Source organism: Podarcis tiliguerta, assembly GCF_965153285.1.
Source record: "Podarcis tiliguerta genome assembly, chromosome: 8".
Taxonomy (NCBI): Eukaryota; Metazoa; Chordata; class Lepidosauria; order Squamata; family Lacertidae; genus Podarcis; species Podarcis tiliguerta.
The window spans coordinates 73,744,176-73,888,354 of record NC_139541.1 but is presented as its reverse complement, the minus strand read 5'-3'; the positions used below and the strand labels follow the sequence as shown (position 1 = coordinate 73,888,354).

The window sequence follows — 144,179 nt, the reverse complement described above, 5'->3', positions numbered from 1 at the left end:
TGAAAAGTGACCTGTCTTCAGTGATCTGCCTTCTGAATAGCTTTCATCTACATTTTAAACAAACACACTTTACTCTCTTCCCCATATTTCTCTTTCCCCTCTCCTTCCTTCCTCTTTTCCTTTCCTTTCCTTTTTCTCTTATTTCCCCCTTTCTTTTCTCCTCTCTTTCCTACTTTTATGCTGTTCTCTTTTATAGACCCTAACATTACCATGTTTGCAAAAAACATTGATGAAATTGCTTGCATCCACTGGAAACTTGACCCCTCTGTTGCTGCAGATGAATCTCAAGGGGTATGCAGAGCACAGTCTAGCCCTGTTGTGTTCAAAGAGTTTTAGTTGGTCAAAAGAAACAAAGATCATCAAGCTGGAGGCAAAACAAAATGACCGCCTCAGTTTCTCTCTATCTTTTGTGGTTGGCTATCTTTACTGTATTTTGTTCTGAAGTTGTTCTATGGGTTTTCGGACCTCTATAAAGATATATATATATATATATATCCACAGGAAACAAGGAATGGAGGAGACTAGCAGCACCTCCTAATTTTCCAAGAGCCCACTGAAGAGGTGACCTGATTTGGGAGAGGAGGTGTAAATCTGGTTTCTAAGGAGTGCAGCTGTTGCTGCCACTGTGGCAGCAGCAATGGGCAAGGAATTCCTTGCAGGCCAGATCTGCTGCCCCTATAATGATCTCTGGCAGGCATGCAGCCTCATAAGCGGCAAGGACTCTCTGTCAGTTTTATGTAAGTTTGTTTACAAGAAAAACACATCCAGAGTATGGCGTGCCACAGACAAAGCACAGCCTCTTTCTTCTTTTTCTCTCTCGCTCTGCCAGTGAAGTCTGGGGCCTGCCTCCCCCAGTTCGTCTCTGGGCACACTGCCAAACCTTCGCACTGAAATGTCAGGAATGCCAGCCATCTTTAATGGATGCCTGCCTGGCCCTCTCCTTCTGATCCTTCATTCCATAGCGTGGTGATCTAGTTGCAGAGACAAGCCTGTACCATGCTCTCTAACGAGGAGAGTGCACATCCTGGCCAGCTCATCCAGTAAGTCCCCATTAAGCCCGGCTCGATACAACGCCACGAGGGGCTTCTCCCCCCACTCCAGCTGTTGCCACCACATATTGAACTCCGCCTAAAATTGCATCACTGTTCTACTCCCCTGCCTCAAATTAAGCAATTGCCTGGAAGCGGCAGTCTGCTTCTGGGGGTCTTGGAACATCGTATCCATGAACGCCAAAATCCCGCCTTTCTTCTTCTTCCCTTCCATTGCTCTTAAAGCTTCTCCACTCTCCTCATTCAGGGACTGAATGGCTGGCCTGTCTCTTCCCCAGAGGGATGCGGGTGGCGCTGTGGTCTAAAACACTGAGCCTCTTGGGCTTGCCGATCACGGGGTGAGCTCCTGTTGCTCTGTCCTAGCTCCTGCCAACCTAGCAGTTCAAAAGCACACCAGTGCAAGTAGATAAATAGGTTCTGCTGTGGTGGGAAGGTAAATGGCATTTCCGTGTGCTCTGGTTTCTGCTACAGTGTCCCGTTGCACCAGAAGCGGTTTAGTCATGCTGGCCACATGACCCAGAAAGCTATTTTTGGAGAAGCGCTGACTCCCATGGCCTGAAAGCGAGATGAGCGCCACAACCCCATAGTTGCTTAATCGTCCAGGGGTCCTTTACCTTTTTTACCTTTCTTCCCCAGAAGACACCGCCTCAGACTCTGGCTTATCTGATGGTTGCCTGGCTTCCAACACTTCCTCTCTTCCTCTTGAGAACAAGCAGATAATTCTCTGGGAAGGAGGGGTGGGCTGTCCTCTCTAAACTCAAACAGACAGCTTGCATCTGCAGAGTTAACCCTTTGCTAGCTCAGCTCAATTTCTGAGGCTGACTCTCCTGCTGTTCTCTGGGGGGCCATGTTCCTAACGACCCCTATCAATCCAGCCACCTAAGATGGTCACCACACCTTGCTTCATGGGTGGGACCATCCTGCATCTTGATATGCCAAACTACACATTCAACCCCATCACTATGTAACCAGCATCACAAACACCAAATGGGGAAAAGCATTTACAGCTGTGACTCCAGTGTCTGAAGTCTGTCATAGTTGAAGGATGCTATCACCGGATTCCCTTTGTAGAAAAAGTTTGCCTACATGGAGATAAGGTTCTGAAATATTTACCCAACTATTTGCTGGCTTGTCCCATCTATGAGGACTTAAGAGAAGTTTTGTTCAAATATTTAAACCTCCCAAATGAGAGATGGATTGGGTATATGATAAAACTTTTTATTAAGGGACAAGTGCCCATACACCTCTGAAAAAGTGGTCTGTTCTGCCTTTACAGTGACGGTTATAAGGAGAAAAAATAATTCTGCTTTTATCCTGTTTTATGTATTTTTGATTTTGTAATTGCTTCAGCTAAACCAATAAATAATAATTGCATTTGTATCTGAAACAGAACTAAGAACCAAATTTTTATTTCCCATAACCATTTATTTTGTCTTGTAATGATCATAACGAAAACTTAACTATTTGTTAATGATACACTACAGGGTTCTTTGTAGTTAGAATCTACAACCCCCACATTTTGACCCATTTTTCATTGCCCCTTGCTTCCGTTTACCTCCACCAAAAGCAAAAAAGAAAGATCCACAAATCCTAAGCCCTGGATTTTACCACTAGGCCTCCAATTCCCCCTCATTGCCATGGATTTTGCAATACACAAGGAGGAGGTCTACACTGTCCTATTTCCCCTTCATGTTCAGGCTGGTGTGATATTCCTGAAGCAGTATAACATCTTTTTTGGGTAATAAAAAGGCCAAATTCCCCAGATCCAAGTGTTCTTCTGTTTTCCGGGATGGCACAAAAATCTGTTGTTCCACAACCTTGGAACGTGAAACGGCGGAGCCTAGCAAAAGCTGAGGGAAAAGAAAACAAATATTGACATAAGTCCTTTACCCAGGGACTAGAAGATTCTGCCTGTGACAGTGAATGAGAATTTTAATTAGTTAGTTTTAAAATATGTATATTTAAAAAATCTGAAAAATATCATAATTTCATTGGAACATGAATATACAAAATTTTCAACATCAGAAGTTAAGGTAAAAAAAAACACTCATATGTAATTCAGAATTGCCATCATACCCAAAGGAGTCTCAAGACACAAAGATTATTAGTAAACAGGTTATATTTATAAAATATAATGAAATTAGAGGATCTGAAAACAGGCCTAATTAACAAGATTAACCAAATAAAATTCTTGTGTGCATGTCAGGTGCAAAAAAGAAAAAAGAAAAAAAGGAGATGAATTCTATCCCTACCATCTCCTGGGCATGTTAAAAGCTGCATGCTGTGGCCACACAGCAAGATTTGAAAACAATACTCCCTTCCCTGGTGTGGGAGCCTTGAGTGTTTGAATCTGGCATGAGTCAAAAGTGTGATGCAGCCACACACAAAAAAAAGCTGGAGGTGCACTTCATTGTCTCTCAGGATGGTTCGATGCCAACTGAGCCTTCCTCATTGCCCCACTGTGATCTAAGCATCCACAGAATCCTCCTTTTATTTTATGAGTTTCATGTTAAATACAGCTAACATGAAGTAGGTGAAAAGGGGGGACTGCAACAGCCAATCAGGAACTCCCCTCAGAATTCTTACTCAGCCCTTAGAAGAGAAATTTGCAAAGCCCAGGCTATAAAGGGCAGGAGAAGGATAAGAAGAAAGAATGTAGGGCAGAAGCAGCTCGAAGGGCCTTGATTCTGCCTCTTCCTTTATGGGGCAAATCAACCCAGATTCCCTTCCCCCGTTCATTCCAAATACCCACTTCTTTTCAGAAAGGAGGGATTTGGCAAATTTGTCTTGTCTCCAAACAGCATTACTCCTCAAAACTATGTTGATTGGGAGGTATTCATCTAAGGCTGGATCTAGACACATCAAAAAAGCAATTCAGTTAAATGCATTGCAACCTTCATACAAGCAAATGCGATTGACGAAAGACAGGATTCCATCAAGCCATCTGGTGTCACAGTGTTATAATGAATAAAAAGTGCTATATCTTTACTAATGTAGCTAAATCATGACATCAGCAAAATGATGTATTCTTGTGGAACTGAGTATAACAGGAGGGAGTTTGCATGAGCCAGCCAATGGCTAGGCCCTTTCCCCCTGTCTGAGTAGCAATGTTACCTATATGAAGAGCTCCTTTAAAAACAACACACTGGGTCTCATTCCAAAGGCAGTCGATGGTCTTCTCACTTTCACACTCTGTGGTTCCTTCGGAGAAGCAGGCTGGGCACTTCAGGCCATTTTCAGTCAGCACGCTGTGATCAGGAACTGCCAAAATCAAAAGTATAATGAGCATGTTAATGGTTTTATCTGTTTTTTGTACATGTTTTTTGTACATGTATATTATATTATTGTAATTCACCCAAGGGCTTTACAGCTTTCGTGGGGAACCTGCAAGTATTATTTTGAAAATAAGATTATCTAGACCCAATCTGGGTTTAGGATTGACATTGGGACAGATTCAGGACAAGCCTGGTTGGAAAGGGAACCCATCCCTTCTCAGGCAGAGATGTAGCTGCCCAGTAGCTTCACAGTTTCTCCTCATGTCTGCTTCTTCATCCTGCCTGCCTCTCCACCCCTTGAGAGGCCCTAATAGTGCTGCATGGCTTAACTCATATAGCCATCTGGGGCTGTCTCACCCCATTTGAATGAGGCTCAGGTCCTCTGAGTACTGCTGATTGACTACCTATCCAGCCTTTGGCCAAATCCAATGCAAAACCCTAACATGTTGTGGATTTTAAAATTATACAGAAACTTACGGCTGAGAGTTGCATTGTTACACAGTTCCGTGTTGCAGCAGTGCTTCTTCATCTCAAAGAATTTACCATCCCCTGCAGTGAAGCTGAAATTGCCTGAGAGACAATTGTCTGATGACGTGCATTCATTCAAAAGTTGCACTCGGAGTTCTACTATGAAAAAGAAATTGAAAGAAATCTCTAGATCTGGGGAAAATATTCAGGACTATTGCTCCTAAGGTACATTCATTGTAATGGTTCCAATTTTCTTTGATGCCTGAATCAGGACCTTTTCAAACTAACCATATGGAAGGTATTATTAAATTTGGCAATCTAAAGTGAGGTGCTATTTGTTTGTTTGTTTAAACACGTGTGCACTGCTATAACATAAAAGGAAAAAATATCAAAATGTTTTTCAGTAATAATACATAAGAGATACAATAAAAACAACATTAAAAGTAAATAGATAGATATCAATTAACCAGTGTGGCATTGAATGGTCTCTTTAAATTTGACGGTTCATTATTGTTCCACAAGATGTGTATTTCTTTAAGGGCCAGAGCAAATAACGTGACCTAGTTTTACAGCTGTGAAGCAGTATAGCAGGTGCTGTTAAGTAGCACCTAGCTCTCTCACTACCTTGGTGGATGGGTCATGCTTATTGATATATTATAATTAATGTAAAAAGAGTTTTTGTTATTAAAACCTAGCAAAAGTTATATTTGTGTTCCTTGTAATGTGTGGTCTCCCCAGCATGCTTTCTGCAGCGCAACTAATCTGCAAATAGCCAACATGTGGAAAGATCTATTCTTAATGATCTGCATAGCCCTGGTGGAGCAGAATAGTTTTCTGCAGGCATTTATGAGTTCAGCTCTCTGCCACAAGCAGTAGTCTCTTGCCTCCTTAATCCATAGGACCAACCTCTGTTTTTATGTTTGCAATTAATTTGTATAATGCTTTAAATTTGGAATGTATGTAGAACTTCATTTCACATCAAATTTCTAGCACGAGGACTCATGCCTTCTCCTATACATCCGAGAATACATCTGACATACACTGCACTCTAGCTGCTAGTCGGTCATAACAGTTTGCAGGTTCGGCACATTCTTTACTGAACTCCTGTTGTTGAACAAAAGACACTTGGCAAGACACTTGCATTGCACCAACCTTACTGCCCACTTGCCCCTCTCCCTCCAAAAATGTAGCAGTGATGTTGGAACAGATGGTCAAGTGAGCACCACCATCCCACCCAGGATTGCCCCAAGGCATTTTGGCACCTCAGACAAACCAGAAATGGCACCCATGTACTCCAGGGTAGAAGGGGTGGGTTAATCAGGAACAAGCAAGAAGAAGAAGAGGAGGAGGAGGAGTTTGGATTTGATATCCCGCTTTATCACTACCCGAAGGAGTCTCAAAGCGGTTAACATTCTCCTTTCCCTTCCTCCCCCACAACAAACACTCTGTGAGGTGAGTGGGGCTGAGAAGTGTGACTGGTCCAAGGTCACCCAGCAACTGCATGTGGAGGAGCGGAGACGCGAACCTGGTTCACCAGATCACGAGTCTACCGCTCTTAACCACTACACCACACTGGCAAGGGGATCAAATCAACCTTAACCAATTCCTGAAGTATGAAAGAGGTTCTTCAGATGGAGGGGCCCATACTGAATCAAGCTGGATAACAGAAACCCTTTTTAATAGGCAAACTGCAAGAATACTTAATGTTGGTTCCTTCCTAATCATTTCATCACTGAAAGTTATTTCAAAATTACTTGAGGGGGAGGGGAGCCATGAAAGTGCGAAGCCCCTCCATTTCCCATCCCATTTGCTCAGCTTTTGATTAGTTTTTTTATAGATCTGTGAAAGGACTCTCAATTTCAATGTCATTTATGGCAAAGGGAATATTCAGTTTATATTCTAGTTTTATTGTCTAGTTTGATAACCAAAATTAAATTGGAGTTCATTGTTTTGGGTCAATAGGGATTTCTGGTTGATACAAATCAAGTTCTCCAAGCTTGGAGATAAGCACGCAGATTCAGCCACTGGTTGTGATCAGGTGATGTTAGATTCCCCATTTTCATATACAAGCCATTGCTTACTTCAGGATTGGAAAGCTACGATTCCCCAGATGTTGTTGGACTACATCTCCCATCATCCCTGACTGGTGGCCAGGCTAACTGAGGCTGATGGGAGTTCTAATTCATCTATAGCTGAAGTGCTACAGCTTCCTCAACTCACTTTTTTCATGGCTGAGTTGCCCTAGCATAGACTTCTATATGCTAGTAGAACCCTTAAAGTTCAACAATCTTAACCTGGATCTAATCCAACAGCAAAAGAGAAAAAGGCAGGAAAATCTTACTTATATTTGTACGCAGAACACTGGCAACACAGGAATCTTTCTTGGAGTCACAAGTTGTTTCAGCATAGCCATTATATGTCAGTCCAGTCTTGTTATAAGCATATCTGCATTTCAGAGGTAATGCTGAATACAGAAGCAAAAGTTTACTTCATGGATTATTATGATCATTAACATTATTATTAGTTTGATTTTGCAGTTTGGTTAATGAGACTAAGAGGAGGAGGTGATAGTAAATTAAAACTTCTAAATTAAAAGGGTTTCAATTTTAAAAGCATTTTAACAGAATAGAGTAAAATAAAAGGAAATGAGTAAAACACTCATTAATTAAAACTCTCAAAGCTATTGCCCACAACACTGGTTTAATTGTTTCTAAGAAGTGGAGGGTGAACTCTCCCTTTCCCACGACCCACTTTTTCTCCCATCCAGACTCTCACTTAAATACGATACATTTTCTTTCCACTGTTTGGTTACAAACTTACATCTTAGCACAATTAAACTATGGAATTTTCTACAAGATCCCAAGCTGAAAGACTTCTGGGAAAAGATTTATAAGGAATTGAAAAAAATGTTGAAATATACATTTATTAAGAAACCAGAAGCCTTTCTACTTAGAATAACAGGTTTGGAATTTCCCAAGAAAGATGTCAGATTGTTTTTGTATTCCACAACTGCAACTAGAATTTTGTTGGCCAAAAATTGGAAATCACAAGAAGTACCAACAGTGGAGGAATGGCAGATGAAGGTGATGGACTTTTGGGAGCTAGCCGACCTGACCGGAAGAGTTCGCGACCAGAAGGAGGAGGCGTACCAAGACGAATGGAAGAAATTCAAAGACTACTTAGCTAAATATGTTAAGATAACTTAAATAGAATTACTTGCGAGTATCAGATAAGGAAATCAGCCCTGAGTGCTCACTGGAAGGACAGATCCTGAAGCTGAGGCTCCAATATTTTGGCCACCTCATGAGAAGAGAAGACTCCCTGTAAAAGACCCTGATGTTGGGAAAGATGGAGGGCACAAGGAGAAGGGATGACAGAGGACAAGATGGTTGGATATTGTTCTCGAAGCTACCAGAATGAGTTTGACCAAACTGCGGGAGGCGGTGGAAGACAGAAGTGCCTGGCGTGCTCTGGTCAATGGGATCACGAAGAGTCAGACACAACTAAACAACTAAACAACATCAGATAGGCCTAGGATTTACATATGTGATGTTGTAGAATACTATGTTAAGTTAAAATGAAAAGAAAGAAAGATGTTACTTGACTAAGTAATTTTTGTGTGAAAATAGTTTTGTAAAACTGCTACAATGACTTATATGGAAACTTAGCCAGGGGGACTCAAGGAAGTCACCCAACAATGTTAACAAAAGTGAAACTATTACAATTAGGACAAATGTTTGTTTGTTTGTTTGTTTTTGGTGTGTTTTTTATTTGTTTCTTATAAATTTGGAAAACCAATATTTTTTTTTGGAAAAAAATGAATTTTCTACAAGATGTAGTCAATGCCACCAATTTGAATGGCTTTAGAAGAGAATTAGACAAATTGATGGAAAATAAGACTCTCAGTGGCTACTAAACATGAAGCCTATGTACTACCTCCAGTATAAAAAGTTGTATATTTCAGATATCAGTTGCTGGAACTCACAGTAAGCCAGAGTGTTGTTGCGCTGAGGTCCTGTGAGCTTCCCATAATCATTGGGTTGGCCAGTGTGAGGACAGGATACTGGAGTAGGGGTGAACCAATCTATCAATTTAACTTACTTTCGGTTTCTATTTTTCCAATTTATTTATTTATCTGCATGCAAGGCTGTGTACATGGTTCTCTCTCCCCCCCCCATTTTATCCTCAGAAGATTCCTGTGAGGTATTCATTATTTATCTCTATGACATCATTTAGGGACGCGGGTGGCGCTGTGGGTAAAAGCCTCAGCGCCTAGGGCTTGCCGATCGAAAGGTCGGCGGTTCGAATCCCCGGGGCGGGGTGCGCTCCCATCGTTCGGTCCCAGCGCCTGCCAACCTAGCAGTTCGAAGGCACCCCCGGGTGCAAGTAGATAAATAGGGACCGCTTACTAGCGGGAAGGTAAACGGCGTTTCCGTGTGCGGCTCTGGCTCGCCAGAGCAGCGATGTCACGCTGGCCACGTGACCTGGAAGTGTCTGCGGACAGCGCTGGCCCCCGGCCTCTTTGAGTGAGATGGGCGCACAACCCTAGAGTCTGTCAAGACTGGCCCGTACGGGCAGGGGTACCTTTACCTTTTATGACATCATTTATCCGGATGACTGTGAAGGAAAAGTTTGTTTTTGCTGGGGCAGGTTGGGTCCCCAAGTATTTCCTTTTTCTTTTCCCCATGCCAGAAAAGGGTTAATGTATGGAACCCTCTGATTGGCCAAGGTTCCAGGAGGGGGAATTGAAAAGGAGAGGAATTGGAGAGAAAGGAGAAGTGAGTTTTGGAGGGAGTGTTGGGAGGAGGTTTTGGAGTAGGTTGGGATTGAGAGGTTGGGAGGATAGGTAGGAAGATAGGGAGTGAGAGTTGGTTCTAGGCAGAAGCATCCACTCTGAGGAAAATATCACATGCTAGAGAAAGGAGTCTCTGAGCTTAGAGTGAAGGACAGTGTGTGGTGTCCTGTAAGAGTATTTAGGCCAGGAATTAACTGGGGGGCTGAGGTTGAGACAGGAGAAGTAGAGGCTGTAAAGAGACAGTCTACTTAGGTCTCATTCCAGTCAGGAAGGGAGAGATTCTTCTAGTAAGAGAAGACTCCCAAACCAGTGAAACCTTGGAGTGCCTCAGGAGCAGGGTTGTCTAGGGGTGTGTAACTGACAGAAAGTACCACCTTGTTAAGAACCAAAGTATTAAGTGTGAAACAGCTGAGAAAACCTTGAAGTGAAATAACATTGTAAACTGAAGAATCCTAAGTTTTATCTTCTCGTGTCATGAACTTCCTTGTTAAATAAAATTGTTATTGTTTATTTGAGCAAATCCTGCCCGAGACACCTAATTACTAAGTTTTACTTCACGCAAATCCCCTACAAGATAATCTGAGGTAGACTGTGGAAATCCGTGAGATTGGTGTTCTGTGAGTTTGGGTGCACTATACTTAAGTGAGAGGACGGGCCCAACGGTGCCAGGGGAAAAAGGATTGTCGTGTCTGTCACAATGACATCACAAGAAATATTCATGACTTAACTCTCTGCTATTTTCTCTTGCACTCCTTGCTCTCTGCGGTGTTGATCTGCACTTCTAACTCCCCTTCTCTCCCTAGCTGCAATTTCTTTTCAGTGTCCACTAAAGGTAATTAAATGTCCCCCATCTTACCTGGAGAAAGCAGGACAAAGAGGAGTGCCTTCATCATTCTGGAAAGATTAGGAGACTCAGAGAAGAGATCAACAAGGGAATTGGTGCAGGTAGAGGCTTACGTGGAGTTATTTATAGGACATGTCTCAGGCAACACTTGGGAACAAATGGTTCAGTGAGGTCCGGGAATGGGTGTTTTTTTCCCCAGGAACATACTGAAATTCAAAGTTCAGTGAAGGAATTGTCTATGACCTCATTAGTTGTTGATAGACACTTCTCAGATTTCTTTTTTGATTAGATAATTTACAATTTACAATGTAAAGGATGAAGGCACTCAAGAAAGCAATTTAGAGCCAAATAGGCAAGGGCAAAAGCCCTGAAGCCACCTACAAAATAGCCCCTCAAAATGGCCTCCATCTAAGGATTCCTCTTAATAGTAATAATAATAATTTTATTATTTCTACTCCCCACCCCATCTGATTGGGTTACCTCAGCCACTCTGGGTGCCTTCAAGCATATACAGAAACATAATAAAACATCAAACATTTAAAATCGCCCTATACAGGACTGCCTTCAGATGTCTTCCAAAAGTTTTATACTTACTTATCTCCTTGACATCTAATAGGAGGCCATTCCACAGTGTGGATACCACTCTCAAGAAGGCCTTCTGCCTGGTTCCCACTAACCTCACTTCTCACAATGAGAAAACATCCATAAGGCCCTCAGAGCTAGATCTCAGTGTTTGGGCTGAATTTAGGGTGGGGTGGAGATGCTCTTTCAGGAAAAGCCTGGATACTAGATCCATTCCAGGAAGGCTGGAAAATGTAGAATGGGCTGTGGATGCAATGGAGACTTTAAGCAGTAAAACTGATCCTGCTGTCTTCGACGTGGTTTCCAGAGAGTGAAAAGAATGAAATGAGACGTCAGTAGTTGAATGTGCCAATGGCTGAGTGTGCCAGGTATGAATCAGCCACTTACACAACTTCGAGGAAGGTCTCAATTGGAGCCAGCAATGGCCATGGAGCTTTCTCTATTAGGGAGCTACACAAACATGGCTATTCTCTCTTTTTTTAAAAAAAAGAAAAGAAAATCTTTTTTATTCAATTTTACACGATTCATTTGAATGCAAACATTAGTCACAATCATCAACATTTAGGATTCCCTAAATCATCAACATTTAGGATTTTAGTTCTTTATAGTTTTCTCTTAAGTAAATTGTATATTTTTTCCCATTCCTTATTAAACTTACTATGTCCTGATTTCTGATTTCCCTAGTCATTTTTGCCATTTTGCCATTGTCCATCATCTACATCAACCATTCATGTCTGGTCAGGACTTTGTCTTTTTTCAATGTTTGTGCCGGTAGTATCCACGCTGTTCTCCTCGCATACATAAATAATCGTTTCTGTTCCTTTCGTATCTCTACATCTGAAATTCCTAGTAAAAAAGCTTCTGTCCCCCCCAAATGTTATTTTAAACATTTCTTCTGATCATTATATATCATTATATATCAGTTCCCAGAATGTTTTTGTTATCTTGCACATCCACCACATGTGGTAGAACGTGCCTTCCTTCTCTGTACCCTTCCAATATACATTTGAAGTAGTTCTATACATCTTTGCTAATTTTGTAGGTGTTATATCATTTTCATATAGTTCTCCTTCAATGCACAGAATGCTGTAAATTTTAATTCCTCCCTCCATAACTTTTCCCAAGATGAAAATTGAATATTATGCCCAATATCTTTTCCCCAATGTATCATTACCGATTTAACTTCCTCATCTATAGTATGCCATTCTAGCAACAACTTATACATTTTGGAAAGTAACTTCACATTGTATTCCAGTAAATATTTTTCAAACCTTGAAATTTCCTTACTAAACCCATTTTTCTTATCAATGTTAAACACATCATTTAATTGATGGTATTGCAACCAATCTGTTACTAAATGTCTTGTATCCTCAAATCTTTTCAACTTTAATTGTTGTTCTATTTCCATTAGCAACTCTTTATAGGTTGCCCATTCACTTTTTGCATTAGTTTTTTTCAAGGATATTGCTTCCTGTAAGGAAAGCGACCACGGTGTCTTCTGCTCTAACAGGTTTTTATATTTCTCCCATACTGTGAAAATGGATTTCCTTACCAAATGATTTTAAAACCCTTTGTGAACTTTAGTCTTCTCATACCAAATAAATGCATGCCATCTAAATCTATTATCATGACCCTCAAGGTCTAAAATATATGTATTAAAAATATTATCCACTCCCACAGCCAGCAGAGACAGAACTTCCCCAAACATCCATATTTCCCTTTATTTCTTTATTTCTTTCCATAGTTCCATACATAGTTATCCTTAAAGAAATTTATATTCTTAGCTGTCAACCAAACCCCCAAACAGTTCAACTGCTTTTTTTCTTCTTCTTATATTCCTCACCAGGGTCTCTAATACTAAAATGAACAGTAATGGCGACAGGGGCCAAACTCTGTCTTGTCCCTTTTGTAATTTTACATTTTCTGATACTGCATTATTGACTATCAACATTGCCTGCTGGTCTGCATAACTTGCGTCAATTCCCCTTAGGAATGATTTTCCAAAATTCATCATCTCCATATCCCCCCCCCCCCATAAAGGTCCATGACACGTTATTAAAGTCCTTCTCTGCATCCACAAACATCAAAGCTGCTTGCTTTTCATTCCTGAATTCCAGATACTGATACTCTATTGTATCAATTAATTTTCCTTATATTATCCTTCATCTGTCAGCCAGGAAGAAAGCTAGCTTGATCTTAATGAATTAGCTCTTTTACGTCCTTTTACATCCTTCATCCTTCAACGGTTGTCCCAGAAAATCTTGTAGTTTTTTAATAATATTTTGCTGATAAATCTGGCCCTGGCAATTTACCTAATTTTGATTGGTTAATTTCTTGTTGCCCTTTGTGTAATATTATTGGTGCATTTAAATAATTGATTTTCTGTTTTGGAATCTTTGGTAAATTACTGTGCTTTAAATAATTTCCAGTTCTATCTTTATTTTCTTTACTGGCTCAATATAGCTCTGTATAATATTTTACAAATTGTTGTTTAATGTCGTTCTGGTTATCTATTATTTTCCCTTCTACTTTCAATTTATTTATTACATTCAATTCATGCTTCTTTTTTAACTGCCAAGCAAGCAGTTTTCCTCATTTGTTTGCAATTTTTTTTAAAAAAAAAAATCTGCCTTAACCTTTTAATCTTTCATTCAGTCTCTTGGTTCACTAACACCTCTGAATCTTTTCCAGGTTTTTAAATAATAATAATAATTTATAATTTTGGAATCATTGGTAAATTACTGTGCTTTAAATATTCTCCAGTTCTATCTTTATTTTCTTTACCGGCTCAATATAGCTCTGTATAATATTTTACAAATTGTTGTCTAATGCTATTCGGGTTATCTATTATTTTTTCTTCTACTTTCTTCAGGGAACTTCCATCGGAGCCAGAAGGGGAGGGAGGGCTTCAGGGGGATTCCCAAGAGCGTCCCGGGAGGGAGGGAAGCAGCACATCTTCCGGGGAAGGAAATCAGCATCGCACCAGTGGAGGACGGGGGCAGAAGGGGGAATCGGCGAGATGGCTCCAAGACTCTTCGCTGGGAACCTGCGGGGAGAGCACGGGTCCCCCGGTGCCCACACCCTCCCTGCGCAGAAGGCTTCCGCGCAGGGAAAGTAGGCGGCGACTAGGCGTCAAAGAACTTTTATGCTGGAAGAAGTTCAAGAAACGCCCACTGACGGATTCTGCCAGCGATTGAGTGGCTGTCCGGACAGGAAAAGTTTACTCAGGCAACCAGCCAGGTGTTGGCACCGATTTACGCACGAGCAACCCCTAGAACCATTACAGTAATCCCTCAGTCCCTGACGTTGCTTGTGCACAGCTCCGGAGAGGCAGCACGATGAGCCAAACAGAGCCGGCCGGAGGGACGGAGCAAGAAGCCTTGGTGCAAGGTCTGGTCGAGAGAAACCGAGACCTGGAGGTGCATGTAGCTACCCTGATGGCGCGGCTGGAGGAGAGACGGGTTCAGGATACACAGGTCAGAGCCACCCCAATAGGGAGGAAGGTTCAGAGGCTGGTACACAAATTTGGTGGAAAGCCCCAGGATTACAATGCATTCCGAATGGAAATCCAGTACGCTTTAGAACTGCAGAAAGATGACTTTGCTGATGACGGGGAGAGAGTAGCTTACATTGTGGGACATCTGCAGGATGGGGCACGTGAGTGGATCAGGCCCTTAATGGCGACGTGGAATGACGCATTGAAAGATCTCAAGAAGTTCTACCATGCGATGGACGCGATGTACTCCAGCGAGGTTGAGCAAAGCGTGACACGCAGGGAGCTGATGGCGTGCAAGCAGGGGAGCCAGTCCGTCAGAAACTACTGGTCACGTTTTGCGATGTTAGTTCACAAGCTTGGGTGGGATCTGGGATCTGAACCAATGCAGATGTTGTTTGAGGGAGGCGGTGAAAGACGAATTGTCCCGAGCGCCCCGCCCACGGTCGATGGATGAACTCACAAAGGCTGTGCTTACAATTGGTGTACACAAGGAAGCGCGGGCTCAGGAGAAGCGGGAGATAAGAGAGGGATGTTTCCATGACAACTGCATTCTTGAAATGCCGAGGGAGCCTTCCCAGGCAGCGGACCCAATGGAAATTGATGCAGCGCATGCGCACGAAGTTTCAAACGCTGGCGAAGGTCGAAGAGGGAGGGAAAGGACTGGAAAACTACCAAGAAGTGCTTCCTCTGTCAGCGACCGGGACATTTTGCAAAGGTCTGCCCTCAACGGAAGGTCTGGCAAGGCATGATGGGGGCTGCAGGCCACGACGAGGAGGGGGAGGAGGGGCAGGCACAGGGAAAAGCCAACATCTGGCTGCCAACCAGTGGGGCCAGCAGCCAGGCCAGCAACCAATAGAAGTGCCCCAGCCTGACCCTTCCAAGGCAGCAATAGCCATAGAGGTGGTGTTAGAACTCCCAAACGGGCACCCGGTCAAGGTGGAGGGACTGCTAGATTCTGGCAGCTCGTGCAATTTCTTCAGCAGAGACTTCGCCCTGGAACACCAACTCCACCTGTTGCCACTAGATTTTCCCTTGCAGGTGAACACCATAGATGGCAGGGAACTCCTGGGAGGAGAAGTGACACACCAGACACCGCCAATGCGAATGAGGGTCGGCAGGCACACGGCAACCATTGCCTTTCACGTGGCCATGCTGGCAGGACCCCCCATAATACTAGGAATGAGCTGGCTGGCAATGCATGACCTGGTGGTGTCATGGCATCAGCGGTCGGTCACCTTTGGGTCAACTTACTGCTCAGAACACTGTCTAGGGGGGGAGGAGCCAAGATTGACTGTAGCCAGAGTGGCGGGGTTGGCCCTGGAGCTGAAAGGGCAGGTGCCACCACAATATGCTGATTTGAAGGAGGTCTTCAGTGAAAGGGAGGCAGACAAACTACCCCCCCCAGGCCCTTTGACTGCCAGATCAACCTGCTTCCAGGGGCTCAGTTACCAGTGGGTAAGCTGTGTGCCATGTCAGATCGGGAAATGCAGGAGCTGAGGCAGTTCATTGACAAGAATCTGAAGAGAGGTTTCATAAGGGAATCGAAGGTGGTGGGGGGCAGTCCAGTGTTCTTTGTGGACAAAAAAGAGACTAACCAGCCCAGACTGGTCGTGGATTACAGGGCACTGAACCTGGTATCAGAACCCGTGACATTCCCAATGCCCAGGATTGACGATATTTTGACACATGTGAGGCAGGGGAAGATTTTTACCAAGCTAGACCTCAGGGGAGTGTACAATTTAATTAGGATAAGGGAGGGGGACGAATGGAAAATTACCATGTTCACCCCTGGGGGCCTTCGAGTACTTAGTCATGCCATTTGGATTACAATCGGGCTCCGCCTGCTTTCAATCGTTCATGCACCACGTGTTGGGGCCCCTGCTGTACAAGAACTGCATAGCCTTTTTGGATGACGTCTTAATCTATTCGGACAATGAGAAGCAACACGTCAGAGACATCAGGGAAGTGCTACAGAGACTGCAGAAGCATCAGTTGTGGGTCAAGCTGGAAAAATGCCAATTTCACACCCAGGAGGTCGAGTTTCTGGGGTACAGGTACAGCTATGGACCCGGACAAGGTGAAGGCAGTGCTGCAATGGAAAGCCCCCCAAAACAGAAAGGATGTGCAGAGGTTCCTAGGCTTCAGCAACTTCTACAGGAAGTTCATAAAGAACTTCGCTCACTCGACAGCGCCCATAACAGATTGTCTCAGTAGCAAGAAGAAGGGAAGTTCACGTGGACAGAAAGTGCCCAGCAATCCTTTGAAAGGCTGAAGAAAGTGTTCGCTTCGGAAGAGCAACTCCTACACATTGATCTGGAAAAGCCCATGAGACTGGAAACAGATGCGTCCGACCGAGCGGTTGGAGCGGTCCTTTTGCAGCCTGGGGTCAAGCAGGACTGGATGCCGTGCGCCTTCTTCTCAAGGAAGCTGAGCGAGTCAGAGCAAAACTACACCGTGTATGACTGCGAACTGCTTGCGATCTACGCGGCTTTTCAGCAATGGAGACATCTGTTGATAGGGGCATGGCACAAGATCCAGGTTTGTACTGATCACAAGAACTTGGAATACTGGCGGACTGTGCAGGTGCTCAACCAGAGGCAGATTCGATGGGCCCAGGAGTTCGCCAAGTTTTCCTTCGAGATCAGATACGTGCCGGGTAAGGAAAACGTAAGAGCAGATGCTCTCTCCCGGAAACCAGAATACCTGGAGGGAAAGGGACCACCAGAGGTCCAACACGTGTTTCCCGAAGACCGGTGTGTGTGTGGGGGGGAACATTGGTTGGGAAACGAGAACTGGCAGGGCTTACTAGTGACGATGCGTTCACTCAAGCAAAAATCAGGGAACTCTGGGACGGAAGGGAAGACCATGGAGGGTTTGAGGAAAAGGAAGGGCTACTATACTATAAGGGGGCACTGTATGTACTGGGGGAGACCTTGAGGGGGAAGGTATTTAAACAGCTCCATGACAACCCAACAGCAGGGCACTTTGGGCAGCACAAAACCATGCTGCTCGTCACCAGGCAGTTCTGGTGGCCAAAGGTGAGGGAAGACGTACGGGAATATGTACGGGGGTGCGACCGATGCCAGAGGGCAAAGGGAGAGAGGGCTGCCACCGCAGGGTTACTGGAACCCTTACCTACACTGGGAAGCCCTGGGAGGTGGTGTCCATTGATTTTATGACAGATTTGCCCAAGTCAAGGGGAAAGACAGCAGTCATGGTAGTAGTCGATCTACTGACAAAAATGTGCCATTTCATAGCTTGCTCACACGCAGTGACGGCAGAGGAAACAGCACGGTTGTTTGTGGATCACATTCTCAGACTGCATGGGGCTCCTTCGAGGGTAATTTCGGATCGCAGGAAACAATTTACTTCCAGGTTCTGGAGGAAGCTCATGAGCTTGCTACAGGTCGAGGTGAGCTTCTCGACGGCGAGACACCCAGAAACCAACGGACAAGCAGAGAGAGCAAACAGTATACTCCAGCAATACCTGTGCTGCTACGTCAGCGAGAGACAGAACGATTGGGTAGAGAAACTAGCTTTGGCTGAATTTGCATACAATAACGCTGAACATGTGTCCACGGGAATGAGCCCGTTCATGGCCAATTATGGGTATCACCCCAGGGCCTTCCCGGGGAGGGGGGAGGAAGCATGGAGTGTACCCGTGGCCGAGCAGTTTGTAGAAGAAATGGAGGCCTTGTACCAACAACTCAAGATGAACTTGGAGCAGGCCAAGGAAGTTTACAAGAGGCAAGCGGACAAGCACTGTTGGGAGGGGGAGGCCATACGGGTAGGAGACCGGGTGTGGTTGTCAACCCAAGGGTTACCCCTAAGGGGAGGGTGCAAGAAGTTGCAGCCGAGGAGGCTGGGGCCTTTTGAGGTAACACAGCAGGTGAACCCAGTGGCGTTCAAACTCAGGTTGCCGGACAGCATGAAGATACATCCGGTGTTCCATAGGTCCCTAATTAGACCGTACAGGGAGGGGCGGGAATTTCCGGGGCGGGAGGGAGGAGTCACCACCCACCCACAGGTAGAGGAGAGGGAAAACCACAACCAAGCCACAGAAATCCTCGATTCAAGGTGGCAAGGTCGCCAGGTGGAGTACTTGGTAGCTTGGGAGGGAGAACCCAGGTCAGAAAACACGTGGGTCCCCGCTGAGTCAATCAATGACGGGTATCTGGTGGAAGAATTCCACAGTTTGTTCCCGGATAACCCAAACCACCAGCAAGATTCTGGGAGGAAATATTTGGAACCACAGACGACGAAGGGGACTTTGTGGGTTTTCCGGTCTCCAAAGAGGAGGGAGGAGAGGTGTCAGAGGGAGAAGAATCAGACTGGGAGGTCCACCCTGCGGGGAGAGATCGGAGCGGGTGGGGGACTGGTTTTGAATCCTCAGAGGATGGTGACAGCTCCTTCAGGGGATTCCCTGCATCGTCGGCCGAGGAAGGAGACAAGGTTGTACCGGAAAATCTTGCCGGGGGTGGAGGGGGCCCTGGGGAGGAGGTGGATGTCAGGGAACTGCCATTGGAGCCAGAAGGAGAGGGAGGGCTTCAGAGGGATTCCGGAGAGCGTCCCAGGAGGGAGGGAAGCAGCACATCTTCTGGGGAAGAAAACCAGCATAGCACCAGTGGAGGAGGGGGGCAGAAGGGGAAATCGGCGAGGTGGCTCCAAGAGTCTTCGCCGGGAACCAGCGGGGAGAGCATGGGTCCCCCGGTGCCCACACCCTCCCTGCACAGAAGGCTTCCACGCAGGGAAAGTAGGTGACGACTAGGCGTCAAATAACTTTTATGCTGGAAGAAGTTCAAGAAACGCCCACTGACGGATTCTGCCAGCAATTGAGACAGCCACAGGTGAGTGGCTGTCCGGACAGGAAAGGTTCACTCAGGCAACCCAGCCAGGTGTTGGCACCAATTTACGCACAAGCAATCCCTAGAACCATTACACATTTTAATCTGTCATTCAGTTTCTTCGTTCACTAACACCTCTGAATCTTTTCTAGGTTTTTAAATCAATTCTTCCAATATTTCTTTCTTTTTACCCTCTTCAAACTTTTTTTGATAAGCATTTTGTTGAGTAAAAAACCCATCTCATCACTGCCGTGGCCATTCTCTCAACCAGTCAAGTGGTTTAATGCCCATCCTTAAAGCAGAACAGCTAATTTAGTGCTTTGGTCATTCTACTGCAAACAGAGTGCTTGAATGGTTTGTGATAAGGTTTTTAAATTTCCTCCCACAATGGCTGAGACTGCCAACCATATTCTTCAGTGCGTGGCCGTAGCCCTCATTTGCTACAGACATGTGCATAAACTGCTAATACTATCACATCCAAGATCTATGGGAAGTTGCTTGGTTCTTGGTGGATAAAGGTATATTCTGAACTAGTGTCTCTGTCTTTGCTCTTACTTGATGTGGGGTCTTAATGAATTGGAAAGTGCAATATACTTTTTCTGATCTTCCAGGCTGCTAATCAAAGTGCAATGAAAGCCTCAGGGTACTGCTCAGGTGACTGCTGCAGTGGTAGAGCTAGACATAGCTCAATACTGTTGAAAGGTTCCAGGGACACACTGGTAGACACTGAATAGAATACAATGACTCCAAGATCATTACTGACAGCTAATTAAATCATTCTATAAAACTTCAACCCTCCTTGTTCCAGTTGTGCCAGATTGTTAGGATAGAGAGAGATACTTTAACTCAGCTGATCTGTTTGATGATGACTGCCCTGATCCACATTGTCTTGAATCGAAGCCAGCTCAGTGTTTATAACCGTTTGAAATCCAATCCTCGATTTTCAAAAGATAAGAACCCTGGCTGTGCTCTTTTTTGCTCTTCAAGATATGGCAACCCTAACAGGAGGCAGTGATGGCTACCAACTTAGATGACTTAAAAAGATAATTAGAGAAATTCAGGCAGGGCAAAGTTGCCTACAAAGGCTATGTTCTACCTCTACCGTCAAAGGAAGTCTGCCTCTGAATACTTGGTGCCTGGGAATTGCTGATGGACAGAATATTATCACAGTCAAGTCTAGATTTCACGCTTCCCTGCGGTTTCTGCAATACGTAAATCCAAACATAATGAGAAAAATAATCAGACTTCCGTGTTGGCTGCCCATTCTGCTGGAAGGGTGAGCTCTTTCCCTGGAAAGAGCACCGGTGCTTTGAAGGTTGGGGAAACTGCTAGAGTGATGTGGTACCCCTTAAAAACCTCGGATTGAGCATTCCGAGGACTTGGTGTTCCTGCGGTGCCTGGAACAACTCCCTCGCCCCCCGGTAAGCTCTTGATAAGGGCTCCAAGAGCGGATGGGGTAGGAGACGGAGGCACTTGGGAATAGACTCGCTTCCTTCATCGCATGAAGCTCCGAGTCCGGTGATCGTGAGCGGCCAATTTCTCCAAGCAACTATGATTGGAAAAGAGTGAGTAATAAATTAAAAATTTGGACATTAATTTGGAAAAGACAGGGGCTTAAAAAAACAACGGTCAGTCCCTTCCTCTGATTAAGAGACAAAACAGCTACATTAGCCAAAGCCGTGTTCTAAAATTTACGACTTTCTAAAGACTTTCAAGTTAACCTTTATATTCTTCCTTCTAGTAAGGGGGAGATACTTTTCAGATTGTTTTAATCCTTGCAGACAGTTTGGATTTATGAGGTATTTTCTTTGTGGAAGCGGACTACTCAGTCGGGAAGACTAGACTCCATTGTGACACCATAAAGAAAAGGACACTTTCAACTTTCGTTTTCCTACTTGGGGAGAAAAAAGTAACTGCAGCTGCCCGAACTCAAAGGCTTTTCTTTTCCCTTTCTCTTTTAAACAATACCTCTACCCCCAGATATAAATTGTAAATTGTGACTGTGTTATTAACTTCTGGGGAATTAAGAAAGGATTACAAGTTACAGAGACTGTTGACTGGTATATTAAGACTGGTGGAGAGGCTTGAGAAGAGAAACTGTCTGTCTCCTTATCTCCCCTTTGTGTTTGAGACTGACCTTGAACAAAAGAACTGCAAGTTATGGATGGGGGAGAGAAAGGAGAGAGGACAGAGAAAACAAAAACCAAAGCAAGGAGGGATTCTAAGTCACCGTCTTTTGAGGACTCTGTGTTGCAATTGCTTCAGGAAATTAAAACAGAAGTAAGTGGAAATCAAAAGTCTATACAGGAATTAAAAAGCGACTTTGCTCAATTAAGACAAGATTTGACGCAAGTTCATTCAGATGTATCAGCACATGAGTCAAGACTGGCGCTTTTGGAAACTGTGAGAATTCCTGACTTCGAGATAAATCAGTGACAATGTCAAATTTCAATTGTGTCTCAGCAGCTAAAAGAAGAAGGAATGTAATCTGAGATTGAGGGGAGTACCTCAGAAATGCGGGATAATTTGAAGGATTGGTTAATTGAAGAATTTGCAGCATACTGGGGCCTCTCAAAAGAAGAATTAAATTCCTGGATAGACAAGGCCTACAGATTTGGACCTTAAAAAGATGCTAAGATCACACATGACTGTATGGTGATTTTTAAAACTAAAGAGCAGAGAGACGTTATGTCAGGGAACTGCCATCGGAGGAGGAGGAGGAGCTGAGAAGGCTCCAGTATGATGGCAGAGAAGCTTCCAGCAGAAGGAGGGGTAGCCCGCAAGCTGGGGAAGGAAATCAGTGTAGCACCAGTGGAGAAGGGGAGGAGATAAAGGAAGCGGAGAGGTGGCTCCAAGACTCTGCGCAAGAGACAAGCGGAGAAGGAACCAGTACTCCCTTGCCAGCTCCCACATTGCGTAGAAAGTTGTCACGCAGGGAGAGAGGGAGGAGACTGGGAGTAAAAGAGTTCTTATGTTGGAGAAGGTTTAAGAAACGCCCACTGATGGATTCTGCCAGCGACTGAGGCAGCCACGAGATAGAGGCTGCTCTGTCAGGAAGGGTTCAGCCATGCTCGACCACCACGAGTGAAGGCAATTTACGCACAAGCAATCCGTCAGTCCCTTACGTTGCTTGTGCACAGCATGGAGGAGACACAGCATGAGCGTGACCAAGGAAGCCCCAGAGGGCGCAGCTGGAGGACAGAGTCTGGTAGAGAGAAACCGAGACTTGGAACAGCATGTAGCTCTCCTAACGGCGAGGCTGGATGAAAGGCGCGCTCAGGATGCACAGGTCAGACCCACCCCTATCGCCAGGAAGGTACCTGGGTTGGTGCAGAAATTTGGGGGGGACCCCCAGGACTGTAATGCGTTCAGAACAGAAATAGAATATGCCCTAGATCTGCAGCATGCTGATTTTGCAGACAACTCAGAGAGGGTCGCTTACGTGGTGGGGCACCTTCAGGGCAGGGCTAGAGACTGGATTAGGCCCCTTATGGCCATGCAGAATGCTGCCCTGAAGGATCTCAGGAAGTTCTTCCAAGCAATGGATGCTATGTATTCAAATGAAATAGCACAAAGCGTGACTAGGAGAGAGCTGATGAGATGCAAGCAGGGGAGCCAATCAGTCCGGGAATATTGGTCACGTTTTGCTATGTTAATTCACCGTCTTGGATGGTCGCTGGAGGCGGAGCCTGTTCAAATGCTGTTTGAGGAGGGCCTCTCGGGCAGCGTCAAGGAAGAACTGTCAAGGGCACCCCGTCCCCAGAACATGGATCAACTAACAAAAGCTGTGCTTGCCATTGGAGTTCGTCAGGAAACGCGCGCTCAGGAGAAGCGCGAGGGAAAGGGAGGGGAACGTTGCCTTGACTACCGCATTCCTGACATACCAGGAGAGTTTTCCCAGCCTGGGGAACCAATGAAAGTGGACGGGGGGAGGGCCAGCTGCATTTTGAAGCCCAGGGAAGGTCGGAAGAGAGATTGGAAGGCGGAAAAAAAATGACTTCTTTCTCAGCAGCCAGGGCACTTTGCCCGGGTCTGCCCTCAGAGGAAGGCGTGGCCAGGAATGGCTGGAGCTGCTGCCAGTGGGGAGGAACAGCCAGAGCCTGAGCAAATGCCGGGAAACGGAAGAGCCTGGCTGCCCAGCAAAAGAGAGAGCAGCAAGGCAAACGACCAATAAAAGTTCCCCAACCTGAGCCCCCCAGAGCAGCCATAGCCATTGAAGTGGTACTAGAACTCCCAAACGGGTACCCAGTCAAGGTGGAAGGGTTGCTGGATTCAGGCAGCTCCTGCAACTTCTTCAGCAGGGATTTTGCCCTAGAGCACCAACTCCATTTATTACCTTTGGACTTTCCCTTGCAAGTGAGCACCATAGATGGGAGGGAGATTCTGGGAGGTGAAGTTACACACCAGACCCCCCCCCCCAATGTGAATGAGGGTGTCCAAGCACACAGAAACCATTGCCTTCCATGTGGCCACGCTAGCGGGACCTCCAATCATACTGGGAATGAGCTGGCTAGCCCTGCATGACCCAGTAGTGTCTTGGCACCATCAGTCAATCACTTTTGGATCTACGTACTGCTTGGAGCACTGTTTGGGGGGAGAAAAACCCCAAATGACGGTGGCCAGGGTGGCTGGGCTGGCAGTGGGAACAAAAGGGGAGGTGCCAAGACAATATGCTGACCTAAGGGAAGTATTCAGCGAGAAAGAGGCGGACAAACTACCCCCCCACCGGCCCTTTGACTGCCAAATCAACCTGGTGCCTGGGGCGCATTTACCAACGGGGAAATTGTATGCCATGTCTGACAAGGAGATGGAGGAGTTGAGGCAGTTTATTGACAAGAATCTGAAGAGAGGGTTCATAAGAGAGTCAAAGGCGGTGGGGGGCAGTCCCGTGTTCTTTGTGGACAAAAAGGAGACAAAACAACCCAGACTGGTTTGTGATTATAGGGCCCTAAACTTGGTGTCTGAACCAGTGACCTTCCCCATGCCCAGGATTGACGACATTTTAACGCAAGTGAGGCGGGGAAAATTTTTTACCAAACTGGATCTCCGGGGAGCGTACAATCTGATTAGAATAAGGGAAGGGGACGAATGGAAAACCACCATGTTCACCCCCCTGGGGGCGTTTGAGTACTTGGTTATGCCCTTTGGATTACAATCAGGCTCCGCCTGCTTTCAAGCTTTCATGCACCACGTGTTGGGCCTCCTGCTGTTCAAGAACTGTGTGGCTTTCCTGGATGACGTTTTAATCTATTCGGACAATGAGGAGCAACATGTCAGGGACGTCCGGGAAGTGCTAAAGAGACTGCATAAGCACCAGCTGTGGGTTAAGCTGGAAAAGTGCCAGTTCCATGCCAGAGAAGTCGAATTTCTGGGGTACCGGTTGTCGGACAAGGGGCTGGCCATGGACCCGAGCAAGGTGCAGGCGGTGCTGGAGTGGAAGGCACCCAAAACCCGGAAAGACGTGCAGAGGTTCCTGGGGTTCAGTAACTTCTACAGGAAGTTCATCAAGAACTTCGCCCACCTGACAGCGCCAATCACCGATTGCCTCAGCAGCAAGAAGAAATTCGTCTGGACAGAAAGTGCCCAGCGGTCCTTTGAAAGGCTGAAGGAGGCATTCGCCTCGGAAGAGCAGCTCCTGCATGTGCACCTGACAAAGCCCATGAGGTTGGAAACCGACGCGTCCGACCGAGCCATTGGAGCGGTCCTTCTCTTATGGGGAGGGGCCGAAGAGGAGTGGAGACCGTGTGCATTTTTCTCGAGGAAGTTGAGCAAATCGGAGCAGAACTATACCGTATATGACCGAGAACTGCTGGCGATCTATGCGGCGTTCCGACGGTGGAGACATCTATTGATAGGGGTGCAACACAAGATTCAGGTCTGCACTGACCACAAGAACTTAGAATACTGGAGGACAGCGCAAGTACTCAACAAGAGACAGATTCAATGGGCGCAGGAATTCTCCAAGTTTTCCTTTGAAATTCGGTACGTACCGGGAAAGGAAAACATACGAGCAGATGCGCTCTCCCGTAAGTGCATGGACGGAGAGGGACCCCCTGAGATACGACATGTTATCCCCAAGGACCGGTGGGTGTGCGGGGGAGCGTTGGTGGTTAAAAGGGAGCTGGGGGAACTCACTCGAAATGACGAGTTCGCCCAAACAAAAATCGGAGAACTCCGAGAAGGAAGGGAGAACCACGGGGGGGTTGAAGAAAAGGGAGGGTTGTTGTATTACAGGGGGGCACTGTATGTTCCAGGGGAAAACCTAAGGGGAAGGGTGCTCAAGCAACTCCATGACAACCCCACGGTGGGTCATTTTGGACAGCACAAGACCATGCTGCTGGTCACCCGGGACTTCTGGTGGCCAAGGGTAAGAGAAGACGTACGGGAATATGTGCGGGGGTGCGACCGCTGTCAAAGGGCTAAGGGAGAGAGGGCGGCTCCGGCGGGGTTACTGGAACCCTTACCCACACCGGGAAAACCCTGGGAGGTGGTGTCCATTGATTTTATGACGGATTTGCCCAAGTCCAGGGGGAAAACAGCAGTCATGGTGGTAGTCGATCTCCTGACCAAGATGTGCCATTTCATAGCCTGCTCCCACGCAGTAACAGCAGAGGAAATGGCCAAGTTGTTTGTGGAGCACGTCTTCAGACTGCATGGCGCTCCCACGAGAGTCATCTCCGATCGCGGAAAACAATTTACTTCCCGGTTCTGGAGGAAGCTCATGAGCTTGTTGCAGGTCAAGGTGGGGTTCTCGACGGCACGACACCCAGAAACCAACGGGCAGGCAGAAAGAGCAAACGGGATCCTCCAACAATACCTGCGGTGCTACATAGGGGAAAGGGAGAACGATTGGGTAGAGAAGTTGGCGCTGGCGGAGTTTGCATATAACAATGCCGAGCATGTATCCACGGGTATGAGCCCATTCATGGCCAACTATGGGTGCCACCCCAGGGCCTTCCCAGGGAGGGGGGAGGAAGGATGGAGTGTACCAGCGGTGGAACAATTCGTGGAAGAAATGGAGGCCTTGCATCAACAACTCAGGTGGAATTTGGAGCGGGCGAAGGAGGTGTACAAAAGGCAAGCCGATAAGCACCGCAGGGAAGGCGAAACCATACGGGTGGGAGACCGGGTGTGGTTGTCAACCAAAGGGTTACCCCTAAAGGGAGGATGCAAAAAATTGCAACCAAGGAGACTGGGGCCTTTTGAGGTAACACAGCAGGTGAACCCGGTGGCATTCAAACTCAAACTGCCCAACAGCATGAAAATACACCCTGTGCTCCATAGGTCTCTACTCTCGCTGTACAGGGAGGGACGGGAGTTTCCAGGGCAGAGGGGAAGGAGCACCAACCACCCGCAGGTGGAGGAAAGGGAACACCAAATGCGAGCTATGGAAATACTCGATTCCAGGTGGCGAGGCCGCCAGGTGGAGTATTTGGTAGCCTGGGAAGGGGAACCCAAGTCAGAGAACACGTGGGTCCCGGCAGAGGCAGTCGAGGACGAGTACCTTGTGGAAGAGTTCCACCACCTGTTCCCGAGGAAACCCAAACCGCCAGTGATGTTCTGGGAGGAGGAGTTTGGCACCACCGACGACGAGGAGGACTTCGTCGGCTTCCCGGCCTCCGGGGAGGAGGGAGGGGGGGTGTCCGAAGAAGAAGAAGCTAACTGGGGGGTTCCACCCACAGAGAGGTGCAGAGGTGGGTGGGAAGCAGGGTTTGAATCATCGGGGGATGACGACAGCTCCTTTTGGGGATTCCCCGCATCGTCGGCCGAGAATAGTGACGAGGGTAGGTCAAAAGGTCGGGCCGGGGGTGGAGGGGGTCCTGGGGGGGAGGGGGATGTCAGGGAACTGCCATCGGAGGAGGAGGAGGAGCTGAGAAGGCTCCAGGATGATGGCAGAGAAGCTTCCAGCAGAAGGAGGGGTAGCCCGCAAGCTGGGGAAGGAAATCAGCATAGCACCAGTGGAGAAGGGGAGGAGATAGAGGAAGCGGAGAGGTGGCTCCAAGACTCTGCGCAAGAGACAAGCGGAGAAGGAACCAGTACTCCCTTGCCAGCTCCCACATTGTGTAGAAAGTTGTAACGCAGGAAGAGAGGAAGGAGACTGGGAGTAAAAGAGTTCTTATGTTGGAGAAGGTTTAAGAAACGCCCACTGATGGATTCTGCCAGTGACTGAGGCAGCCACGAGATAGAGGCTGCTCTGTCAGGAAGGGTTCAGCCATGCCCGACCACCACGAGTGAAGGCAATTTGCGCACAAGCAATCCCTAGAACCACAACACGTTATTTTAGGCCACCATTATAAAAAAAGTTTAAAGATAGAGGAGAAGGGAATAATTCTGTTTAAAGATATTCCGACATACTTTTTGGCCCTGAGAAATAATTATACGGATTTGGCCAGTGCCCTAAGAAGAAAGAACATTTTCTTCAGGTGGGAGTTCCCGGAAGGACTATCTTTTAAATTTCAAGGAAGGAAACAAAGAATAACAACTGTTGGAAAGAAAGAAAGATTTTTGGAGAAAAACGCAAAAGAGCTTGGACTGGAAAGTTCTCCTTTATCAGGGGCAGGGGCAGTGGGCCCCTAATAAATCAGGATGTCTTTGAAAATCTACTCCTGGAATGTGAATAGTCTAAATTCATGTTTTAAGAGGAACCAAGTTTATCACGTATTGGCAAGACAGAATTTGGATATAATTTGTTTACAAGAAACACATGTTATAAGACTTCATAGGAAAATTCTCCAAAATAAGAAACTTGGGCAGGAATTTATTTCATCCGACAAAGTGAAAAAAAGAGGCGTGGTTTTTTATGTTAAATAAAAATGGAACCCCAAATTGCAGTTTAAAGATGAGGAAGTTTAAAGATGTTTAAAGATTGCAGTTTAAAGATGAGGGTACATTGCAGTTGAAATTACGGCACAAGACGATAAATTTCTTTTGCTGGGAATTTATGCACCAAATGATGGCAAAGTGGAATTCTTTAAGAATCTGGACTTAAAACTCATGGATTATATGGATTACAAATTGATTTTAATGGGAGACCTGAATGGAGTAGCATCAACATTAATGGATAAAACACAGGGACAGAAAAATCCAAGTTCCGGCAGACTACCAAATATTTTCTTTGATATGACTGATAAATATGATTTATCGGACATATGGAGGCTACGAAACCCAATGGGGAGAGATATTTCACTTTTTTCTCAAATTCAAATCAATCTTTCTCGCGAAACGACTACATGTGGGTATCTAGAGATTTGGTTCCTAAGGTTACTAAAACAGAAATTTGCCCTAAGACTTGCTCAGATCAAAATGCAGTGATTTTGGAGATGAAATTATACCTGCAGGGTTCCTTTAGATGGAGGATGAATGATGAGTTGTTGAGGAATGAACAGATGATTAGTAAGGCCCAAAAGACTCTAAAAAACTATTTTGAACTAAATATGAACACAGAGGTTGAAACAAGAGTCATTTGGGATGCAAGTAAGGCAGTAATGAGAGGTTTCCTCATACAACAGAACTCAATAAGGAAAAAGATACAGAATGAGAAAAAAGAGAGAATTCTGTCTCAAATAAAAGACAAAGAGAAAAGTTTAAGATTAATGCCAAAGAGTCAACAGATTCCAAAAGAAATTAAAGCATTGCAGATTCAATTTTTTCAAATTATTAACCAGGAAATAGAATGGAAAATTAAAATGATGAAACAGAGAAATTTTGAATCTGCAAATAAATGTGGGAAATTGTTGGCTTGGCAATTAAAAAAGAGACAGAAACAAAGTACTATTACAAACATTGTATCTGATGGAAAATCTATGGAAAACCCTGCAAATATAAGAAAATGTTTTCAGAAATACTTTATAATAATAATATAATAATAATTTATTATTTATACCCCGCCCATCTGGCTGGGTTTCCCCAGCCACTCTGGGCGGCTTCCAAAAGAATATTAAAATACTGTGATACATCAAACATTAAAAGCTTCCCTAAACAGGGCTGCCTTCAGATGTCTTCTAAAAGTCTGGTAGTTGTTCTCTTTGACATCTGGTGGGAGGGTGTTCCACAGGGAGGGTGCCACTACCGAGAAGGCCCTCTGCCTGGTTCCCTGTAACTTGGCTTCTCGCAGTGAGGGAACCGCCAGAAGGCTCTCAGTGCTGGACCTCAGTGTCCGGGTAGAACGATGGGGGTGGAGACGCTCCTTCAGGTATACTGGACCGAGGCCGTTTAGGGCTTTAAAGGTCAGCACCAACACTTTGAATTGTGCTCGGAAACGTACTGGGAGCCAATGTAGGTCTTTCAAGACCAGTGTTATATGGTCTCGGCGGCTGCTCCCAGTCACCAGTCTGGCTGCTGCATTCTGGATTAGTTGTAGTTTCCGGGTCACCTTCAAAGGTAGCCCCACGTAGAGCACACTGCAGTAGTCCAAGCGGGAGATAACCAGAGCATGCACCACTCTGGCGAGGCAGTCCGCAGGCAGATAGGGTCTCAGCCTACGTACCAGATGGAGCTGGTACACAGCTGCCCTGGACACGGATTTAACCTGTGCCTCCATGGACAGCTGTGAGTCCAAAATGACTCCCAGGCTGCGCACCTGGTCCTTCAGGGGCACAGTTACCCCATTCAGGACCAGGGAATCCTCCACACCTGCCCTCCTCCTGTCCCCCAGAAACAGTACTTCTGTCTTGTCAGGATTCAATCTCAATCTGTTTGCTGCCATCCATCCTCCAACCGCCTCCAGACACTCACACAGGACTGTCACCGCCTTCACTGGTTCTGATTTGAAAGAGAGGTAGAGCTGGGTATCATCCGCATACTGATGAACACCCAGCCCAAACCTCCTGATGATGTCTCCCAGCGGCTGCATATAGATGTTGAAAAGCATGGGGGAGAGGACAGAACCCTGAAGCACCCCACAAGTGAGAGCCCAGTGGTCTGAACACTCATCCCCCACCACCACTTTCTGAACACGGCCCAGGAGGAAGGAGCGGAACCACTGTATGACAGTACCCCCAGCTCCCAGCCCCTCAAGGCGGTCCAGAAGGATGTTATGGTCGATGGTATCAAACGCCGCTGAGAGATCCAGCAGAACTAGGAAACAGCTCTCACCTTTGTCCCTAGCCCGCCGGAGATCATCAACCAGTGCGACCAAGGCAGTTTCAGTCCCGTGATGAGGCCTGAATCCCGACTGGAAGGGATCCAAATGGTCCGCTTCTTCCAGGCGTGCCTGGAGTTGTTCAGCAACCACTCGCTCAATCACCTTGCCCAAGAATGGAAGATTTGAGACTGGGCGATAGTTTGCCATCGTGGCCGCATCTAAAGATGGTTTTTTAAGAAGCGGTTTAATAACCGCCTCTTTCAGCGGGTCTGGGAAGACTCCCTGATCGAGGGAAGCATTCACCACCCCATGAAGCCCATCGCCCAGCCCTTCCCAGCTAGCTTTTATAAGCCAGGATGGGCAAGGATCCAGGAGACAGGTGGTTGGTTTCACTCGTCCAAGCAGCCTGTCCACATCCTCGGAGGTAACAGATTGGAATTGATCCCACGCAATTTGACTAGACAGGACTCTAGCACTCTCCTGCCCCGGCCCTGCTCCCACGGTGGCGTCTACCTCTTCCCGAATCTGAGCGACTTTATCTGCAAAAAAACTTTGCAAAATCTTTGCAGGAGATCATGTGGCCCGTACTGGGCCCCGATGTAGCAGGTGGTTCCGCTAAATTGCGGACCACCTGAAAAAGTCTCCTGCTGCTGTTTTCTGCAGATGCAATAGAGGCGGTGAAGAAAGTCTTCTTTGCCGTCGCTACTGCCACTTGGTAGGCTCGACATTGAGCTCTAACCTGTGTCCGGTTAAACAGCTGTATAAAAAAGGTAAAGAAGATAAGGATAAAATTGAGGAATTTCTTGTGGCAAATGAAATGCAGAAAATTCCTGAGGATAAAAGGTTCCTACTAAATGGCATGATTACAAGACAGGAGGTTGAGATGGCAATAAATAAGATGCAGTTAGGCAAAGCCCTGGGACCGGATGGTCTTTCTGCAAAATATTATAAAATATTGAAAGATTGGCTAATTCAACCGTTAGCAGATGTGTGTATTGGGACACCCAATCTCAATGATCACGGGCAGGAGGAGGAGCTACGCTAAGACCAGACCATGTCATTACCGAGGAGGCAGGTTATGTCATTGTTTGAGGACTATCCCTGCCTCCAGGTCTGGTCCTGACCGGAAGGATACTGGAATCAGCAAGGGAAACCAACATGACCTGAAAGTGTTGCTGTGCAATGCCAGGTCAATGATGAATAAAACCACTGCCATCCACAACCTGATTGTGGATGGAGGATTTGACCTGGCATGTGTGACAGAGACCTGGTTGAATGAAGCAGATGGGCCTGTCCTTGTCGCTGCTTGCCCACCAGGTTTCTCTTACGCACAGCAACCCAGGTCATGTGGGCGGGGAGGGAGTTGCAGTGATTTTTAGGAAGTCATTAGTCTGCACCAGGCGTCCTATTGGGAAGACCCAGTTCTCGGAGTGCTTGTTCTGGAAGTTGGGCAATAGGGCCAGTACAGGATGCCTATTGGTGTACCGACCTCCCCGCTGCACCAAGGATTCCCTGCACAAGCTGCTTCAGTTCGTGGCGGATATGCTCCTGGAGACACCTAGCTTGGTTGTCCTGGGAGATTTTAGCATCCATGCCGACACGACCTTACAAGGGGCCGCTCGGGACTTCGTGGAAAGCATGGCCTCCATGGGGCTGTCCCTGAATAATTTTGGCCCAACTCATAGCCGTGGGCATGCCTTAGACTTGGTGTTTACCTCTACGGATGTTGGCGATCTGACATTAACTAAAAGCGAAAAAAAGGAAGTGCCATGGTCAGATCACTTCCTGGTGCAACTGGACTTCTCCACGACCCTTCCCCTATGCAGGGAGGTGGGACCGTGTCCAGAAAGTGGTGGTGGGGGATGAGTGTTCAGACCCCTGGGCTCTTACTTGTGGGGTGCTTCAGGGTTCTGTCCTCTCCCCCATGCTTTTTAATATCTATATGAAGCCGCTGGGAGAGATCATCAGGGGGTTTGGGCTGGGTGTTCATCAGTATGCAGATGACACCCAGCTCTACCTCTCCTTTAAATCAGAACCAGTGAAAGCAGTGAAGGTCCTGTGTGAGTGCCTGGAGGCTGTTGGAGGATGGATGGCAGCTAACAGATTGAGGTTGAATCCTGACAAGACAGAAGTACTGTTTTGGGGGGACAGGGGGCGGGTAGGTGTGGGGGATTCCATGGTCCTGAATGGGGTAACTGTGCCCCTGAAGGACCAGGTGCTCAGCCTGGGAGTCATTTTGGACTCACACCTGTCCATGGAGGCACAGGTTAATTCTGTGTCCAGGGCAGCTGTCTACCAGCTCCATCTGGTACGCAGGCTGAGACCCTACCTGCCCGCAGACTGTCTTGCCAGAGTGGTGCATGCTCTAGTTATCTCCCACTTGGACTACTGCAACGTGCTCTACGTGGGGCTACCTTTGAAGGTGAACCGGAAACTGCAATTAATCCAGAATGCAGCAGCTGGACTGGTGACTGGGAGTGGCCGCCGGGACCACATAACACCGGTTCTGAGAGATCAGCACAATTCAAAGTGTTTGTGCTGACCTTTAAAGCCCTAAATGGCCTCAGTCCTGTATACCTGAAGGAGCGTCTCCACCCCCATTGTTCAGCCTGGACACTGAGATCCAGCGCCGAGGGCCTTCTGGCGGTTCCCTCATTGCGAGAAGTAAGGTTACAGGGAACCAGGCAGAGGGCCTTCTCAGTAGCGGCGCCTGCCCTGTGGAACGCCCTCCCAGCAGATGTCAAAGCAATAAAGACTCTCCTCCCTGGAAGAGAGGGGAGTGGTTGTGGGCGGGAGCCCGAGCTCTGCCTCTTGCAGGGGGGCGTGAGCCCCCTGCCTCTTCCACCCACCTGGCTGGTGCCCACGCCCCCCCCCCACAGCAGGCACCCAATCAGGTGCCTCCGAGGGGGCGTTTACAGCAGCCTTTTGCTTTGGCACCAGCCCCTCCTCTGCCTCATTCACCTTCGTCGTCTCATCGCGAGTCATCTTCTCTTCTGTGTTCCCGGCAGCGAGGAGCGACCACGTGGACTTTGAGGACAGAGGGAAGTTAACCTTTTTGCTCCCCCCCCCCTTTTTACTTTTTGGCTGTACCTTTCGTTTTTTCAGAACTTTTCTGGCTTTAATTTCCGCTTTTCCGAACATACCCTGATTCTTCCCTATTTCAAAGCCTTTCCCTTTGTGTGGCTAGGTGGGGGGGGGGCACGTTTTTTCCAGGGGTTTGTGATTCTGTGTGTGCCACGTGTGCTGGGGGGTGCGTGTTTTTCAGGGGGTTTTGTGATTCTGTGAGTGCCGCGTGTGTGGGCTCCTTCGGTGACTTTGTTTCTAGGCGAGTTGTAGAGCTATCTCTGTCCGTTTAACCTGATTAAAACAGCGTTTGCTAGCAACAATTTAATTCCCTGCTCCACACTGCTGTTTTTTCTTGTGGCTACCCTTCCTTCCCGGAGTGTGTACTGTGTGTGTGGTCGCTGAGTGTCTCTCCTGGCTCTGTGGCAGCTGCGGTGTGCGTGTGTGTCTTGTGCGTGCCTTATTTCCCTGTGCCTTCTCTGGCACGGGTGCCTTCCTTCTGCGGGTGCAGTGCTTAGTGTGTGACTTCAGAATCCCCCCCCCCCCATTGCTGCCCTTGCTCCCGTTTCTGTGCTACTTTGAATTTATTGTCAGCTGCCCACGTGCATCTGGGCTGCCGCTGCCCCTTACCCCCTTACTTGAGCACCCCCACCCCACCACGGTCTACCTTCGCTTATACTGTTTTATTAGCTCTGCGAGACAGGAATTACAGGGGCTGGCCAGTTGCTAGCAGATCCACGGGTGGGAGACAAGCGCTGTTCAGGCCAGAGGGATCCATGCTGCAGCCTCCATTTTCTTGATATTCCCTCTTTTCTGCTCTCCGCTTCACCCCACCCCACCTCCACTCCCCCTTTCACCAGTGTAAAAGGTCAGCTTTTCCTTGTTGCTATATAAGTTGCTCCTGACCTGCAGGATATACCTGGGGATAAAGTTCAATAGCTTGGGCATCGCTTTCTGCCATCTCATTGGAAACAGGCAGCGCTTGGTTGGGGCTTATTACTTGTTGTGTTTAGTTCCCCACTTATTACCCCCCCCCCTTTTTTGCTTGGTGGAAACAATAGGCTTTGGTTGCCGCTTCCAGGGTGACTCAGTCCGTTGCCATAGTGACACTAATGAGCGATAGTTAATTCATTGTTCTACAGCCTGCCCATTTGTAAAGAGACAGTGTTCCCTGTGGCTGCATTCCCAGGTTTACCTTTTGTCTTTGGTGGCTTTAGTGATTGCTGAGCAATAGCTAATCGTCCTCAGCAGCTGTCCCACTCCCTGCTTTTGGCTATTATAACAAAGGGAGGCTGGGCATTGTCCCTAGGCTGCAGCAATAGGGCTTTTGTATCATCTCCAGAGGTTTAGGGCCAGTGTACTTGAATTATCCTTATGATCTCTGGAACGGCTTGACTTATTTCTGCTGCTGCGTATGGTAATCCAGTATTGTACTGCTAGAATAAGGTCACCCAGGATTCCTCAGAAATGTTGAATTTACAGAATTGTTGAATTTACTAAGGCAGTATATTTGAATTACTGCGCAATTACAACATAGTCGATAGGTCCTGCAGCGTTTGGAAATTCTTGCCTTGATATACCAATTAGGCAGCATCAGTGATATCAATTTGATTACAAGTGTGATTATTACCGCAATTTAATTCATTTAATTCAATTTAATTCATTGGGGGAAGAAATATTAACGGCATCTATTAATTTGATTAACATAAGAGCCGTTATTGCACTCCGTTTGTTTTTATCATTATAGCAATTTTATTGTAAATTTAAGTGACAATTAATTAATAATACTGATACTTATTAATTAATTAATTTGAATAATAGTAATAAAATAATAAATTAAATAAGCAATAATTATTAATAATAATAATAATAATTAATAATAATATTTATAATAATAATAAAATAAAATAAAAATAAATAAAAAAATAAATAATAAAAAATTAAAAAAATATTAAATAAAATAATATAAGATTCAGGAATAATCATTAATTGCAGTTATCCCAATTGAGAAAAATTAATAATTAATTACTCAGATCCCGAAAACCCAAACCCAAACAGGTAGCTGTTACATTTTGTTCACGAGGCGCATATCATGGCACCTAAGAGAAAGTGCGCGTCTGAGGTGGCACGTAATGCAGCTGGGAACACATCCCGGGGGCAACAGTGCAGGAATAATGGTCAAAAGCCCATTTCCCATTTCCTCAAGGCATTTAGGTCTTTTATAGACAATTATGAACAACGCTTTCCCGAAGAGAACACCAGCCCTCCCTCATCTCCTGACGTTATTCCCGGTACGCAGGTTGTTCTGGAAAGTCCAGGATCTTCCCAATGGGATGAACTGCCTGGCACCTCTGCTGTCCTTTTTAGTGATACTCAATCATCAAGAACGGGTTCCAATCTTAGGTCAGAACCTGTGCGGACTAGGTCCCATTCCCAGTTGCACTCCACGGCATCCGCCTTTCGTGGATGGGGGGGGGAAGGCAACAACCAAGTCTGCCCGCACTAATAACCTTGTTGCTTCTAGTTCTGCCAATCGTTCACAGGATAAGCGGCCCAGGGTGCAGTTGCCGGAATCAGCCTCGTCATCTGCAGCAGAGGATGAGCAGCAGGAGTTAGAGGAGGGCCCCAGTGCAGCAACAGAGAAAAAGCCTTCGGGGAAGAGGTGTGAGAAGAAGAAGCACACTTGCAGGAAAAGCAGGTCAAGGAAGAATGACACGGACGAGGAGTCAGGTAGTTCTTCTTCTGATTATGATAGTGATGCATCCTTGGGCTCCTACTGGGGTAAAGGAGAGGAGGTGGCTGGTCTTCCAGACTGGGCTCTCTCTAGGAGGGCCAACTGCCATCGGAAAAAGTTTGGTGGGACCCAGGAGTGGAAGGATGGGGCACTGGTCAAAGATTCTACCACATCCACCTACTCCACCTCAGATGTTATACCAGGTGATCATCTCTCCCCTAAGTTGCGCGCAAAAATTTTAAACGGAGAGTTCGTGGATCTGTTTAAGTTAGTTCCTCCCGCAGAGGAACTAGGTAGGGGCGAAAAGAGGCCTTCCCATGGGAAGCGGAAGAGCAAGTACCCCTCTGTGCCTAGGACATTTGAAAACTGGCTGGCCGGGTTCCAGGCTTTCATGGGGACGATTGTGGCAGCTTATCGCAAGCGGGCGGTTCACCTGGTTGCCTACCTTTCCCACATCCGCACTGCTTGCGCCCTCTCTGGGGAAGCCGCCGCCATAAGCTACAATAAAAAGTTTCACAGGAAGGCTTCCAGGATCCCGTTAGCACGCTGGGATCAGATTGAGAATGGCATCTGGTCAATAGCAGTTGGTCCATATGTAGAGAAAAAACCGGTTGATTCATATCGTTCGACCAGGACCGAGCAAAGAAGGGATTTCAAGCGCAAGGTATGCTGGAAGTACAATAAAGGGTCATGCCAAAGGTCATCGTGTAAATACCAGCATGAATGCGATAGATGTGCTGGGGCCCACCCTGTAACAACTTGCTTTAAGGGGGGGAAACAGCCCTTTCATGGAGGCCGGGGGTTCCATCAATCCAGTTCCAGGGGAGCCCCTGCGGCAGGGAACAGAAGATGACGCTGTTTTGGATTTGGCGTTCTCCCCCATCAAGTGTGCCCCCCTTTGCGACCTTCTGTCCTTTTACCCAGATAAAAATGCAGCTTCCTATCTTCGCGAGGGGTTTTCCAGCGGGTTTAGAATCCCTATTGCGGGTTCTTTAATAGCAAAAGATTCCCCCAATCAGAAATCCATTAGGGAGAGACCGGAGGTCGCCAAAAGGAAGCTAGCCAAAGAAGTGAGCGCAGGCAGGGTAGCAGGCCTGTTTGACAGCCCCCCCATCCCAAAATTACACGTATAACCATTAGGCATCGTCCCCAAGAAGGCACCGGGGGAATTTTGGCTCATTCACAACCTTTCTTACCTGAAGGGCGGCTCGGTTAATGATGCCATTCCACCAGAGCTATGCACGGTAAAATACGCATCCTTTGACCAGGCAGTTAAGCTAATTCGGCGTTTTGGTCACGGGGCACTTTTAGCAAAGTGCGATGTTGAATCGGCCTTCCACCTTCTGCCAGTGCACCCTAGCGACTTTTGGTTGCTGGGCTTCAAATTTCAAGGAAAGTACTACGTTGATATGGCCATGCCAATGGGCTGCTCAGTAGCCTGTTCAGCATTCTAAACTTTCAGCACCTTTTTGGACTGGGCCTTGCGTTTTAGGACTAATTCCACTGGGGTCAAGCACTATCTGGATGATTTTCTTTTCGTGGGAGAGTCCAATACGGGGGAATGCACCTCCTTGCTTGAGGCCTTCTCAGCTCTGGCCCAGGACCTGGGTGTTCCCCTCGCAGCTGAAAAAACTGAGGGACCGGCCACGCGCCTCACATACTTGGGCATCGAGTTGGATACAATAGCCCAGTCATCCCGCTTACCTGGAGAAAAAATTGAAGCCCTTAAGGAGATAATCCGTACCACCCTTACGCTTAGGAAGATCACCCTTAGACAGATTCAAGCAGTTAGGTCATTTCAATTTCGCTTGCAGGGTAGTTTCCCCCGGATGCCCCTTCTGTGCCCACCTGGCAAGGCTGTCAGCTGGTCTCAGACACCCACACCACAGGGTCCGACTCCCCAAGTCGGTTAAGGCAGACCTGGACGTGTGGATGACATTTTTGGAACAATACAACGGGGTATCGCTATGGCAGGACATTCTAAATTTGTCATCAGATTTCCAGGTCCATTCGGACGCGGCTGGGTCCCTAGGCTTCGGCTTGTACTTCAGGGGACGGTGGTGCGCGCAACGATGGCCAACAGGGTGGCAGGGCCAGGCCATCACGCGTGATCTCACCTTTCTCGAGTTTTTTCCAATAGTAGTGGCCGTGCACATCTGGATGGAGGAGTTTCGAAATCACCGTGTATGCTTCAGGACCGACAACCTGGCAGTGGTGAACATTCTGTCCAGGCAGTCATCTCGGTCGGCGAGGGTCTCCTCCCTTCTGCGGGCGTTCGTTCTCTGGTGCCTAGAGTACAACATAATTTTTTCAGCCAAATTCATACCAGGGACCAATAATGATATAGCCGATGCCTTGTCTCGCTTTCAGATATCTCGCTTCCGGTCGCTAGCGCCTGGAGCATGACTGTTGCCCGAACCCTTTCCGGAGCACCTGTGGAACGTTGGAGATGCAAAGTGATACAGGGAGTATTAGCGTCTGTCGCACCTTCCACTCTCAGGTCTTACAAGAAGGCCTGGTGCGATTTCATGGGTTTCAGGTCTGGGTTATCTGGGCTTTCACATAACGTGCCACCCACAACTGATGGTGTTCTGCAGTACCTTTCCCATCTCGATGATTTGGGGCGTGCTCCCAAAACCTTAAAGATTCATGTAGCCACCATCAGCTTCTTTGCCAAAGCCACATTTTCCTTCGATCCGTGTAGTGACTTCTTGATCCGCAGAGCTATTGAAGGTTGGGACAGGCCTCAACCTCCCAGGGCCGAGGGCCGTAAGCCAATTTCTTATGGGTTGCTATCTCAGATACGCGTAAAGCTCAGATCAATCTGCTGGTCAAAGTTCGAGGCCCGCCTCTTTTCGGCGGCGTACGCTATTGCCTTTTTCAGTGCCCTGAGAGTTGGCGAAGTTGTGGTTGAAGTTAGTGCAGGAGGCTCAACGCGCGGCCTCCTTGGGGAGGACGTGCAGTTGTCTGAATCTTCTTTGACGGTACGGATACGTTAGTCCAAAACGGATCAGGCCGGTAGGGGTGTTCTAGTTAAGCTCACAGCGTCAGCGCAGGAGGGCCCATGCCCGGTAAAGGACACGAGGCGGTACCTCTATCTCAGACCACCTGGCCCGGGTCCGCTCCTCGTTCACGAGGATGGGTCACCCTTATTGAGGCACCAATTCACTAGGGTTCTTCGCAAGGCTATTGAAGCTTGTGGTTTGTCTTCCCAAGAGTATGCCGCGCACTCATTCAGGATCGGCGCCGCAACAACAGCCGCACACTGGGGTCTGCCTGCGGACAAGATTAAGGAAATGGGCCGGTGGAAATCCAACGCTTATAAAAGTTATATTCGCTAGAATGCGCTCTGCTACCTTACCCCTACTTATCTGTTTTTTCTCTCCTTTCATCCTCAGCCGGGCTCTGGAGAAGTGTGTGGATTTGCGGCCACAGTATAGTCCATTGGGCCCGCCTACGGGCGGTCAGCTGCGGCCTCACGCCTAATCTTGGTTTTCCACGTGGAGTTCGAGTTTCCTGGTTTTCGAGAAGAGGCATGCGTTGGGAAGAACTTATGCCATTGCTGTTGGAGAAAGTAGCCACGTTTGGGCCCCCTGACATCCTTGTTATTCAATTAGGGGAAAATGACCTTGCTAAAAGAAGGAGTGCGGATGTGTTGTGGAACATAAAAAGAGTCTTGGATGCTTTTGCTGCCTTGTGCCCCAGAACAACGGTGTTCTGGTTCTCCTTCCTGAAGAGAATTTTTTGGCGCGGTGCGCAGAGCTGTATAGCCATTGAAAAAACCAGGAAACTCGTAAATCGGGCAGTGGCCCGTTGGGTGCGCTTCATGAATGGCCGAGTCATTTATCATGAGCGTATCCGGATTGGCTATCAACCCTTATACCGGAATGACGGGGTGCATCTCTCAGACCAGGGGAACGACATTTGACTAGATAGTGTCATCAGCAGCGTTTGGGATTGGTTGCAGTCGTGAGGGTATTGGCGGCGAGCCTTTTCTGGCTCAGGTGGCGGTTAGGCATTGGAATTGTGTTGTGGTGTGTCGAAGAGCTAGGTGTGGCCATCGCCTATGCCTTCAATTTTTGGGTATTCCGTTAAAGGAATCTGGCGGTCGTGTATTCTGTCCGATGCCTGCTTGGCGGGAAGCCATGACACGACCCTTGGTGACATCAGGGGGTGAGCCTTTAGTTGGATTAGCATCAACAGGCTCCACCTACTGGTGAATAAACCCCCCTTGTTTAGAAATCCAATGCCTAAGCCAATACCTTCTCACTGCTGTAATCAATAAAGTTGTGGCCTTTTCTTGCCCATTAACCTTATATCACGTGTCCTTGTGTGTTCATTTCACATCGCGGGGGTCAGGCCCTCGAACCACAAAGATTCTCCTCCCTGGAAGAGAGGGGAGTGGTTGTGGGCAGGAGCCCGAGCTCCGCCTCTTGCAGGGGGGCGTGAGCCCCCTGCCTCTTCTGCCCACCTGGCTGGTGCCCGCGCCCCCCCCCCACAGCAGGCACCCAATCAGGTGCCTCCGAGGGGGCATTTACAGCAGCCTTTTGCTGTGGCACCATCCCCTCCTCTGCCTCATTCACCTTCGTCGTCTCATCGTGAGTCACCCACCCTCCACTCCCCCTTTTAGTTCAGGGTCTTAGTTCATTGGCCTTGCTATGGACCTTAGGTTGGTCGCCCTGGTTGTCCGGGGGGCCTGGTAGGAATTTTTCCATTTGGCATTAGGCTTTTTGGTTTTTTCGCCTACCTCGTAGCAATCGTCACAACTTTTGTGGTATTGGTGGGTAGGTTAGGCATTGGAATTGTGTTGTGGTGTGTCGAAGAGCTAGGTGTGGTCATCGCCTATGCCTTCAATTTTTGGGTATTCCGTTAAAGGAATCTGGCGATCGTGTATTCTGTCCGATGCCTGCTTGGCGGGAGGCCATGGCACGACCCTCGGTGACATCAGGGGGTGAGCCTTTAGTTGGATTAGCATCAACAGGCTCCACCTACTGGTGAATAAACCCCCCTTGTTTAGAAATCCAATGCCTAAGCCAATACCTTCTCACTGCTGTAATCAATAAAGTTGTGGCCTTTTCTTGCCCATTAACCTTATATCACGTGTCCTTGTGTGTTCATTTCACATCGCGGGGGTTGGGCCCTCGAACCACAAACAACTATTTTACTTTTAAAAGGCAACTGAAGGCAGCCCTCTTTAGGGAAGTTTTTAATGTCTGATGCTGTACTGTTTTTAATATTCAGTTGGAAGCCGCCCAGAGTGGCTGGGGAAACCCAGCCAGATGGGCAGGGTATAAATAATAAATTATTATTATTATTATTATTATTATTATTATTATTAGATTCTAAGAAGGGACAAAGCTCCCGAAACCTGGAAAGATGCATTTATCACTCTGATTCCAAAAACAGATCAAGATAGATCCGATGTAAAAAAATTATAGACCAATCTCATTACTTAATGTGGATTATAAAATCTTTGCAAACATTTTGGCCAATAGATTAAAAAATGTTCTATCAAATTATATACATAAGGACCAAGCAGGATTTCTGCCTGGGAGACATATGAAAGATAACATTAGAAATATAATTGAAAGGTTGGAAACGAAAAGAAATTGTAAAGCAATGTTAATGTTTATTGATGCTGAAAAGGCCTTTGATAATGTTTCTTGGTTATTTATGATGAAAAATCTAGAAAGAATTGAGCTTGGCCAGGAATTTTTAAATGGTATTAATGTGATCTATTTTGAACAAAAAGCAAAAATCATAGTTAATAATGTGGTCTCAAAGGAAATCAGAATTGAGAAAGGAACCAGGCAAGGGTGCCCACTTTCTCCTCTGCTAATTATTTCTGTTCTGGAGGTTTTGTTAAGGAAGTTGTTGAGGAAAGTATGTTGAGGAAAGAGGAGGAGGTTAAAGGCATTGTAGTAAGATCCAAGCAATATAAATTAAAAGCCTTTGCTGATGATTTGGTTTTAACTTTACAAGATCCAGAAACCAGTGCAGTGAAAGCACTGGAGCTGATTCAAGAGTCTGGGCAGGTAGCAGGATTTAAATTAAACAAGAGCAAAACCAAAGTTTTAGACAAAAAACTTAGATAATGACAAAAGAAAAAACCCTTTTGAAAGGACAGGCCTTGTTTCGGTGAAAAAAGTTAAATATTTGGGTGTGAATTTATCGGTAAAGAATTTGAATCTTTACAAAGATAACTATGAAAAATTATGGAATGAAATTTAGAGAGATCTTGAGGTATGGTCAAATCTAAAACTCTCATTGATGGGCCGAATATCGGTGGTTAAGATGAATGTATTGCCGAAGATGTTGTTCTTATTTCAGGTTTTACCAATCATTGATAATGACAAATGTTTTAAAGAATGGCAGAAGGTATTGTCTAAATTTATCTGGCGGGGGGAAAACCTAGAATTAAATATAAATTACTTACATATATAAAAGAAAGAGGGGGCTTTTCCCTGCCAGATTTGAAGATATACTTTGAAGCTGCTGCATTCTGTTGGATCAAGGATTGGATTCAATTAGAGAATGATGATGTGTTAGACTTGGAGGGACTGGATAATCGATTTGGATGGCATGCATATCTATGGTATGACAAGGTAAAGGCCCACAGGGGTTTAAAGAATCATGTAATTAGAAAGACATTATACAATGTATGGACTAGATACAAAGATCTCTTAGTAAGAAAAACACCAAAATGGATTTCACCAATGGAAGCACAGGCCCAAAGAAAGTTAAATATGGAAAAGAAATGGTTGAGGTATTCAGATTTGTTGTTAGAGAATCAGGAAGGTTATAAATTAAAACCATTTGAACAAATTAAAGATAAAGTGAATTGGTTGCAATATTATCAAATTAACGAATTATATAAGATGGATAAGAGAAATGGTTTTGCAACAGAAAAAACCAAATTGGAAACGAAGTTGTTAGATACTAATGATAAGAATATGTCTAAAATGTACAGTTTGTTGTTGGAGTGGCATACAAAGGATGAACAAGTTAAATCGGTCATGATTGATTGGGCAAGGGATGTGGGGCATAATATAATGATGGAGGACTGGGAGAGGCTATGGAGGAAAGGGGTTAAGTTCACTGCATGTACGATGTTAAAGGAAAACATTATGAAGATGATGTATAGATGGTACTTGACCCCTGTAAAATTAGCAAAGATTTATCACAAAAGTGATAATCTTTGTTGGAAATGTAAAGAAAAAGAAGGTACTTTTTTCCATATGTGGTGGACTTGTCCCAAGGTGAAAGACTTCTGGGAGAAGATTTATAATGAACTGAAAAAAATGTTGAAATATACATTTATTAAGAAACCAGAGGCCTTTCTCCTTGGAATAACAGGTTTAGAATTGGCCAAGAAAGATGTTAAATTATTTTTGTATGCCACAACGGCTGCTCGAATATTACTTGCTAAAAATTGGAAAACACAAGAATTACCAACAGTGGAAGATTGGCAGGTGAAGATGATGGACTTTTCGGAGCTAGCTGACCTGACTGGAAGAATCCGTGACCAGAAAGAACAAATTAAGTTATAATTAAATAAATGGGATTCAGAATGTCAAGAAAAGTGAATAAGATGACTATAATTGGAAATTGTTTTAGTTTAATAATGATATTGGAAAGCTGTTACTTTTAAATTACAAGGAAACTCAGAAGGGAGTGATTTGAGGAAGTCAATCAAGATGTTTTAAAAGTTGGATTTGTGAAGAATTAAGTTTGTTATTATTTTCTATTTGTTTATTGTTCCCCCCTTTTTTCCCCTCCCTTTTTTTCTTTTTTTCTCTTCTTCTCCTTTTCCTTTTCTGTTTTTGTGTATTAATATGCTTTGTGGTTTGTGTTATTATGGTGGAAAAGTTTAATAAAAAAATATTTTTTTAAAAAAAGAGTAAAATAATCAACCATTACAACATAGTACTTTGCATTGCCTCTAGAGAGCAGTAGAGGACCAATTACATCAGCATACACTCGCTGAAACACTTTGGTACCTTTGCTGGACCTTTCTGGCTTTTGGCACCTTCTGAACCTGTTAAACAAGACACGTTAGTTTTACAATCAGTACTATCAAAACGCAACAAATACAGTCCATTTATTCTTTAGCAGAAAGAAATGGCTTCTTATTCTTGAAGATTGTGCATCTTCTCTTATTGAAGGACACCACCAGTCCTTGCTTTGTCAACTGCGACACACTGAGCAGGTTAAACTCCAAACCTGGCACATAGTACACATTGTTAATGGTAAAATTGAGACTCTGAAGAAACACTGTTCCAAACCCAGTAGCTTCTAGCTCCTGACCATTAGCTTGCTTCATGGTGAAACGTCGACTCTCAAACTTGGAAAACAACCCCCTTCTCCCAGAAAGGTGGTGCGTGGCACCCGCGTCTGCCACAAATGAATTCCAGGTCAATGATGAAGACTTTGGCAAAAACAAAGCTTTAGCAGCCTTTGTCTGAGGCTTAGCACGACTTTTGCTACCGGCCTCTGTTTTTCCAGAGCTCCCCCTGGCTTTGGGAACTCGAATAATTAGAGTTGATCGGGGCGGGGGGGCAAAGCATCTTCCCGTCCCCTTGCCAGGAATCCATCTTGGCTGTCAGCTCCTTCAAAGCAAGCTGTAAAACTTCAAGCAGTCTATGAGCGTCTTAATTGCTCAATTCCGACTCGCTTCTTTGAGGATTAGCAGCCTCATAAATCAAACACTGATTACTCATAGTTCCTTCGTTAGTGGCAAGCAGTCCATCAGCTCCCAACTTCTTTGACCGGCAGGGAAAAACAGCTATAACAGGCTGCTTAAAACTCCCCGGAATGAGGAACTTCGCTGTGCTTAATTCCAAAGCAGCAGCTTCTTGAGCAGCAGAGATCCGATACATCCTGGCACCACTAGTCGAGCCTTTTGACCATTGAACTGCACTGGCATCCATCTGCAAACTTCAGAGGTCTGGTTTCCAACAGCTGTCCATGGTTCCGCAACCATCCTCTGCTACCAATTGTTGGAAAAATGCCCACCCGGGAGCGTTGCCAGATCCCCAGGCACTCCGGGGCTTTTCTCCAGAGGTCACTCTCTGGCTGGAATCCAGGAATCCAACTTCAGTCCAGAGAGACTGATGAATTCTGAGAGAAGCACACTCACTTTCTCCTGGCATCACATCACAGAAGAAAGAAGACAGTCCATAGTCTAACAGCTCCTTTATTAAGACTGTAAAATACGTATCTACTCGCCTTGAGCAGTCCAGCATGAGAGTCTGCGACATGACTCTGCTTCAATCCAGAAGCGGAAGAGACATCCAGTAACTCCACCCAGTTACTCTGAGAACTCTGAGAACTGACTCAGACTTCCTGTCTCACGCTCAGTCACATCACATGATGTAAACAAATTTGCTGCTTCCTCGCAGCTAGTGGGAACTGAAATCCCAACAGTCTCAAACACATGATATGAAAGTATTGGTCTGAGCTTTTACAATAACATCACATATAAAATAAAATAAATAATAAAATAAAATAAAATAAAATAAAATAAAATAAGGCTTAATGTGCTGCCAGTGGTGGTGAGGGAAATCTCAATCTGGTGCCAGTAACCAGGTTGAGAGGTGGAGAAGTGGACATCTCATAGGGTGAGAGGCTGGGTTAGGAATTCTCCAAGGTGAAAATGGGGAGGGCATGTCATTGGGAGCCAGGGAGTGTGCTTGTGACTTGTCAATGCTGTCACTTGTTTGCAAAAAATATTGAGGAAGTAATTGCTTGCATCCACTGGAAACTTGACCCCTCTGTTACTGCAGATGAATCTCAAGCAGTGTGCAGTGCACGGTCTAGCCCTGTTGTGTTGGATGAGTTTCAGTTGGTAACATTCAAGGACAATGCCCCTTGCCCCTCTTGTCTGAGGAATATTAGCAGAGAGGGGACAGCTGACTGGGTCAGGCAGGGAGGTGATAATGCCTCCTTGCAAAAGTGGGTGGTCCCTGCCCCACTTGAAGGAAGCAGTGGTGTGCCATCATCACAGGTGGGTTATGTGAATCCCCCAAAAAATCATTTTCATGGTGGCCCATGGAGGTGGGATGGGACTCTTGGGGTGGAGTGTCATATGACAACACCAATTAAACACAAGAGGGGTGGGTAATAAACAATTGACAGTAAGTAGTATTATTATACTACTGATGCCTGTTGTATGCATGACCAAAATATCCTGCCAGGTGCAACGGCACAATGGCACTTTTCCCCTGGTGCAGTTGGGCCTGCCCTCACTTAAATATAGTGCACCCACCTCACAGAACACCAGTTACTTGAATTCTTACAAACTACCCCAGACTCTTTTATTTTTGTAGAAGAATCTCTCCCCTTCTGACTGGAATGAGACCTAAGTAGACTGTCTCTTTCCAGCTTCTACTTCTCCTGGTTCAGCTCCCAGTTAATTCCTGGCCTATTACTCTTACAGGACACCACACACTGTCCTTCATGCTAAGCTCACAGACACCTTTCTCTAGCTTCTGATATATTCCTCAGTGTGGATGTTTATACCCAGAACCAACTCCTTCTCCTTTCACTCCCTATCTTCCTACCTATCTCCCAATCTATTCTCCCAACCTCTATCGCAACCGAAAAACCTGTCTCTCCAAATCCTCTCCTTTTCAACTCCCTCTCCTGGAATTCCGGTCAATCAGAGGCTGCTATTCATTAACTGTTTGCTGGCAGCGAAAAAGAAAAAAACTTGGGGACCCAACCTGCCCAGCAAAACAAACTTTCCCACCACACCAGGCTGCTCAGCCAGTGGAATGGGGGCGGGGGCGACAATTGTTTATGGCACCCTGTCTGAAGGCAACTAGGAGAGACAGTTGTCATGCCCCTGGCCTGTACATCAGTTTCAGGAGACATGAGCTGGCAGTGTCCAGGAATGATACACCATTGACTGGAAAACTGAAACTGAATCCTGATACTGAAGCTCCACCATGATTGCCCCAAGGGTCCTGTATCTTTCATCCTTCCTGTCTGCTATATATGCTTCCGCATCTTAAACTCAATTTTAAAAAGTCTTATGTTTTGATTTCAGCCCTCAAAACTTACAAAGTCAAAGTCACCCCACAAATCTGTTATGGTGCACAAAAATGGGGATCTCCTCAAGAGCGCAATTTGTAAAACCGCAGAATAAAAATATATGTACTATCTTAGAGCTACCCAAAAAAGACTTGATAATACAGGAAAAACTTAAACTCAATTATAAAAAGGCTGGCCCAAGACATGTTGGCAGCTGAGGCAAACCACAAAATAGTACCTCCCCATTCCAGGGGAAAAGGGGTTAAGTGAAGATCGATATTAGGAACAATGTGAGGGGTGAGGAATAAAGATCTCCACAGGAAACATTTCACATAAAGACCTGCCATCTCGATCCCATGTAATCTGTGGCCCAATAGCAGCAGGAATCCAATATGGGTACGACTTTCAGATATGCTCATATCTTAGGAACCTGTCTGTACCAACCTATCAGCATTTATTTACCAAAGCCAGACTAAATGTATTTCCTTCGGAAGTGCTAAATGGAAGACTGAGAGGCACCCCTTATCAGAATAGGCTTTATGTTCTCAGGACATCGACTGCATGAAGCATATCTTACTGCATTATGGGCAGTACGAGCAAGCAAGGGACCAAATGATCAAACCCCTATCTGCGGGGGCAATCTGAAGCCTCCCATATTAAATATTGTTTGGATGGCAGGTCTGATGATATTACACTGGCCATGGTAAAGTTTCTTTTGGAAGTCAAAAGAAACAAAGATCATCAAGCTCGAGACAAAACAAATTGACTGCCTCGGTTTCTCTCTCTCTTTTGTGGTTGGCTGTCTTAACTGTATTTTGTTCTGAAATTGTTCTATGGGTCTGTGGACCTCAATAAAGATTATATATATATATACCCCCCCACAGGAAACAAGGACTACAGGAGACTAGCAGCACCTCCTAATGGCCAAGAGCCTACTGAAGAGGCAACCTGATTTGGGAGGGGAGGTGTAAATCTGGTCTCTAAGGAGTGCAGCTGTTGCTGCCACTGTGGCAGCAGCAGCGGGCAAGGAATTCTTTGGATCTTTGGTGGGCAAGCAGCCTGATAAGCAGCAAGGACTCTCTGTCAGTTTTATGTAAGTTTATTTACAAGAAAAACACATCCAGAGCATGCCAAACCTTCACGCAGAGATGTCAGGAATGCCAGCCATCTTTAATGGCTGCCTGCCTGGCCCCCTCCATTCGACCCTTCATTCCATAGCATGCTGATTTGGTTGCAGAGTAACCTGTACCGTGTTTTCTAATGAGGAGGGGGTGCATCCTGGCAAGTTCATCCAGTAAGTCCCCATTAAGCCCGGCTCGATACAACGCCATGAGGGGCTTATCCCCCCACTCCAGCTGTTGTCACCACATTATTGAACTCCAACCAAAATTGCATCACTATTCTACTCCCCTGCCTCAAATTAAGAAGTTGCCTGGAAGTGACAGCCAGCCTCTGGGGGTCTTGGAACATTGTATTCATGAACGCCAAAATCCCGCAAACATTGTATCCATGAATGCCAAAATCCCGCCTTTCTTCTCCTTCCCTTCTGTTGCTCTTAAAGCTTCTCCAGTCTTCCCATTCTGGGACTGAATTGCTGGCCTGTCTCTTCCCAGAGGGATGTGGATGTCACTGTGGTCTAAACCACTGAGCCTCTTTGCTTCTCGAACACGGGGTGAGCTCCCATTGCTCTGTCCCAGCTCCTGCCAACCTAGCAGTTCAAAAGCACACCAGTACAAGTAGATAAATAGGTACTGCTGTGGTGGGAAGGTAAACGGTATTTCTGTGTGCTCTGGTTTCCATCACGGTGTCCCGTTGCACCAGAAGCAGTTTAGTCATGCTGGCTATCTGTGGAGAAACGCTGACTCCCTTGGCCTGAAAGAGAGATGAGTGCCACAACCCCATAGTTGCCTTTGACTGGACTTAAACGTCCAGGGATCATTTACCTTTTTTACCTTTCTTCCCCAGAAGATACAGCCTCACACTCTGGCTTATCTGATGGTTGCCTGGCTTCCAACTCTTCCTCTCTTCCTTTTGAGAACAAACAGATTACTCCCTGGGAAGGTGGGGTGGGTGGGCTGTCCTCTCTAAACCCAAACAGACAGCTCGCATCTGCAGAGTTAGCCCTTTGCTAACTCAGCTCAGTTTCTGAGGGGGGCCATGTTCCTGACAGCCCCTATGGATTCAGCCACCTAAGATGGTCACCACACCTTGCCCCATGGGTGGGACCATCCTGCACCCTGATATGCCAAACTTTACATTCAGCACCATCACTATGTAACCAGGATCCCAAATCCCAAATGGAGAAAAGCATTTACAGTTCTGTGACTCCAGTGTATGAAGTCTGTCATAGTTGAAGGATGTTATCGCCGGATTCCCTATGTAGAAAAAGTTTGCCTACATGGAGATAAGGTTCCTAAATATTTACTCATCTACTTGCTTGTTTGTCCCATCTATGAAGACGTAAGAGAAGGTTTGTTCAAATATTTAAACCTCCCAATTGAGAGATGGATTGGGTATATGATAAACTTTTTATTAAGGGACAAGTGCCCATACACCTCTGAAAAAGTGGTCTGTTCTGCCTTTACAGTGACAACTATAATGAGAGAAATTTTATGTTTTATGTATTTTAGAATTTTGAAATTGCTTCAGCTAAACCCATAAATAATAATTGCATTTGCATCTGAAACAGAACTAAGAACCAAAATTTTATTTCCCATAACCATTTATTATGTTTTGTAATGATCACAATGAAAATTTAACTATTTGTTAATGATACAATACAGGGTTCTTTGTATCGACACAGGCTTCTTAGAATTCACAATCCTCACATTTTGACCCATTTTTCTCTTCCTCTGTCTTCCCTTTACCTCCACCAAATACAAAAAAAGAGAGAACCACAGACCCTGAGTCCTGGATTTCACCACTAGGCCTCCAATTCCCCCTCATTGCCATGGATTTTGCAATACACGAGGAGGAGGTCTACACTGTCCTATTTACCCTTCAAGTTCAGGCTGGTGTGAGATTCCTGAAGCATTATAACATCTTTTTTGGGTAAAAAAAAGGACAAATCCCCCAGTTCCAAATATTCTGTTTTTCGGGACGGCACAAAAATCTGTTGTTCCACAACCTTGGAACGTGAAATCGTGGTGCTTAGTCAAAGCTGGGGGGAAAGAAAACAAATATTGACATAAGGCCTTTACTCAGGGATTAGAAGATTCTGTCTGTGATGTGAATGAGAATTTTAATTAGTTAGTTTTAAAATGTGTAAATTTAAAAAATCTGAAAAATATCATAATTTCATTGGAACATGAATATACAAAATTTTCAACATCAGAAGTTAAGGTAAAAAAATAACTCATATGTAATTCAGAATTGCCATTATACCCAAAGGAATCTCAAGACACAAAGATTATTAATAAACAAGTTATATTTATAAAATAAAATGAAAGTAGAGGATCTGAAAACAGGCCCAATTAACTAGATTAACCAGGTCAAATTCTAGTGTGCAGCTGAGTTCCAATAAAATGGGAGGAATTGTATCCTTGCCATCTCCTGGGCATGTTAAAAGCCACATGCTGTGGCCACACAGCAAGATTTGAAAACAATACTCCCTTCCCTGGTGTGGGAGCCTTGAGTGTTTGAACCTGGCATGAGTCAACAGCCACACACAAAAAAAGGTGGAGGTGCACTCCATTGTGTCTCAGGATGGTTCGATGCCAACTGAGCCTTCCTCATTGCCCCACTGTGATCTAAGCATCCAGAGAATCCTCCTTTTATTTTACGAGTTTCATGTTAAACACATCTAGCATGAAGTAGGTGAAAAGGGGGGACTGCAAGAGCCAATCAGGAACTCCTCTCAGAATTCTTACCCAGCCCGTAGAGGAGAAATTTGCAAAGCCCAGGCTATAAAGGGCAGGAGAAGGATAAGAAGAAAGAATGTAGGGCAGAAGCAGCTCAAATGGCCTTGATTCTGCCTCTTCCTTTATGGGGAAATCAACCCATATTCCCTTCCCCTGTTCATTCCAAATACCCTCTCCTTTTCAGAAAGGAGGGATTTGGCAAATTTGTCTTGTCTCCAAACAGCATTATTCCTCAAAACTATGTTGATTGGGACGTATTCATCTAAGGCTGGATCTAGACACATCAAAAAATGTGATTGAGTTAAATGCATTGCAAACTTCATACAAGCAAATGCCATTTACAAAAGATGGGATTCCATCACGTCATCGTGTGTCATGGTGTTATAACGAATATAAAGTGCTATATCTTTACTAATGTAGCTAAATCATGACATCAGCAAAATGATGTATTCTTGTGGAACTGAGTATATCCTCCCTCTCTTCGTTCTCCTAAATACATTCTGTGGTTTTCCCCAATTCTGTGGAGCAGATTTGGGGATGATACAGAACACATAAAGGTAGAAGAGAACGGAAATCATGTTGCACAACTGTAAGTCCTTGCACTAATGGCTGAGTTAGCCAGATACTGCTCATAGTCACAGAATTTAGGAAACTTATTACATGCCTTTTACATAATAAATATGCTTTTTGAGCAAGAGGGACACATTTTCCCCTGGACTGCAACCCAGTGGTGGAGGGATCCAGGAGCAACTGGGGTGAAGCAATGAATGCACTTTTTACTTTTGTTCAGAAGGGTGTTTTACATACACATCTCGCTCTGAATCCTCCTTCTGGACAAGCGAGGCATTATGAGAGTTAAAGGACACAGTCCAGGTAGGTAAAACACTAAGGAAGGTTGCAGAGTGGGGCCTGTTATGTACTGATGTTCTCCCCCTGGGCCAACAGGGGGATACTGTAGATAGTTTTCACTCAGGTCCACGTCAGTTATTTTAGGCGGGAAACCCTGGGTTGTTGTTGATACAATGTTGACAGCCGGCTCCTATAAAAGCAGGCCGGCTGAGCTGTTTGCTGTTCAGTTCTGTCCAGCTACAATAAAGAGCTGCTCTGGAGAAATCACTGTGTCATCTACTATGTTTGCCCACAACTTAACACTGGCAACGAGGATGGGATCGATGGACATCAGAGCACAGCCAGATGCAGCCACCCTCTGAGCAGAGCTGAATCACTGAGCTGAATCACTGAGCGAAATCACTGAACAGAACCAATTCAGAGCTGACTGTTCTGGCTAGAGCTCGGTGTTCCATCCATCGCCCTTCACGCCGGCATCGGAACCATGGCTTCACTTGTGCCTCTACCGCCATTTGCGCCAGCCTCTGAATCATGGGACTCCTACCTCGCTCGGTTCGACTGCTACCTCCAAGCCAACGAGCTGAAGCAAGTATCACAGGAGCGTAAGCGGGGCCTATTCCTCAGCCTCTGTGGGCCTGAGGTGTTTGAGACGGCCCAAGCATTGGTTGCGCCTGAAGCAGTCCAGGCAACACCGTGGGACACGATCCAAGAGAAGCTCCTCAACCACTATGCACCAAAGCCGTCCAAGATTGCTGCCCGCCATGCGTTCTACCACCGGAACCAGGCAGAGGGGGAGTCAATCAACAACTACACCACTGCCCTGCGACAGGCTGCAATGCACTGCGAGTTCCGAGACTTAGACGATGCCCTGATGGATCGAATCGTCTGCGGGGTCCGGGACATCCATCTGCAACGGCGTCTCCTTGCCAAGCCAGACCTCACGCTACAGAAAGCCATTGAGGAGGCTGTGGCCTCAGAAGCTGCTGAACGCTCCGCCCAGGAGATCCGCAAGTCCAGCAGCCCGCGTCTTGCTAGGAAGCCAGTTCCAGTGCATCACGAAGAGGCCAGCAGTGATGAGGCATCCTCCAGTGAAGACGATGACGTGCACCAGACAAAGCGGGAGCGCAGGAAGTTCCAACAGAAGTCCAAGGGCCAACCGGAATGTGTCGGCTGCGGAGGCAACCATTCCCGTGCCAAGTGTCGATTCAGAGACGCCATCTGTAGGAAGTGTTCCAGAAGGGGCCACATCGCTAAGGCCTGCCGATCGGCTCCGTCTGACACCCCCCCCTTCACCAACTCGCAAGTCCAAGTCTTCACTCCAGTCTGCCAAGGAAAGCTGTTTCGCTCTCACCAACTGCCGCTGCCCGTCTGGAACCACGATTGGCCAAACCTACTCGCCTACGCGACGCAAGCTGAACGTCACGGTGCTCATTGAAGGAGCTCCATGTGACATGGAGATCGACACCGGGTCTGCCCTGTCCATCGTGTCTTGGAGCACCATCAAAAGACTGGTACCCAGAGTGTCCCAAAGGCAACTTGAGTCTCACCGCGTACACCTGAGAGACTACCAGGGAATCGACATTCCCGTGGTAGGCGTTGGCCGGTTCCGGATCGCATTCAAGGATTTTTCGGGCCTGCTCCGGTTGGTGGTGGTCGAAGGCCAGCGGCCAAGCCTCCTAGGGCTAGACTGGTTTGATGCCCTCGGCCTGGAAGTCACCGGCATCAACTGCATCTCTAACGCAGAGACTGAGGGTCTGATCAAAGACTTTGCCGAGGTTTTTGACGGCACTTTGGGGCAATATACAGGTACGCCCATCTCCTTTAGCCTTGATCCACAAGTCGCCCCCATCAAGCTAAAGCCACGCCGGGTTCCCTTTGCTCTCAAGGCTAAGGTGGACGAACAACTGGACAAGCTGATCACCCAAGGAGTTTTGGAGCCGGTTGACCACGCCAAGTGGGAAACCCCCATCATCACGCCTGTCAAGCCAGACGGGTCGGTGAGAATCTGCGCTGACTACAAGTGCACGATCAACAAGGCACTTCAGCAGCACGCTTATCCGGTTCCTGTTGTCCAACACCTGCTGCATTCCCTGGGTGAAGGTAAGGTCTTCGCTAAGCTGGACCTTGCCCAAGCCTATCAACAACTGCCCATCAATGATGCCACTGCTGAAGCCCAGACGATCGTCACCCACCGAGGGGCATTCCGTTGCCGCCGGTTGCAGTTCGGGGTGAGTGTGGCTCCTGGCATCTTCCAAAGCCTTATGGAGCGTCTCCTGCAAGGGCTTCCGGGCGTGGTACCATATTTTGATGACGTCTTGGTGTCCGCAGACTCACACCAGCAGCTGTTCGAGCGCCTCCGTGCCGTGCTGACCAGGTTCCAAGAGGCTGGGCTCAAGGTAAAGAGGGAGAAGTGCCAGATCGCCGTTCCACAGGTGGAGTTCCTGGGCTATCTTATCGACACCTCCGGACTTCACCCGACCACATCCAAGATCCACGCTATCCAGCAGGCCCCCATCCCAAAGAACAAGACAGAGTTGCAGGCGTTCCTGGGGCTGCTGAACTTTTATAACATGTTCCTGCCCCACAAAGCCACGGTAGCTGAGCCTCTTCACCGACTCCTCAGCACAAAGATGCCTTGGTCCTGGGGTCATCGGGAGATGGCAGCCTTCAACGCGGCCAAGGCTCTCCTTTCATCGGACAGTGTGCTGGTACAGTACAGTGAATCCAGGCCGCTGGTCCTTGCCTGCGATGCCTCACCTTTTGGCATCGGCGCTGTCCTTAGTCACTGTTTTCCAGACGGAAGAGAAGCACCGCTCGCCTACTTTTCCAGGACGCTATCTCAGACGGAACGGAATTACAGCCAGCTCGACAAGGAGGCACTGGCACTTGTGGCTGGAGTGAAGAGGTTCCATGAATACCTCTATGGCAGGACTTTTGACCTCATCACTGACCACAAGCCGCTCCTGGGCCTCCTCGCCGGTGATCGTCCAACTCCACCGGTCCTCTCGCCGCGCATGCTGCGATGGACTGTTTTCCTGGCTGCCTACCACTACCGGCTCGTCCATTGCCCGGGGAAATCGATGGGCCATGCTGATGCCCTCAGCCGTTGCCCTCTTCCAGCATTTGTGGAAGACCTGGCTCCAGCTTCATCGCTCCTCCTGATTGAGGATCTTCCGCAAGCGCCTGTATCGGCTGCCACTGTGGCCTCCGCATCTGCCCAGGATCGCACCATCAGCCGTGTGCTCAACTGGGTGTGGAGGGGGTGGCCACAAGGGCCTTTTGCATCGGAGTTCCAGCCCTTCACAACCAGACAACATGAACTCTCGGCTCATCGCGGCTGTCTGCTGTGGGGAGACCGCGTCGTGATTCCCCAAAGACTCCGTCAACGCGTCCTGGAGGCTCTGCACGTTAGCCACCCGGGAATTGTCAAAATGAAGGCGTTGGCTCGGTGTTACGTCTGGTGGCCTAACATGGACGATGCCATCACTGCCTGGGTGTCCGCCTGTCAAGCGTGCCAAGAATCAAGGCCTGCACCACCGGCAGCTAAGGGACTCACCTGGGAGACACCAAAGACACCCTGGTCGAGGGTGCACATCGATCTGGCTGGCCCCTTTCACGGCCGGACCTTTATGGTAGTGGTAGACGCCTATTCCAAATGGCTGGAGGTGGCCCTGATGCCCTCCACCACTACCGAGGCCATCATCCGGGTGCTGCGAGGACTCTTTGCGACGCATGGGTATCCTGATGTCCTTGTCTCCGACAACGTACCGCAGCTCACGTCAGGCACTTTTGAGCGGTATCTTTTGGGACTGGGCATCCGCCATGCCCTAACGGCACCATTTCATCCATCCAGCAACGGGCAAGCGGAGAGAATGGTGCACTCGGCAAAAGAGGCACTGGCGCGCCTGGACCAGGGAGACTGGCACGAGCGGGTCGCCGAATACTTGTTCGTGCAACACATCACCCCTCATGCGGCCACAGGGCGGAGTCCTGCTGAACTGCTTATGGGCCGCCGCCTCAGGTCACCGCTCGACCGGCTGCACCCGGACTTTGCCGTGGCTGAACCCCCAGGCTGTGCCAACGCGCCACGGTCTTTTGTTCCAGGAAACCAGGTCTTTGCCCGGAACTATGTGGGGGACATTCCTTGGGTGCCAGCCACAGTAGTGGGAGTCACTGGACCTCGCTCGTACCAGGTGGCACTCGAAGACGGACGCTTGTGGCGCCAGCACATAGACCAGCTTAGGCACAGGGTTGGGGACTTGGACACTACCGGGGTGCCCCCAACTGCGCTCGTGGCTCCAGAAGAGAAACTTACAGATGGTGAGGCTCCACCTACACCTCCCTCACAAACTGCCAGCGTGGAGCCGAACCAAGCCGCTTCAGAGGGTCTGCCAGACTTACCACAGACTCAGACCACTCCACTTGTGGAGGCTCCATCCACAGCAGTGGATCCAGGGGATTTGGGTTCAACGCCACCTAGGGTCGCACCACAGCCTCAGCAAGAATTGGGTGGCCCTCCGGACTTGGCTACCAGTCCCCGGCGGTCTGGCAGAGTTTCCAAGCGCCCAACTTATTTAAAGGACTATGTTGTTGGACATGTATCACTGTTGGTTTAAGTATGGGAAATGTAACCAATATGCTTTTTGTGCCTAATTGAACCATTACGTGTAGTGCTGTATATAAGGAAACCATTACGATTGTAACTAACGCCTTATCTCGGTGGGGAGGGGTGTTATGTACTGATGTTCTCCCCCTGGACCAACAGGGGGATACTGTAGATAGTTTTCACTCAGGTCCACGTCAGTTATTTTAGGCGGGAAACCCTGGGTTGTTGTTGATACAATGTTGACAGCCGGCTCCTATAAAAGCAGGCCGGCTGAGCTGTTTGCTGTTCAGTTCTGTCCAGCTACAATAAAGAGCTGCTCTGGAGAAATCACTGTGTAATCTACTATGTTTGCCCACAGCTTAACAGGGCCAGTGGGAGATGTGGTCCCTCTCACATTTTTAGTAATATGCAAGGGAAAGGGAAAGGGGGGGGAGGGAGAACAGGAGAACAGGAGGGAGTTTGCATGACCCAGCCAACGACTAGGCCCTTTCCCCCTGTCTGAGTAGCAATGTTACCTATATGAAGAGCTCCTTTAAAAACAACACACTGGGTCTCATTCTCAAGGCAGTTGATGGTCTTTTCACTTTCGCACTGTGTGGTTCCTTTGGAGAAGCAGGCTGGGCATTTCAGGCCATTTTCAGTCAGCACGTTGCGATCAGGAACTGCCAAAATCAAAAGTATAGTGAGCATATTAATCGTTTTATCTGTTTTTGTATCTGTATGTTATATTATTGTAATTCACCCAAGGGCTTTACAGTTTTGGAGGGGCACCAGCAAGTATTATTTTGAAAATAAGATTATCTAGACCCAGTCTGGGTTTTGGATTGGCATTGGGACAGATTCAGGAGAGAGGCCTGGTTGGAAAGGGAACCCATCCCTTCTCAGGCAGAGATGTAGTTGCCCAGTAGGTCCCTCTTCTTCACAGTTTCTCCTCATGCCTACTTCTTCATCCTGCCTGCCTCTCCACCCCTTGAAAGGCCCTAATAGTGCTGCATGGCTTAACCCATATAGCCATCTGGGGCTGCTCACCCCTTTTGAATGAGGCCCAGGTCCTCTGAGTACTGCTGATTGACTACGTATCCAGCCTTTGGCCAAATCCAATGCAAAGCCCTAACATGTTGTGGATTTTAAAATTATACAGAAACTTACGGCTGACAGTTGCATTGTTACACAGTTCCGTGTTGCAGCAGTGCTTCTTCATCTCAAAGAATTTACCATCCCCTGCAGTGAAGCTGAAATTGCCTGAGAGACAATCGTCTGATGACGTGCATTTATTCAAAAGTTGCACTTGGAGTACCACTATGAAAAAGAAATTGAAAGAAATATCTAGATCTGGGGAAAATATTCACGACTATTGCTCCTAAGGTACATTCATTGTAATGGTTCCAATTTTCTTTGATGTCTGAATCAGGACCTTTTCAAATTAACAACATGGAAAGTATTATTAAATTTGGCAATCTAAAGCGAGGTGCTGTTTGTTTCTTTGTTTAAATGTGTGTGCACTGCTATAACAAAAAGGAAAAAATATCAAAATATTTTTCAGTAATAATACATAAAAGATACAAGAAAAACCACATTAAAGTAAATAAATAGATATCAATTAACCAGTGTGGAAAGATCTATTCTTAATGATCTGCATAGCCCTGGTGGAACACAATAGTTTTCTGCAGGCATTTATGAGTTCACCTCTCTGCCACAAGCAGTAGTCTCTTGCCTCTTTAATCCATAGGACCAACCTCTGTTTTTATGTTTGCAAGTAATTTATATAATGCTTTAAATTTGGAATGTATGCAGAACTTCATTTCACATCAAATTTCTAGCACGAGGACTCATGCCTTCTCCTGTACATCCGACAATACATCTGACATACACTGCACTCTCTCTGCTGGTTGATCATAACATTTTGCAGGATGGGGGAAATGCTTCCCTGAACTCCTGTTGTTGAACACAAGACAATTGTCAAGACTAATAATTTGATCCCTGAGACTTATTTCAAAATTACTTGACGGGGGAGGTGGAGCCATGAAAGTTTGAAGCACCTCCATTTCCCATCCCAATTGCTCAGCTTTTGAATAGCTTTTTATAGATCTCTGAAAGGACTCTCAATTTCAATGTCATTTATGGCAAAGGGGACATCCAGGTTATATTCTAGGCTTATTTCTAGTTTGATAACCAAAACTAAATTGGAGTTCATTATTCATTTCATGTTGATGCAAATCAAGTTCCCTAAGCTTGGAGATAAGCGCCCAGATTCAGCCATTGGTTGTGATCAGGTGATGTTACATTCCCCATTTTCATATGCAAGCTATTGCTTACTTCAGGATTGGGAAGCTATGATCCTCCAGATGTTGTTGGACTACATCTCCCATCATCCCTGACTGATGGCCAGGCTAGCTGAGGCTGATGGGAGTTCTAATTCATCTATAGCTGAAGTGCTACAGCTTCCTAAACTCACTTTTTTCATGGGTGAGTTGCCCTACCATAGATTTCTATATGCTATAGAACCCTAATCTAATCCAACAGCAAAAGACAAAAAGGCAGGAAAATCTTACTTATATTTGTACGCATAACACTGGCAACACAGGAATGTTGCTTGGAGCCACAAGCTGTTTCAAGATAGCTATTGAAGGTCATTCCAGTCTTGTTAAAGGTATATCTGCATTTCAGAGGTAATGCTGAAGACAGAAGCAAAAGTATACTTCAATGATTATTATTATTATCATTATCATTATTATTAGTTGATTTTGCAATTTGCTTAATGAGACTAAGAGGAGGAGGTGATAGGAAATTAAAAGGGGTTCAATTTTAAAAGGATTTTAACAGAATAAAATAAAAGGAAAGGAAATGAGTAAAACACTCATTAATTAAAACTCTTGAAGCCATTGCTAACAACACTGGTTTACAGGAGAAGTAAACGCTGTAAAGAGACAGTCTACTTAGGTCTCATTCCAGTCAGGAGGAGGGAGATTCTTCTAGTAAGAGAAGACTCCCAAACCAGTGAAACCTTGGAGTACCTCAGGAGCAGGGTTGTCTAGGGGTGTGTAACTGACAGAAAGTACCACCTTGTTAAGAACCAAAGTATTAAGTGTGAAACAATTGAGAAAACCTTGAAGTGAAATAACATTGTAGACTGAAGTATTCTCAGTTTTATCTACTCGTGTCATAAACTTTCTTGTTAAATAAAATTGTTATTGTTTATTTGAGCAAATCCTGCTCGAGACTCCTAATTATTAAATTTTACTTCATGCAAATCCCCTACAAGGTAATCTGAGGTAGACTGTGGAAATCCGTGGGACTGGTGTTCTGTGAGTTGGGTGCACTATACTTAAGTGAGAGGACGAGCCCAACGGTGCCAGGGGAAAAAGAGTCGTCGGGCCCATCATAATGACAACACAAGAAAAATCCATGACTTAACTCTCTGCTACTTTCTCTTGGGAACCCTGCCCTCCTTGCTCTCTGGGGTGTTGATCTGCACTTCTAACTCCCCTTCTCTCCCAAGCTACAAGTTCTTTTCAGTGTCCTCTAAAGGTAATTAAATGTTCCCCGTCTTACCTGGAGAAAGCAGGAACAAGAGGAGGCATGCGCTCAGGAGTGCCTTCATCATTCTGGAAAGATTAGGAGACTCAGAGCAGAGATGGATCAACAAGGGAATTGGTGCAGGTAGAGGCTTACCTAGAGTTATTTATAGGCCATGGTCTCATGTCGCAGGCAACACTTGGGAACAAATGGTTCAGTGAGGTCCGGGAATGGGTGTTATTTGTTCACCGCCAAGATAAAGAGGAACATACTGAAATTCAAAGCTCAGTGAAGGAATTGTCTATGATCTCATTAGTTGTTGATAGACACTTCTAAGATTTCTTTTTTGATATAGATAATTTACAATTTACAATGTAAATGATGAAGGCACTCAAGAAAGCAATTTAGAGCCAAATAGGCAAGGGCAAAAGCCCTGAAGCCACCTACAAAATAGCCCCTCAAAATGGCCTCCATCTAAGGATTCCTCTTAATAGTAATAATAATTTTTTTTTTTATTTCTACTCCCCACCCCATCTGATTGGGTTATCTCAGACACTTCAAGTATATGAAGAAACATAATAAAACATCAAACATTTAAAATCTCCCTATACCGGACTGCCATCAGATGTCTTCCAAAAGTTCTATAATTACTTATCTCCTTGACATCTAATGGGAAGTCATTCCACAGTGTGGGTACCACTCCCAAGAAGGCCCTCTGTCTGGCTCTCTCTAACCTCATTTCTCACAGTGAGAAAACCTCCAGAAGGCCCTCAGAACTAGATCTCGGTGTTTGGGCTGAATTGGGGGTGGGGTGGAGACGCTCCTTCAGGAAAAGCCTGGATACTAGATCCATTCCAATAAGGCTGGAAAGTGTAGAATGGGCTGTGTGTGCAATGGAGGCTTTAAGCAGCAAAACTGATCCTGCTGTCTTCGACGTGGTTTCCAGAGGGTGAAAAGAATGAAGTGAGACCTCAGGAGTTGAATGTGCCAATGGCCGAGTGTGCCAGGTATAAATCAGCCACTTACACAGCTACGAGGAAGGTCTCGATTAGAGCCAGCAGTGGTCATGGAGCTTTCTCTATTAGGGAGCTACACAAACATGGCTATTCTCTCTTTTTTAAAAAAAAGAAAAGAAAATCTTTTTTATTCAGTTTTGCACAATTCGTTTGAATTCAAGCATTAGTCACACTCATCAACATTTATGATTCCCTCCACCCCTCCATGGTTTCCATTATCAAACATTTTCTACTGCGTCATATATTTTCTCTATTTTTCTTAAAATAATCAATTTTTACCTTAGCTTTTAGTACACTGCAAGCGTTACTCAAATCCTCTCAAAGTTTTTAGTTCTTTACAGTGTTCTCTTAAGTAAATTGTAAATGTTTTCCCATTCCTTATTTCTGATTTCCCTGGTCATTTTCGTCATTTGGCGTTGTCCATCATCTACATCAACCATTCGTGCCTGGTCAAGACTTTGTCTTTTTTCCATCTTTGGGCCAGTAGTATCCACGCTGTTGTCCTCGCATACATCTCTCCATTGGCATCTCTCCATTGGTATCTCTCCATCTGAAATTCCTAGTAAAAAAGCTTCTGCCTCCCCCCCAATGTTATTTTAAACATTTATGCTGATCATTATATATTAGTTCCCAGAATGTTTTTGTTATCTTGCACATCCACCACATGTGGTAGAATGTGCCTTCCTTCTCTGTACCCTTCCAATATACATTTGAAGTAGTTCTATACATCTTTTCTAATTTTGTAGGTGTTACATCATTTTCATATAGTTGTCCTTCAATGCACAGCATGCTGTAAATTTTAAGTCCTCCCTCCATAACTTTTCCGCAGATGAAAATTGAAAATTTAATATTGTGCCCAATATATTGTGCCCAATATAATTTCCCCATCATTACCAATTTAACTTCCTCATCTTTAGTATGCCATTCTAGCAACAAAATGTATATTTTGGAAAGTAACTTCACATTGTATTCCGGTAAATCTTTTTCAAACCTTGAAATTTCCTTACTAAACCCATTTTTCTTATCAGTGTTAAACACATCATTTAATCGATGGTATTGCAACCAATCTGTTACTAAATGTCTTGTATCCTCAAATCTTTTCAACTTTAATTGTTGTTCTATTTCCATTAGCAACTCTTTATAGGTTGCCCATTCACTTTTTGCATTCGTTTTTTTCAAGGATATTGCTTCCAGTGAGGAAAGCCACCATGGTGTCTTCTGCTCTAACAGGTTTTTATATTTCTCCCATACTGCGAAAATGGATTTCCTTACCAAATGATTTAAAAACCCTTTGTGCACTTTAGTCTTCTCATACCAAATAAATGCATGCCATCTAAATCTATTATCATGACCCTCAAGGTCTAAAATATATGTATTAAAAAAATTATCCACTTCCACAGCCAGCAGAGACAGAACACTTCATAATATAACTTCAAATCTGGCAGTGAAAATCCACCTCTTTCTTTGGCATCTGTTAATAATTTATATTTAATCCTTGATTTTTTCCCCTGCCAGATAAATCTAGAAAGATCTTTTTGCCATCGTGTGAAGTGTTCTGCTCCACTGATTATGGGTATGGTTTGAAATAAAAATAGCATTCTTGGCAATACATTGATTTTCATTGCTGAAATTCTTCCCCATTGTGATAAATTCATCCTTCCCCAAACATCCATATTTCCCTTTATTTATTTCCATAGTTCCATACATAGTTATCCTTAAAGAAATTTATATTCTTAGCTGTCAACCAAACCCCCAAACAGTTCACCTTCTTTCTTTCAATTGTCAAATGTGTTGCTAGTTGTAACTCATTTTTATGTTGTTCTGTGATATTTTTAACCAGTACTTTCATTTCATTTTTATTTATCTTAAATCCCGCTACCTAACCAAATTCAGATATTTTATCTAGGTCCCTTGGTATACTTGCCAATGGGTCTTCTATGGTCATTACAAGGTCATCTGCAAATCCTCTCAGCTTATATGCTTTGCATTCAACTGTTATACCTTTTATTTCTTCTTCAGATCTTATATTCCTCACCAGGGTCTCTAATACTAAAATGAACAGTAATGGCAACAGGGGGCAAACGCTGTCTTGTCCTTTTGTAATTTTACATTTTCTGATGCTACCTGGCAATTTACCTAATTTTGATTGGTTAATTTCTTGTTGCCCTTTGTGTATTATTATTGGTGCATTTAAATAATTGATTTTCTGTTTTGGAATCTTTGGTAAATTACTGTGCTTTAAATAATTTCCAGTTCTATCTTTATTTTCTTTACTGGCTCAATATAGCTCTGTATAATATTTTACAAATTGTTGTCTAATGTCGTTCGGGTTATCTATTATTTTCCCTTCTACTTTCAATTTATTTATTACATTCAATTCATGTTTCTTTTTTAACTGCCAAGCAAGCAGTTCTCCTCATTTGTTTGCATTTTTTTTTTTAAATCTGCCTTAACATTTTAATCTTTCATTCAGTCTCTTGGTTCACTAACACCTCTGAATCTTTTCCAGGTTTTTTAATAATAATAATAATAATAATAATAATAATAATAATAATAATAATAATAATAATAATAATATTTATTTATAGCCCGCCCTCCCCAGCCAAAGCCGTGTTCAGGGCGGCTAACAACAATTAAATAATCAAACAATCAAATAATCCAACAGTCTAAAAACATTCCATTATAAAAATTAATTAAAATCAAATTAATGGCAACCGTTAAGCAAAATTCTGTGCAGGTTGCCAGAGGAGGGAGTCAGGCTGGGCCCTGACCAAAGGCCTGGTGGAACAACTCTGTCTTGCAGGCCCTGCGGAAAGATGTCAGGTCCTGCAGGGTCCTAGTCTCTTGTGACAGAGCGTTCCACCAGATTGGAGCCACAGCCGAGAAAGCCCTGGCTCTAGTTGAGGCCAGCCTAACCTCTCTGAGGCCTGGGACCTTCAGGATGTTTTTATTTGCAGACCGTAGGTTTCTCTGTGGGGCATACCAGGAGAGGCGGTCCCGTAGGTACGAGGGTCCTAGGCTGTATAAAGATATTATATATATATATATATATATCTACAAGAAACAAGGGATGGAGGAGACTAGCAGACCTCCTAATTTTCCAAGAGCCCACTGAAGAGGTGACCTGATTTGGGAGGGGAGGTGTAAATCTTGTCTCTAAGGAGTGCAGCTGTTGCAGCAATGGGCAAGGAATTCCTTGCAGACCAGATCTGCTGCCCCTATAATGATCTCTGGCAGGCATGCAGCCTGATAAGCGGCAAGGACTCTCTGTCAGTTTTATGTAAGTTTGTTTACAAGAAAGGAGAGGCGGTCCCGTAGGTACGAGGGTCCTAGGCCGTATAGGGCTTTAAAGGTTAAAACCAGCACCTTAAACCTGATCCTGTAGTCCACCGGGAGCCAGTGCAGCTGGTATAGTACCGGATGAATGTGATCTCGCAGCGAAGACCCCATAAGGAGTCTCGCAGCGGCATTCTGCACCCGCTGGAGTTTCTGGGTCAGTCTCAAGGGCAGCCCCACGTAGAGCGAGTTACAATAATCCAGTCTGGGGGTGACCGTCACGTGGATCACAGTGGCTAGGTCAGGGCGAGAGAGATAAGGGGCCAACTCCTTAGCTTGGCGGAGATGAAAAAATGCCGCCTTTGTTATAGCTTCCAATATTTCTTTCTTTTTACCCTCTTCAAACTTTTTTTTGATAAGCATTTTGTTGAGTAAAAAAACCATCTCATCACTGCCATGGCCATTCTCTCAACCAGTCAAGTGGTTTAATGCCCATCATTAAAGCAGAACAACTAATTTAGTGCTGTGGTCGTTCTACTGCAAACAGAGTGCTTGAATGGTTTTTAAATTTCCTCCCACAATTGCTGAGACCGCCAACCATATTCTTCAGTGTGTGGCCCTTATTTGCTACAGACATGTGCATAAACTGCTAATGCTATCACATCCAAGATCTATAGGAAGTTGCTTGGTCCTTGGTGGATAAAGTTATATTCTGAACTAGTGTCTCTGTCCTTGCTCTTTCTTGATGTGGGGTCTTAATGAATTGGAGAGAGCAATATACTTTTTCTGATCTTCCACGCTCCTAATCAAAGTGCAACGAAAACCTCAGGGTACTGCTCAAGTGACTGCTGCAGTGGTAGAGCTAGACATAGCTCAGGACTGTTGAAAGGTTCCAGGGACATACTGGTAGACACTGAATAGAATACAATGACTCCAAGATCATTACTGACAGGTAATTAAATCATTCTACAAAACTTCACCCCTCCTTGTTCCAATTGTGTCAGATTGTTAGGACAGAGAGAAATACTTTAACTCAGCTGATGATGACTGTTTTAATGATGACTGCCCTGATCCACATTGTCTTGAATTGAAGCCAGCTCACTGTTTATACCCATTTGAAATCCAAACCTCTGTTTTGTGAAAAGATAAGAAGAACTCTGGCTGTGCTCTTTTTTGCTCTTCAAGATATGGCAACCCTAACAGGAGGCAGTGATGGCTACCAACTTAGATGACTTAAAAGGAGGATTAGAGAAATTCAGGCAGGGCAAAGTTACCCACAAAGGCTATGTTCTACCTCTACCGTCAAAGGAAGTTTGCCTCTGGATACTTGGTGCCTGAGAATTGTTGATGGAAAAGCTTTCAGGCTTCCCATAGGAATCTGTTGAGATGCTGGACTTGAGGGGTGATTGCCCTGATCCAGCATGTTCCCCTTATGTTTAACTGGTGAGGGACAGAGCAATACCTTCATTTCCCACCACCCAAGGTATTTTTTAGCCACACACAGCACAGAAGACATTCTGCACTAAGCTGTCTATCTTGGGGTGTCCTTCTCTTTGTGTCATGATTTATGTTAGCACTACTTAGTAGCGCTTATTGGCTTTGGGAAGAAGGGCGTTGTACGTAGGACCCTGTCAGAATCCTCACCCCTTCTGCCAGAAGCTGTACAAATGCCTCCTTTTGCTGCTTCTCTCTGACCAGAAACCAGAAAGAAGGGGCTTGCCCAACCATTGCACTGTTCCCACACCTCTGTATTGTTTAGCCTAGGCAGTAGTCTAACCCAAATGTGCAAAGAAGAAATATATACTCAGAAAAGCCCTCATAATGCCAGAGTGATCAAAAGCCAAGGAGGAATGAACCAGCAGGTGACCTATGGAAGAAAAAGGAGCTGACTTGGATGGATTTATGGGCCAAGGAAATGTGCCCAAGGATTCCAACTAGAAAGGACTGTTCCAGTGAGGAGCAGGAAATTATGGAAATAGAGAGAACATGCTTTCCCCGAAATTCTATATTTTTTATATTGTAACACAAATCTCTTTTTTCATATTGGATGCAATCTTTTTAAGGAACTCTGTGGGATTCAGCCAGGTGCCTCTTCCAGTCCAACCACACCTACACTGTCAGTAAATGGGTACTTTTAATAAATGTGTTCCTCCCTCAGGCTTTATGGTAAAACTGAACTGGAACCTAATCCTAATGAGGCACAAAGTAATAAACAATTAGCATGTCACACGTACTCCTCCCAGAAATCAGGTGAACTTGGAACATGCTCGCATCCATGGGGCCATTCAAGTTTGCACTGTCAGATTTGTAGCTTATCAGTATTTTCTTTTTTATGCAGTCATGATGGCTACCTTCCCTTCAGTATGAGAGCCATCAAGCCTATTAATACCAATTGTTGCACATCACAGTGGAAGCTGTGGCCCGGAAAGGGATGTGTACTCACTGATGGTTGGCACATCTCTTTGAGGGTCAGAAAGTGGTGTTAAAATACACTGGCTTAGACGACGTCAGATTTGCTATTTTCTGTGTATGTATTTTCCCAAATGTTCCCAAATTCTTAAGTGACTTTCTTCTATGATCTTTTATTCCTATATGGTAACAGGGTTCTTACTACACTGTTATTTATTTAATTTTTAATAAATATGAATTCTGTACTTTTTGTGCTTATTTGGATACAGTGTTGATTCAAACCAGAACCTCAGCTCTCTTTGTGCATCCTGGGTGATATATTTTGCTGGAGACATCGGGCAACAGCTCCTGCTTTCTGGGTCACCCAGATGTCCTTTGTGTCGGTTTGCAAGCCCCCTCCACAGAGGCTGGCCCCTCTTACTGTCCTCGGAGCTTGCATACCGGTAACCTCCTCTGGCTGATATCCAGACAGACCAGGGAGATTTTGATAGGCGACATTTTCCCAAGCGTGGGTAAAATGCACAACCCCCTCCTTCCTGCTTCCGCAGGGGAAAGAAAATAAGTCAGAAATCTATTTTACATGATGTTTATTTCTGACATTACAGAACTACAGAAAAACACGTCCTTTCAGTTCAGTTCTTCCAGCACGTCTGACAAACTTCCTGAACATGCGCACACAGAAGGTTTCAAGTTACACTCTTCACAAAGACTTATCCAGCCTGTGAACGTCCTGGGAAATTTTTCTTTCCCACAGATAGGCACATCATGTGATGTCAACCATCTGGGTGTCTGCAGCAGTGATGTTTCCATATACTGACACTTTGTACCCACAGGTGTCTCCTGGACCTGAAGGGAAGAATGGCTAGCAAGAGTGGTGACATCCCAATATTCTGGGAGTTTGGCCTTTTGTTGAACAGAAATCAGAAGCCACTAAGAGAACAAGCTCTTAGAATGATGGGTCCTTTTCATAAGCTACAGGAATGAAAAGGTTGTAGATAACGTCTCCTCTTGTGACCTATTTTCAGTGATCTGCATTCTGAACAGCTTTCATTTGCATTTTAAACAAACACAGATTCCTCTTTTCCCCATATTTCTCTTTCCCCTCTCTTTCCTTTCCTTTCCTTTCCTTTCCTTTCCTTTCCTTTCCTTTTTCTCTTATTTCTCCCTTTCTTTTCTCCTCTCTTTCCTACTTTTATGCTGTTCTCTCTTTTATAGACCCTAACATCATCACCATTACCATCATTTTTGCTATTATTTCTATTTAAATATTCCTCTTTCTACTCATTTCCTTTGTATCAGTGTGTCTTTTATATTTTCTGATACTAACAGTATTTAGATATCTCTAAATCTCAGAATTTAAGATATCTCAACCACATGGTGATATGAAAGCATTGGTCTGAGGTTTTGCAATAAAACAATAAAATAAAATAGAATAGAGGCTTAATGTGCTGCCAGTGGTGGTGAGGGAAATCTCAACCTGGTGCCAGTAACCAGGTGGAGAGCTAGAGAAGTGGCCATCTCCCAGGGTGAGAGGCTGGATGAGGCATTCTCCAAGGTGAAAATAGGGAGGGCATGTCATTCGGAGCCAGGGAATATGCTTGTGACTTGTCAATGCTGTGACTTGTTTGCAACAAATATTGAGGAAGTAAATGCTTGCATCCACTGGAAACTTGACCCCTCTGTTACTGCAGATGAATCTCAAGGGGTATGCAGAGCATGGTCTAGCCCTGTTGTGTTGGATGAGTTTGAGTTGGTAAAATTCAAGGACATTGCCCCTTGCCCCTCTTGTCTGAGAAATACTAGCAGAGAGGGGACAGCTGACTGGGTCAGGGAGGTGATAATGCCTCCTTGCAAAAGGGGGTCATCTTGAAGGAAGCAGTGGTGTGCCATCTTGAAGGAAGCAGTGGTGTGCCATCATCACAGGTGGGTTGTGTGAACCCCCCAAAACATCATTTTCATGGTGGCCCTTGGAGGTGGGATGGGACTCTTGGGGTGGAGTGTCATATGACATCACCAATTAAACACAAGAGGGGTGGGGAATAAACAATTGACAGGAAGTAGTATTATTATACTACTGATGCCTGTTGTATGCATGACCAAAGTATCCCGCCAGGTGCGACTGCACAACAGCATTTCCCCCCTGGTGCAGTTGGGCCCCCCTCACTTAAATATAGTACACCTGCCTCATAGAACACCAGCTACCTGAATTCTTATAAACTACCCCCAGAATCTTTTCTTTTTGTTGAGGAATCTCTCCCCTCCTCACTGAAATGAGACCTAAGTAGACTGTATCTTTCCAGCTTCTCCTTCTACTGGTTCAGCTTCCCAGTTAATTCCTGACCTTCAGGTTACAGACTCCATTAACCCAGAAATAGTACCTCGGGTTCAGAACTTTGCTTCAGGATGAGAACAGAAATCGCGCGAAAGCAGCACGGCAGCAGCAGGAGGCCCCATTAGCTAAAGTGGTGCTTCAGGTTAAGAACAGTTTCAGGTTAAGAACAGACCTCCGGAATGAGTTATGTACGTAACCATAGGTACCACTGTATTGATGAGTATGAGTGTGCTAGCTATTGAGGTGGCGCCTTGCCATATGAAATCTCATTTTAAAGCATTATTTCTGTCCTCATCACACTTCTGCCTGTCTTGTCAAATGTGCTCCTTGCTAAGGCTGGCCCAAGACATGTCGGCTTCCAACTCTTCATCTCTTCCTCTTGAGAACAAACAGATTATTCCCTGGGAAGGAGGGTGGGCTGTCCTCTCTAAACTCAAACAGATAGCTTGCATCTGCAGAGTTAGCCCTTTGCTAGCTCCGCTCAGTTTCTGAGGGGGGCCATGTTCCTGACGACCCCTATGGATCCAGCCACTAAGATGATCGCCACATCTTGCCTCACAGGTGGGACAATCCTACACCATGATATGTCAAACTACACATTCAGCACCCTCACTATGTAACCAGGATCCCAAATCCCAAATGGACAAAAGGAATTACAGCTCAGCGACTCCAGTGTATGAAGTCTGTCATAGTTAAAGGATGCTATCGCTGGATTCCCTATGTAGAAAAAGTTTGCCTACATGGAGATAAGGTTCCTAAATATTTACCCAACTACTTGCAGGTCTGTCACATCTATGAGGACTTAAGAGAAGTTTTGTTCAAATATTTAATTCTCCCAACTGAAAGATGGATTGGGTATATCATTAACTTTTTATTAAGGGACAAGTGCCCATACACCTCTGAAAAAGTGGTCTGTTCTGCCTTTTCAGTGATGATTAGAAGGAGAAAAAATTATTCTGCTTTTATCCTGTTTTATGTATTTTATATTTTATAATTGCTTCAGCTAAACCAATAAATAATAATTGCATTTGTACCTGAAACAGAACTAAGAACCAAAATTTTATTTCCCATAACCATTTATTTTGTTTTGTAATGATCATAATGAAAACTTAACTATTTGTTAATGATACACTATATGGTTCTTGGGGGGGGGGGAGGCATCACCAGCCCTCCTTGCCTTTCATTATATCCTTCCGCCATCCTTTTCTGTTACTCTGAGCCAGAAAAACAGCCTAGGTTTTCCTGCTTGCCACATGCATTAGCTCTCACATTTCCAAGGATCCTGTCCACATCCTTGGGTGATACAAACTGAAAGTTATTGATTATCACTGGACATACAGGGGTCAAAGTTACATCCATATCTGGAAAGTCATATGCAAGATTGGGTCATCTGTTTTGCCAGTGCATGCCTAGAAGGGTTTAAGAAGAGGGTATTGGGGACCCAAGTTCAATTTTAACCTAAGGAATTGAAGCCAAACCACTAATAACATGTATTAGCTGTTTTATTTTAAAAGCCTTACGGTACCACTTGATGCTTGTAGCCCCGAGGCCCCCTTTAATCCTGGGGTGGTATAAGGTCAGGCAATCCATCCTGCTTCTCTTCCCTTCTGGAATGAAACTATTAAGTACGTTTTGCCAGATAGCCAATGGAGAATGAGGAACAAGTATGGGCAAGTTCTGCTAAAATACCCACCCCCTACCTCCAATCCTTCCAGCCAAATGTATTTATTGGTGAGGGATGGGGTAGAAACTTGAGAAACATCCTTGGCTATCAAGGAAGGTGTTGCATTGCTAAATAGACCTAGATAAATTAGTTTAGCTTCTCCAGGACATCAGAAATTCTGCTGAAGCAAAGCATAATCTACATCAGCAAAATTCTTCAGTTTAATCATCAAATTGTAGAGTTGGAAGGGACCCCAAGGGCCATCTAGTCCAACCCCTCAATTCCCCCCATGAGACTCGACCATGAGATTAAGAGTCTCATGCTCTACTGGCTGAGCTATAGAAAACCCACATCAACAATGAAAGCCACAGTTGGATAGACCTAACTGTGGATTAGTCACATTTATGGAAGAGGCTATCAGGGGCTATTAATTCTGATGGATGTACTATTTCCAGTTGCTGGGGGAGAACAGTGGGAGTGGGCGACTGCCCTCCTGTCATGATAGTCCTGTACCCATGGACATCTGATCAGCCACTCCAAGAAGGATGCTGCTACACTGCAGGGTTCTTCTTGTCATCTGAAAATGGAGGGTGGGATTTGAAGCAGGTATAAACAACTAGCTGGATTCAGTTCAAGACAATGTGGCCAAGGACAGTCATCACTAAGCAGAACAGCTGAGTCAAAGTATCTCTCCCTGTCCCAACAATCTGAAATAATTAAAACAAGGAGGGATTAAGTTCCGGAAAATGATTTAATCAGCTCTCAGTGTTGATCTTCGAGTCCTTGTATTCTATTCAGTGCCTACCAGTGTGTCCCTGGCATCTTTCAACAGCCCTGAGCTATGTCTAGCTTGGCACCTGAGCAGTCACCTGAGCAGTACCTTGAGGCTTTCATTGCACTTTGATCAGTATATTGCTCTTTATCTATGAAGGACCCAGCAACTTCCCATAGACTTTGGATGTGATAGTAAAAAAGGAAAAGGTAAAGGAGCCCTGGATGGTTAAGTCCAGTCAAAGGAGACTATGGGGTTGCGGCTCTCATCTCGCTTTCAGGCAGAGGGAGCTGACAATATTTCACAGTCAGCTTTCTGGGTCATGTGGTCAGCGTGACTGAACCACTTCTGATGTAATGGAACACTGTGATGAAAGCAAGAGCCCACAGAAACGCCGTTTAGCTTCCCGTCACAAAGGTTCCTCTTTATCTACTTGCACTAGTATGCTTTCAATCTGCTAGGTTGGAGGAGCTGGGACAGAGCCACATGATTTGTAGCTACTGAGAGTCTTATTCTCCATCAATTTGCATAATTCCCTTCTAAAGCCATTCAAATTGGTGGCATTCACTATGTCTTGTAGAAAATTCCATAGTTTAATTGTGTTCAGATTTAAGCTTCGAACCAAACAGTGGGAAGAAAATATATTTAAGTGAGAGTCTGGATGGGAGGAAAAGTTGGCCGTGGGAAACGGAGGGTTCACCTCCCCACCTCTTGGAAATAATTAAACCAGTGTTCTGGACAATGGCTTCAAGAATTTTAATTAATGGGTGTTGTCAGGGAACTGCCATCAGTGTCCGAGGGGGAGAGCAAGCTCCAAAGGGATCCCAGAGAGCGTCCCGGGAGTGGGAGAGGCAGCCCATCTTCTGGGGAAGAGAATCAACGTAGCTCCAGTGGAGAAGGGGGGCAGATGGAGGAATCGGGAAGGCGGTTCCATGACTCCTTGCCAGGGACCAGCGGGGAGAGGAAGGGTCCTCCGCTGCCTACGACCTCCTTGCGCAGAAGGCTTCCGCGCAGGGAGAGCAGGAGAAGACTTGGCGTCAAAGAGCTTATTTGCTGGAAGAAGTTTAAGAAACGCCCACTGACGGATTCTGCCAGCAATTGAGACAGTCACGGGTGAGTGGCTGCCCGGACAGGAAAGGTTCACTCAGGCAACCCAGCCAGAGGTTGGGACAAGCTTACGCATGAGCAACCCCTAGAACCATTACAGGTGTTTTATTTTATTTTATTTTATTAAAATGCTTATTAAATTGAACCGCTTTTAATTTAAACATTTTTATTCACTATCATCTCCGCTGTGTCTCATTAAGCAAACCACAAAACCAAATAATACTGATGTTAATAATCCACAAAGTAATATTTTGCTCCTGTCCTCAGCATTACCTCTGATATGCAGATGTATCCGAAACTACAATGACACCACATAGCAATTTAACAAGACGTTGTGACTCCAATAAATATTCCTGTTCTGCCAGTGTTCTGCATACAAATCTAGGTAAGATTTGCCTTACTTTTTGTCTTTTGCTGTTGGATTAGATCCAGGTTAAGATCATTTAACTTAAGGGTTCTTCTTTCTCTTTTATGTATTTAATGTTTATGTGAAAAACATTTTGATATTTTTTTCATTTTATGATATTGCACTGCACACACATTTAAATAAATAAAAAAAATGAAATAGCACCTCTCTTCAGATTACCAAATTTAATAACACTTTCCACATTGTCCAGATTCAGGCATCAAAGAAAATTGGAACCATTACATTGAATATGCCTTAAGAGCAATACACCTGCATATTTTTTCCAGATCAAGATATTTCTTTCAAATTCTTTTTCATAGGGGGACACCGAGTGCAACTTCTGAATGCATTCGCAGTAACCAGGTATTGTGACTCAGGTGAATACAGCTTCACTGCAGGGAATGGTAAATTCTTTCAGATGAAGAGGTACTGCTGCAACACTGAACTGTATAACAATGCAACTCTCAGTTGTAAGTTTCTGCATCATTTTAGAATCCTTAGGATGTTAGGGCTTTGCACTGGACACCGTCGGTGTGGGCTCTGCGGGTGCCCTGCCAGGCAGTTCGCCCTGTCCCTCGGCACCCCACCCTGGGTGCCGGAAAGTCTTCCTCCGACACTGACTCCAGCCATCATTAGAGGAAGCTGATCTCTTAGAGTTCTCCATGATCCTGCAAACAATGCCCTGGTGGCCCTCTCTGTTGGCACATGCACCATCGCCCCAGCAACGGCGTCTCCTTGCCAAGCCAGACCTCACGCTACAGAAAGCCATTGAGGAGGCTGTGGCCTCAGAAGCTGCTGAACGCTCCGCCCAGGAGATCCGCAAGTCCAGCAGCCCGCGTCTTGCTAGGAAGCCAGTTCCAGTGCATCACGAAGAGGCCAGCAGTGATGAGGCATCCTCCAGTGAAGACGATGACGTGCACCAGACAAAGCGGGAGCGCAGGAAGTTCCAACAGAAGTCCAAGGGCCAACCGGAATGTGTCGGCTGCGGAGGCAACCATTCCCGTGCCAAGTGTCGATTCAGAGACGCCATCTGTAGGAAGTGTTCCAGAAGGGGCCACATCGCTAAGGTCTGCCGATCGGCTCCGTCTGACACCCCCCCTTCACCAACTCGCAAGTCCAAGTCTTCACTCCAGTCTGCCAAGGAAAGCTGTTTCGCTCTCACCAACTGCCGCTGCCCGTCTGGAACCACGATTGGCCAAACCGACTCGCCTACGCGACGCAAGCTTAACGTCACGGTGCTCATTGAAGGAGCTCCATGTGACATGGAGATCGACACCGGGTCTGCCCTGTCCATCGTGTCTTGGAGCACCATCAAAAGACTGGTACCCAGAGTGTCCAAAAGGCAACTTGACTCTCACCGCGTACACCTGAGAGACTACCAGGGAAACGACATTCCCGTGGTAGGCGTTGGCCGGTTCCGGATCGCATTCAAGGATTTTTCAGGCCTGCTCCGGTTGGTGGTGGTCGAAGGCCAGCGGCCAAGCCTCCTAGGGCTAGACTGGTTTGATGCCCTCAGCCTGGAAGTCACCGGCATCAACTGCATCTCTAACGCAGAGACTGAGGGTCTGATCAAAGACTTTGCTGAGGTTTTTGACGGCACTTTGGGGCAATATACAGGTACGCCCATCTCCTTTAGCCTTGATCCACAAGTCGCCCCCATCAAGCTAAAGCCACACCGGGTTCCCTTTGCTCTCAAGGCTAAGGTGGACGAACAACTGGACAAGCTGATCACCCAAGGAGTTTTGGAGCCGGTTGACCACGCCAAGTGGGAAACCCCCATCGTCACGCCTGTCAAGCCAGACGGGTCGGTGAGAATCTGCGCTGACTACAAGTGCACGATCAACAAGGCACTTCAGCAGCACGCTTATCCGGTTCCTGTTGTCCAACACCTGCTGCATTCCCTGGGTGAAGGTAAGGTCTTCGCTAAGCTGGACCTTGCCCAAGCCTATCAACAACTGCCCGTCGATGATGCCACTGCTGAAGCCCAGACGATCGTCACCCACCGAGGGGCATTCCGTTGCCGCCGGTTGCAGTTCGGGGTGAGTGTGGCTCCTGGCATCTTCCAAAGCCTTATGGAGCGTCTCCTGCAAGGGCTTCCGGGCGTGGTACCATATTTTGATGACGTCTTGGTGTCCGCAGACTCACACCAGCAGCTGTTCGAGCGCCTCCGTGCCGTGCTGACCAGGTTCCAAGAGGCTGGGCTCAAGGTAAAGAGGGAGAAGTGCCAGATCGCCGTTCCACAGGTGGAGTTCCTGGGCTATCTTATTGACACCTCCGGACTTCACCCGACCACATCCAAGATCCACGCTATCCAGCAGGCCCCCATCCCAAAGAACAAGACGGAGTTGCAGGCGTTCCTGGGGCTGCTGAACTTTTATGTTCCTGCCCCACAAAGCCACGGTGGCTGAGCCTCTTCACCGACTCCTCAGCACAAAGACGCCTTGGTCCTGGGGTCATCGGGAGATGGCAGCCTTCAACGCGGTCAAGGCTCTCCTTTCATCGGACAGTGTGCTGGTACAGTACAGTGAATCCAGGCCGCTGGTCCTTGCCTGTGATGCCTCACCTTTTGGCATCGGCGCTGTCCTTAGTCACCGTTTTCCAGACGGAAGAGAAGCACCGCTCGCCTACTTTTCCAGGACGCTATCTCAGATGGAACGGAATTACAGCCAGCTCGACAAGGAGGCACTGGCACTTGTGGCTGGAGTGAAGAGGTTCCATGAATACCTCTATGGCAGGACTTTTGACCTCATCACTGACCACAAGCCACTCCTGGGCCTCCTCGCCGGTGATCGTCCAACTCCACCGGTCCTCTCACCGCGCATGCTGCGATGGACTGTTTTCCTGGCTGCCTACCACTACCGGCTCGTCCATCGCCCGGGGAAATCGATGGGCCATGCTGATGCCCTCAGCCGTTGCCCTCTTCCAGCATTTGTGGAAGACCTGGCTCCAGCTTCATCGCGCCTCCTGATTGAGGATCTTCCGGAAGCGCCTGTATTGGCTGCCACTGTGGCCTCCGCATCTGCCCAGGATCGCACCATCAGCCGTGTGCTCAACTGGGTGTGGAGGGGGTGGCCACAAGGGCCTTTTGCATCGGAGTTCCAGCCCTTCACAACCAGACAACATGAACTCTCGGCTCATCGCGGCTGTCTGCTGTGGGGAGACCGCGTCGTGATTCCCCAAAGACTCCGTCAACGCGTCCTGGAGGCTCTGCACGTTGGCCACCCGGGAATTGTCAAAATGAAGGCGTTGGCTCGGTGTTACGTCTGGTGGCCTAACATGGACGATGCCATCACTGCCTAGGTGTCCGCCTGTCAAGCGTGCCAAGAATCAAGGCCTGCACCACCGGCAGCTAAGGGACTCACCTGGGAGACACCAAAGACACCCTGGTCGAGGGTGCACATCGATCTGGCTGGCCCCTTTCACGGCCGGACCTTTATGGTAGTGGTAGACGCCTATTCCAAATGGCTGGAGGTGGCCCTGATGCCCTCCACCACTACCGAGGCCGTCATCCGGGTGCTGCGAGGACTCTTTGCGACGCATGGGTGTCCTGATGTCCTTGTCTCCGACAACGGACCGCAGTTCACGTCAGGCACTTTTGAGCGGTATCTTCTGGGACTGGGCATCCGCCATGCCCTAACGGCACCATTTCATCCATCCAGCAACGGGCAAGCGGAGAGAATGGTGCGCTCGGCAAAAGAGGCACTGGCGCGCCTGGACCAGGGAGACTGGCACGAGCGGGTCGCCGAATACTTGTTCGTGCAACACATCACCCCTCATGCGGCCACAGGGCGGATTCCTGCTGAACTGCTTATGGGCCACCGCCTCAGGTCACCGCTCGACCGGCTGCACCCGGACTTTGCCGTGGCTGAACCCCCAGGCTGTGCCAACGCGCCACGGTCTTTTGTTCCAGGAAACCAGGTCTTTGCCCGGAACTATGTGGGGGACATTCCTTGGGTGCCAGCCACAGTAGTGGGAGTCACTGGACCTCGCTCGTACCAGGTGGCACTCGAAGACGGACGCTTGTGGCGCCAGCACATAGACCAGCTTAGGCGCAGGGTTGGGGACTTGGACACTACCGGGGTGCCCCCAACTGCGCTCGTGGCTCCAGAAGAGAAACTTACAGATGGCGAGGCTCCACCTACACCTCCCTCACAAACTGCCAGCGTGGAGCCGAACCAAGCCGCTTCAGAGGGTCTGCCAGACTTACCACAGACTCAGACCACTCCACTTGCGGAGGCTCCATCCACAGCAGTGGATCCAGGGGATTTGGGTTCAACGCCACCTAGGGTCGCACCACAGCCTCAGCAAGAATTGGGTGGCCCTCCGGACTTGGCTACCAGTCCCCGGCGGTCTGGCAGAGTTTCCAAGCGCCCAACTTATTTAAAGGACTATGTTGTTGGACATGTATCACTGTTGGTTTAAGTATGGGAAATGTAACCAATATGCTTTTTGTGCCTAATTGAACCATTACGTGTAGTGCTGTATATAAGGAAACCATTACGATTGTAACTAACGCCTTATCTCGGTGGGGAGGGGTGTTATGTACTGATGTTCTCCCCCTGGACCAACAGGGGGATACTGTAGATAGTTTTCACTCAGGTCCACGTCAGTTATTTTAGGCGGGAAACCCTGGGTTGTTGTTGATACAATGTTGACAGCCGGCTCCTATAAAAGCAGGCCAGCTGAGCTGTTTGCTGTTCAGTTCTGTCCAGCTGCAATAAAGAGCTGCTCTGGAGAAATCACTGTGTCATCTACTATGTTTGCCCACAACTTAACAGGGCCAGTGGGAGATGTGGTCCCTCTCACATTTTTAGTAATATGCAAAGGAAAGGGAAAGGGGGGGGGGGGAGGGAGAACAGGAGAACAGGAGGGAGTTTGCATGACCCAGGCAACGACTAGGCCCTTTCCCCCTGTCTGAGTAGCAATGTTACCTATATGAAGAGCTCCTTTAAAAACAACACACTGGGTCTCATTCTCAAGGCAGTTGATGGTCTTCTCACTTTTACACTCTGTGGTTCCTTTGGAGAAGCAGGCTGGGCATTTCAGGCCATTTTCAGTCAGCACGTTGCGATCAGGAACTGCCAAAATCAAAAGGATAGTGAGCATATTAATCGTTTTATCTGTTTTTGATTTTAGAATCATAGAATCATAGAATCATAGAGTTGGAAGAGACCACAAGGGTCATCGAGTCCAACCCCCTGCAAAGCCGGAAACACCATCAGAGCACTCCTGACATATGGTTGTCAAGCCTCTGCTTAAAGACCTCCAAAGAAGGAGACTCCACCACACTCCTTGGCAGCAAATTCCACTGTCGAACAGCTCTTACTGTCAGGAAGTTCTTCCTAATGTTTAGGTGGAATCTTCTTTCTTGTAGTTTGGATCCATTGCTCCGTGTCCGCTTCTCTGGAGCAGCAGAAAACAACCTTTCTCCCTCCTCTATGTGACATCCTTTTATATATTTGAACATGGCTATCATATCACCCCTTAACCTCCTCTTCTCCAGGCTAAACATGCCCAGCTCCCTTAGCCGATCCTCATAAGGCATTGTTTCCAGGCCTTTGACCATTTTGGTTGCCCTCCTCTGTACACGTTCTAGTTTGTCAGTGTCCTTCTTGAACTGTGGTGCCCAGAACTGGACACAGTACTCCAGGTGAGGTCTGACCAGAGCAGAATACAGTGGCACTATAACTTCCCTTGATCTAGATGCTATACTCCTATTGATGCAGCCCAGAATTGCATTGGCTTTTTTAGCTGCCGCGTCACACTGTTGGCTCATGTTAAGTTTGTGGTCAACCAAGACTCCTAGATCCTTTTCACATGTACTGCTCTCAAGCCAGGTGTCACCCATCTTGTATTTGTGCCTCTCATTTTTTTTGCCCAAGTGCAATACTTTACATTTCTCCCTGTTAAAATTCATCTTGTTTGTTTTGGCCCAGTTCTCTAATCTGTCAAGGTCGTTTTGAAGTGTGATCCTGTCTTCTGGGGTGTTAGCCACCCCTCCCAGTTTGGTTTCATCTGCAAATTTGATCAGGATGCCCTTGAGTCCATCATCCAAGTCGTTGATAAAGATGTTGAATAAGACCGGGCCCAAGACAGAACCCTGTGGCACCCCACTAGTCACTCTTCTCCAGGATGAAGAGGAACCATTGATGAGCACCCTTTGGGTCCGGTCAGTCAGCCAGTTACAAATCCACTGAGTGGTAGCATAGTCAAGACCACATTTTACCAGCTTCTTTACAAGAATATCATGGGGCACCTTGTCAAATGCCTTGCTGAAATCAAGGTAGACTACATCCACTGTGTTCCCTTCATCTACCAGGCTTGTAATTCTGTCAAAAAATGAGATCAGGTTCGTCTGACATGACTTATTTTTCAGAAATCCATGCTGACTATTGGTGATCACAGCATTCCTTTCTAGGTGCTCACAGATTGTTTGCTTAATGATCTGCTCCAGAATCTTCCCTGGTATTGATGTTAGACTGACTGGGCGGTAATTATTTGGGTCCTCTCTTTTCCCCTTTTTGAAAATAGGGACAACATTTGCCCTCCTCCAGTCTGCCGGGACTTCGCCTGTTCTCCAGGAATTCTCAAAGATGACTGCCAGTGGTTCTGAGATCACATCTGCCAGTTCTTTTAATACTCTTGGATGCAGTTCATCTGGCCCTGGAGACTTGAATACATCTAAACTAGCCAAGTATTCTTGTACTATCTCCTTAGTTATTCTGGGCTGTGTTTCCTCTACTGAATCATTTCCTCCAAATTCTTCAGGTCGGGCATTGTTTTCTTTATCGGAGAAGACTGAGGCAAAGAAGGCATTGAGGAGTTCAGCCCTTTCTGTGTCCCCTGTTTGCATTTCACCATCTTCTCCTCTGAGTGACCCCACTGTTTCTTTGTTCTTCCTTTTGCTACGAACATACCCATAGAAGCCTTTTTTGTTGCTTTTAACCTCTCTAGCAAGCCTGAGTTCATTCTGTGCTTTAGCTTTTCTGACTTTGTGTCTACACGTGCTGGTTATTTGTTTGAATTCCTCTTTGGTGGTTTCCCCCCTTTTCCATTTTTTGTACACATCCTTTTTTAATCTTAACTCAGTTAAAAGTTCTTTAGATAGCCACCCTGGCTTCTTTAGGCACCTTCCATGTTTCCGTCTCATTGGTATTGCCTGAAGTTGTGCTTTTACTATCTCCCTCTTAACAAACTCCCAGCCATCATGAACTCCCTTTCCTTTTAGTATTACTGTCCATGGGATCTCACCCAGCACTTCCCTAAGTTTTATGAAGTCGGCTTTCTTAAAGTCAAGAAATTGAGTCCTAGTATGCTTGGCTGCTCCTTTCCATTGTATAGTAAACTTCAGAAGAGCATGATCACTTGCGCCTAATGATCCTTCCACTTCTACCCCATTAACCAGGTCATCGACATTGGTTAGGACCAGATCTAAAATGGCTGTTCCTCTTGTTGCTTCTCCCACTTTCTGGACAATGAAGTTGTCTGCAAGGCCAGTGAGGAATCTGTTTGACCTTATGCTCTTGGCTGAGTTTGACATCCAACAAATATCTGGGTAATTGAAGTCCCCCATTACTACTATCTCCCTTCCTTTTGCATGCTTGGCCATCTGTTCCAGGAAGGCATCATCTATGTCCTCCGTTTGGCTTGGGGATCTATAGTAAACTCCCACAATGAGGTCACTATTATTCTTCTCTCCCTTAATTTTGACCCAAATGCTCTCACTTTGGCTTTGAGGTTCTAAATCTTGGATCTCTTCACAGGTATACACATCCCTGACATATAACGCCACTCCTCCTCCTTTCTTGTCTGGTCTGTTTCTCTGAAATAGATTGTATCCCTCCATTTTTACATTCCAATCTGTATGTTATATTATTGTAATTCACCCAAGGGCTTTACAGTTTTGGAGGGGCACCAGCAAGTATTATTTTGAAAATAAGATTATCTAGACCCAGTCTGGGTTTTGGATTGGCATTGGGACAGATTCAGGAGAGAGGCCTGGTTGGAAAGGGAACCCATCCCTTCTCAGGCAGAGATGTAGTTGCCCAGTAGGTCCCTCTTCTTCACAGTTTCTCCTCATGCCTACTTCTTCATCCTGCCTGCCTCTCCACCCCTTGAAAGGCCCTAATAGTGCTGCATGGCTTAACCCATATAGCCATCTGGGGCTGCTCACCCCTTTTGAATGAGGCCCAGGTCCTCTGAGTACTGCTGATTGACTACGTATCCAGCCTTTGGCCAAATCCAATGCAAAGCCCTAACATGTTGTGGATTTTAAAATTATACAGAAACTTACGGCTGACAGTTGCATTGTTACACAGTTCCGTGTTGCAGCAGTGCTTCTTCATCTCAAAGAATTTACCATCCCCTGCAGTGAAGCTGAAATTGCCTGAGAGACAATCGTCTGATGACGTGCATTTATTCAAAAGTTGCACTTGGAGTACCACTATGAAAAAGAAATTGAAAGAAATATCTAGATCTGGGGAAAATATTCACGACTATTGCTCCTAAGGTACATTCATTGTAATGGTTCCAATTTTCTTTGATGTCTGAATCAGGACCTTTTCAAATTAACAACATGGAAAGTATTATTAAATTTGGCAATCTAAAGCGAGGTGCTGTTTGTTTCTTTGTTTAAATGTGTGTGCACTGCTATAACAAAAAGGAAAAAATATCAAAATATTTTTCAGTAATAATACATAAAAGATACAAGAAAAACCACATTAAAGTAAATAAATAGATATCAATTAACCAGTGTGGAAAGATCTATTCTTAATGATCTGCATAGCCCTGGTGGAACACAATAGTTTTCTGCAGGCATTTATGAGTTCACCTCTCTGCCACAAGCAGTAGTCTCTTGCCTCTTTAATCCATAGGACCAACCTCTGTTTTTATGTTTGCAAGTAATTTATATAATGCTTTAAATTTGGAATGTATGCAGAACTTCATTTCACATCAAATTTCTAGCACGAGGACTCATGCCTTCTCCTGTACATCCGACAATACATCTGACATACACTGCACTCTCTCTGCTGGTTGATCATAACATTTTGCAGGATGGGGAAAATGCTTCCCTGAACTCCTGTTGTTGAACACAAGACAATTGTCAAGACTAATAATTTGATCCCTGAGACTTATTTCAAAATTACTTGACGGGGGAGGTGGAGCCATGAAAGTTTGAAGCACCTCCATTTCCCATCCCAATTGCTCAGCTTTTGAATAGCTTTTTATAGATCTCTGAAAGGACTCTCAATTTCAATGTCATTTATGGCAAAGGGGACATCCAGGTTATATTCTAGGCTTATTTCTAGTTTGATAACCAAAACTAAATTGGAGTTCATTATTCATTTCATGTTGATGCAAATCAAGTTCCCTAAGCTTGGAGATAAGCACCCAGATTCAGCCATTGGTTGTGATCAGGTGATGTTACATTCCCCATTTTCATATGCAAGCTATTGCTTACTTCAGGATTGGGAAGCTATGATCCTCCAGATGTTGTTGGACTACATCTCCCATCATCCCTGACTGATGGCCAGGCTAGCTGAGGCTGATGGGAGTTCTAATTCATCTATAGCTGAAGTGCTACAGCTTCCTAAACTCACTTTTTTCATGGGTGAGTTGCCCTACCATAGATTTCTATATGCTATAGAACCCTAATCTAATCCAACAGCAAAGGACAAAAAGGCAGGAAAATCTTACTTATATTTGTACGCATAACACTGGCAACACAGGAATGTTGCTTGGAGCCACAAGCTGTTTCAAGATAGCTATTGAAGGTCATTCCAGTCTTGTTAAAGGTATATCTGCATTTCAGAGGTAATGCTGAAGACAGAAGCAAAAGTATACTTCAATGATTATTATTATTATCATTATCATTATTATTAGTTGATTTTGCAATTTGCTTAATGAGACTAAGAGGAGGAGGTGATAGGAAATTAAAAGGGGTTCAATTTTAAAAGGATTTTAACAGAATAAAATAAAAGGAAAGGAAATGAGTAAAACACTCATTAATTAAAACTCTTGAAGCCATTGCTAACAACACTGGTTTACAGGAGAAGTAAACGCTGTAAAGAGACAGTCTACTTAGGTCTCATTCCAGTCAGGAGGAGGGAGATTCTTCTAGTAAGAGAAGACTCCCAAACCAGTGAAACCTTGGAGTACCTCAGGAGCAGGGTTGTCTAGGGGTGTGTAACTGACAGAAAGTACCACCTTGTTAAGAACCAAAGTATTAAGTGTGAAACAATTGAGAAAACCTTGAAGTGAAATAACATTGTAGACTGAAGTATTCTCAGTTTTATCTACTCGTGTCATAAACTTTCTTGTTAAATAAAATTGTTATTGTTTATTTGAGCAAATCCTGCTCGAGACTCCTAATTATTAAATTTTACTTCATGCAAATCCCCTACAAGGTAATCTGAGGTAGACTGTGGAAATCCGTGGGACTGGTGTTCTGTGAGTTGGGTGCACTATACTTAAGTGAGAGGACGAGCCCAACGGTGCCAGGGGAAAAAGAGTCGTCGGGCCCATCATAATGACAACACAAGAAAAATCCATGACTTAACTCTCTGCTACTTTCTCTTGGGAACCCTGCCCTCCTTGCTCTCTGGGGTGTTGATCTGCACTTCTAACTCCCCTTCTCTCCCAAGCTACAAGTTCTTTTCAGTGTCCTCTAAAGGTAATTAAATGTTCCCCGTCTTACCTGGAGAAAGCAGGAACAAGAGGAGGCATGCGCTCAGGAGTGCCTTCATCATTCTGGAAAGATTAGGAGACTCAGAGCAGAGATGGATCAACAAGGGAATTGGTGCAGGTAGAGGCTTACCTAGAGTTATTTATAGGCCATGGTCTCATGTCGCAGGCAACACTTGGGAACAAATGGTTCAGTGAGGTCCGGGAATGGGTGTTATTTGTTCACCGCCAAGATAAAGAGGAACATACTGAAATTCAAAGCTCAGTGAAGGAATTGTCTATGATCTCATTAGTTGTTGATAGACACTTCTAAGATTTCTTTTTTGATATAGATAATTTACAATGTAAATGATGAAGGCACTCAAGAAAGCAATTTAGAGCCAAATAGGCAAGGGCAAAAGCCCTGAAGCCACCTACAAAATAGCCCCTCAAAATGGCCTCCATCTAAGGATTCCTCTTAATAGTAATAATAATTTTTTTTTTATTTCTACTCCCCACCCCATCTGATTGGGTTATCTCAGACACTTCAAGTATATGAAGAAACATAATAAAACATCAAACATTTAAAATCTCCCTATACCGGACTGCCATCAGATGTCTTCCAAAAGTTCTATAATTACTTATCTCCTTGACCTCTAATGGGAAGTCATTCCACAGTGTGGGTACCACTCCCAAGAAGGCCCTCTGTCTGTCTCTCTCTAACCTCATTTCTCACAGTGAGAAAACCTCCAGAAGGCCCTCAGAACTAGATCTCGGTGTTTGGGCTGAATTGGGGGTGGGGTGGAGACGCTCCTTCAGGAAAAGCCTGGATACTAGATCCATTCCAAGAAGGCTGGAAAGTGTAGAATGGGCTGTGGGTGCAATGGAGGCTTTAAGCAGCAAAACTGATCCTGCTGTCTTCGATGTGGTTTCCAGAGGGTGAAAAGAATGAAGTGAGACCTCAGGAGTTGAATGTGCCAATGGCCGAGTGTGCCAGGTATAAATCAGCCACTTACACAGCTACTAGGAAGGTCTCGATTAGAGCCAGCAGTGGTCATGGAGCTTTCTCTACTAGGGAGCTACACAAACATGGCTATTCTCTCTTTTTTAAAAAAAGAAAAGAAAATCTTTTTTATTCAGTTTTGCACAATTCGTTTGAATTCAAGCATTAGTCACACTCATCAACATTTAGGATTTCCTCCACCCCTCCATGGTTTCCATTATCAAACATTTTCTACTGCATCATATATTTTCTCTATTTTTCTTAAAAGAATCCATTTTTACCTTAGCTTTTAGTACATTGCAAGCTTTACTCAAATCCTCTCAAAGTTTTTAGTTCTTTACAGTGTTCTCTTAAGTAAATTGTAAATGTTTTCCCATTCCTTATTTCTGATTTCCCTGGTCATTTTCGTCATTTGGCGTTGTCCATCATCTACATCAACCATTCGTGCCTGGTCAAGACTTTGTCTTTTTTCCATCTTTGGGCCAGTAGTATCCACGCTGTTGTCCTCGCATACATCTCTCCATTGGCATCTCTCCATTGGTATCTCTCCATCTGAAATTCCTAGTAAAAAAGCTTCTGCCTCCCCCCCAATGTTATTTTAAACATTTATGCTGATCATTATATATTAGTTCCCAGAATGTTTTTGTTATCTTGCACATCCACCACATGTGGTAGAATGTGCCTTCCTTCTCTGTACCCTTCCAATATACATTTGAAGTAGTTCTATACATCTTTTCTAATTTTGTAGGTGTTACATCATTTTCATATAGTTGTCCTTCAATGCACAGCATGCTGTAAATTTTAAGTCCTCCCTCCATAACTTTTCCGCAGATGAAAATTGAAAATTTAATATTGTGCCCAATATATTGTGCCCAATATAATTTCCCCATCATTACCAATTTAACTTCCTCATCTTTAGTATGCCATTCTAGCAACAAAATGTATATTTTGGAAAGTAACTTCACATTGTATTCCGGTAAATCTTTTTCAAACCTTGAAATTTCCTTACTAAACCCATTTTTCTTATCAGTGTTAAACACATCATTTAATCGATGGTATTGCAACCAATCTGTTACTAAATGTCTTGTATCCTCAAATCTTTTCAACTTTAATTGTTGTTCTATTTCCATTAGCAACTCTTTATAGGTTGCCCATTCACTTTTTGCATTCGTTTTTTTCAAGGATATTGCTTCCAGTGAGGAAAGCCACCATGGTGTCTTCTGCTCTAACAGGTTTTTATATTTCTCCCATACTGCGAAAATGGATTTCCTTACCAAATGATTTAAAAACCCTTTGTGCACTTTAGTCTTCTCATACCAAATAAATGCATGCCATCTAAATCTATTATCATGACCCTCAAGGTCTAAAATATATGTATTAAAAAAATTATCCACTTCCACAGCCAGCAGAGACAGAACACTTCATAATATAACTTCAAATCTGGCAGTGAAAATCCACCTCTTTCTTTGGCATCTGTTAATAATTTATATTTAATCCTTGATTTTTTCCCCTGCCAGATAAATCTAGAAAGATCTTTTTGCCATCGTGTGAAGTGTTCTGCTCCACTGATTATGGGTATGGTTTGAAATAAAAATAGCATTCTTGGCAATACATTGTTTTTCATTGCTGAAATTCTTCCCCATTGTGATAAATTCATCCTTCCCCAAACATCCATATTTCCCTTTATTTATTTCCATAGTTCCATACATAGTTATCCTTAAAGAAATTTATATTCTTAGCTGTCAACCAAACCCCCAAACAGTTCACCTTCTTTTTCTCAATTGTCAAATGTGTTGCTAGTTGTAACTCATTTTTATGTTGTTCTGTCATATTTTTAACCAGTACTTTCATTTCATTTTTATTTATCTTAAATCCCGCTACCTGATCAAATTCAGATATTTTATCTAGGACCCTTGGTATACTTGCCAATGGGTCTTCTATGGTCATTACAAGGTCATCTGCAAATGCTCTCAGCTTATATGCTTTGCATTCAACTGTTATACCTTTTATTTCTTCTTCAGATCTTATATTCCTCACCAGGGTCTCTAATACTAAAATGAACAGTAATGGCAACAGGGGGCAAACGCTGTCTTGTCCCTTTTGTAATTTTACATTTTCTGATGCTACCTGGCAATTTACCTAATTTTGATTGGTTAATTTCTTGTTGCCCTTTGTGTATTATTATTGGTGCATTTAAATAATTGATTTTCTGTTTTGGAATCTTTGGTAAATTACTGTGCTTTAAATAATTTCCAGTTCTATCTTTATTTTCTTTACTGGCTCAATATAGCTCTGTATAATATTTTACAAATTGTTGTCTAATGTCGTTCGGGTTATCTATTATTTTCCCTTCTACTTTCAATTTATTTATTACATTCAATTCATGTTTCTTTTTTAACTGCCAAGCAAGCAGTTCTCCTCATTTGTTTGCATTTTTTTTTTTAAATCTGCCTTAACATTTTAATCTTTCATTCAGTCTCTTGGTTCACTAACACCTCTGAATCTTTTCCAGGTTTTTAAATAATAATAATAATAATAATAATAATAATAATAATAATAATAATAATAATAATATTTATTTATAGCCCGCCCTCCCCAGCCAAAGCCGGGTTCAGGGCGGCTAACAACAATTAAATAATCAAACAATCAAATAATTCAACAGTCTAAAAACATTCCATTCTAAAAATTAATTAAAATCAAATTAATGGCAACCGTTAAGCAAAATTCTGTGCAGGTTGCCAGAGGAGGGAGTCAGGCTGGGCCCTGACCAAAGGCCTGGTGGACCAACTCTGTCTTGCAGGCCCTGCGGAAAGATGTCAGGTCCCGCAGGGTCCTAGTCTCTTGTGACAGAGCGTTCCACCAGATTGGAGCCACAGCCGAGAAAGCACTGGCTCTAGTTGAGGCCAGCCTAACCTCTCTGAGGCCTGGGACCTTCAGGATGTTTTTATTTGCAGACCGTAGGTTTCTCTGTGGGGCATACCAGGAGAGGCGGTCCCGTAGGTACGAGGGTCCTAGGCTGTATAAAGATATTTTTTATATATATATATATATATATATATATGCAGGTTTTGGTGTCCTCGGGTGTCTTCCCGTGTAAAAGTTGGGGTGTCTAGGCGACGTTTCGACGAGGTCTCACTCGTCATCTTCAGGCTGGTGCTTTCGGCTTCTTGTTACTGGAACAGAGCAGGATCTCAGTGTTTGAGTTCCTATAAATACTGTTGAGGAGGTGTGGTGTATAGCCTCCAATGTTCTGGGCAGAGAGGAGGTTCCCAGGCTAGTGTGCCTTTTCTTCTTTTGTTCCTTAATTACTTGAGGGATATCTTGAGTGATTTCTTGAGTGATTTCCTGAATCCCACTTAGGTGGGTCATTAGGTGTGGATTAGTTGCTAAAGCCTTCGTGTCTTGAACTCTTGAACTTTGTGAAGAGTTTTTCTGAGAAGATGGCTGTACTGCACTTGGTTGTGCTCTGGCTTGGCTTCGTGTATAGGGGCGAGCTGTGGTTTTGTGGCCTGTGCCAGCCAGATCTGTGTAGGGATTGCAGGGGGGTGCAGCATCCGGAGGTGCCACCCTGGTTTGGCTACTGGATGGTGTCTGTAATTTATCTGTGGAGAGAACGCCATCACCAATCAACCACACCAGACCCAAACCCAGACCCTCTCCACAGATAAATTACAGACACCATCCAGTAGCCAAACCAGGGTGGCACCTCCGGATGCTGCACCCCCCTGCAATCCCTACACAGATCTGGCTGGCACAGGCCACAAAACCACAGCTCGCCCCTATACACGAAGCCAAGCCAGAGCACAACCAAGTGCAGTACAGCCATCTTCTCAGAAAAACTCTTCACAAAGTTCAAGAGTTCAAGACACGAAGGCTTTAGCAACTAATCCACACCTAATGACCCACCTAAGTGGGATTCAGGAAATCACTCAAGAAATCACTCAAGATATCCCTCAAGTAATTAAGGAACAAAAGAAGAAAAGGCACACTAGCCTGGGAACCTCCTCTCTGCCCAGAACATTGGAGGCTATACACCACACCTCCTCAACAGTATTTATAGGAACTCAAACACTGAGATCCTGCTCTGTTCCAGTAACAAGAAGCCGAAAGCACCAGCCTGAAGATGACGAGTGAGACCTCGTCGAAACGTCGCCTAGACACCCCAACTTTTACACGGGAAGACACCCGAGGACACCAAAACCTGCATTCCTGTACCCGTGAAAATCTACGAAAGCAAATATATATATATATATATATCTACAGGAAACAAGGGATGGAGGAGACTAGCAGACCTCCTAATTTTCCAAGAGCCCACTGAAGAGGTGACCTGATTTGGGAGGGGAGGTGTAAATCTTGTCTCTAAGGAGTGCAGCTGTTGCAGCAATGGGCAAGGAATTCCTTGCAGACCAGATCTGCTGCCCCTATAATGATCTCTGGCAGGCATGCAGCCTGATAAGCGGCAAGGACTCTCTGTCAGTTTTATGTAAGTTTGTTTACAAGAAAGGAGAGGCGGTCCCGTAGGTACGAGGGTCCTAGGCCGTATAGGGCTTTAAAGGTTAAAACCAGCACCTTAAACCTGATCCTGTAGTCCACCGGGAGCCAGTGCAGCTGGTATAGTACCGGATGAATGTGATCTCGCAGCGAAGACCCCATAAGGAGTCTCGCAGCGGCATTCTGCACCCGCTGGAGTTTCTGGGTCAGTCTCAAGGGCAGCCCCACGTAGAGCGAGTTACAATAATCCAGTCTGGGGGTGACCGTCACGTGGATCACAGTGGCTAGGTCAGGGCGAGAGAGATAAGGGGCCAACTCCTTAGCTTGGCGGAGATGAAAAAATGCCGCCTTTGTTATAGCTTCCAATATTTCTTTCTTTTTACCCTCTTCAAACTTTTTTTTGATAAGCATTTTGTTGAGTAAAAAAACCATCTCATCACTGCCATGGCCATTCTCTCAACCAGTCAAGTGGTTTAATGCCCATCATTAAAGCAGAACAACTAATTTAGTGCTGTGGTCGTTCTACTGCAAACAGAGTGCTTGAATGGTTTTTAAATTTCCTCCCACAATTGCTGAGACCGCCAACCATATTCTTCAGTGTGTGGCCCTTATTTGCTACAGACATGTGCATAAACTGCTAATGCTATCACATCCAAGATCTATAGGAAGTTGCTTGGTCCTTGGTGGATAAAGTTATATTCTGAACTAGTGTCTCTGTCCTTGCTCTTTCTTGATGTGGGGTCTTAATGAATTGGAGAGAGCAATATACTTTTTCTGATCTTCCACGCTCCTAATCAAAGTGCAACGAAAGCCTCAGGGTACTGCTCAAGTGACTGCTGCAGTGGTAGAGCTAGACATAGCTCAGGACTGTTGAAAGGTTCCAGGGACATACTGGTAGACACTGAATAGAATACAATGACTCCAAGATCATTACTGACAGGTAATTAAATCATTCTACAAAACTTCACCCCTCCTTGTTCCAATTGTATCAGATTGTTAGGACAGAGAGAAATACTTTAACTCAGCTGATGATGAATGTTTTAATGATGACTGCCCTGATCCACATTGTCTTGAATTGAAGCCAGCTCACTGTTTATACCCATTTGAAATCCAATCCTCCATTTTCAAAAAATAAGAAGAACTCTGGCTGTGCTCTTTTTTGCTCTTCAAGATATGGCAACCCTAACAGGAGGCAGTGATGGCTACCAACTTAGATGACTTAAAAGGAGGATTAGAGAAATTCAGGCAGGGCAAAGTTACCCACAAAGGCTATGTTCTACCTCTACCGTCAAAGGAAGTTTGCCTCTGAATACTTGGTGCCTGAGAATTGCTGATGGAAAAGCTTTCAGGCTTCCCATAGGGATCTGTTGAGATGCTGGACTTGAGGGGTGATTGCCCTGATTCAGCATGTTCCCCTTATATTTAACTGGTGAGGGACTGAGCAATCCCTTCATTTCCCACCACCCAAGGTATTTTTTAGCCACACACAGCACAGAAGGCACAGAGGACATTCTGCACTAAGCTGTCTATCTTGGGGTGTCCTTCTCTTTGTGTCATGATTTATGTTAGCACTACTTAGTAGCGCTTATTGGCTTTGGGAAGAAGGGCGTTGTACGTAGGACCCTGTCAGAATCCTCACCCCTTCTAGAAGAAGCTGTACAAATGCCTCCTTTTGCTGCTTCTCTCCGACCAGAAACCAGAAAGAAGGGGCTTGCCCAACCCTTGCACTGTTCCCACACCTCTGCATTGTTTAGCCTAGGCAGTAGTCTAACCCAAATGTGCAAAGAAGAAATATATACTCAGAAAAGCCCTCATAATGCCGGAGTGATCAAAAGCCAAGGAGGAATGAACCAGCAGGTGACCTATGGAAGAAGAAGGAGCTGACTTGGATGGATTTATGGGCCAAAGAAACGTGCCCAAGGATTCCAACTAGAAAGGACTGTTCCAGTGAGGAGCAGGAAATTATGGAAATAGAGAGAACATGCTTTCCCCGAAATTCTATATTTTTTATATTGTAACACAAATCTCTTTTTTCATATTGGATGCAATCTTTTTAAGGAACTCTGTGGGATTCAGCCAGGTGCCTCTTCCAGTCCAACCACACCTACACTGTCAGTAAATGGGTACTTTTAATAAATGTGTTCCTCCCTCAGGCTTTATGGTAAAACTGAACTGGAACCTAATCCTAATGAGGCACAAAGTAATAAACAATTAGCATGTCACACACATGCTCCTCCCAGAAATCAGGTGAACTTGGAACATGCTCGCATCCATGGGGCCATTCAAGTTTGCACTGTCAGATTTGTAGCTTATCAGTATTTTCTTTTTTATGCAGTCATGATGGCTACCTTCCCTTCAGTATGAGAGCCATCAAGCCTATTAATACCAGTTGTTGCACATCACAGTGGAAGCTGTGCCCCGGAAAGGGATGTGTACTCAATGATGGTTGGCACATCTCTTTGAGGGTCAGAAAGCGGTGTTAAAATACACTGGCTTAGATGACGTCAGATTTGCTATTTTCTGTGTATGTATTTTCCCAAATGTTCCCAAATTCGTAAGTGACTTTCTTCTATGATCTTTTATTCCTATATGGTAACAGGGTTCTTACTACACTGTTATTTATTTAATTTTTAATAAATATGAATTCTGTACTTTTTGTGCTTATTTGGATACAGTGTTGATTCAAACCAGAACCTCAGCTCTCTTTGTGCATCCTGGGTGATATATTTTGCTGGAGACATCGGGCAACAGCTCCTGCTTTCTGGGTCACCCAGATGTCCTTTGTGTCGGTTTGCAAGCCCCCTCCACAGAGGCTGGCCCCTCTTACTGTCCTCGGAGCTTGCATACCGGTAACCTCCTCTGGCTGATATCCAGACAGACCAGGGAGATTTTGATAGGCGACATTTTCCGAAGCGTGGGTAAAATGCACAACCCCCTCCTTCCAGCTTCCGCAGGGGAAAGAAAATAAGTCAGAAATCTATTTTACATGATGTTTAGTTCTGACATTACAGAACTACAGAAAAACACGTCCTTTCAGTTCAGTTCTTCCAGCACGTCTGACAAACTTCCTGAACATGCGCACACAGAAGGTTTCAAGTTACACTCTTCCCAAAGACTTATCCAGCCAGTGAACGTCCTGGGAAATTCTTCTTTCCCGCAGATAGGCACATCATGTGATGACAACAATCTGGGTGTCTGCAGCAGTGGTTGTTTCCATATACTGACACTTTGTACCCACAGGTGTCTCCTGGACCTGAAGGGAAGAATGGCTAGCAAGAGTGGTGACATCCCAATATTCTGGGAGTTTGGCCTTTTGTTGAACAGAAATCAGAAGCCACTAAGAGAACAAGAACAAGCTCTTAGAATGATGGGTCCTTTTCATAAGCTACAGGAATGAAAAGGTTGTAGATAACGTCTCCTCTTGTGACCTATTTTCAGTGATCTGCATTCTGAACAGCTTTCATTTGCATTTTAAACAAACACAGATTCCTCTCTTCCCCATATTTCTCTTTCCCCTCTTTTTCCTTTCCTTTCCTTTCCTTTCCTTTTTCTCTTATTTCTCCCTTTCTTTTCTCCTCTCTTTCCTACTTTTATGCTGTTCTTTCTTTTATAGACCCTAACATCATCACCATTACCATCATTTTTGCTATTATTTCTATTTAAATATTCCTCTTTCTACTCATTTCCTTTGTATCAGTGTGTCTTTTATATTTTCTGATACTAACAGTATTTAGATATCTCTAAATCTCAGAATTTAAGATATCTCAACCACATGGTGATATGAAAGCATTGGTCTGAGGTTTTGCAATAAAACAATAAAATAAAATAGAGGCTTAATGTGCTGCCAGTGGTGGTGAGGGAAATCTCAACCTGGTGCCAGTAACCAGGTGGAGAGCTAAAGAAGTGGCCATCTCCCAGGGTGAGAGGCTGGATGAGGTATTCTCCAAGGTGAAAATAGGGAGGGCATGTCATTCGGAGCCAGGGAATGTGCTTGTGACTTGTCAATGCTGTGACTTGTTTGCAACAAATATTGAGGAAGTAAATGCTTGCATCCACTGGAAACTTGACCCCTCTGTTACTGCAGATGTCCTCATCACACTTCTGCCTGTCTTGTCAAATGTGCTCCTTGCTAAGGCTGGCCCAAGACATGTCGGCTTCCAACTCTTCATCTCTTCCTCTTGAGAACAAACAGATTATTCCCTGGGAAGGAGGGTGGGCTGTCCTCTCTAAACTCAAACAGATAGCTTGCATCTGCAGAGTTAGCCCTTTGCTAGCTCCGCTCAGTTTCTGAGGGGGGCCATGTTCCTGACGACCCCTATGGATCCAGCCACTAAGATGATCGCCACATCTTGCCTCACAGGTGGGACAATCCTACACCATGATATGTCAAACTACACATTCAGCACCCTCACTATGTAACCAGGATCCCAAATCCCAAATGGACAAAAGGAATTACAGCTCAGCGACTCCAGTGTATGAAGTCTGTCATAGTTAAAGGATGCTATCGCTGGATTCCCTATGTAGAAAAAGTTTGCCTACATGGAGATAAGGTTCCTAAATATTTACCCAACTACTTGCTGGTTGGTCCCATCTATGAGGACTTAAGAGAAGTTTTGTTCAAATATTTAATTCTCCCAACTGAAAGATGGATTGGGTATATCATTAACTTTTTATTAAGGGACAAGTGCCCATACACCTCTGAAAAAGTGGTCTGTTCTGCCTTTTCAGTGATGATTAGAAGGAGAAAAAATTATTCTGCTTTTATCCTGTTTTATGTATTTTATATTTTATAATTGCTTCAGCTAAACCAATAAATAATAATTGCATTTGTACCTGAAACAGAACTAAGAACCAAAATTTTATTTCCCATAACCATTTATTTTGTTTTGTAATGATCATAATGAAAACTTAACTATTTGTTAATGATACACTATATGGTTCTTGGGGGGCGGGAGGCATCACCAGCCCTCCTTGCCTTTCATTATATCCTTCCGCCATCCTTTTCTGTTACTCTGAGCCAGAAAAACAGCCTAGGTTTTCCTGCTTGCCACATGCATTAGCTCTCACATTTCCAAGGATCCTGTCCACATCCTTGGGTGATACAAACTGAAAGTTATTGATTATCACTGGACATACAGGGGCCAAAGTTACATCCATATCTGGAAAGTCATATGCAAGATTGGGTCATCTGTTTTGCCAGTGCATGCCTAGAAGGGTTTAAGAAGAGGGTATTGGGGACCCAAGTTCAATTTTAACCTAAGGAATTGAAGCCAAACCACTAATAACATGTATTAGCTGTTTTATTTTAAAAGCCTTATGGTACCACTTGAGGCTTGTGGCCCTAGGCCTCCTTTAATTCTGGGGTGGTATAAGGTCAGGCAATCCATCCTGCTTCTCTTCCCTTCTGGAATGAAACTATTAAGTATGTTTTGCCAGATAGCCAATGGAGAATGAGGAACAAGTATGGGCAAGTTCTGCTAAAATACCCACCCCCTACCTCCAATCCTTCCAGCCAAATGTATTTATTGGTGAGGGATGGGGTAGAAACTTGAGAAACATCCTTGGCTATCAAGGAAGGTGTTGCATTGCTAAATAGACCTAGATAAATTAGTTTAGCTTCTCCAGGACATCAGAAATTCTGCTGAAGCAAAGCATAATCTACATCAGCAAAATTCTTCAGTTTAATCATCAAATTGTAGAGTTGGAAGGGACCCCAAGGGCCATCTAGTCCAACCCCTCAATTCCCCCCATGAGACTCGACCATGAGATTAAGAGTCTCATGCTCTACTGGCTGAGCTATAGAAAACCCACATCAACAATGAAAGCCACAGTTGGATAGACCTAACTGTGGATTAGTCACATTTATGGAAGAGGCTATCAGGGGCTATTAATTCTGATGGATGTACTATTTCCAGTTGCTGGGGGAGAACAGTGGGAGTGGGCGACTGCCCTCCTGTCATGATAGTCCTGTACCCATGGACATCTGATCAGCCACTCCAAGAAGGATGCTGCTACACTGCAGGGTTCTTCTTGTCTTCTGAAAATGGAGGGTGGGATTTGAAGCAGGTATAAACAACTAGCTGGATTCAGTTCAAGACAATGTGGCCAAGGACAGTCATCACTAAGCAGAACAGCTGAGTCAAAGTATCTCTCCCTGTCCCAACAATCTGACATAATTAAAACAAGGAGGGATTAAGTTCCGGAAAATGATTTAATCAGCTCTCAGTGTTGAAGATCAACAGTCCTTGTATTCTATTCAGTGCCTACCAGTGTGTCCCTGGCATCTTTCAACAGCCCTGAGCTATGTCTAGCTTGGCACCTGAGCAGTCACCTGAGCAGTCACCTGAGCAGTACCTTGAGGCTTTCATTGCACTTTGATCAGTATATTGCTCTTTATCTATGAAGGACCCAGCAACTTCCCATAGACTTTGGATGTGATAGTAAAAAAGGAAAAGGTAAAGGAGCCCTGGATGGTTAAGTCCAGTCAAAGGCGACTATGGGGTTGCGGCTCTCATCTCGCTTTCAGGCAGAGGGAGCTGACAATTTTTCACAGTCAGCTTTCTGGGTCATGTGGTCAGCGTGACTGAACCACTTCTGATGTAATGGAACACTGTGATGAAAGCAAGAGCCCACAGAAACGCCGTTTAGCTTCCCGTCACAAAGGGTTCTTCTTTCTCTTTTATGTATTTAATGTTTATGTGAAAAACATTTTGATATTTTTTCATTTTATGATATTGCACTGCATACACATTTAAATAAATAAAAAAAATGAAATAGCACCTCTCTTCAGATTACCAAATTTAATAACACTTTCCACATTGTCCAGATTCAGGCATCAAAGAAAATTGGAACCATTACATTGAATATGCCTTAAGAGCAATACACCTGCATATTTTTTCCAGATCAAGATATTTCTTTCAAATTCTTTTTCATAGGGGGACACCGAGTGCAACTTCTGAATGCATTCGCAGTAACCAGGTATTGTGACTCAGGTGAATACAGCTTCACTGCAGGGAATGGTAAATTCTTTCAGATGAAGAGGTACTGCTGCAACACTGAACTGTATAACAATGCAACTCCCAGTTGTAAGTTTCTGCATCATTTTAGAATCCTTAGGATGCTAGGGCTTTGCACTGGACTTGGTCAAGATCTGGATCCTTAGTCAAGCAGCAGTATTCAGAGGATATGTGCCTCATTCAAATGGGGTGAGACAGCCAAAATGGCTATAGGTTGGGTTGAGCAGTTCAGCACGATTTGGGCCTCTCAAGGGGTGGAGAGGCCGGCAGGATGAAGAAGCAGGCAGGAGGAGAAACTGTTTTTAAAAAGGACCTACTGGGCAGCTACATCTCTGCCTGAGAAGGGATGGGTTCTGAAATATACTCAGAGTCGCAAAGTGATATCATGCTCTTTATTCAGCTCATAGTGGTGAGGAGGAATGAATGAATGTCCCCTCAAAGTATCTGCTTTATATACATTATTTACACAATGGGCTGCACATGATTGGCTAATTCTGGAATTCTACTGTAAGCCAATCAGGTTGTGGATTCACTTATATCTGGAGCATGATTGGGTGGTTCCCGCCAACCAATCAGACTGCTGCATTGTTCTAGGACCAATCAGACTGATGCATTCTGAATCCTATTGTTCTAGGACCAATCAGACTGCTGCGATTTGGATCCTATTGTTCTAGGACCAATCAGACTGCTGCAGTTTGGATCCTATTCAACTCAGTACATAACACCCCTCCCCTCTAAGTTCCAGTCCTGCCCGGGAGGTCGCATTCATAGTCCTTAAGGTACGCCGGCGGCCTACGTGTGCGTTGCGGCCTGTGGTGTTCCCTGGTCCGGGGTTCAGGTTCTGGCTCGTGTTCCAAGGTTGCTGGCTGTGATGGGCCTGTTTGGTCTGGCGCAACCGGCTCGCTCAGTCATGGTTCTGGTTCCGGTGTCCTTTCGGCCTCGCGGGTCCTCTCTGTATTTACTGATTCTGCCTCTCCTGCTGGCCCCTCCTGCTCTATGGGCCTCACTGCCGCTCTGTTCCCTTGGGACTCCTCTGACCTTTCCTCCTCCTGGTTTTCTCCCGGGAATCGTCGCCGTATCTGGTCGCAGTGGCGGCGCCAGCATTGCCCCCCATCCGTTAGCACCTCGTATGACACGGGGCCAGTGACCCTGGTGACTGTGGCGGGTACCCATGCTGGGCCTGCCCCAAAATTCTTTGCGTACACTGGGTCCTGGGCCTCGAAGGTCCGGGGGTTCCTGCCTTCCCCCACCACTACCTCATCCTGAGCTCTATCGGGGTGAAGGCGGTCCAATCTGATTGCAAGGCGCCGACCCATTAGTAGTTCAGTGGGGCTCCGGCCAGTCGTTGAGCTGGGGGTGCTGTGCTGTGCTAGGAGGAATGTGGCAAGGCGGTACTCCCAATCCCCTTGCGTCATGCGGCGAAGGGTGTCCTTGGTGGTCCGCACCATGCGTTCTGCTTGGCCATTGGTGGCAGGGTGGAATGGCGCCGAACGGATGTGGCGGATGGCGTTCTGCGCTGTGAAGGTTTGGAATTCTCCTGACGTGAATGCAGTCCCGTTTTTGAAATAATTTTTATTAACAGGCCAATCACATCACATTGTTCAAATCACATTAATTCCAAATTATACAGCCAAATTTTAAAATTTTTGGGGGGTACCCATACATCAAGCTCAGCACGAGTCCAAAATTCCAGATGACTCCAGACATCACTTATTTGCTGCTTTTATTAAACAGTTCCATCCAGTTCGATTCGGATAGATCTTTATTACCTTCTTTCTCTTCTTGTTGTTATCATTTATTCCTTTCTTTGCGATCTCTGATGGTTTTCACAAACAGATTGAAGATTTAGCGTCTCTGTGTGGGTTTTATGCTCTGCCAAACTCATATTATTCAGGAGCGACCTCTGTTAGTCTTCGGTCGGTCCATTATTTTTCCTCAGGCTAGCCATAAATCAGACATTATCAGGGGCTCTGTCAGGTCAAACTTGCATTCCAGCCTTCTTTCTTTTTCAAATTCCTGAATCTCCTCCCCCTCGTCTGTTCTCCTGCCAGCCTGTCTTTGCGAGACGCCATGTTTTTTTAACTGCGTCATAAGAATTTTCCTCCTTCTCGCCTTTCAATCTTCTCGTATTGTAGTCATTTCCCCCACACAGTTTTAAAGTTCTGTTTATGTTTTTTTAAAACGCGACGATCTTATTTCTTTCTAGGGTGGAGGATTATTGTAGTCATATCATGCAAAGGAATTTAAGAGGGTTTTTTCCTCCACCCCCCCCTTCGTTCCAGCCTTATGTTCTCATGGTGGTAATTCATCAAGAGATTTACTTATCCATCCGTCACTCCCGATCACAGAGATGCATTAGTCAGCAGTCCTTATCTCGAGCCTTACTTGATATATGTGCTTCAGCCTTTCTTCCGATCCGTTATTGCCAATTAGTCCAATTATAATTCCAGACTGAAGCAACCAGCACGCGCTGATTGGAATCGGCGTCGGGAAGATCTGAATCCATCGAGGGCTTTTGCCAAGTGTTCCACACCCCCGTCTCTCGGATCAGGGGGTGCATTGTGAACACCGCTGGCAGGGCAGCCCCCCCCATACCCTTGGGGGGGTTTAGGAAGGCTGCATACTTCCCATAGCAGCCCCTTAATACCTCGTATGGGTCAGAGAGATGTTATTGTCGGCCATCTTCCAACGCGCCACCTAGTGGCCCCTCTGCAGTCCCGTTGTCTGAGACGAGAGTGTCAGGGAGCCCGTGGGTTGCAAACAGCCTGCATAGTACCCGGATGGCTGCGGATGTAGAAGTGGACGGTACCAGTGCGACTTCCAGCCATTTGGTGTAGGAGTCCACCACTATGAAGAATGTTTTCCCCTGAAAGGGGCCAGCGAAGTCCACATGCAGGCGTGACCATGGTGCTCGGGCGGACTCCCAGGACTGGACTGGGGCCCTTGGGGGATCTGGGTGGGATTCTTGGCAGGCCTGGCAGTGTTTGACCCAGGCCTCTATCTCTCCATCGATCCCCGGCCACCACACATAACTCCTGGCCAGGGCCTTCATTCTTACTACCCCTGGGTGTGTCTCGTGTAGGGCTGTGAGGACCCTTTTGCGGAGGGGCTGGGGAACAACGACCCTGCTTCCCAATAACAGGCACCCCTTGTGGGCCGACAGTTCATGTTTGCGGGTTGTGTAGCCAGCGAATTCTGGCCCAGGGCTGTTGCTGGGCCATCCCCTCCACACCCAGTCCAGGACCCGGGATATGACCCTGTCTTTCTTGGAATGGTGTGCAACTTCTTGTGCCTGAATGGGGCGGTCGGGAAGCAGCTCCAGGCTCATAACCTCTTGTGCAGGTGCTGGGTCGGGGCCTGTTTCCGGTAGTGGTAGCCTGCTGAGGGCGTCCGCATGGCCCATCGCCTTCCCAGGTCGGTGAATCAGTGCATACTTGTAGCTGGCAAGGAAAATTGACCACCTGAGGACGTGAGGAGACAGCACTTGGGGGGTCTACTTTTCGGGGGCAAACAAGCCAAGCAACGGCTTGTGGTCAGTCACCACGGTGAAGGGCCGCCCGTACAAGAAATCATGGAATTTTTTTACTCCCTTCACAATTGCCAGCCCCTCCTTGTCTATTTGTGAGTAGTTCCGTTTGGTTGCACTGAGTGTCTGGGAAAAGTATGCTACTGGTACCTCTCTTCCATCCGGGAGTTGGTGTCCCAGGACAGCTCCAATGCCATAGGGTGAGGCGTCGCATGCTAGCACCACCGGCAGCCTCTCATCGAAGTGTGCCAAGACCGAGTTTGAGACAAGCAAGTCCTTGACTGCCTGGAATGCGGCCTCCTGGCGCTGGCCCCACACCCAAGGGGCCCGCTTGTCCAGAAGTCTGTGTAGGGGCTCTGCTACCGCCGCTTTGTGGGGAAGGAAGGAATGGTAAAAGTTCAATAGTCCCAAGAAGGCCTGAAGTTCAGTCTTGTTCTTGGGTGCTGGGGCATCACAAATGGCCCGTACCTTGTCCCCAGTCGGGTGGACCCCTTCTGCGTCCACCATAAATCCCAGAAAATCTCACCTTCGTCGCCAGTGAAATATACTCAGAGTCGCACAGTGATTTCATGCTCTTTATTCAGCTCATAGTGGTGAGGAGGAATGAATGAATGTCCCCTCAAAGTATCTGCTTTATATACATTATTTACACAATGGGCTGCACATGATTGGCTAATTCTGGAATTCTACTGTAAGCCAATCAGGTTGTGGATTCACTTATATCTGGAGCATGATTGGGTGGTTCCTGCCAACCAATCAGACTGCTGCATTGTTCTAGGACCAATCAGACTGATGCATTCTGAATCCTATTGTTCTAGGACCAATCAGACTGCTGCAGTTTGGATCCTATTCAACTCAGTACATAACAGGTTCCCTTTCCAAACAGGCTTCTCCTGAATCTGTCCGAATGTCAGTCCTAAAACCAGACTGGGTCTAGATAACCTTTTCATCCAATAACACTTGCTGGTGCCCCACCAAAACTGTAAAGCCCTTGGGTGAATTACAATAATATAACATACAGGTACAAAACCAGATAAAATCATTAACATGCTCACTATACTTTTGATTTTGGCAGTTCCTGATCGCAACGTGCTGGCTGAAAATGGGTTGAAGTGCCCAGACTGCTTCTCCAAAGGAACCAAAAACCTAATAAAACAATTTTTAACAAAGAAAGAATGAAAAGAAACTCCAGCTAGGAGCTTAGGAAGTGGGGTATGGTGGGTGCAGTCCACCTCGGGTGTCACCCTGATGGGTGGTGACAATATGGCAGGTGGCACTCACTGCAGGGCCTGCAGCATGCCCAAGCCATGCATCTCAAGAGCCCGCAGGCTCCACGCTGTCCGCCCACTGCCTCCCCCCCCAGCTGTAGGGCACCGTCGGTGTGGGCTCTGCGCGTGCGCTGCCAGGCAGTTCGCCCTGTCCCTCGGCACCCCACCCTGGGTGCCGGAAAGTCTTCCTCCGCCACTGACTCCAGCCATCATTAGAGGAAGCTGATCTCTTAGAGTTCTCCATGATCCTGCAAACAATGGCCTGGTGGCCCTCTCTGTTGGCACATGCACCATCGCCCCAGCAGGGCCGTTCCTGGGTTTTGGCAAAGTGGGCAGGTGCTCCCCCCTCCCCACAGCACCGTGGGCAAGAAACGCTCCCTAGAGCACTTGCTGGCCAAGCAGCATTGGTGGATTTGTATGCCAGCCAACCAGCAGATATTTTATCACACTGCCCCCCCCCAACACCATGATTGGTTGGATTGTTTGCTGCCATGAGGAGGTGATATTCAGCGGTGATATTGCGTGTGATTTGTGGCTATGTTAAGGGTTAAGAGAGCCAGTGTGGTGTAGTGGTTAAGAGCAGTAGACTCGTAATCTGGTGAACCGTATTCGTGTCCCCGCTCCTCCACATGCAGCTGCTGGGTGACCTTGGGCTAGTCACACTTCTCTGAAGTCCCTCAGCCTCACTCACCTCACAGACTGTTTGTTGTAGGGAAGGACGGGAAAGGAGACTGTTAGCCACTTTGAGACTCCGTAGGGTAGTGATAAAGCTGGATATCAAATCCAAACCCTCCTCCTCCTCCTTCTATTTTATCATATGACATCATCCATCAAACTCTGAGGGGTTGGGCATAAGCAATTGACAGGAGGTACTATCCTTAAACAAGTGGTGCCTGTTGTAAGCATGACCAAGGTTTTCTGCCAGGTTGCTCAGTCCGTGGAATTTGGGGGACGGGACACTGTCTATGGCACCCTGTCTGAAGGCATCTAGGAGAGACAGACAGACCGGTTGTCATGCCCTGGCCTGTAGTTCAATTTCAGGAGAGATGAGCTGGATGAGTTCAGGAAATCTCATATTTTAAATCATGATTTCTGTGCTAATCACACTTCTGCCTGTCTGGTCAAATGTGCTCCTTGGCAAGGCTTCCCCAAGACATGTTGCCAGATGAGGCAAACCACAAAATTGTGCCTCCCCATTCCAGGAAAGAAGGGTTGAGTTAAGATCGACATCAGGAAGAATGCAAGAGGTGAGGAATAAAGAGCTACATTGGAAACAAGAGTGGGAGGAGATCAGTAGCACCTCCTATTGTAGGGTTACCAGATGTCCCCGGTTCCCAGGGACAGTCCCCCAATTTGCAAATCTGTCCCCGGACAAATTCTGTCCCTGGGAAATGTGGCAGCAGCAGCCTCAGCAGCCCAGAGCCAGCCTATTAGCACAGTTGGCTCTGGCTGGCTTCAGGAGTTGCTCTCTGCCGTGGCACCACGTCAGCAAACAGCAAGCAGCTCCTGAAACCAACCAGAGCCAACTGCACTCCCAGGCTGGCCCCTTCTGGGCAACAGCCATTCGCCCATTACTCCAGAGCCTCCCCTGATCTGTCAAAACAAAGGGGGAAGGGGAAGGAGATCAGGGAAGGCTCGGGAGTCACAAGCAGGTGGCATGCCTTTGCCCATTTTTTAAAAAAAACTCTGTGCATTTATGTTTCACAGAGTGTGAGAGAAGGGTTTTGCACCTTTATACAATCTGCATGTGTGCTTGGGCCCAGAGGAAAATCTCCACCTGGTGCCAGTAACCAGGTTGAGAGGTGGAGAAGTGGCCATCTCCCAGGATGAGTGGCTGGGTGAGAAATTCTCCAAGGTGAAAATGGGGAGGGCATGTCATTGGGAGCCAGGGAGTGTGCTTGCAACTTGTCAATGCTGTGACTTGTTTGCAAAAAATATTGAGGATGAAATTGCTTGCATCCACTGGAAACTTGACCCCTCTGTTACTGCAGATGAGTCTCAAGGGGTATGCAGAGCACAGTCTAGCCCTATTGTCTATTGCCCAAGAGGCCACTGAAGAGGTGACCTGATTTTGGGGGAAGGGGCCAATCTGGTCTCTCAGGAGTGCAGTGCAGCTGTTTCTGCCACTGAGGCAGCAGCAGTGGGCAGGGAATTCTCTGGAGGCCAGATCTCCTGATCTTATGGATCCAGCCGCCTAAGATGGTTGTCACACCTAGCCTCATGGTTGGGACAGTCCTGCACTTTAGAATGCCAGACTACTCATTCAGCCCCCTCACCCTCAGTATGTAACTAGCATTACAAATACCAAATGGGGAAAAGCTTTTACAGCTCTACAACTCCAGTGTATGAACTCTGTCATATGAGACTCTGTGTATGAACTCTGTGCAATGTATTTTGTTTTGTTTTTAACCTCTTTTATGTATTTTATCTTTTGTAATCTCTTTGGCTAAACCAATAAATAATACTTGCATTTGTATCTGAAAGAAACAGATCTGAGATCTGGCAGCCATCGATGAGATCGCACCTAAGCGCCCTCTGCGACCCCACAGAAACCGGGCTCCCTGGTTTACCGAGGAGCTCCGGAAAATGAAGCGGGACCTCAGACGGCTAGAGCGAGTATGGCGGGGTGCCCGTGACGGAGCCTCAAGAACATCTTATAGGGCTTTTATGAAAACCTACGAGATGGCGGTGAAGGCTGCTAAGAAGTCTTACTTCTCGGCCTCCATTGCATCCGCTAGCTCTCGCCCGGCGCAATTATTTAGGATAATCAGGTCTTTAACGTCCCTTGAGGGACAGCCAAATTTAAATAACAATTTGACACACAGCTGTGAGGCATTTGCGAGCTTTTTTGCGGAGAAGGTCTTGTTGCTCCGCCATGACCTCCCTGCCAATTTGGATACAATAAAGGAACTGGAGGCCCCTCGACTGTCCTCGGGTCCAGTATTGGACCACTTCAACCGGATATCCCCAGCCGATGTGGACAGACTCCTCCGAGCTGGAAAGCCCACCACCTGTCCTCTCGACCCGTGCCCGTCTTGGCTGATTAGAGCGTGTCCAGACGAGGTGCGGGCCCTCCTGGGGGATATCATCAATTTGTCCCTTGGCACGGGGACATTCCCAGGAGAATTGAAGGAGGCAGTGGTGCGCCCGCTCTTAAAGAAAACATCATTAGATCCTTTAGATCTATCCAATTACCGCCCAGTTTCGAATCTTCCGTTCCTGGGTAAGGTGATTGAGAGAGCGGTTGCTGAACAGCTTGGTGGGTTTCTGGATGAAACATCGGCTCTCGACCCATTCCAGTCCGGATTCCGCGCTGGTCATGGGACCGAGACGGCTCTGGTTGCCCTAACAGATGATCTTCATAGACAGCTGGATCAAGGTGGGTCGGGGCTGCTGATTCTTCTAGATCTGTCAGCAGCTTTTGACATGGTCGATCACAAACTTCTGGACCACCGCCTTGCCGACGTGGGGATTCAGGGCACAGCCCTTCAATGGCTGCGCTCGTTTCTCTCTGGTCGGGGACAGAGGGTGGCGCTTAGGGGGGAATTGTCATCGCGCCACTCCTTGGTGTGTGGAGTACCTCAGGGTGCGATACTCTCCCCGATGCTTTTCAACATCTTTATGCGCCCCCTCGCCCAGCTTGTCCGGAGTTTTGGGCTGGGTTGCCATCAGTATGCTGATGACACCCAACTCTATCTGTTGATGGATGGCCATCCTGACTCGGCCCCAGACACACTGACCAGATGTCTGGAAGCTGTGGCTGGATGGCTACGTGGGAGCCGGTTGAAGTTAAATCCTTCGAAGACAGAGGTCCTGTGGCTGGGACGGGACGATATGGGACTGAGGGGGCAACTCCCATCTCTTGCGGGGGTGCAATTAGTGCCAGCACCGTCCGTTAAGAGTTTGGGTGTAATCTTCGACACCTCCCTTTCAATGGAAGCGCAGATTGCAGCTACAACAAAGGCGGCATTTTTGCATCTCCGCCAAGCTAAGCAGTTGGCTCCTTACCTCTCTCGCCCTGACCTAGCAACTGTGATCCACGCGACGGTCACCTCCAGACTGGATTATTGTAACTCGCTCTACGTGGGGCTGCCCTTGAGACTGACCCAGAAACTCCAGCGGGTGCAGAATGCTGCAGCGAGACTCCTTACGGGGTCTTCGCTGCGAGATCACATTCACCCGGTGCTATACCAGCTGCACTGGCTCCCGGTGGAGTACAGGATCAGGTTTAAGGTGCTGGTTTTAACCTTTAAAGCCCTATACGGCCTAGGACCCTCGTACCTACGGGACCGCCTCTCCTGGTATGCCCCACAGAGAAACTTACGGTCTTCAAATAAAAACATCTTGAAGGTCCCAGGCCACAGAGAAGTTGGGCTGGCCTCAACTAGAGCCAGGGCTTTTTCGGCCGTGGCTCCGATCTGGTGGAACACTCTGTCACAAGAGACCAGGGCCCTGCGGGACTTAACATCTTTCCGCAGGGCCTGCAAGACAGAACTGTTCCACCAGGCCTTTGGCCAGGGCACAGCCTGACTCCCTCCATTGGCAATCTTCGCAGAGCTCTGGCCCAATGGTTGCCAGTGGCTTGAATTAATTAATTTTATAATGAATGATTTTAAAGTGTTGTTTGTGCTGTTTTATTGTTGTTAGCCGCCCTGAGCCCGGCTTCGGCTGGGGAGGGCGGGATATAAATAAAATTTATTATTATTATTATTATTATTATTTTATTTCCCATAACCATTTATTTCGTATTGTAATGAACAGAATGAAAACTTAAGTATTTTTTATTGAAACATTGCAGGGTTCTTTGTAGTTATTATACACAATCCCCACACAACTGTCATGGAAATTCTACTCAATATCAATCCAGAGAAGATCCCAATGTATAGTTAGCAGAGTAAAAACTTAAACACGTTTCAGGATTCCCCCCACAATAGACCGGAGGCAATTAATATTTCATCCAGCAGAGTTTTACTGCTACTGAAGGCAAATGAACACAATGGTCACGTACACAATGCATTCAGGATTGGCACTGTCCACAAGAAATCCAGTTGCACCAGACTTTACATAAACTTACAATAACTTACAATAAGTCTAAACCTTAACACTATATACGGAACTCCACACCAGAAGAAAGAGATATAAAAAGAGAAATGAAACCCGGGCTCCTTCTGGCCTCTTAATATGACCTTAAAAAAGAGATAACATAAGCAGTTTAAGCCAGCTGTACTAAGCTTCTCTGAAGGAGTAACCTAAACATCATGACCCTTCTGCTTGTTTCTTTCATACAGAGAAGTTTCCAGAGCCCCCTTGAATTAATCAGAATAGGGAAGATGTCTGCAGGCAGAGAGCCTTCTCAGTAGTGGCGCCTGCCCTGTGGAACGCCCTCCCATCATATGTCAAGGCAATAAGCAACTATCTTACTTTTCAAAGACATCTGAAGGCCTCCCTGTTTAGGGAAGTTTTTAATGTTTAATGCTGTATTGTGTTTTAATATTCAGTTGGGAGCTGCCCAGAGTGGCTGGGGAAGCCCAGCCAGATGGGCAGAGTATAAAAATATTATATTGTTATTATTATACACCAGATCAATATTTTCTGCACCAAGAAATGCAAACTGACAATTCTGAATCCTTTTTCTCTGCCCCTTGCTTCGCTTTACTGCCACCAAAAGCAAAAAAGTAAGAACCAGAGATCCTGAGTCCTGGATTTCACCACTAGGCCTCTAATTCCCTCTAATTGCCATGAATTTTGGAATACACAAGGAGGGGTCTACACTGTCCCATTTACCCTTCATATTCAAGCTAGTGTGAGATTCGTGAAGCATTATAACAGCTTTCTTGGATAACTAAAAGGAGAAAGCTCCCCATTGCAGTTGCAACTCTTCCATTTTCACGGAGTGCACAAAAATCTGCTGTTCCACAACCTTGGAAAGTGAAATTGTGCTGCTCAATGACATCTAGGGAAAAAAGAAAACAAATGTTGACATGAGTCCTTTACCCAGGGAATAGGAGAGGATGCCTGTGATGCTAAAAAGGGAATTTTACTAAGTTAGTATTAAAATGTGCATATTTAAGAAATCTGAAAAATATCATAATTTCACTGGAACATGAATATACATGAATTCTGATGCACTATAAATCCTTGCAGTAATGGTCTGAGTTAGCCAGATACCGCTCATTGTCACAAAATTTAAGGAAATGTATTACAATCCCCTGAGCCCTGAATTAGCCCTGAGCGCTCACTGGAAGGACAGATCCTGAAGCTGAGGCTCCAATACTTTGGCTGCCTCATGAGAAGAGAAGACTCCCTGGAAAAGACCCTGATGTTGGGAAAGATGGAGGGCACAAGGAGAAGGCGATGACAGAGGACAAGATGGTTGGACAGTGTTCTTGAAGCTACCAGCATGAGTTTGACCAAACTGTGGGAGGCAGTGGAAGACAGGAGTGTCTGGCGTGCTCTGGTCCATGGGGTCCGAAGAGTTGGACATGACTAAACGACTAAACAGCAAAATTACAATCCTTTTCCATAATATGTTTTTTCAGGAAGAGGAACAAATTTTGTCCTGGACTACATTCCAGTGGTGGAGAGATCCAGATGCAACTGGGGTGAAGCCATGAATGCACTTTTTACTTTTGTTCCGAAGGGTATTTTATATACACATCTCACTCTCAATCCTTCTTCTGGACAAGCTAGTGGCATTATGAGAGTTTAAGGACAAAGTCCAGGTAGGCAGAACACTAAGGAAGGGTGCACAGTGGGGCCAGTGAAAGATGTGGTCCCTCTCATTTTTCCAGCAAGATGCAAGGGAAAGGGAAAGGGTGGGAGGGAGAATAGGAGAACAGGAGGGAGTCTGCATGAACCATCTGATGACTAGGCCCTTTCCCCATCTGAGTAGCAATGTTACCTCTAAAAAGAGATCCTTTAAAAACAACACACTGGGTCTCATTCCCAAGGCATTTGATGGTCTTCTCACTTTCACACTTTTTCTTTCCTTTGGAGAAGCAGGCTGGGCACTGCAAACCATTTTCAGCCAGCATGTTGCGGTCAGGAACTGCCAAAATCAAATGTATAGTGAGACTGTTAATGGTTTTGTCTGTTTTTGTATCTCTGTGTTATATTATTGTAACCCACCCTAGGCCCTTATAGTTTTGGTGGGGTAGCTGCACATACTCATGGATGAAATATAATCTGGACACAATCTGGGTTCAGGACTGAGCATAGGACAAAGTCACCATTGGTCTCTGAGATGAATGACCTTTGCCAAAATTCGGGTGGGGGGGGAGTGTGAACTTTCTTTTCTTTCTTGATCTCTCTGAAGGTTTTCATGCCATTGGTTATGGTGTAGCCTCTTTGAAATTATAGGATCTTAGATCCCTATTTTTATACAGAAATTATGTCTCTCTTCTGCTCTTCAGCAATAACCTATGAGTTTCAGTGAACCGCCCTAAGACTACCAGGTATAAGGTTAGTGTTAGGCAACCCATCCCTTCTCAGGCAGAGCTGTAGTTGCCCAGTAGGTCCCTCTTTTTCACAGTTTCTCCTCATGCCTGCCTCCCCATCCTACCTGACTCTCCACCTTGAGAGTCCCTAATAGTCTTGAGCTGCTCACCCCATTTGAATGAGGCACAGGTCCTCTGAATACTGCTGATTGACTAAGGATCCAGGCCTTGGCCAAATCCAGTGCACAGCCTTAACATGTTAAGGATTCTAAAATGATGCAGAAACTTACAGCTGAGAGTTGCATTGTTACACAGTTCCGTCTTGCAGCAGTACTTCTTCATCTCAAAGAATTTATCATCCGCTGTAGTGAAGCTGTAATGGCCCGAGACACAAGAGCTGGATCGCGAGCATTTATTCAAAAGTTGCAGTCGGGGTTTCACTATGAAAAAGAATTTGAAAGAAATACCCAGTTTGGGGGTGGGGGCGGGAAATATGCAGGTCTATTGCTACTCAGGCACATTTGTTGCAATGGTTCCAATTTTTTTTGTATTGTCTGAATGAGGACCTTTTCAAACAATATACAAAGTGTTATTAAATTTCTCAGTCTAAAGTGATGGGCTGTTCCTTTTTTATTAATTAAAATATGTATACACCACTATATCATAGAAAGAAAAAATATCAAAATGTTTTCCAGCTTTAATGCATAAAGCAGACAATAAAAACTGTATTAAAAGTAAAGAAACTGATATCAATGTATATTTAATGGCTAGTATGGGCCACAGATTTTGGGGATAACATACAATTTACAGCGTGGGAGAAGTTATGGGATTGGGGTTTTAAATTTACAGCATGTTACATGCTGAAAGAAAATTATTTGAAAATGATGTAAATAGCAGTAAATTAGCAAAAATATACAAAACTGGGTCAATTGTATGTTAGAAATGTGGTGGACATGTAAGATAGTATTGGAGGTTCAGGAAATGATTTATTATGAGTTAAAAAGGTTTAAAATAACTTTTTTATTTAAAACCCCCCCAAAGCTTTTCTTTTAGGAATCCTAGGTGCCGAAATCCCAAGGGAACAGAAATGACTAATTATGTATGCAACCACGGCTGCACGAATGTTATTGGCCCAGAGATGGAAAGAAGATGAACACCCTACTAGAGGAGAATGGCAGATTAAGTTGAGGGATTATGCTGAATTGACAAAAATGACTGGAAGAATCAGAAAACAGGAAGACTGGAATTTTAATAAGGAATGGGGAAAATTTATAGTGTATCTTAAAAACCATTGTAAACAGTCAAAACTTTTAGAAGGGTAAGCAGGGTGTCAGGGAACTGCCATCGGAGCGGGAGGGGGAGAGGAGGCTCCAGGACGATGGTGGAGAGGGTCCCAGTAGGGGGAGAGGTAGCCCATCCTCTGGGGAAGGAAATCAGCGTAACACCAGTGGAGAAGGGGGGCAGATGGGAGAGGTGGCTCCAGGACTCTTTGCAGGAGACCAGTGGAGAGGGCATGAGTACTCCGTTGCCCACACCCACTTTGCGCAGAAAACTTCCGCGCAGGCAAAGGGGGAGGAGACTGGGCGTCAAACAGCTTCTATGCTGGAAGAGGTTTAAGAAACGCCCACTGACGGATTCTGCCAGCGACTGAGGCAGCCACGGAACTTGAGGCTGTCCAGACAGAAAGGGTTCAACCAGGCAACCTAGCCAGGAGTAACGGCAACTTACGCACGAGCAACCCCTAGAACCATTACACAGGGATTTCTCATTAATGCAAATCAAATTGTCCAAGCTTGGAGATCAGCACCCAGATCCAGCCACTGATTGTGATCAGGTGATGTTAGGTTCCCCATTTTCATTTACAAACCATTGTTTACTTCAGGATTGGGAAGCTGTGATCCTCCAGATGTTGTTGGACTACATCTCCCATCACCCCTGACTGGTGGCCAGGCTAGCTGAAGCTGATGGGAGTTCTAATTCATCTATAGTTGAAGTGCTACAGCTTCCTCAACTCACTTTTTTCACGGCTGAGTTGCCCTAGCATAGACTTCTATATGCTAGTAGAACCCTTAACGTTCAACAATCTTAACCTGGATCTAATCCAACAGCAAAAGACAAAAAGGCAGGAAAATCTTACTTATATTTGTACGCAGAACACTGGCAACACAGGAATTTTTCTTCCAGTCACAAGTTGTTTTAAGATAGTCATTGTATGTCATTCCAGTATTGTTAAAAGCATATCTGCATTTCAGAGGTAATACTGAAGACAGAAGCAAAAGTTTACTTCATGGATTATTATGATAATTAACATTATTATTAGTTGGTTTTGCGGTTTGCTTAATGAGACTAAGAGGAGGCGGTGATAGCAAATTAAAACTTTTAACTTAAAAGGAGTTCAATTTTAAAAGCATTTTAATAGAATGAAATGAAATGAAATGAATAAACACTCATTAATTAAAACTCTCGAAGTCATCATTCAGAACACTGGCTGAATTATTTCCAAGAGGTGGGGAGATGAACCCTCCCTTTCCATGGCCCACTTTTCCTCCCATCCAGACTCTCACTTAAATACATTTTATTCCCACTGTTTGGTTACAAGCTTAGATCTGGGTACAATTAAACTAAGACTCTCAGTGGCTACAAATCATGATGGCTATGTACTACCTCCAATAGCAAAAGTAAAATATTTCCTCTATCAGTTGCTGGAACCAACGGTAAGGCAGAGTGCTGCTGTGCTGAGGTCCTGATTGTGAGCTTCCCATAGTCATTGGGTTGGCCAGTGTGAGGACAGCATCCTGGACTAGGGATAACACAATCAATCAATGACACTTGCTCTTAATTTGTATTTTTTCCAATTTATTTATTTATCTGCAGTCACTTCCTCCCAGAAGCTCAAGGCTGTGTGCATAGTTCTCCCCTCCCCATTTTATCCGCAGAAGATTCCTGTAAAGTAGGTTAAGCCAAGGTATAGTGACTGGTCTAGGATTCCCCAGTGAGCTTCATGGCTGAGTGGAGATTCAAACCCTGGCCTCCTGTATCCTTGTCTAACACTCTAATCACAACAGCACACGGGCTCTTTTAAATTCAGCTTCTCAGATTTCCACAACCAACGAGTAGTAATAGAGAATCCAGAATCCTCTGGATCCTCACCAGTGGGTTACTGTGGGTTAAGTGGGTTAATGTGATCTGTTCCAAGATAATAAAATGTTCCACATCTTACCTGCAGAAAGTGGGGCCAAGAGGAGGCATGCGCTCAGGAGTGCCTTCATCCTTCTAGAAAGACTCAGAACAGAGATGGATGCAGGTAGAGGCTTACCTGGAGGGATTTATAGGCCAAGGACTCATGGTGCAGGCAACACTTGGGAACAAATTGTTCAGTGAGGTCCGGGAATGGGTGTTGTTTGTTCACCACCAAGATAAAGAGGAACATACTGAAATTCAAAGCTCAGCGTAGGAATTGTCTATGATCTCATTAGTTGTTGAGAAACTTTTCAGATTTCTTTTTTGATATAAATAATTTACAATTTAAATGTAAATGGTGAAGACACTCAAGAAAGCAATTTAGAGCAAAATAGGTGAGGGCAAAAGCCACTCTGGGTGGCTTCAAGCCTATACAGAAACATAATAAAACATCAAACATTAAAAACCTCCTTATACAGGGCTGTCTTCAGATAACCATTAAAGGTTTCATAGTTACTTATCTCCTTGACATCTGATGGGAGGTTGTTCGACAGTTTGGGCATCACTACCAAGATGCCCCTCTGGTTGGTTGCCTTCTCACAGTGACAGAATCGCCAGAAGGCCCTCAGAACTAGATCTCAGTGTGTGGCCTGAATGATGGGGGTGGAGATGCTCCTTCAGAAAAAGCCTGGATATTAGATCCATTCCAGCAAGGCTAGAAAGTATGGAATGGGCTCGGGGTCTCATGGAAGCAATGGATGCTTTAACCAGGAAAACTGACCCTCCTGTCTCGGCCGTGGCTTCCAAAGGGTAAAACAGATGAAGTGAGACCTCAGGAGTTGAATGTGCTAGTGACTGAAAGAGTGCCAGGTATGAATCAGCAACTCACACAACTGTGAGAAAGGTCTCAACTGGAGCCAGCGATGGCCATGGAGCTTCCTTCATTAGGGAGCTACACAAACATGGCCATTCTCTTAACCAGTCGAGTGGAGGGTATGAGGCTATGTGCAAAGGCCATTTGAGGAAGAGACATTGTTGGTTCAGCTCCAAATTACCTCCCAAAGCTGTTATTGCATCCACACGGAAAAAGAGTGGGGGAGGTGAATCAATCCCTTCAGGTGCAGGCAAGTAAGACTGAGGTAGAAAGTAAGTATATGTATCTGGAAGTAAAGGATATTTGTATTGCAAAGCCTCCAGTAGATTGGGATATCGTTTATTGCCTCCTTCCAAGAATATCAGTCTGTTAGGGAGTTTGTGCAAGGCTGTTTTATTTGTGCTCCAGAGCAAATCTGTAAAAACAAGGCTGATGAGAAGGCGAGCTACACAAAGAAAAAAATAGAAAGAAATTAGTCCCACTGGCTTCAGCTGCATCTAGGCAGGTGATGAGGTTGGCGAATAAAACATTAGGCATCCTGTGGCATTATTGGTTAAGAGCACATTTCAGGCATCTGTCAGCCCTTAATTCCTTGCGGGTGGTGCTGCCCTGTGAATCTGACATGAAAATGTTGGGTAAGCAGTGGGACGTAGATGTGCATGTTGCGTTGATACCCAAAAGGATGCAGGTGGTGCTGTGGCCTAAACCACTGAGCCTCTAGGGCTTGCTGATCACAAGGTCTGCGGATCAGTATGCGGTGACCTCCTGTTGCTCTGTCTCAGCTCCTCCAACCTAGCTGTTTGAAAGCATAGCAGTGCGAGTAGATAAATAGGTACCACTGCTGCGGGAAGGCAAACAGAACTTGTCAGAAGCGATTTAGTGATGCTGGCCACATGACCAATAAAGCGTTCTGAGGGCAAACACCAGCTCCCTCAGTCTGAAAGTGGAGAGGAGCACTCCACCTCAAATTCGAATTCAATTGAACTTACCATCCAGGAGTCCTTTACCTTTACCTTCAACTTCACCGATACCAAAAGTTAGTCCTCGCTCCCATCCTTTCTCAGGAAGCCACAGTTGGAGATTGGCATGCTTGGGGGGAGGGACTGCTTCCATTCAAGAGTTATACAAAATCCTCACCTGCCCACACTTTCTGAATTTGTCTAAATTTGGTTTCACGTTCCTCCAGAGGATGAACTTAACTTTCCTCCCTGCAGGGAAGGCTTGCCCCAAAAGCACTGGAGCCTAACAATTGATTTGCATACTATACACATGCGGTCTTTCCCACCTATGTGGTTCAGAGTTTTTCTGTAATAATTAAATAAAGTGCCTCTAGCTGAATCTGATACTGTGCTCCTCTGAGACTTTGTTGTTTTATGCAGCCAGGCTACTACAGCTCCTCAATGCTTTTTTGTAATCTGCATTTTTAAATGCTTATTTCGAAAGCGTGCCTGCCATTCAGTTTTATTAGGCTGTATCTACATAGCAATTTTAAAGCAGAAATTTTAAAGGAGCCATATATTGGTGCAGGGCAGCAGGGAAGGTGTCAACTCCCCTGGTACGGATACTGCAGGATCAAGGACAGCTCCAAATAAGCAACTTTTCCCAAGAAGGCTGCAATGTCAATTGAGGACATCTGACTGTGTCCCTCATTAAAGCAGAACAATTAATTTTGTGCTTTAGTTGTTCTGCTGCAAGCACTGTTTGAATGGCTTGCAATAATGTTTTGAAATCTCTTCCCACAATGGCTGAGACAGCAAACCATATTCTTCAGTGCCTGGCTATAGCCCTCATTTGCTACAGACATGTGCACAATCTGCTAATACTATCACATCAAAGGTCTATGGGAAGTTGATGGCTCCTTGATGGATAAAGGTATATTCTGAGCCAGTGCCTCTGTCTTTGCTTTTACTTAATGTAGGGTCTTACCAAACTGGAAAGAACAATGTACAATCTTCCAGGCCACTGACCAAAGTGCAATGAAAGCCTCAAGATACTGCTCAGGTACTGAAAGCCTCAAGATACTGCTCAGATACTGCACTTTGCTCAGCTGGCAAAACTAGACATACCTCAGGGCTGTTGAAAGGTGTCAGGGACACACTGGTAGGCACTGAATAGAATACAATGACTCCAAGATCATTACTGAGAGCTAATTAAATCATTTTACAGAACTTTGCCCCTCCTTGGCCTAATTGTGTCAGATTGTCAGGACAGGGAGAGATGCTTTGACTAAGCTGTTCAGTTTGGTGATGACTGTTCTAAGCCACATTGTTTTGAATTTACCCCTGCTAGTTATTTATACCCACTTGAAATCCCATCTACCATTTTCAAAGGATAAGAAGAACCTGGCTGTGCTCTTTTTTGCTCTTCAAGATATGGCAACCCTAACAGGAGGCACTGATGGCCACCAATTTAAATGACTTAAAAAGAGGATTAGAGAAATTCAGGCAGGGCAAAGTTACCCACAATGGCTATGTTCTACCTCTACTGTCAAAGGAAGTTTGCCTCTGAATACTTGGTACCTGGGAATTGCTGATGGACAGAATATTGTCGCAGTCGAAGTCAAGTCCAGCTTGCAGGCTTCCCACAGGGATCTGTTGAGATGCTGGACTTGAGGGGTGATTGCCCTGATCCAGCATGTTCACCTTATGTTTAACTGCTGAGGGACAGAGCAATACCCTCATTTCCCACCACCCAAGGTACATCTTAGCCACACACAGCACAGAAGGCACAGAGGACATTCTGCACCAAGCTGTCTATTTTGGGGTGTCCTTCTCTTTGCGTCATGATTTGTTAGGCCTACTTGTTATTGTTGTTTAATTGCTTAGTCGTGTCCAACTCTTCGTGACCCCATGGACCAGAGCACGCCAGGCACTCTTGTCTTCCACTGCCTCCTGCAGTTTGGTCAAACTCATGCTGCTAGCTTCGAGCTTCGAGAACACTATCCAACCAGCTCGTCCTTTGTCGTCCCCTTCTCCTTGTGCTCTCCATCTTTCCCAACATCAGGGTCTTTTCCAGGGAGTCTTCTCTTCTCATGAGGTGGCCAAAGTATTAGAGTCTCAGCTTCAGGATATGTCCTTCCAGTGAGCACTCAGGGCTGATTTCCTTAAGAATGGATAGGTTTGATCTTCTTGCAGTCCATGGGACTCTCAAGAATTTCCTCCAGCACCATAATTCAAAAGCATCAATTCTCCAGCGATCAGCCTTCTTTATTGTCCAGCTCTGGCTTTGGGAAGAAGGGGGTAGTACTTAGGACCCTGTCAGAATCCTCACACCTTCTTCCAGAAGCTGTACAAATGCCTCCTTTTACTGCTTCTTTCAGACCAGAAAAAAGGGGCTTGCCCAACCCTTGCACTGTTCCCACACCTCTGCATTGTTTAGCCTAGGCAGTAGTCTAAACCAAATGTGCAAAGAAGAAATATATACTCAGAAAAGCCTTCATAATGCCGGAGTGATCAAAAGCCAAGGAAGAATTCAGCAGCAGGTGACCTATGGAAGAAGAAGGAGCTGACTTGCAGTTATTATGGGCCAAGGAAACGTGCCCAGGAATTCCAACTAGGAAGGACTGTTCCAGTGAGGAGCAGGAAATTATGGAAATAGAGAGTGCATGCTTTCCCAGAAATCCTATATTTCCATATTGTAACACAAAGCTCTTCTTTCATATTGGATGCAATCCTCTTAAGGAACTCTGTGGGAGTCAGCCAGATGCCTCTTCCAGTCCAACCACACCTACATTGTCAGTGAACAGGTACCGTATTTTTCGCCCTATAGGACGCACTTTTTCCCCTCCAAAAATGAAGGGGAAATGTGTGTGCGTCCTATGGGGCGAATGCAGGCTTCGCGGACCTCTCCGCAAGCAGCGGGAGCGCTCCCCCTGCTTGCGGAGAGCTGCCTGCATGCTGAAGCCTGCGCGCGCTGAGCTCAGCGCGTCCAGGCTTCGCGGACCTCTCCGCAAGCAGCGGGAGCGCTCCCGCTGCCTGCGGAGAGCTGCCTGCATGCTGAAGCCTGCACGCCCTGAGCTCAGCGCGTCCAGGCTTCGCGGACCTCTCCGCAAGCAGCGGGAGCCAGCGCTGGGCTCCCACGGCTTGCAGAGAGCTGCCTGTTTGGGGGCTGGGCTCGAGGGAAGCTCGAGCTTCCCCAACCCCGCGCTTGGGGGGGAAATAATTTTTTCCCTTTATTTCCCCCCCAAAAAACTAGGTGCGCCTTATGGGACGGTGCGTCCTATAGGGCGAAAAATACGGTACTTTAAATGAATATGTTTGTCTCTCGGGCTTTATGATAAAACTGAACTCGAAACAACCTACTCCTAATGAGGCACAAAGTAATCCAAAATTAGCATGTCCCACACAAGCTCCAGAAATCAGGAGAACCTGGAACCTGCTTGTATCCATGGGGCCATTCAAGTTTGCACTGGAGGTTTTGTAGCTTATCAGTAAATTCTTTTTTATGCAGTCATGATGGCTACCTTCCCTTCAGTATGAGAGCCATTAAGCCTATTAATACCAGTTGTTGCACATCACAGTGGAAGATGTGCCCCGGAAAGGGATGTGTACTCACTGATGGTTGCCACATCTCTTTGAGGGCCAGAAATTGGTGTTAAAATACACTAGCTTAGATTAAGTCAGATTTGTTGTTTTCTGTGTAGGTATTTTCCCAAATGTTCCCGAATTCTTAAGTGACTTTCTTCTACGATCTTTTATTCCTATATGGTAACAGGGTTCTTACTTCACAGTTGTTATTATTATTATTATTATTTAATAAATATGTATTTTGTACTTTTCGTGCTTATTTGGATACAGTGTTGATTCAAACCAGAATCTCAGATCTCTTTGTGCATCCTGGGTGATATATTTTGCTGGAGACATCGGGCAACAGCTCCTACTTTCTGGGTCACCCAGATGTCCTTTGTACCCACAGGTGTCTCCTGGACCTGAAGGGAAGAATGGCTAGCAAGAGGGTCATCCTAATATTCTGGGAGTTTGGCCTTTTCTTGAACAGAAATCAGAAGACAACAAGAGAACAAGCTCTTAGAATGATGGGTCCTTTTCATAAGCTACAGGAATGAAAAGTTTTTAGATAATATCTCCTCTTGTGACCTGTCTTCAGTGATCTGCCTTCTGAATAGCTTTCATCTGTATTTTAAGCAAACACACTTTACTCTCTTCCCCATATTTCTCTTTCCCCTCTCCTTCCTTCCTCTTTTCCTTTCCTTTCCTTTCCTTTCCTTTCCTTTCCTTTCCTTTCCTTTCCTTTCCTTTTTCTCTTATTTCCCCCTTTCTTTTCTCCTCTCTTTCCTACTTTTATGCTGTTCTCCCTTTTATAGACCCTAACATTACCATGTTTGCAAAAAATATTGAGGATGAAATTGCTTGCATCCACTAGAAACTTGACCCCTCTGTTACTGCAGATGAATCTCAAGGGGTATGCAGAGCACAGTCTAGCCCTGTTGTGTTCAAAGAGTTTTAGTTGGTCAAAAGAAACAAAGATCATCAAGCTGGAGGCAAAACAAAATGACCACCTCAGTTTCTCTCTATCTTTTGTGGTTGGCTGTCTTAACTGTATTTTGTTCTGAAGTTGTTCTATGGGTTTTCGGATCTCTATATATATATCCACAGGAAACAAGGAATGGAGGAGACTAGCAGCACCTCCTAATTTTCCAAGAGCCCACTGAAGAGGTGATCTGATCTGGGAGGGGAGGTGTAAATCTGGTTTCTAAGGAGTGCAGCTGTTGCTGCCACTGTGGAAGCAGCAATGGTCAAGGAATTCCTTGCAGCCAGATCTGCTGCCCCTATAATGATCTCTGGCAGGCATGCAGCCTCATAAGCGGCAAGGACTCTCTGTCAGTTTTATGTAAGTTTGTTTACAAGAAAAACACATCCAGAGTATGGCGTGCCACAGACAAAGCACAGCCTCTTTCTTCTTTTTCTCTCTCGCTCTGCCAGTGAAGTCTGGGGCCTGCCTCCCCCAGTTCGTCTCTGGGCACACTGCCAAACCTTCGCACTGAAATGTCAGGAATGCCAGCCATCTTTAATGGATGCCTGCCTGGCCCTCTCCTTCTGATCCTTCATTCCATAGCGTGGTGATCTAGTTGCAGAGACAAGCCTGTACCATGCTCTCTAACGAGGAGAGTGAGCATCCTGGCCAGCTCATCCAGTAAGTCCCCATTAAGCCCGGCTCGATACAACGCCATGAGGGGCTTCTCCCCCCACTCCAGCTGTTGCCACCACATATTGAACTCCACCTAAAATTGCATCACTGTTCTACTCCCCTGCCTCAAATTAAGCAATTGCCTGGAAGCGGCAGTCTGCCTCTGGGGGTCTTGGAACATCGTATCCATGAACGCCAAAATCCCGCCTTTCTTCTCCTTCCCTTCCATTGCTCTTAAAGCTTCTCCACTCTCCTCATTCAGGGACTGAATGGCTGGCCTGTCTCTTCCCCAGAGGGATGCGGGTGGCGCTGTGGTCTAAACCACTGAGCCTCTTGGGCTTGCTGATCACGGGGTGAGCTCCCGTTGCTTTGTCCTAGCTCCTGCCAACGTAGCAGTTCAAAAGCACACCAGTGCAAGTAGATAAATAGGTACTGCTGTGGTGGGAAGGTAAATGGCATTTCCGTGTGCTCTGGTTTCCGTTACAGTGTCCTGTTGCACCAGAAGCGGTTTAGTCATGCTGGCCACATGACCCAGAAAGCTATCTTTGGAGAAGCGCTGACTCCCATGGCCTGAAAGCGAGATGAGCGCCACAACCCCATAGTTGCTTAATCGTCCAGGGGTCCTTTACCTTTTTTACCTTTCTTCCCCAGAAGACACCGCCTCAGACTCTGGCTTATCTGATGGTTGCCTGGCTTCCAACACTTCCTCTCTTCCTCTTGAGAACAAGCAGATAATTCTCTGGGAAGGAGGGGTGGGCTGTCCTCTCTAAACTCAAACAGACAGCTTGCATCTGCAGAGTTAGCCCTTTGCTAGCTCAGCTCAATTTCTGAGGCTGCCCGTCCTACTGTGCTCTGGGGGGCCATGTTCCTGACGACCCCTATCAATCCAGCCACCTAAGATGGTCACCACACCTTGCTTCATGGGTGCGACCATCCTGCATCTTGATATGCCAAACTACACATTCAACCCCATCACTATGTAACCAGCATCACAAACACCAAATGGGGAAAAGCATTTACAGCTGTGACTCCAGTGTCTGAAGTCTGTCATAGTTGAAGGATGCTATCACCGGATTCCCTTTGTAGAAAAAGTTTGCCTACATGGAGATAAGGTTCTGAAATATTTACCCAACTACTTGCTGGTTTGTCCCATCTATGAGGACTTAAGAGAAGTTTTGTTCAAATATTTAAACCTCCCAAATGAGAGATAGATTGGGTATATGATAAAACTTTTTATTAAGGGACAAGTGCCCATACACCTCTGAAAAAGTGGTCTGTTCTGCTTTTACAGTGACGATTATAAGGAGGAACAATTATTCTGCGTTTATCCTGTTTTATTTATTTTATATTTTGTAATTGCTTCAGCTAAACCAATAAATAATAATTGCATTTGTATCTGAAACAGAACTAAGAACCAAAATTTTATTTCCCATAACCATTTATTTTGTTTTGTAATGATCATAATGAAAACTTAACTATTTGTTAATGATACAGGGTTCTTTGTAGTTAGAATCTACAACCCCCACATTTTGACCCATTTTTCATTGCCCCTTGCTTCCGTTTACCTCCACCAAAAGCAAAAAAGAAAGATCCACAAATCCTAAGCCCTGGATTTCACCACTAGGCCTCCAATTCCCCCTCATTGCCATGGATTTTGCAATACACAAGGAGGAGGTCTACACTGTCCTATTTACCCTTCATGTTCAGGCTGGCGTGATATTTCTGAAGCAGTATAACATCTTTTTTGGGTAATAAAAAGGCCAAATTCCCCAGATCCAAGTGTTCTTCTGTTTTCCGGGATGGCACAAAAATCTGTTGTTCCACAACCTTGGAACGTGAAACGGCGGAGCCTAGCAAAAGCTGAGGGAAAAGAAAACAAATATTGACACAAGTCCTTTACCCAGGGACTAGAAGATTCTGCCTGTGACAGTGAATGAGAATTTTAATTAGTTAGTTTTAAAATGTGTATATTTAAAAAATCTGAAAAATATCATAATTTCATTGGAACATGAATATACAAAATTTTCAACATCAGAAGTTAAGGTAAAAAAACACTCATATGTAATTCAGAATTGCCATCATACCCAAAGGAGTCTCAAGACACAAAGATTATTAGTAAACAGGTTATATTTATAAAATATAATGAAATTAGAGGATCTGAAAACAGGCCTAATTAACAAGATTAACCAAATCAAATTGTTGTGTGCATGTCAGGTGCAAAAAAGAAAAAAGAAAAAAGGAGAGGAATTCTATTCCTACCATCTCCTGGGCATGAAAAAAGCCACATGCTGTGGCCACACAGCAAGATTTGGAAACAATACTCCCTTCCCTGGTGTGGGAGCCTTGAGTGTTTGAACCTGGCATGAGTCAACAGCCACACACAAAAAAAGGTGGAGGTGCACTGCAATGTCTCTCAGGACAGTTGGATGCCAACTGAGGCTTCCTCATTGCACCACTGTGATCTAAGCATCCAGAGAATCCTCCTTTTATTTTATAAGTTTCATGTTAAACACATCTAACATGAAGTAGGTGAAAAGGGGGGACTGCAAAAGCCAATTAGGAACTCCTCTCAGAATTCTTACTCAGCCCTTAGAAGAGAAATTTGCAAAGCCCAGGCTGCAACCCAGTGGTGGAGACATCCAAATTCTACTGGGATGAAGCAATGAATGCACTTTTTACTTTTGTTCAGAAGGGTGTTTTACATACACATTTCACTCTGAATCCTCCTTCTGGACAAGCAAGGCATTATGAGAGTTAAAGGACACAGTCCAGGTAGGCAAAACATTAAGGAAGGTTGCAGAGTGGGGCCAGTGGGAGATGTGGTCCCTCTCACATTTTTAGTAATATGCAAGGGAAAGGGAAAGGGGGGGGGGAGGGAGAACAGGAGAACAGGGGGGAGTTTGCATGACCCAGCCAACGACTAGGCCCTTTCCCCCTGTCTGAGTAGCAATGTTACCTATATGAAGAGCTCCTTTAAAAACAACACACTGAGTCTCATTCCCAATGCAGTTGATGGTCTTCTCACTTTTACACTGTGTGGTTCCTTCGGAGAAGCAGGCTGGGCACTTCAGGCCATTTTCAGTCAGCACACTGTGATCAGGAACTGCCAAAATCAAAAGTATAATGAGCATGTTAATGGTTTTATCTGTTTTTTGTACATGTATATTATATTATTGTAATTCACCCAAGGCCTTTACAGTTTTGGTGGGGAACCTGCAAGTATTATTTTGAAAATAAGATTATCTAGACCCAATCTGGGTTTAGGATTGACATTGGGACAGATTCAGGACAAGCCTGGTTGGAAAGGGAACCCATCCCTTCTCAGGCAGAGATGTAGTTGCCCAGTAGGTCCCTCTTCTTCACAGTTTCTCCTCATGCCTACTTCTTCATCCTGCCTGCCTCTCCACCCCTTGAGAGGCCCTAATAGTGCTGCATGGCTTAACCCATATAGCTATCTGGGGCTGTCTCACCCCATTTGAATGAGGCCCAGGTCCTCTGAGTACTGCTGATTGACTACGTATCCAGCCTTTGGCCAAATCCAATGCAAAGCCCTAACATGTTGTGGATTTTAAAATTATACAGAAACTTACGGCTGAGAGTTGCATTGTTACACAGTTCCGTGTTGCAGCAGTGCTTCTTCATCTCAAAGAATTTACCATCCCCTGCAGTGAAGCTGTAATTGCCTGAGAAACAATTGTTGGATGACGTGCATTTATTCAAAAGTTGCACTCGGAGTTCCGCTATGAAAAAGAAATTGAAAGAAATCTCTAGATCTGGGGAAAATATTCAGGACTATTGCTCCTAAGGCATATTCACTGTAATGGTTCCAATTTTCTTTGGTGCCTGAATCAGGACCTTTTCAAACTAAAATATGGAAAGTATTATTAAATTTGGCAATCTAAAGTGAGGTGCTATTTGTTTGTTTGTTTAAACACGTGTGCACTGCTATAACATAAAAGGAAAAAAAGGTTGTTTTCTGCTGCTCCAGAGAAGCGGACACGGAACAATGGATCCAAACTACAAGAAAGAAGATTCCACCTAAACATTAGGAAGAACTTCCTGACAGTAAGAGCTGTTCGACAGTGGAATTTGCTGTCAAGGAGTATGGTGGAGTCTCCTTCTTTGTAGTTCTTTAAGCAGAGGCTTGACAACCATATGTCAGGAGTGGTCTGATGGTGGTTCCTGCTTGGCAGGGGGTTGGACTCGATGGCCCTTGTGGTCTCTTCCAACTCTATGATTCTATGATTCTATGATCAAAATGTTTTTCAGTAATAATACATAAGAGATACAGTAAAAACAACATTAAAAGTAAATAGATAGATATCAATTAACCAGTGTGGTGTTGAATGGTGTCTTTAAATTTGAAGGTTCATTATTGTTCCACAAGATGTGTATTTCTTTAAGGGCCAGAGCAAATAATGTGACCTAGTTTTACAGCTGTGAAGCAGTATAGCAGGTGCTGTTAAGTAGCACCTAGCTCTCTCACTACCTTGGTGGATGGGTCATGCTTATTGATATATTATAATTAATGTAAAAAGAGTTTTTGTTATTAAAACCTAGCAAAAGTTATATTTGTGTTCCTTGTAATGTGTGGTCTCCCCAGCATGCTTTCTGCAGCGCAACTAATCTGCTAATAGCCAACATGTGGAAAGATCTATTCTTAATGAGCTGCATTGCCCTGGTGGAGCAGAATAGTTTTCTGCAGGCATTTATGAGTTCAGCTCTCTGCCACAAGCAGTAGTCTCTTGCCTCCTTAATCCATAGGACCAACCTCTGTTTTTATGTTTGCAATTAATTTGTATAATGCTTTAAATTTGGAGTGTATGTAGAACTTCATTTCACATCAAATTTCCAGCACGAGGACTCATGCCTTCTCCTATACATCCAACAATACATATGACATACACTGTACTCTAGCTGCTAGTCGGTCATAACAGTTTGCAGGTTCGGGGCATTCTTCACTGAACTCCTGTTGTTGAACAAAAGACACTTGGCAAGACACTTGCATTGCACCAACCTTACTGCCCACTTGCCCCTCTCCCTCCAAAAATGTAGCAGTGATGTTGGAACAGATGGTCAAGTGAGCACCACCATCCCACCCAGGATTGCCCCAAGGCATTTTGGCACCTCAGACAAACCAGAAATGACACCCATGTACTCCAGAGTAGAAGGGGTGGGTTAATCAGGAACAAGCAAGAAGAAGAAGAGGAGGAGGAGGAGTTTGGATTTGATATCCCACTTTATTACTACCCGAAGGAGTCTCAAAGCGGTTAACATTATCCTTTCCCTTCCTCCCCCACAACAAACACTCTGTGAGGTGAGTGGGGCTGAGAAGTGTGACTGGCCCAAGGTCACCCAGCAGCTGCATGTGGAGGAGCGGAGACGCGAACCTGGTTCACCAGATCATGAGTCTACCGCTCTTAACCACTACACCACACTGGCAAGGGGATCAAATCAACCTTAACCAATGGCTGAAGTATGAAAGAAGTTCGTCAGGTGGAGGGGCCCATACTGAATCAAACTGGATAACAGAAACCCTTTTTAATAGGCAACCTGCAAGAATACTTAATGTTGGTTCCTTCCTAATCATTTCATCACTGAGAGTTAATTCAAAATTACTTGGGGAGGGGGGGGAGTCATGAAAGTGTGAAGCACCTTCATTTCCCGTCCCAACTGCTCAGCTTTTCATTAGTTTTTTATAGATCTCTGAAAGGACTCTCAATTTCAATGTCATTTATGGCAAAGGGAATATTCAGTTTATATTCTAGGTTTATTGTCTAATTTGATAACCAAAACTAAATTGGAGTTCATTGTTTTGGGTCAATAGGGATTTCTGGTTGATACAAATCAAGTTCTCCAAGCTTGGAGATAAGCACGCAGATTCAGCCACTGGTTGTGATCAGGTGATGTTAGATTCCCCATTTTCATATGCAAGCCATTGCTTACTTCAGGATTGGAAAGCTATGATCCTCCAGATGTTGTTGGACTACATCTCCCATTATCCCTGACTGGTGGCCAGGCTAACTGAGGCTGATGGGAGTTCTAATTCATCTATAGCTGAAGTGCTACAGCTTCCTCAACTCTCTTTTTTCATGGGTGAGTTGCCCTAGCATAGACTTCTATATGCTAGTAGAACCCGTAAAGTTCAACAATCTTAACCTGGATCTAATCCAACAGCAAAAGACAAAAAGGCAGGAAAATCTTACTTATATTTGTACGCAGAACACTGGCAACACAGGAATCTTTCTTGGAGTCACAAGTTGTTTCAGCATAGCTATTATATGTCAGTCCAGTCTTGTTATAAGCATATCTGCAGTTCAGAGGTAATGCTGAATACAGAAGCAAAAGTTTACTTCATGGATTATTATGATCATTAACATTATTATTAGTTTGATTTTGCAGTTTGCCTAATGAGACTAAGAGGAGGAGGTGATAGTAAATTAAAACTTCTAAATTAAAAGGGGTTCAATTTTAAAAGCATTTTAACAGAATAGAGTAAAATAAAAGGAAATGAGTAAAACACTCATTAATTAAAACTCTCAAAGCTATTGCCCACAACACTGGTTTAATTGTTTCTAAGAAGTGGGGGGTGAACTCTCCCTTTCCCACGACCCACTTTTTCTCCCATCCAGACTCTCACTTAAATACGATACATTTTCTTTCCACTGTTTGGTTACAAACTTACATCTTAGCACAATTAAACTATGGAATTTACTACAAGATCCCAAGGTGAAAGACTTCTGGGAAAAGAAGATTTGAAATATACATTTATTAAGAAACCAGAAGCCTTTCTACTTAGAATAACAGGTTTGGAATTTCCCAAGAAAGATGTCAGATTGTTTTTGTATTCCACAACTGCAGCTAGAATTTTGTTGGCCAAAAATTGGAAATCACAAGAAGTACCAACAGTGGAGGAATGGCAGATGAAGGTGATGGACTTTTGGGATCTAGCCGACCTGACTGGAAGAGTTCGCGACCAGAAGGAGGAGGCGTACCAAGACGAATGGAAGAAATTCAAAGACTATTTAGCTAAATATGTTAAGATAACTTAAATAGAATTACTTGCGAGTATCAGATAACGAAGTCAGCCCTGAGTGCTCACTGTAAGGACAGGTCGTGAAGCTGAGGCTCCAATATTTTGGCCACCTCATGAGAAGAGAAGACTCCCTGGAAAAGACCCTGATGTTGGGAAAGATGGAGGGCACAAGGAGAAGGGGACAACAGAGGACAAGATGGTTGGATAGTGTTCTCGAAGCTACCAGCATGAGTTTGACCAAACTGCAGGAGGCGGTGGAAGACAAAAGTGCCTGGCGTGCTCTGGTCCATGGGGTCACGAAGAGTCGGACACAACTAAACAACTAAACAACAACATCAGATAGGCCTAGGATTTACATATGTGATGTTGTAGAATACTATGTTAAGTTAAAATGAAAAGAAAGAAAGATGTTAATTGACTAAGTATTTTTTGGGTGAAAATAGTTTTGTAAAACTGCTACAATGACTTATATGGAAACTTAGCTGGGGGACTCAAGGAAGTCACCCAACAATGTTAACAAATGTGAAACTATTACAATTAGGATAAATGTTTGTTTGTTTGTTTTTGGTGTGTTTTTTATTTGTTTGTTATAAATTTGGAAAACTAATAAATTTTTTTGGAAAAAAAGGAATTTTCTACAAGATGTAGTCAATCCACCAATTTGAATGGCTTTTAAAGAGAATTAGACAAATTGATGGAAAATAAGACTCTCAGTGGCTACTAAACATGATGCCTACGTACTACCTCCAGTATAAAAAGTTGTTGTTGCACTGAGGTCCTGTGAGGTTCCCATAATCATTGGGTTGGCCAGTGTGAGGACAGGATCTTGGACTAGGGGTGAACCAATCTATCAATTTAACTTACTTTCAGTTTCTATTTTTCAGATTTATTTTTTTATCTGCAATAAATTCATTGTTTATCTCTATGACATCATTTATCTGGATGACTGTGAAGGAAAAGTTTGTTTTTGCTGGGGCAGGTTGGGTCCCCAAGTATTTTCTGTTTCTTTTCCCCATGCCAGAAAAGGGTTGATGTACGACACCCTCTGATTGGCCAAGGTTCCAGGAGGGGGAGTTGAAAAGGAGAGGATTTGGAGAAAAAGGAGGAGTGAGTTTTGGAGGGAGTGTTGGGAGGAGGTTTTGGAGTAGGTTGGGATTGAGGTTGGGAGGATAGGTAGGAAGATAGGGAGTGAGAGTTGGTTCTGGGCAGAAACATCCATTCTGAGGAAAATATCACACGCTAGAGAAAGGAGTCTCTGAGCTTAGTGTGAAGGACAGTGTGTGGTGTCCTGTAAGAGTATTTAGGCCAGAAATTAACTGGGGGGCTGAGGTTGAGAAAGGAGAAGTAGAAGCTGTAAAGACAGTCTACTTAGGTCTCATTCCAGTCAGGAGGGGAGAGATTCTTCTAGTAAGAGAAGACTCCCAAACCAGTGAAACCTTGGAGCGCCTCAGGAGTAGGGTTGTCTAGGGGTGTGTAACTGACAGAAAGTACCACCTTGTTAAGAACCAAAGTATTAAGTGTGAACAACTGAGAAAACATTGAAGTGAAATAACATTGTAAACTGAAGTATCCTAAGTTTTATCTACTCGTGTCATAAACTTTCTTGTTAAATAAAATTGTTATTGTTAATTTGAACAAATCCTGCCCGAGACTCCTAATTATTAAGTTTTACTTCATGCAAATCCCCTACAAGATAATCTGAGGTAGACTGTGGAAATCCGTGGGATTGGTGTTCTGTGAGTTGGGTGCACTATACTTAAGTGAGAGGATGGGCCCAATGGTGCCAGGGGAAAAAGGATCGTCGGGCCCATCATAATGACATCACAAGAAATATTCATGACCTAACTCTCTGCTACTTTCTCTTGGTAACCCTGCACTCCTTGCTCTGTGGGGTGTTGATCTGCACTTCTAACTCCCCTTCTCTCCCAAGCTGCAAGTTCTTTTCAGTGTCTTCTAAAGGTAATTAAATGGGAGGACTTCCGGTCAGCGCCAGCGGCTAATGTCGGATTCCCTCTTATCTCCGGAGGGAGCCGCTCTGAAGAAATCGGGTCGGATCCGCTCCAGCAAAGCGGGGACCCTTGAAATCGCAGGTGGGGGAAGCCTGCGAACGTGTGACTCGGTGGGCACCTTTAGCACTCCCCTAAATTGACAAAGGAGCCCAGTTACGGTGGCGCTTTGCTGAGAGTCAACTGCTTCTTCTTCAGAGTGAAACTGCACAGCCGTTTGCCGGAGAGCGCTGACTTCTTCTTTGAAAATTTGGATAAAGAAACAACTACCCGTGAGTAGGGGGAAGATTGGATTTTGGAATTAAATTTGAGACTAATCGGGAACTGAAGTGGAAAGGTACAAAAAGGAAGTCCGCCTTCCGCCATTGTATATAGACTAAAAGCAAAGAGACTGAGAGCTTGAACTGGAAAAAAAGACGTTTGGAAAAAGACCTAAAAATCCAACGTCAAAGCAAGAGGTCCCCCCCCCCCCAATTGCAGGAGAGGAGGGAAAAAAATTAAACGTTTTAATTCCCTGCAGATAAGGAGGATAAAGTATCCAAAACCACCGCTCCAAAACCTGGGAACGGACTGCTGGAGAAATATTTGCCATAAGTGGAAAGCGCTGTTGACAGCTTATTTGACAGCTAGCTCTGCAAGAAGAGACACTGTTTCTGATTTGGATAGAAACTAACTGGGACTAAGGGAATATTGATATTGTTAATATTATAGAAGAAAGGGGGGCACAGGGGAAGGAAAAGGACATTTTAACTGAGGCAACAAAAGAACTGATACTGTGTCCCCCTAGTGGAGGCTGGTAACTGTTATTATTGAACTGAGTCAGAGGAATTTTCCACTGTTTTTCTACTGTTAGACTTATTCAGCTGTGGACTGACCTTGAAGTTATCTAGTGTTGTGTTATGGCAGAAGGGAAAGAAAGGTTGGACTAAGTGACTTTCTTATGAAGGAATTTGCAGAAATAAGATCAGTGGATGATAAAGACAGATTTTTAAAGGACTGCGGTGAAGATCTGCAGAAAGGGCTTGGAAAAGAGCAACAAGTCCCGGGAAGAGGAATAATAGAAAGAGCAAGAATCCTTTTTGGTGTGGACAATTTGGAGAAGGGGGCACCACCGACAGAGGAGGAAGAAGCATTAGGAGCAGTGGGACGAGTAGCAAAGTAATTACAATATGTCCTTGCAAAATTCCCCTCGAAAGAAGAAACCGGTTTTTCATTTGTTAAAAAAGGAACAATTAGACTTGATTTGCTTACAGGAAACCCATGTGACTAGGCTACACAGGAAATTATTGATTAATAAAAGATTGGGTCAAGAATTTATTTCATCGGACAGAGTGAAAAAAAGAGGAGTAGTGATTTATGCAAAGGAGAGCCTATCACCGAAATTTATTTTTAAAGATGACCAAGGAAGATTTGTGGCAATTGAAATTCAAATACATGGAGAGAAGTTCTTGATAGTAGGTGTGTATGCACCAAATGAGGGGAAATCTGAATTTTTTAAGAAGCTGCATGACATTTTGATAGACTATCTGGACTATAATGTCATCTTGATGGGAGATATGAACGGAGTGGTTTCTACAAATATGGATAAAGCACAGAGACAGGTAGTTACTAAAGATGGTAGACTACCGAAAACCTTTTTTGAACTGACAGACAATTTGGACCTAGTTGACATTTGGAGAATAAAGAACCCCTTGGGAAGAGAGGGAACCTTCTTTTCTGAAGCCAAAATGACATGGACAAGAATTGACCAAATATGGATTACTAGAGGTATGGCACCAAAGACTAAAAAAGTGGAAATCTGCCCCAAAACTTGCTCCGACCATAACGCCGTGAAAATGGAGATGAACTTAATACCAATTGGTTCCTTCAGATGGAGGATGAATGACAACCTATTTAGAGATGAAGAAATAACAAAGAAGGCCCAACAAACCTTGATAGACTACTTTGAGATAAATATGAATACTTCAGTTGAAAAAAGAGTAATCTGGGACGCAAGCAAAGCTGTCATGAGATGATTTTTGATACAACAGAATGCACTAAAAAGGAGAATCCAAAATGAAAAGAAAGAAAGAATTTTGGAAAAAATAAAGGAAAGTGAGAAGAAACTGAGAGCAAAAGAAGAAGAAGAAGAAGAAGAGTTTGGATTTGATATCCCGCCTTTCACTCCCTTTAAGGAGTCTCAAAGCGGCTAACATTCTCCTTTCCCTTCCTCCCCCACAACAAACACTCTGTGAGGTGAGTGGGGCTGAGAGACTGTGACTGGCCCAAGGTCACCCAGCAGCTGCATGTGGAGGAGAGGAGACGCGAACCCGGTTACCCAGATTACGTGACTACCTCTCTTAACCACTACACCACACAAGACACAAGAAATTTTGAAAGAAATAAAGTTATATCAAGTACAATATATGCAAATAATAAATCAAGAGATAGAATGGAAAATAAGACAAGTGAGACAAAAGACATTCGAGTCAGCTAATAAATGTGGGAAATTGTTAGCCTGGCAAATGAGAAAAAGACAAAAACTAAATACCATTACCAATTTGGAAGTGGATGGAAAGATTATACAAAATCCAGCTGAGATTAGAAAATGTTTCCAGAAGTATTTTAAACAACTATACACACAACGGTCACAGAAAGAGATGGATATAGATCAATTTGTGAAAACAAATGGACTACAAAGAATCTCTCAAGAAAATAGACTGAGGTTGAGTTACAAAATAACTGAACAAGAGGTGGAAGGTGCCATTCAGAATATGCAACTAGGGAAATCTCCAGGACCGGATGGACTGACTTCCAGATACTACAAATCTTTGAAAGAATGGTTGATACAACCCTTGAAGGAAGTCTGTAACAAGATACTGGAAGGGAAAAGGGCACCAGAGACGTGGAAAGAAGCATATATAACACTTATACCAAAAACAGAGACTGAAAAGACACAGCTTAAGAACTACCATCCAATATCACTGCTAAATGTGGATTACAAAATTTTTGCTGATATTTTGGCTAAAAGATTAAAAACAGTTTTAGTAGAAGAGTTACACAAAGATCAAGCAGGCTTTCTCCCGGGCAGACATTTATCTGACAATATGAGAAATGTAATTGACATTTTGGAACTATTACAAGAGAATATTAATACTAAGGCAGTTTTAATTTTTGTGGACGCGGAGAAAGCCTTTGACAATATTTCTTGGAGTTTTATGAAGAAGAATCTCCAGGGGATGGGGGTAGGCCAACAGTTTGAAAATGGTATAGGTGCAATATATTCTGAACAAAAAGCTAAACTAATTGTTAACAATGTGGTGACAGAGGAATTCAGGATAGAAAAAGGAACACGTCAAGGTTGCCCAATCTCTCCACTGCTTTTTATATCGGTCCTGGAGGTCCTTTTGAATATGATTAGAAGAGACCAATTGGTTAAGGGGATACAGGTCGGAGCTAAACAATATAAATTAAGAGCATTTGCAGATGACTTAGTTTTGACATTGCAGGAGCCAGAATCTAGTACTAAAAGAGTTTTAGAACTGATTGAAGAATTTGGTCAAGTGGCAGGATTTAAATTGAATAAGCTAAAAACAAAGGTATTGGAGAAAAAAATAACAGAAAATGAGAGAGAAAGGTTTCAGAATGAGACAGGATTGACAGTAGTTAAGAAAGTAAAGTACTTGGGGATTAATATGACATCTAAGAATGGGAACTTATTTAAAGACAACTATGAAAAATGTTGGACGGAGGTGAAGAGAGACCTTGAAATTTGGTCTAATTTGAAGCTTTCATTGTTAGGTCGTATTGCTGTGATAAAAATGAATGTATTGTCTAGAATGCTGTTTTTGTTTCAAACATTGCAAATTATTGACAAAATGGACTGTTTCAAGAAGTGGCAGAAAGACATTTCTAGATTTGTCTGGCAGGGCAAAAAGCCAAGAATAAAATTTAAAATATTAACTGACGCAAAGGAAAGAGGAGGCTTTGCCCTGCCAGATTTGAAACTTTACTATGAATCAGCAGGTTTCTGCTGGTTGAAAGAATGGCTACTTCTGGAAAACACAGACATTTTGGATTTAGAAGGATTTAATAATGTTTTTGGTTGGCATGCATATTTATGGTATGAAAAGGTTAAAGTGCACAGAATGTTTAAAAACCACATTGTTAGGAAAGCACTGTTTAATGTCTGGACAAGGTATAAAGACCTACTTGAAAATAAAACCCCAAGGTGGTTGTCACCAATGGAAGCGAAGGCTCTGAAAAAACTCAATATGGAGGCCAAGTGGCCGAAATATTGGGAAATTTTGGAACAAGAAGGAGACAAATTGAAATTGCAGAGCTTTGAGAAGTTAAAAAATAAAGTGCGAGATTGGCTTCATTACTATCAGATAATGGAGGCATATAAATTGGATAAAAAAGTTGGCTTCCAGGTGGAAAAATCAAAATTGGAAACAGAATTGTTAGAACCCAAAACTAAGATTTTGTCAAGAATGTATAACTTGCTGTTGAAATGGAATACGCAGGATGAAACAGTAAAATCTGCTATGATTAAATGGGCACAAGATGTTGGACATAACATAATGATGGCTGACTGGGAACAGTTATGGACCACTGGTATGAAATTTACGGCATGTAATGCCTTAAGAGAGAATATTATGAAAATGATATACAGGTGGTACATGACACCAGTCAAGCTAGCAAAAATATACCATTTGCCCGAAAACAAATGTTGGAAATGTAAGGAAACTGAAGGTACATTCTTTCACCTTTGGTGGACGTGCCCAAGGATTAAGGCTTTTTGGGAGATGATATATAATGAATTGAAAAAGGTATTTAAATATACCTTCCAGAAGAAACCAGAGGCCTTTCTCCTGGGTATGGTTGGCCAATTGGTGCCAAAGAAAGACAGAACTTTTTTTATGTATGCAACAACAGCAGCAAGAATATTTATCGCAAAGTATTGGAAGACACAAGAACTACCCACTTTGGAAGAATGGCAGATGAAGATGATGGACTATATGGAATTAGCAGAAATGACTGGCAGAATCCGAGACCAGGGAGAAGAGCTGGTGGAAGAAGATTGGAAGAAATTCAAAGATTATTTACAGAAACAATGCAAAATTAATGAATGATGGAATGATGTTGGATTGAAGTTATGGGGTTTATACTAACAAGGTTTGAGGTATTAGGGAAAAATGGAATGTTAAATAGAGGGAAAGGTAAAGTTAAAATATTAAGATAAAAATTAAGATAAAAGTAAAGAGGGAAAGGATATGCTGAACAAACAATAGCATTGGAATACAAAGGAGGGAGGTGTGGGGAAGTCCAAGAAACAAGCCAAAACAAGAATTGTTTTGAAAGATGAAAATGTTTTTTAATTGCTGTTATTTTTTGTGTTTGTTTTTATTTGGTATTGGTTTTTTTTGTTTTTGTTTTTTCTGTTCGTATTACATTGTGAAAATCTTAATATTTTTTTTAAAAAATAAAGGTAATTAAATGTTCCCCATCTTACCTGGAGAAAGCAGGACCAAGAGGAGGTGTGTAACTGACAGAAAGTACCACCTTGTTAAGAACCAAAGTATTAAGTGTGAAACAATTGAGAAAACCTTGAAGTGAAATAACATTGTAGACTGAAGTATTCTCAGTTTTATCTACTCGTGTCTATCTATCTACGAGTTTTATCTACTCGTGTCATAAACTTTCTTGTTAAATAAAATTGTTATTGTTTATTTGAGCAAATCCTGCCCGAGACTCCTAATTATAAAATTTTGCTTCACGCAAATCCCCTACAAGATAATCTGAGGTAGACTGTGGAAATCCGTGGAACTGGTGTTCTGTGAGTTGGGTGCACTATACTTAAGTGAGAGGACGAGCCCAACGGTGCCAGGGGAAAAAGAGTCGTCGGGCCCATCATAATGACAACACAAGAAAAATCCATGACTTAACTCTCTGCTACTTTCTCTTGGTAACCCTGCCCTCCTTGCTCTCTGGGGTGTTGATCTGCACTTCTAACTCCCCTTCTCTCCCAAGCTGCAAGTTCTTTTCAGTGTCCTCTAAAGGTAATTAAATGTTCCCCGTCTTACCTGGAGAAAGCAGGACCAAGATGAGGCATGCGCTCAGGAGTGCCTTCATCATTCTGGAAAGATTAGGAGACTCAGAGCAGAGATGGATCAACAAGGGAATTGGTGCAGGTAGAGGCTTACGTGGAGTTATTTATAGGCCATGGTCTCATGTCGCAGGCAACACTTGGGAACAAATGGTTCAGTGAGGTCCAGGAATGGGTGCTGTTTGTACATCACAAAGATAAAGAGGAACATACTGAAATTCAAAACTCAGTGAAGGAATTGTCTATGATCTCATTAGTTGTTGATTGACACTTCTAAGATTTATTTTTTGATATAATTTACAATTTACAATGTAAATGATGAAGGCACTCAAGAAAGCAATTTAGAGCCAAATAGGCAAGGGCAAAAGCCACCTACAAAATAGCCCCTCAAAATGGCCTCCATCTAAGGATTCCTCTTAATGGTAATAATAATAATAATTTTATTATTTCTACTCCCCACCCCATCTGATTGGGTTACCTCAGCCACTCTGAGTGCCTTCAAGCATATACAGAAACATAATAAAACATCAAACATTTAAAATCTCCCTATACAGGACTGCCTTCAGATGTCTTCCAAAATTTCTATAGTTACTTATCTCCTTGACATCTAATAGGAGACCATTCCACAGTGTAGGTACAACTCCCAAGAAGGCCTTCTGCCTGGTTCCCACTAACCTCACTTCTCACAGTGAGAAAACCTCCATAAGGCCCTCAGAGCTAAATCTCAGTGTTTGGGCTTAATTGGGGGTGGGGTGGAGATGCTCTTTCAGGAAAAGCCTGGATACTAGATCCATTCCAGGAAGGCTGGAAAGTGTAGAATGGGCTGTGGATGCAATGGAGACTTTAAGCAGTAAAACTGATCCTGCTGCCTTTGACGTGGTTTCCAGAGGGTGAAAAGAATGAAGTGAGATCTCAGGAGTTGAATGTGCCAGTGGCTGAGTGTGCCAGGTATGAATCAGCCACTTACACAACTACAAGGAAGGTCTCTATTGGAGCCAGCAATGGCCGTGGAGCTTTCTCTATTAGGGAGCTACAAAAACATGGCTATTCTCTCCTTTTTAAAAAAGAAAAGAAAATCATTTTTATTCAGTTTTACACAATTCGTTTGAATTCAAGCATTAGTCACAATCATCAACATTTAGGATTCCCTTCACCCCTCCATGGTTTCCATTATCAAACATTTTCTACTGCATCATATATTTTCTCTATTTTTCTTAAAATAATCCATTTTTACCTTAGCTTTTAGTACATTGCAAGCGTTACTCAATTCCTGTCAAGGTTTTTAGTTCTTTAGAGTGTTCTCTTAAGTAAATTGTATATTTTTTCCCATTCCTTATTAAAGTTACTATGTCCTGGTTTCTGATTTCCCTGGTCATTTTTGCCATTTTGGCATTGTCCATCATCTACATCAATCATTCGTGCCTGGTCAAGACTTCGTCTTTTTTCCGGCTTCCGGGTTGGCGCACCTGGCAATGGCGGACCTCCTTCGTCTCGGAGGAGATTGCTCTCTGAAAAGAAGGGTCTGACCGCCTACGGCGAGGCGGAGACCCGCTAAAAACCACGGTCGGAGGAAGACCGTGGACTTGGGATCCGGCTGGTGCCAGTAGCGCCTCCCTTACTCGCGGGGAGACCCGGTTACGGGCTCCGGAGCGACGTGGGGTGAGCGGCGCGGCACTTTGGATCGATCGCTGTTTTCAGGGAGTGAAGCCGCACAGCTGCTGTCAGGAAGCGCTAACTTTTCCTGTGGACATTTGGACTAAAGAAACTCTCGTAAGTGAACGGAAATTGGATTATAAATTACTGAAATTCGGCATCAGATGGAAGGTTAAAACAGGAAGCCCACCTTCCACTTTGTAGAAAGATCAAGGCAAAAGCGTGAGAACTGGAGCCTCTAAAAAGTACTTCACAAGGAAATAAATCTGTCACCTAAGCCCTTTAAACCCCCCCTCGGAAGCAGGGAAGAGGGGGAGATTGCTTTAACAGTTTATAGTCCTGCAGAGCAGGGTACTTTGAACTTATTTTTAACCATCTCGAGCCCGGGACCGGGCGGCCAAAACAAGAAAAAGAATCTTTATAACAAGAAATAAATTACTAAGAATTATTAAGAAGAAAAGGATTAAGAGAGAACTGAATCTTTTGCTTACTGTTTGGGAAAGGAAAAAAGGAGTTAAATGACAATTGTTTTTGAAAGGTGGATGAAAAATAACTAAAGGAAACTGTAATCAGGTGGCTGTGGAAAGTTACAGAAACTCATGTTGGATTGTTACAAATGTTACACTTTTGGATAGAAACTTTCACACAGGTTGCAACTTTACAGACTAAATAAGCATCTGACCTTGACAGTAAGATAACATTGAAAGAACAGACTTGGGAACATGGAGGGAAGAATAGCAGCTCTGTTTGAGCAATTTCAAAAAAAACTGTCTATTTTGGAATTTGGCATCTCTGATTTGAAGGAAAATGTGCACAGCCTGGCCCAAGAAGGGGAAAAGCTATTAAACTCGGCCCAAGGACTGGAATTAAACCAACAAGGAAGGACAACTGACAAGAATATGGATCAAACAGAACAGGTTCCGTCTTTACAAGAGGAATCTCTGGTGGAAAATACAGTAATAGAGCCTCAAGTTGATGGACAAAAAATGGACTATGAGAGTAAAGAGTTTAAAGGACAGATCTGGAAAAGGAGTGCCATGTATGGACTAAGAGATACAGGTTTGATAAGATATATTTTGGAAATTGGCACTCTGAGAAAGTTTGAAGAAGTGAATTTTAGCAACCTTAAAGAGAGTGTGGAGCAAACTTTGGACAATTCTTTGGTCTACAAGAGGAACTACAGAGTTTGGGCAAGCTTGTTCACAAAGGTTAAAGGAGATGTTGAGGGGAATGTGGTTTGGGACATAATTTTAAGCTTGAAAAAGACTCTTCAGACAGGCCAGAAAGATGATTTAAAGGCCTCGGACACCAGGCAACCTGGCTGATGGACTGAATTGATGGATTGGAAAGACTCTAAAAATTTGTAAAAAGGATTGGCAGCACCTGATACCGGGGGGATGAGATGGGGAAAAAAATTGGAGATCATTAAGTAAAATTTGACAAAATATGGTTTTAATAAGTATTTTGAAGGGATGACGGAAGGAAGTTAACTGGTTCCAGGAGTAAGATAAGGAAAATGAAAAACTAAGATATAAGGGTATATAATTATAGAATTTAAGATTAGAAGTTTTAAGATAAATTCTCTTTTTCTATTATTATTGTTTTTTTAAAAAAAGAGGTAAAGGTAACTAAGGGAAAAAGTATCAAAAGTTGGAGGGAATTTGCCGATTAGATTAAAATCAGGAATATAAAGAGGGAGGTGGGAGGAAGCCATGGAAACAAGTTAAAGGAAAAAAGGGAAAGTGAGACTTTGTGTTGTGTGGGGTATTTTTGTGTTTTGTTTTTTTGGGATTTTTGTGTTGGGGGATGGGGAAGAGGGTTTTTTGTTTTTTGTTTTTCTTTTCTCCTTTTTTTTTCTTTTTCTGCTCTTTTTTCCCCTCTGTTTTTTGTGGATATGTTTTGTTTTATGTTGTTGGAAAATCTCAATAAATATTATTTAAAAAAAAAAAAAGACTTCGTCTTTTTTCCATCTTTGGGCCAGTAGTATCCACGCTGTTGTCCTCGCATACATAAATAATCATTTCTGCTCCTTTGGTATCTCTCCATCTGAAATTCCTAGTAAGAAAGCTTCTGCCTCCCCCCAAACATTGTTTTAAACATTTCTTCTGCTCATTATATATCATTTCCCAGAATGTTTTTGTTATCTTGCACATCCACCACATGTGGTAGAACGTGCCTTCCTTCTCTGTACCCTTCCAATATATATTTGAAGTAGTTCTATACATCTTTGCTAATTTTGTAGGTGTTACATCATTTTCATATAGTTCTCCTTCAATGCACAGCATGCTGTAAATTTTAAGTCCTCCCTCCATAACTTTTCCCAAAATGAAAATTGAATATTGTGCCCAATATCTTTTCCCCATTGTATCATTACCGATTTAACTTCCTCATCTATAGTATGCCATTCTAGGAACAACTTATACATTTTGGAAAGTAACTTCACATTGTTTTCTTTTTCAAACCTTGAAATTTCCTTACTAAACCCATTTTTCTTATCAATGTTAAACACATCATTTAATTGATGGTATTGCAACCAATCTGTTACTAAATATCTTGTATCCTCAAATCTTTTCAACTTTACTTGTTGTTCTACTTCCATTAGCAACTCCTTATAGGTTGCCCATTCACTTTTTGCATTAGTTTTTTTCAAGGATATTGCTTCAAGTGAGGAAAGCCACCATGGTGTCTTCTGCTCTAACAGGTTTTTATATTTCTCCCATACTGCGAAAATTGATTTCCATACCAAATGATTTTAAAACCCTTTGTGCACTTTAGTCTTCTCATACCAAATAAATGCATGCCATCTAAATCTACTATCATGACCGTCAAGGTCTAAAATATATGTATTTAAAAAAATTATCCACTCCCACAGCCAGCAGAGACAGGACACTTCATAATATAACTTCAAATCTGGCATTGAAAATCCACCTCTTCCTTTGGCATCTGTTAAGAATTTATATTTAATACTTGGTTTCTTCCCCTGCTAGATAAATCTAGAAAGATCTTTTTGCCATCGTTTTAAAGTGTTCTGCTCCACTTACTATGGGTATGGTTTGAAATAAAAATAACATTCTTGGCAATACATTGATTTTCATTGCTGAAATTCTTCCCCATTGTGATAAATTCATCCTTCCCCAAACATCCATATTTTCCTTTATTTCTTTCCATAGTTCCATACATAGTTATCCTTAAAGAAATTTATATTCTTAGCTGTCAACCAAACACCCAAACAGTTCACCTTCTTTTTCTCAATTGTCAAATGTGTTGCTAGTTGTAACTCATTTTTATGTTGTTCTGTCATATTTTTAACCAGTACTTTCATTTCATTTTTATTTATCTTAAATCCCGCTACCTGACCAAATTCAGTTATTTTATCTAGGACCCTTGGTATACTTGCCAATGGGTCTTCTACGGTCATTACAAGGTCATCTGCAAATGCTCTCAGCTTATATGCTTTGCACTCAACTGTTATACCTTTTATTTCTTCATCAGATCTTATATTCCTCACCAGGGTCTCTAATACTAAAATGAACAGTAATGGCAACAAGGGGCAAACTCTGTCTTGTCCCTTTTGTAATTTTACATTTTCTGATACTACATTATTGACTGTCATCATGCTCTGTTGGTCTGCATAACTTGCGTCAATTCCCCTTAGGAATGATTTTCCAAAATTCATCATCTCAATATTCCCCCCCACCCATAAAGGTCCATGACACGTTATCAAAGTCCTTCTCTGCATCCACAAACATCAAAGCTTGCTTGCTTTTCATTCCTGACTTACAGATACTCTATTGTATCAATTAATTTTCCTTATATTATCCTTCATCTGTCAGCCAGGAAGAAAGCTAGCTTGATCTTGATGAATTAACTCTTTTACATCCTTCACCCTTCAACGCTTGTCCCAGAAAATCTTGTAGTTTTTTAATAATATTTTGCTGATAAATCTGGCCCTGGCAACTTACCTAATTTTGATTGGTTAATTTCTTGTTGCCCTTTGTGTATTATTATTGGTGCATTTAAATAATTGATTTTCTGTTTTGGAATCTTTGGTAAATTACTGTGCTTTAAATATTCTCCAGTTCTATCTTTATTTTCTTTACTGGCTCAATATAGCTCTGTATAACATTTTACAAATTGTTGTCTAATGTTGTTCGGGTTATCTATTATTTTCCCTTCTACTTTCAATTTATTTATTACATTCAATTCATGTTTCTTTTTTAACTGCCAAGCAAGCAGTTTTCCTCATTTGTTTGCATTTTTTTTAAAAAAAAAAAAAATCTACCTTAACATTTTAATCTTTCATTCAGTTTCTTGGTTCACTAACACCTCTGAATCTTTTCCAGGTTTTTAAATCACTTCTTCCAATATTTCATTCTTTTTACCCTCTTCAAACTTTTTTTGATAAGCATTTTGTTGAGTAAAAAAACCAGCTCATCACTGCCATGGCCATTCTCTCAACCAGTTAAGTGGTTTAATGCCCATCATTAAAGCAGAACAACTAATTTAGTGCTTTGGTCGTTCTACTGCAAACAAAGTGCTTGAATGGTTTGTGATGAGGCTTTTAAATTTCCTCCCACAATGGCTTAGACTGCCAACCATATTCTTCAGTGCGTGGCCGTAGCCCTCATTTGCTACAGACATGTGCATAAACTGCTAATACTATCACATCCAAGATCTATGGGAAGTTGCTTGGTTCTTGGTGGATAAAGGTATATTCTGAACTAGTGTCTCTGTCTTTGCTCTTACTTGATGTGGGGTCTTAATGAATTGGAAAGAGCAATTTACTTTTTCTGATCTTCCAGGCTGCTAATCAAAGTGCAATGAAAGCCTCAGGGTACTGCTCAGGTGACTACTGCGGTGGTAGAGCTAGACATAGCTCAGGACTGTTGAAAGGTTCCAGGGACACATTGGTAGACACTTAATAGAATACAGTGACTCCAAGATCATTACTGAGAGCTAATTAAATCATTTTACAAAACTTTGCCCCTCCTTGGTCTAATTGTGTCATATTGTTGGGACAGGGAGAGATACTTTGACTAAGCTCTTCTGTTTGGTGATGACTGCCCCAGGCCACATTGTATTGGATTTAACCCAGCTAGTTATTTATACCTGCTAGAAATCCCATCTTCCATTTTCAAAAGATAAGAAGAACCCTGGCAGTGCTCATTTTTGCTTTTCTGCAACCCTCTTTTTGCTCTTTTGCAACCCTAACAGCAGACATTGATGGCCACCAATTTGGATGACTTAAAAAAGAGGATTAGACAAATTCAGGCAGGGCAAAGTATCCACAAAGGCTATGTTCTACCTCTACCACCAAAGGAAGTTTGTCTCTGAATACTTTGTGCCTGGGAATTGCTGATGGACAGAATATTGTGACAGTCAAGTCTAGCTTTCAGGCTTCCCACAGGGATCTGTTGAGATGCTGGACTTGAGGGGTGATTGCCCTGATCCAGCATGTTCCCCTTATGTTTAATTGGTGAGGGACAGAGCAATACCTTCATTTCCCACCACCCAAGGTATTTTTTAGCCACACACAGCACAGAAGGAACAGGGGACATTCTGCACTAAGTTGTCTATCTTGGGGTGTCCTTCTCTTTGTGTCATGATTTATGTTAGGACTACCTAGCAGTGCTTATTGGCTTTGGGAAGAAGGGGGTTGTACGTAGGACCCTGTCAGAATCCTCACCCCTTCTGCCAGAAGCCGTACAAATGCCTCCTTTTACTGCTTCTTTCAGACCAGAAAGAAGGGGCTTGCCCAACCATTGCACTGTTCCCACACCTCTGCATTGTTTAGCCTAGGCAGTAGTCTAAACCAAATGTGCAAAGAAGAAATATATACTCAGAAAAGCCTTCATAATGCCGGAGTGATCAAAAGCCAAGGAAGAATTCAGCAGCAGGTGACCTATGGAAGAAGAAGGAGCTGACTTGCAGTTATTATGGGCCAAGGAAACGTGCCCAGGAATTCCAACTAGGAAGGACTGTTCCAGTGAGGAGCAGGAAATTATGGAAATAGAGAGTGCATGCTTTCCCAGAAATCCTATATTTCCATATTGTAACACAAAGCTCTTATTTCATATTGAATGCAATACTTTTAAGGAACTCTGTGGGAGTCAGCCAGATGCCTCTTCCAGTCTAGCCACACCTACATTGTCAGTAAACAGGTACATTAAATGAATGTATTTGTCTCTCGGGCTTTATGATAAAACTGAGCTGGAAACAACCTAATCCTAATGAGGCACAAAGTAATCAAAATTAGCATGTCACAGACATGCTCTTCCCAGAAATCAGCTGAACTTGGAACATGCTCGCATCCATGGGGCCATTCAAGTTTGTACTGGCGGTTTTGTAGCTTATCAGTACAGTGGTACCTCGCAAGACGAATGCCTCGCAAGACGAAAAACTCGCAAGACGAAACTCGCAAAAAACTCTTTCATCTTGCGAGTTTTTCGTCTTTTGATTTGCTATGCAAGACGAATTTCCCTATGGGCTTGCTTTGCAAGACGAAAACGTCTTGCGCCTTTTTCTTAAAACCGTCAATGCATTCCTATGGGAAACCGTGCTTAGCACGACGAAAAATTCACAAGACGAAAAAACTCGCAGAACGAATTAATTTCATCTTGCGAGGCACCACTGTAAGTTCTTTTTGATGCAGCCATGGTTGTCATGTGACAAAGACACATGAGAGCAGAAGCAGCAAAGCAGGCTGGAAAGTGCTGGGACTGCACAGTCATTTGGGCCTACTAAAGTTATTCAGGCCTAACTGCTAACTGTTGAGTCATTCTAACATGTGACTGAGTAGCCAGTTTCTGTTTTGTGTTCTCTGTAAGATGAGAGTCTGTCTGCTTCAGTTGTGAACAGAGTCAATATGTAATCTCAGACAAACTGTTTGGAACCATGTTGTTTATGAAGAAATTTATTTTAATTCAGTAAAGTTTTTATTCTTTAAAACTCTGCATTATTAATTTACGCTGCGCGTCAGTGATAGCTACCTTTCCTTCAGTATGAGAGCCATTAAGCCTATTAATATCAGTTGTTGCACATCACAGTGGAAGATGTGCCCCGGAAAGGGATGTGTACTCACTGATGGTTGCCACATCTCTTTGAGGGCCAGAAATTGGTGTTAAAATACACTAGCTTAGACTAAGTCAGATTTGTTGTTTTCTCTGTATGTATTTTCCCAAATGTTCCCGAATTCTTAAGTGACCTGCTTCTACGATCTTTTACTCCTATATGGTAACAGGGTTGTTACTACACAGTAATTTATTTATTAATAAATATGTATTCTGTACTTTTTTGTGCTTATTTGGATACAGTGTTGATTCAAACCAGAACATCAGCTCTCTTTGTGCATCCTGGGTGATATATTTTGCTGGAGACATCGGGCAACAGCTTCTGCTTTCTGTGTCACCCAGATGTCCTTTGTACCCACAAGTGTCTCCTGGACCTGAAGGGAAGAATGGCTAGCAAGAGTGGTGACATCCCAATATTCTGGGAGTTTGGCCTTTTGTTGAACAGAAATCAGAAGCCACTAAGAGAACAAGCTCTTAGAATGATGGGTCCTTTTCATAAGCTACAGGAATGAAAGGTTTTTAGATAATATCTCCTCTTGTGACCTGTCTTCAGTGATCTGCCATCTGAACAGCTTTCATCTGCATTTTAAACAAACACACATTCCTCTCTTCCCCATATTTCTCTTTCCCCTCTCCTTCCTTTCCTTTCCTTTTTTTCTTATTTCCCCCTTTCTTTTTTCCTCTCTTTCCTACTTTTATACTGTTCTCTCTTTTATAGACCCTAACATCATCAACATTACCATCATTTTTGCTATTATTTCTATTTAAATATACCTCTTTCTATTCATTTCCTTTGTATCGGTGTGTCTTTTGTATTTTCTGATACTAACAGTATTTAGATATCTCTAAATCTCAGAATTTAAGATATCTCAACCACATGATGATATGAAAGCCTTGGTCTGAGCTTTTACAATAAAATAAAATAAAAGGCTTAATGTGCTGCCAGTGGTGGTGAGGAAAATCTCAACCTGGTGCCAGTAACCAGGTTGAGAGGTGGAGAAGTGGCCATCTCCCAGGGTGAGAAGCTGGGTGAGGAATTCTTCAAGGTGAAAATGGGGAGAGCATGTCATTGGGAGCCAGGGAGGGTGCTTGTGACATGTCAATGCTGTGACTTGTTTGCAAAAAATATTGTGGATAAAATTGCTTGCATCCACTGGAAACTTGACCCCTCTGTTGCTGCAGATGAATCTCAAGGGATGTGCAGAGCACGGTCTAGCCCTGTTGTGTTGGATGAGTTTCAGTTGGTAACATTCAAGGACATTGCCCCTTGCCCCAACCTATTCTCCCAACCTCTATCCCAACCTAAAAACCTGTCTCTCCAAATCTTCTCCTTTTCAACCTCCTCTCCTGGAACTCCGGCCAATCAGAGGCTGCCATTCGTTAATTGTTTGCTGTCACTGAAAAAGAAAAAGAAAACACTTGGGGACCCAACCTGCCCAGCAAAGCAAACTTTACAGTCACACCAGGCTGCTCAGTCAGTGGAATGGGGGGGATGATGACAAATAGGAGAGACAGATCAGTTGTCATGCCCCTGGCCTGTCCTTCAGTTTCAGGAGACATGAGCTGGCTGAGTCCAGGAATGATAAACCATGGACTGGAAAACTGAACCTGAATCTTGATACTGAAGCTCCACCATGATTGCCCCCA

The 144,179-nt window shown here is 44.6% G+C and overlaps 1 protein-coding gene and 1 long non-coding RNA gene across 4 annotated transcripts; both read right to left on the bottom strand.

Moving 5' to 3' along the window:
* Positions 1–2,516: 2,516 nt before the first annotated feature.
* Positions 2,517–4,878, bottom strand: LOC310684901. The gene is made up of 3 exons (XR_014514947.1): positions 4,802–4,878; positions 4,164–4,310; positions 2,517–2,899 (listed from the first exon to the last, which is right to left on the bottom strand). It is a non-coding gene; the product is annotated as an uncharacterized lncRNA (long non-coding RNA).
* A 45,449-nt stretch (positions 4,879–50,327) lies between these two features.
* Positions 50,328–133,922, bottom strand: LOC310684710 (phospholipase A2 inhibitor and Ly6/PLAUR domain-containing protein-like). 3 transcript variants are annotated; one of them, XR_014514790.1, is made up of 5 exons: positions 111,702–111,794; positions 110,619–110,741; positions 108,772–108,921; positions 107,947–108,093; positions 50,328–50,427 (listed from the first exon to the last, which is right to left on the bottom strand). XR_014514790.1 is itself a non-coding variant. In XM_083456189.1 (5 exons), exons 1-5 carry the CDS (start codon positions 133,836–133,838, stop codon positions 106,844–106,846), a joined length of 627 nt encoding a protein of 208 aa, XP_083312315.1. In that variant the 5' UTR covers positions 133,839–133,922; the 3' UTR covers positions 105,997–106,843. The 3 variants fall into 3 exon arrangements, 2 of the variants coding, with proteins under 2 accessions (XP_083312315.1, XP_083312316.1); XM_083456189.1 differs by lacking the exons at positions 50,328–50,427; positions 108,772–108,921; positions 110,619–110,741; positions 111,702–111,794 and adding exons at positions 105,997–106,998; positions 122,270–122,419; positions 124,886–125,008; positions 133,787–133,922; XM_083456190.1 differs by lacking the exon at positions 50,328–50,427 and adding an exon at positions 105,997–106,998 and having other exon boundaries at positions 111,702–111,793.
* Between the last annotated feature and the right edge of the window lie 10,257 nt (positions 133,923–144,179).

Bases quoted from the DNA above. Each gene is read 5' to 3' on its own strand.
- LOC310684710 (XM_083456189.1), bottom strand. From the start codon at position 133,838: ATGATGAAGGCACTCCTGAGCGCATGCCTCATCTTGGTCCTGCTTTCT. The intron at 125,009-133,786 runs GTAAGACGGGGA...TTCTGTATTCAG, and splicing joins CTTGGTCCTGCTTTCTCCAG to CATTACCTCTGAACTGCAGA. The intron at 122,420-124,885 runs GTAAGATTTTCC...TCTTTTTCATAG, and splicing joins TGTTCTGCGTACAAATATAA to CGGAACTCCGAGTGCAACTT.